The sequence below is a fragment of the Sitophilus oryzae genome, unplaced genomic scaffold, assembly GCF_002938485.1.
Source record: "Sitophilus oryzae breed Bouriz unplaced genomic scaffold, Soryzae_2.0 scaffold_1307_pilon_pilon, whole genome shotgun sequence".
NCBI classification, from domain to species: Eukaryota; Metazoa; Arthropoda; class Insecta; order Coleoptera; family Curculionidae; genus Sitophilus; species Sitophilus oryzae.
Window position 1 is genome coordinate 3,760,764 of NW_022145957.1, and position 144,179 is coordinate 3,904,942.

Below are 144,179 nucleotides of genomic sequence, written 5' to 3' on the forward strand. Positions count from 1 at the left end.
TGGAAAGTAATAACTTTTCGTTCGTACCTGTATAAAACTACTGAGTAAAAAAATATACATTTCTGTTATTTTTTACGAAAAAAATTTATCTTGGTAAAAGTCGCTACGAACAACCGTTCTCAAGATATTTAGAATGGAATTAGTCAATACATGTCATTGTTAACAAAAAATAGGCATGTTGAGTAGACAGATATTTGACTGAAATGATAAATTTGGGAACTTTTTATTTTTCTTTAATTAATCTTATTTTTTTCAGAGAAAAAATGATGATAAAGAACTTTTAGCACAAAAATATTTCAAATTTATGATTTCAGCCTAATAACTATTTAGTCAACATGCTTAATTAATTATGACAAAGATGACAGGTTTTGATAATTTCGTTTCCAAATATCTCGAGAACCATTACTCGTAGCGATGTTTACTAAGGGACATTTTTTACGTAAAAAAAGTTGTAAATGCATATTTTTTTACTCAGTTGTTTTATACAGGTACGGACGAAAAGTTATTACTCTTCAAAACAGTTAAAAATATGTAGATGGCGCCCTGTACAAATAGGAGTCATATTGACATCAAAATCAAAATTCTCATGTCAAAAAAATCCCAGACACCAATTTTCATCCAAATGTTGACGTTACTTCAGAAATTATTTGGAAAAATTCGAAATAAAAATTAAACTTCTACACCCTGTATCTCCAAAACTAAGCATTTTAGGACATACATTTATACGAATTTTTTTAATTATTTTTATCTGCAAAATATGCTGCCGAAGTTTCCGGAATACAGTTCGGACCACCCTGTATATTTATAGGTCATAAAATCAAGCTGGGCAAAGAGAACCAAAATACGGAGATCAAACGCAGGATCCATTTGGCATGGGTAGCATTTGGAAATATGAGTTATATTTTGAAGGATCAAACCTATGAGCCCATCAACCTAAAGAAAAAGGCTTACACAGCTGCGTCCTACCTGTGCTTACGTACGGCTCAGAGACTATGGCAATTACCCGAAAAACAGCAGAACAACTGCGAGTTGCACAAAGAGCCATGGAAAGAATCATGTTAGGAGTCACCATGAGGGAAAAAATGCGGAACACCCACATACGTCAAAAAACAAAACTAATAGATGTAGTAAAAAGAGTGGCAATGGATCGGACATGTGGCAAGGCAGGATCCAGACCGATGGCCTCAAAAAGTCATTCTATGGACACCTAGGGGAACAACAAGAAGAGGGCCGGCCAAAAAAGAGATGGGTCGATGACATCAGAACAGTGGCAGGAAGAGAATGGATAAGATTGGCTAGAGATCGCGAAGCATGGAAAAACCTAGAAGAGGCCTATATCCAACACTGGATGGAACCAGGCTGAGAAAGAAGAAGAAGAAGTATGGTATATATTTTAAGTATAAGGCAATTCAAGGTCGATGAGAACTTAGATGTCTGTAGAATACATAATATCATAAACGCAACTGCTCCATATATCTAAGTTGTTTTCCGCATAACAGTTTTTCGGCTTCAATTGAAGAGTAGTAGAATCTCTTTTCATTGTTTTCCTATACTTTCCCATATCTATCACTCCACCCGAGATAAAAATATAAAATTTGCAATATTGGTCGAAACAATTTTTTGTTTGTTTCGTGGTGGAAAAATCTGCAAACCAGAGACCGTAAGTGGTACTGTCGGGGTGGTTGAGGTACCTTACCAAGGAACTACCTTTTATCATTACTTTTGGGGGAGGCAGTTTTAGTGTGATGTTGTAGGTAATTGAGCACTTCAGTGAAAGTTCGACACTAGCGAGTGCGGTAAGTACAGAGCAGTACTAGAGCAGTATGGTAAGTACATTCAAATTATTCTTCTTTTTTTTACTTTCCAAACCTTTTGGCTTCGTTTCCCTTTGCAGATATCAGCGCTTCCATATATTCCCGGACTGCTTTCCAGTTCTCATTTGACTTAAGCATCGTTGAAACCAAGTTAGTGTAAGTTAGTTCCTCTGTATTCATTAATTTATTTCTTTCATAGGTCCACCTTTTGCACTCCAGGATGTGCTCTGCTGTGTCGTTATCGTGGTCAAAGTAGATGCATTTTGGACTATCGTTAAGTTTCATTTTATATAAATAATTCTTGAAGCATCCGTGTCCTGATAAATATTGTGTCATCTCGTAGGTAACTTCTCCATGGCTCCGATCTATCCAGTTTATTATATGTGCTGCCTTATCGTTTGTTAGTATGCTATACATATATTTTAAGTACAAGGCGATTCAAGGTCGATGAGAAATTAGATGTTTGTACGGATAATATATTTTTTATAAAATCATAAACGCAACTGCTCCATCTATCTAAGTTGTTTTCCGTATTACAGTTTTTCGGCTTCAGTTGAAGAGTAATAGAATCTCTTTATTATTTTTCTATACTTTCCCGTATCTATCACTAAGAGTTTACGAGATATAAAATTTGCAAATTTGGTCAAAACACATTACATTAAATTAACTATATATTAGTAAATTATTTATCACGACTTGAATTTTGGGTTATGCATTTATAAATTCGAACTCTCTCAAGTAACCGATTGGATATCATCTATGTTCGCATCCTACAAGCTATAAAAGATATAAATAATAACGCAAAAATGTGGATAGGATGGAAGACCAAAACATAGATCTATAAGAATCCGTCTTAGCTTTATGATAAATTGCTGTTCAAGGTGTGCACGAAATTGCAATATTTTCAAAATAAATCTAAGGAGACCATGAAAATTTTGTTTGCGTTTTGTTAGTTTCAGAAAAAAGTTCACCCGATGATTCTGCGACTACGCTAATAAATGCAGTGCAGATATTACCACTTTAAAAATGCATGGACGCTGGAAGTATTACAAATAAAAGTAGTAAGTAGAAATGCAGTATGATTAAAGAAAAAGTCTTCAAAGTTGCCTTTGAAATATCAATACCGGATAATTTCCATCCTACCTCTATACAGGGTTGTTCACCACATACGACACGGAGTATTGTAGCTAAGCGATTAGATTTTTACAAATTGTAAGTTTTGGGTTCGTTGAAGGACTATTAGAGCTACAATTTAAAAATATTTTTACAAGATACAGAGTGTCCCAAATAAGTAAAAAATATTATAGTTGTATTTTTTTAAATGGAACACCCTGTATATTATTCTATTTTTGGATTCTACGATTGAAATATAGGTAAACTTGATTAAGGTTTATCACACTTAAATCTTCCCGTTTTTGAAATATTTTCAATTTTATGAAATTGCTTTAAAAAATTTAAGGCTTCATTTCTCCAAGGGTATCAAAGTTTTTAATACTAAATATTTACTGAAGATTATTTATTGATCAGATATTGTGTTGCAATAATAAAAATTTTACTACCTTATACAGAGTGTCCAAAAATTTATATTAAATAATTGCTAGCTTTAAACGGCAGTAACGTGTTTAATTTAAATGGAACACCCTGCATATTTTACGTGAATCATATGCACAATTTAATTGTCTATCAAATTTTATTATACCATTTTTTACCTATCTCTTCAACTTTTCGTAGAAAATGCATTTTCTTATAATTTAGACCTCATTTAACACTATACCCATGGAATATTGACATTTCAGATTTTTTTAAGCAACATATATGCACCAAATGTACAGGTGGTAAATATTGCAAGCCCATTGGTATACCAAAAAAACTATTTAAATCTTTATAAAAGAGTATACGAATTAAATATACCACCATTATTTCCGACCAAAAATTAGTTAATTACATACTTTTAAATTGTTTTAATTAATAAAGTATTCTAAATAAATGTGGATTTGGCTCAGAAATCAATATAATAATAAATTATGAAAATAAACGTCTCTGTTTTTATAAATAAGCATTCTTCAAAAAATGAAATAACATTTATAAGGCGTTACTTTTTACCACACTGTCTAATACACACACAAAATTCAGTTTTTTAGTATTTGGAGCAATTATTATTAATCAACGTAAACAGTAAATTAATGTAGTTTGAATACTAGGATCATATTAATTGGTCCTCTTTAACAAAAAATATTTAAACAGTTTTTTTAATTTTTATAAGAAGTAAGCGAACTATATCGACAATATTAGTATCTGTACTCTTTGAAAATTTGTTACATCTTTAAAAATAATCTAAAATGTCAATATTCCATGGGTATGCAATTCCATGGAAAATGCAATTTCTACGAAAACCTGAAGAGATGGGTAAAAAATGGTATAATACGATTTGATAGACAATTACATTGTGCATCTGATTCACGTAAAATATATAGGGTGTTCCATTTAAATTAAACAAGTTATTGCCGTTTAAAACTAGTAATTATTTAATATAAATTTTTGGACACTCTGTATAAGGTAGTAAAATTTTTATTATTGCAACACAATATCTGATCAATAAATAATCTTCAGTAAATATTTAGTATTAAAAACTTTGACACCCTTGGAGAAATGAAGTCTTAAGATGTTTATTTTAAGGTTTTAAATGTTAATTTCAAGAACGGTAAGGTTTAAGTATGATGAACCTTAATCAAATTTACCTTTATTTTAATCGTAGAATCTAAAAATAGAATAATATACAGGGAGTTCCATTTAAAAAATACAACTATAATATTTTTTACTTATTTGGGACACTCTGTATCTTGTAAAAATATTTTTAAATTGTAGCTCTAATAATCCTTGAATGAACCCAAAACTTACAATTTGTAAAAATCTAATCGTTTGGCTACAATACTCCGTGTCGTATGTGGTGAACAACCCTGTATAATTTATTATAATTTGACATAAACAATTATCTAGCATTAATATTTTATTTAGAAAAAAGTAAACAGTTACTAGACAAAAATCTACTTTCACAAAAAATGATGATTATTGAATAAATGTTTCTTTAAGTAAGAGAGCTGTATGGAGAATTTTTATTTTCTGTCATTTAATTATAAATTTTTGACAAGATTTTATGTTAATTTTTAATAATGGATATATAGTTATAACGGTACTGTTACACCATTTTTTAACACGTCTGATAACTGTGTCAATGTCTATAATATTATAAGATCATGTTTTGAAAAATATTAAATATTTTCTTTATCTCCAAAACTGTTAGAGTAGAGAATATAAAAAGAATAGGAAAGAAGCGTCAATTTTATTTGTAAGGGGGGCACTTTAAATGAATATTTTTAGCCTTTTTCTTTCAACCCCCTAGGAGGGGTAGATATCGCCTTTACAATCTTAAATGGGAATGGGGATCAAGTGGCAAATCATTTTAAAGGGCGTTTAATTCTCTTTTCAGTGGCATCCTACTTTGTTGCTTTTTCTCCAGAGGTTTCCGAATAATCGCGTTGCAAAGTTGCAGAAACAATTAAACATGCCTGAGATTTTGATTATCAGGCTAGTGTTTACACAAAAATTATTGCAATGGGTCTGCTTGTAGTACAAATCATTAGAAGATTAGGTGGCAACATGGACGTAGCCATTACTTTTTTCTAGAGGGGTCAAAATATTAATAAACAGAATACATCATAAACATTAACGTTTCTTTTCTCAAATTCGAATGAGTGGCAACTTCCAGGGGGTACATGGCCCTCTCCTGCCTCCCCTTCGGTACGCCCATGGATGGCACCGTTTGAAATTTTGTTTCGGGATTGGCAAAGTAACCTCAAAAAATTTACACGAAATAGTAATCTAAAAAAATTACGAGTACCTACCTAGTCAATATGCGTTTGTTCGATGTCTTATCGCTGAAATTCCACAAAAATCCTTGCTATTCTATCAACAAATTCTAAAAATACGTTGTTGTCTTAGGACAGGACATACACAATATGCCCAAAAAGTTAATGTTTGGACTGGTATTCTTGGAAGTGTCATTATTGGTCCTTTATTTATCGAAGGAAACTTGACAGGTGATCTGTATCTTAATATGCTTCGAAAGGCTATTGATCCTCTCGATCACCCGAGAGCTAAAAACTCAAATTGATGCAGAGGGTAATCCAGTTTTACAGGAGGATTTGTTAACATTCTAGCAGGACGGTGCTCCACCTCATTATTTTCTTCCGATCCGACACTGGTTAAACGAGAGATTTCCGGGTACATGAAGTAGCAGAAGGGAGCCAATTGAATGGCCTCCAAGGTCACCGGATTTAACATCCTTAGACTTCTTTCTTTGTGGACATCTTAAATCCATTTTTATAAAATACAACCTACTGATATTCGGTCAATTCCCGAAACTTTAGGGAGGAATTGGTATAGAGTGGGAAAAAAACCGAGAACAACCACGACCAGTAATCATAAAGTTTGTCGATTACACCCAAAAACTAATATGTTAAGAAATGAGTGTAACCTCAAAAGTACTAAAACTGGAATAATAGAAGTATTAAGAAAATCAAGATTCTTTTTATACAAAACATGAAAAGGTTGACTGAAACGGGTTTACACAAGAGATGGGGATATATTTATTAAAAAGGAAGATGAAGGAAACCATAAAACAGGGGACCTGAGAGATATAAAAGTCTATTAAAATAAAAATGTAAAAGAAATTAAAAAAAAATCCTAAAAGTGCTATGAGTATCGTTTTGTTATTATTAAAAATACTTCAAAATGTGCCAATATACCGCGCAAATAATCTCTAATTTATTTCCATCTAGAAACTCAATGAGACGTTTTTTGCATTCTAATCCAGTAACATTTCACGAAAAATAACTTTATTTTTTTCAGTGAATGCAAATTCAGTGTTTTTGAAGCATACCGTATTTTCCATTTAAAATAAAATATCTGCAGTCATTTTTTGTATAAAAAGACAACAGTTCATTGTTAGAAATAATTTAGATCGATGTAGCAGGTACATTTATGTAATGTTCCAAATGATCACAAAAATTCTATTGCCTGTGTATCGATAACTGTCTAACCGTTGTCTATTCACCCTGTATATATTCTTCTTCTTCTTCCTGTGCCTTGTGCTTAGCCGCACGTTTACGAGTCTGTACTCTTCATATAATGTGTAGAGTGCCGTTTTCAGCTCTTCGAAATATGGTGGCTGCGTCGCTTATGTTAACCAATCCCGTATGTTTCTGAGCCAGGAATGTTCCGCGCCGTCCCTCTATTTTTCCTTGTAGAATTAGTTTAGGAATGTAACATTTGTCTCCTCTACGGATATGGTCGAGGTAGGAAACTTTCCTTTCTTTAACCATGTTAAGTATTTCTCGTTGATAGCCTGCAGTTCTTAAAACTTCTTCGTTGGTGGCATGTGCGGTCCATAGCACACGTAAGAATCTCCGGAGAGTCCACATTTCGAAAGCCGCGATGCGGTTCAGGGTTCTAGCCTTGAGAGACCACGTTTCTGCGCCTTATGTAGCATTTTACTACCGGTAGTCTAAGTGCTAGTGGGGGTGCTAGCTATATATATTATTATAATTTATTTTGCTATTTTCAATATTATTAGATCTATCTCTTAGAATGGCAATATAGTTGACCTAACCATTGTAAAAAGAATTGGTAATTCCATGAAAATAGTAAAAATCATAAGAAATAGACAGTTAAAAAATTAAATTGCATATTCTGTAACACTTTTACACTTTCACACAAGGCAATTAAAATCAGGAAAGAATTTCATTGCGCGAATCAATAAAAACAATCTACTATTTCAACTACATATCAAAGTTGTATACAAAATCGATATAGACAATTATTTTTGACCCTGCTATGTAAGAATTGACACAGTTAAAACGAATTTTATTAGAATTTTTACGAAAATTCATTATTTGACGTAAAAGTTATTGTTGGCGCAGAACGTGGATTATCTTGTAGCACGTTGTGTATAGAAGGCCGTAGTCTTCTTTGACTGACTGCAGATCCATACCTTCTGCAACCATGTTGTATTGTTTTCTAAAATAAAAAAAAAACAATGCAGTTATCGACATTTTAAGTGTATGTTAATTAAGCATTTACAGTATCTACCATAACAGTTATTAAAAACTAGTGTGAAGGACAAGATTTTATGTAAAATTAAGTTAATAAATAGTTATTAAGTTAATGTTTAAATAAAATCAATGAATGTAAAACAAAAAAGGAAACCAAAATGTTCTCGTAGGAGAAGCAGCAGGGAACGACGGAATAACAGCTGAAATACTTAAGAGCGCAGGTAGGAGAATATGGAAAATCATAACAAATATATACACGAGCTGTCTAAGGAGAAAACATATACTACAAGACTGGAATAGCGCCAACATAATTCTAATTCATAAGAAAGACATCAAAGAAGACATCAGAAACTATAGACCAATAAGCCTACTACCAGTGTTGAAACCCACAAAATATTACCTAAGTTTTATTTTTTCTGTTTCGATACGTTGCTGCGGAAACTTCCATTTGTTTATAAAGGTATACGTTTTAGTTTATCGCGAAAAAAGTTTGATTAATGTAATGACAAGTTTTTGTATTAGAAATAAAAGTTTTCTCTCGTCTTCGTTAATTTTGGTGGCGTTTTACTTTTGAAAGGGTAGTTCTTAGTGGAACCCACATTTTATGGCGACCGTGACAGGACAGAGAGAAAATACGGGTTTGTGAACGGCCGTAAAATCTTGAGTTGTCTTTCGTCGCTCTGTTTCGAATTCGTATGATAAAAGCGAAAAGACAATATCTGGACTTGAAACTAAAAAAAAAGTGCGTGCTGTAGTCCGTGGCTCGTTTACAAAATATGCCAATGAACTTTTGGCACAACCCGGAGCCGACGTGCAAGCAATAGAGGTATGTCGCGATATTTTCAACGACAAATTTAGTGAATTAAAGACTGTTAGCTTGGAGTGCTTTAATTTGCTTCTGGAAGAAGATGCAAGTGAAGCCGACTTGACCACAGATAGGGACAATTGCGATGCATATGAAAGGAGATTTAAGGAGTTCAGCATAAAAAATGTCAAAAGGGTGTCTGCAGTTACAGTTGTAGAGGAGGTTCAAGAACATAGAAGCGAGCATGATTCCGACTTCAGATACAAGGGTAAGCGAAAATTTAGACTACCTACCATACAATTTAAGCAATTTAGTGGTAATATTAGGGATTGACTTTCTTTTTGGTCCCAGTTCAAAACGATGGACGAGGATTCAGATATAGATGCGGCAGACAAGGTCGAATATTTAATTCGAGCTACCGTACCTGGTAGTCGAACCAGAAATCTGGTCAACAGCTTTCCTGCCACTGATTTGGTAAGGAGGATATACAGGTCGAAGTTTATGTTAGAGAGCTTTTGAAGGTTGTTTTGAACAATGCTGTCTCCAAAGCCAAGCCTGATGTATCGACCCTTATCGAGACTCAGTTACGTGCCCTGGAAACGCTTGGCATAACATCAGACAAATATTCATCCATACTTTTCCCGTTGATTGAGTCATGTTTGCCCGAGGAATTGTTAAGAGTGTGGCAAAGAACTTCAAGAATTCTCTGTGCTGAAATATCCAATAGAGAAGAGTCGGATGAGAATGAGTCTTCGTCTGGGGCATCCCATGTAAATTCTCTGAAAAATAGACTGAAAGCTTTACTTAAATTTCTAAGGAATGAGGTGGAAAACGAACAGAGGATTTCAATGGCATCAGAGGGATTCGGATTACAAAAGTCGGGGGATGTTACATCAGGAGAAGGAGGGAGAAAGTCAGGGAGTTCTGATTTGCGAAATGTGGTGCCTACTGCTGCTAATCTTGTAAATCAGGAGGAAAGTTTGGAGTTTCGTCACGACAATCGTGCTGCTAAATGTGTATTTTGTGAGAAAAGTCAGTTACCAGTGGCTCCGAAAAGCATGTTGTTAATGTGTTTTACAGACCTTAAGGGTTAAAATCAAGGGTAAAAATGGCATTAAGGAAGTGAGAGCTTTGATCGATACCGAATCCCAACGTTCGTACATTTTGAAATCCACAGTACAGACATTGCAAGTTGTGGCCAAATTAAAGGAAAATATTATGCATTGTCTATTCGGAGGAGTTTTGTCAAAACATAGTGTCTATGAGATTCATTTGTCGCAGGATAATGGTTTTGCATGTAGGTTTGATGTGTTAGATCAGCCTAAAATTTGCGGCGGGGTTCCTAGTGTTTTCCCCGGAGTATGGATGGATGAGCTGCAAAACTTAAATATTGAAATTAGTGATGTGGGAATTTCGACGACTGTTCAGTTATTAATTGGGTCAGATATAGCCGGGAAGTTATATACAGGTCGCACACAAAGGCTCAGCTTTGGAATAATAGCCATGGAAACTTTGCTAGGCTGGACGCTTATGGGCAAAGTCCCTATGGAGCCTAGTGAAGAAAATGTATCCAACAGCATTTTAGGTTGTTTTGTGATAGATTCCAACATAAGTAATCTATGGGAATTGGATGTACTAGGCCTTACAGACCCTGTGGCCAATAAAAGTAAACTTGATTTGGAAAAGGCAGCTTTAGAATTTTTTAAAGAGACTGTTCAAGTAAATGAAGACGGAGGTATGAAGTAAGACTTCCGTGATTGGACGGACACCCCCCGCTCCCCACCAATCATTCCGTTGTTAAGAAAAGACTTGAAACAACCTTGAAGAAGATAGAGTCAGAATTTTTTTATGAATCATATGATGCTGCTTTCCAGAAATGACTTCAAGAAGGTGTCGAACTCGTACCAGACAGCGATAACAACATGGGTCATTATCTACCACACAGACCTGTGATAAAAACAGCTTCCAGCTGCACAACTAAAATCAGACTAGTTTTTGACGCTAGTGCCAAAATGAAATGGAAAATTTCACTGAACCAGTGCCTGGAGAAAGGTCCTAACCTCATCGAGCGGATCCCGGAGATTTTAATAAGATTAAGGCAAAATAAGATTGGAGTGACCTCAGACATCAGAAAAGCCTTTCTGCAGATAAGTGATTATCTTACAGATTGAGATTTTTAAAAATTTATTTGGGTTGATTCTCAAGGAAATGAACAGGTGTACCGGCACAGGCGTGTTGTTTTTGGTGTGACAAGCAGCCCCTTTTTACTCGCAGCCACTATCAACCATCACCTTTTGGAAATATAAAAGTATAATAAAGGTACTTCTGTTTTTGATTATTCTATACTCACGACTTTAGCTGTCTTTAAATGTTTCTATGTGGACAACTGTGTGACCAGCGTACCGGATCTTGAAATTTTACAGAATTTTATACGTCAGTCCAGCATGATTTTGGTATAGGCAAAATTCGAATTAAGAGGGTGGGAGTTTTCTAATCCTACACAAGTTATTTCTGGTGGAACCAATGAACCCACGCCTCTCCTAAGACTTATCTGGAATACCCGGACTGACACTTTTGGGTATCAACAAGGAATATATTAGAGATTTGGAATCTCTTGTGGATAAACCAGTTACAAAGAGGATCATGCTGTCACTAACTCAGAAAGTCTTTGATCCTGTGGGATTTACGTCTCCAACTACCTTGATTCCAAAGTTGTGACTCCAGAAAACGTGGAAAGAAAAACTGACCTGGGATACTGAAGTTAGTCCCGATATGGAGAAATCGTTTCGAGATTGGACAAAAGAGTTACCTATTCTGATCGATATAGAGGTTCCTCGTTGGATAAATGGGCTTGATAATGAAAACGTAACGAGCTTACGCGTGTTCTGCGACGCAAGTAAAAATGCCCATGCGACGGCAGTATTTTTCAGGTGTATCTATCAAGATAAAGTTTATGTTACTCTTTTGGCTGCTAAAAGTCGAGTTGAGCCATTGAAAATTGGGTTCACTTCGACACCTATATGAATCGAGATGGTGGGAGGGTCCCAATTGGCTTCGTGAAAATCCTGCTTTGTGGTCCCAAGAAACTATTACCTTCAATGAGATAATTTCTGAAAAGAAGAAATGTATTGTAGCTAGTTTCGTCAATTCCGAGGCAGCTAAGAGTATGGTGGAATGGCATTTGACGTATTTCTCAAGCTACATCAAAACTGTTCGAATGACAGCTTGGATGTTGAGGTTCACACATAATGTTAGACATTCAGAAGATAAACGTGTTGGTGAACTGTCAGCCAAGGAAATTGACCAGGCAGAAATACTCGTTTTAAAATTTTTTTACAAATGATGATCAGCGGCTGAAGACATTGGCATTTTACGTTTGAAGTCTCGTATTGGCAATCGTAAAGACACTATTTCTTCGCATGCCGATAGTGCTACCATCTCGCCATGTCGTGACGGAGAGACTCGTTTTTGATTCCCACAGAAGGTCTTGTCATGTAGGAGTCCAAGGTTTATTGAGCTTGTTAAGAGAAAAGTATTGGATATTGGGCGGAAGGAAAAAAAAGTATCTTGGTAAAAATCTCTACGAGTAATGATTCTCGAAATATTTCGAATCCAAATTATCACTACCTGTCATCATTGACATAAATTAAACATGTTGTTGATAAAATTCGGCAGATTGTTGGCGGCATGGGGATTGCGAGGTTCAAGCATTCTGTTCCAGAGTCCAATTGACGAAAATGAGTGCACTACTAAGTACAGCTATCATGAGTGTCTAAAGGGGCGTTTCCAGTTTTTTTTTTCAGGCTTTTGCCGATCGGTACAGGCCAAAATGCAAAGCCGAGTAATGCAGACGCTTCAATCGGTACAGGCAGATCGGCTTTAAGTGCCGATCGGCAAAGTCCAACAGGATTCACCGAAAGTAGGTACATCAGAGAAGTCGAATAGAACGGCGTAGTCGAAACGTAAATACGATAAGCTTTGGTTCTTCCCGAACTAGCTTACTTCTTTGTTTTGAAGCGGCAAGTCCATATTTTTTTTCGATGGTAGAATAGTCATATATTATATCACGAGACCTATAAATTTAATCGATTAAACTATTCAAATATATTTTGCGCGTGATTTTGCTTGGAAAATAGTTGAATGCACAATAATTTAATAAAAACCGAGACCGCGAAGCAGTCGGAGGTTTTTATTTTAAAATTATTGTGCATGAAACTATTTTCTAAAAAGCAAAATCAAGCAAAAAATTATTTGGGTAGTTTAATCAATTAAATTTATAGGTTGAGTGATATACGGCTAGATTATTTTCTGAATGACTTAGAATGAAGCGAATGACTTAGGATGAAGCAAATAACTATAAGGATTTTATTAAGTATAAAATTTAACATTTTACTAAACCGTGAATTCATTTTCACTACAGCGGTAAATAAAATTTAAAGACGTTTCAAAATGACGTCTCGTAAGTAATGTTTGTGCTTCTGCTACCTTGGTTACGCATCCCAACAATGCATCGAGGACCGTTTCGCATGTCAACACATCAAATTCTAATGTATTTTCCTCCACTTATTTGTTCAAAATAATATCGAATAAGGGGTTTTCACCGATTAAAATCGTTATTAAGTCAAACATATGAGTTGTAAATCAATGTTTTTAAATGAACTGTTGCCAAAATCTGTCAGAATTAGTGATAAACGACAAAAAAAACCCAAAAGGAAGCCGAAAAAATAATCGCCGTTAAACTGGTCTTGGGATTTAATCACTTATCTAAACAAAATTTATTCCAAAAATTAGATTAGCTGATTGGTCCATTTTACGATGAGTGAAATAATCACAAAAAATGTGATTGCTCTGACTGAACTATACAGAGCCCGAAGTACAAAAGCGGCGGCAGCAATAATCTTACCCCCTTCTTCTTGAAACATGCCACTGAATAAACTGAAGAAAATTAATAGATGATTTCTATCAAAGGATTATTATATAATTTCTATTGAAACTGGAAACTTTCAGCTTTTCGGCATCACGAAGAACGCCCCAAAGACGACCGGCATTTACAAATCGCTCATTAGCAAAAGCCGACAAATGGGAACGCGCCTTAATGGAGCCGTGCTTTTGCCTCTTGTAGAACATATAATATAATTCAATTAATTTCTTTTCAAATTTGAAGTTATATAAATTTTTACTTATTTATGAACTTAAGTTGGTTTAGAACCTTAAAAAGACGGAATATATGTGTATCGGCGGCGAACAACAGAACATAATCCTAGAACAGCAACAGCAAGAGATAAGACACTGCCAAAAATATAAATATCTTGGCATGCACATTACCAACGATGGTAGCCTTGATGAAGAAATTAAGTACAGAAACAACCAGGGAAGACAAGCAATTAGACAACTCAACAGTATTTTATGGGATAAGGCCGTATCAAAAGAAAACAAACACAAAATTTATAACAGCATAGTTAAAAGTATCATTAGTTATGGTAGTGAAGTATGGCCTTTGAACGAAAGAAACCTTAAGTTACTCGAAGCTTTACAGTTAAGTTACAGAAATGGACTTTTGGAAGCGCGTGGCCGAAAAATTGAAACTGGATAGAGTTAGAAATGAAAGAATTCAGAACATCATGGGCGTTAAACACAGCATATCAGAAGACATCAAAATTAACCAACTCACGTGGTACGGGCACGTACAAAGAATGGAAGAAAGCAGAATCCCGAAAAAAATACTCAATTGGACACCACAAGGCAAACGAAAGAGAGAGAGAGACCTAGGCGGAGTTGGAGAGAAGGAATAGAGGAGGACATCAGAACAAGAAGAATAAACGAAAACCTCTGGACAGACAAGAGACCAATGGAGACTGGAAATCAGAAGACGGCGAAGAACGTTTAAACTAATTTGTATATAAAGTTGGTTTAGATTTTAGTTGGTTCCAATAAAATACACAATGTTTCTGTTTAATATTCCAAACATATTTCTGCTCTGATGTCACATAAATCTAAAACACTGAAACTGAGTATTCTTGGCCATATGTGTTATAAAAATTAAATGAAAATAGGTATTTTCAAAATCCGTATGTCAGAAAATAATAATAAAATAGAGATTATTTCAAGCTGCGTCACTGTCTTGGTAATTTGGCTCTTCAACAATAATATACTAATAGATACTTTCTTTTTTCCGATACTCTAAATTTAACGAAATATTGTTGAATAATTCGAACAACTTATTACTTGAAGGAAAAAACATTGTGTGTGCATTTAGTGCGCATATTTGAACTGAAACTTCTTCTTACTCACGTGTGTGTCTGTCCGTCTAACGACTCATTTCGAGTATCTCTATCCACGGCCGAGTTTGGTTCCAATCGACCCATAACTAAGAAAATTTCAGATGATTTCGTCCATTTTTGGGCATCGGTTCGAAACGTCCAGATTGTCATCCTGTAGCTCGTCAAACCGCCAAACCAAACCAAATCTACCCACATTATTCTTCAATATCAAATCCTTAGTCCCATCCTGATGAAGATGTAAACGAAACGTCGTATCCACCTTTGCAGGGTGGGACCATGTGCACCGTCGTTTACATAGCCTACCCAACAAATTTGGTCGCGATTGGACGACATTAATTTTTGATGTTTCTTACGTCAAAACTAACTGTCACAGTAACACGTCTCGTATACGGTCAAGTTGGCCTTGGTCCAGTCTATCGACATACGAAATTTCATTTAAATCGGACGATTTTTTGATTTGATCTATTGATGATGGGGTTTCGTAGTGCAAGAAGCGTCGTCAAAATATCACCAAAAGATGGGGCTTTTCGAGCCCCATCTACATTCCCATTCAGCCCCCCAGCTCACATAGGGTCCGAGTTAAGACGCTCCAAAGACCCATTACTGCAACTTCCTCTTTGACTTACCACTTTTTTTCTGGCTAGCTCGATTGTCAAGGCCGTGTCAAGGCCATGTCGTGACACGGCCTTGAATTTTTACTCCCATCACGCGTAAAGAAGTTTCACTTCAACAATATTTCGTTTTTTGGTGTCTAAAATTCGTAATTTAATTATTTTATACGTTTGTTTAAATTACAACTAACGAATTTGTATAAGAAAATAATAAGACGGTAAATATAATTTATTACTTACTTCACTACAATAGGCTTGTTTGGCTCGTTGATGCAATTTCGATATTGACGCGGGTGAATATCTATTACTTCCATTAAAAATTAAGTTCTCTCTGTTGTAAACATATTCACTTGGCGGATATAGTAAATCTGATTGAGATATTCCTAAAAGTTTACATTATAAGTAAATCAAATTAGTACTAGACGGTATATTATTAATGAACTTTAACTTTTTGTATATATAATACAATAGTGTAAAAGGTATCTGCTTAAAGGAAAACTTACTTTCAGAACTAATACTGTTAAATAGTTTGGAACCAGCCAATTCTTCTTTTAATCTGCTAAGTCTCTTTCCAGGATCTTCGCCTAATAACCAATAAGTATACATTTCACCCTTACCCTAAAAATTAATTTCGTTTGTTTTTTAATAATACTGATTAATTTTATTATCGAAATAAGTAAGATTTGGAGTTCCGAAAGAATTCGCTGTTTGAGATTTACATTTCAAAACTTTCTAAACAGCACAAGCAATTGTTAAAGACAATTGACAATTTTATTGTTAAGTTAAGATACAAAACGTTATCTTTAGACATAAAAATAACCTGTGAAACTATACAAGTATTTATCAGCGATTCTAAAATAATAAAAAATAAATTGAAAATTAATTTCAAAAGAAAAAAGACCAAATATTTAATTTCATCTATAATAAAGTAAAACAAAATAACATAAATAAATTTAGTAATGTACATTTGTGGCCAATAATGTGTTCTATGGAGATAATTCGAAGTGGTTTAAAAATAATTCAATTGTAGATATTCCCAAAGAAATATCTGATTTTTTATCTCTAGGTCGTAAAGTCGCAGTCCCGACAACATGGTTGCATACTTTTTCCCAGTTCATGATAAGGTGTGCCTTGACATTGTTGATAAGAGAAAAAACTCACCCGAAGATCCCTCCTCTTACCGACCTGTATGCCTTTTGGATGTGGAATTGTGGAAGGTAAGTTCTACGAGCACTTGTTATTAGCAAGATTAAAAAAAGATATTGAATACTCAGATGGCCTAGCTAAAAACCAATATGGGTTCAGGGAAGGAAGACACAGGGTGTGCAGTCCTTGAAGTAATCGAAATTTGCAAAGTGAGCATGGGACTACTCATCCCAAAATGGAAAAATATGTGCGATCATAATACTGGACGCGAAGAACTTATTTAACAGTGCTTTATGGCAGTTAATTCTGGAGAAGTTGAGGAGGAGAGGAGTAGATTAGAGCCTTTTGACATTGGTAAAATTATATCTGAGTGAGCGTAAGTTGATAGTGAAGTACGAACACGTAACCATGAATTTGGAACTGAGTATTGTCCTCCCTCAAGGCTCAGTTCTTGGGCTATTTCTCTGGAATGTCTTATATGACGATCTCTTGAGAACGGGAATGCCAAAAGACATAACGCTAATTGGATTTGCAGACGAAGGTAGCAGTTGATGAGGAGTGAGGACTGACTCATGGAAAAAAACTAAATTTTCGCCCCTGAAGTAATCGGAGTAATAGATGCATAGACCTTAGCAATGATAGAACCAACGTACACAACAGACAGGACAGAGCCACGGCGCGAAATTCCCTAAGGGCTAATTGGCAAGAGCGCTTGAAAACTAGTACAAAAGGCCGATGGACACAAAGGATAATCACAAATATTAGCAACTGACAGGATAGGCGCTACGGGAAGGTCGACTACTACCTCACCCAGGCCCTCTCAGGAGACGACTGTTTCAACGCATACACGTATAAAAGAAAAAGATCAAATACCGAGATTTGTACTTTATTTGTACTGTGAGGCAATAGATGATGTGGAACACACGCTCTTTGTCTGTCTTAAATGACACGAAGCGGACGCAAGAGAAATCTATCAGAAAGAATTAGGGAGGCGGTTTACTCTGGGGAACTTTGCCTTGGGCACTATGAGAGAAGAAAATGAATGGAAAATAGCCTATAATGTTATACGGTCGATCATTGGGACCAAAGAACAGGAAATGAGAATATCGGGACAAGTAGAATAGTAAGTCAGCTACCACGTTGAAGGAATGCGAGAGCGGTTCTAGCATGGAGCATGGATTGGCAAAGGGGTGTTTTTAGTCGGTAAAAACCCGAAACGGCCCACGACCATCCTAGATTGGGTGTCTTTTGGAGATTTTCCCTTCCATAAAAAATATATACAGGGTGCTACAAATTCGAAGTACGAGCATTGGTATCTCGGAAACCGTAATAGATACGAAGATGGTTAAATTGGGGCAAAATTGCTCCTTGGCATGTTCACCAAGATACCATCATAAAAGTTTTAAAAATTTCAAGGATTGCTGAGTTTTTTGGAAAAAACGGACTTTTTTGAAAATAAATTTTACTTTCCCCTGTCGTTACTTTTTAGAAAATCAAAAAACTAATTGCACATTCTCATAGCCACTTTATTAGGGCTATCTGATAGTATTTTTAGATTTTCAAATTAGCTGAGAATTTGTGAGATACAGAGGTCAACTTAATTTTTTTAAATACGGACCTGCATTTTTTATTTTAGGTTTTGAAAGACCTCGGTCTCCTGAGTACAATGATATGCCACACTTGATACTTTTTTTGTGGTAAAACAAAAAAAACTATTTAATTGTTATTTAAAATAATTTCAAATCCGACTCTGGTTTTTTAATTTATATAATCTGAATATATTCAGCACAACAATATTGATCAGCGGATCAGCAATTAACATTGAATAAAGAAAATTAATAAAACTTGTTTTGGACATTTGAAATGAATACATTTCAACATTATGAGTACAAAAACAATTAACAAGTAATAAAAAACAATTAAAGAGTACAAAATGCATTCGGAAGTATAAGAAGATCTGTTCAAAGAGCTATAAATAAGATGGAACGAAAAACAAATTTGTGCATTATGGAGGGTGGTAACCCTGTCGAACATGCAGAACATTAGAAACTAGTTTGTAGAAGTTGATTTACACTCACCGGCAAAAGTCTTGCACCCCCCAGACAAATTTATTTCTTTGCATAGCATATTGTTGTGGTTGTGTGTACAAATACCTTAATATGTGTCTACAAAAAATAGGTCATAAAAGCAATGAAAGAAAACCTTATCGATGGAATATGTATGGTTTTGCTATTTACGGTCAAATTTTGTTTCTCAGTTCGAGTTCAATCTTGTAGTAAGTGTTGTGAAAGGCAACAAAAATGCCAGGGCACGAAATTTCTGCCTTCGATAGGGCCCGAATTATCGCTTTACATGAAGAAGGTCTCAGCAGGCATCAAATTGCTGATCGTTTAAATTTAGTGCGAAGTACTGTCAGCCGAATTATACAACGGTATATGGACACCGGAAATGTAAGATCTCGGCCTAGGTTGGGCCGTCCAAGGATAACGACTGAACGACAGAATCGCTACTTGGCTCAATTTGCCAGAAGAAATCGGTCAGTTCCAATTCTAGAGCTACGATCTCAGTTTCAACGAACTTATCACCGAGTGATATCAAGCCGAACCATTTCCAGGCGACTTTCTAATGCTGGATTGTGGCGTAGACGTCCACTGCGAGTCCCTCTATTAACTTTACATCATAGACAAAGGAGGCTACAGTGGGCTAGAGAACACCAGAACTGGTTATTACCTCAGTGGAGAAACGTAATTTTCACTGACGAAACCAGGATAGGTTTGATCAGTGATGACTATCGTCAGCGAGTGTGGAGGGAGGCAGCATCGCTTGAATACAGCCTTTGCTGTTGCTCCTTATCAAGGAGGAACTGAGAGGTTCTAGTGTGGCATCATGTACAATAGGCGAACAGAGCTCATTCATATTCCTGAGGTGATGAACGCCCATTTGTATGTGGAAACTGTAATCAGACCAATAATTTATCCACTGCGAGAAGAAATCGGCAATAATTTTCTTCTCATGGATGATAACGCTCGTCCTCACAGAGCTAGGATAGTCCAGGAAGCATTAAATGAAGGGGAAATAACTCGTCTGGACTGGCCTCCACTCTCCCCCCGACATGAATCCTATTGAACATGTCTGGGACTACATCGCCAGAGCTGTATTTCGCAGAAATAACCCACCAACAAATCGCCAGGAGTTGATCATTGCCGCTCAAGAGGAATGGCAGAACTTACCTCAAGAAACCATAAATAACCTTATAGTGGGGATGCCCCGACGACTTGATGCACTCATAACAAATCGAGGAGGCAATACTTTATATTAGTAACCTTAACTTTGTCAGAATTTATTATTTATTTTCTCTTTTTTGTCAAATATTTTTTTCATGGAATTTGCATTTTTTATATTTTGGCAAAATATATTATTAAACTTGGTGAAAGTTTTCCCTTTTTTGTGTTATTTTTTAACATAACTTTAGCATCTATTGATTTGCACGAAAAATTAGTTTGGAATGTAATTTTTTATTAAAATAGTAAGGGGGTGCAAGACTTTTGCCGATGAGTTTATTTATAATAACTACGATTAATATTATGCATATTACTCGTATATTACTCGATCGTACACTGGGATTTCAAAATCAGAAAAAAATAATACAAAAAGTTAAAAATAATAATCTTTAAATTGCCGACCTGGATATTAATTATTTGAATCTTTCAATTGACGTGATTTTCCTTATTCAATGTTAATTAGCACTGATCAATATTGTTGTGCTGAATATAATCAGATTAAATAAATTAAAAAACCAGAGTCGGTAATTATTTTAAATAACAACTAAATAGTTTTTTATTGTTAAGGTATCCAAAACAAAAAAAAAGTATCAAGTGTGGCATATCATTGTACTCAGGAGACCGAAGTCTTTCAAAACTTCAAATAAAAAATGCAAGTCCGTATTTAAAAAAATTAAGTTGGCCTCTGTATCTCACAAATTATCAGCTAATTTGAAAATCTAAAAATACCATCAGATAGCCCTAATAATGTGGTTATAAGAATGTGCAATTAGTTTTTCATTTTCTAAAACGCAACGACAGGAAAAAATAAAATTGATTTTTAAAAAAATCCGTTTTTTTCAAAAAACTCAGCAATCCTTGAAATTTTTAAACCTTTTTTGATGGCATCTTGGTGAACATGCCAAGGAGCAACTTTGCTCCGATTTAACCATCTTCGTATCTATTACGGTTTCCGAGATACCAATGCTCGTACCTCGAATTTGTAGCACCCTGTATAATAGTTTTTAGGTAGAATACTGCATAATATAACTTTTTGCTGTGTATATTTGTCATAAAATTCCCATTCTAAAAATAGCGTATTGTTATAATCTAATTGAATTGTTTTTGAAATATAGTCATTATAAACTGAATTTTCTTCATATTCAAAATTCTCTCAGATAATAAATCGGTAAATTTTCTATGGGGTTTAATACCTTGATATTTACCACACCTCTGTCTTCACAAATATATCCTCCCAATTGCTGCAGTAGTTTATAGGTAGCATAAGATATATGTACTTTGGAAGGTTCTCCCGAACTCTCCATTCGCGAAGCCGTATTTACTGTATCACCAAATAAACAGTACCTTGGCATTTTGAGACCGACAACACCAGCAACAACATGACCTGTAAACAGAGTAAATAAATATACTTAGCAATATTTTAATTTTGGCATCGATCGATAAGTAGTTTCTTTCAACCTAAATAAACGCAAATCCAAGACACATGAAAAAGTTATTGTTACACTGTGTATCAATAGCACAGAGTGCGCGGATAGTTGTTACCGGTACCTGTTTTGTTTTGAATTTAAAAGCCTTAGTACTAGATCAATAATAGCATGATCAGCAGGTGATTAAAACTCAATATATTGGTCATTCGAAGTCTGTTGGAAACATTCTTTGAGGCCACCAATTTTTTGAAATTTTAAATCCAACAATAAATTGCTTGCACTATAACATTTCTACAGGGATACAAATGTGTCATCGGTGGCCTTTTCCGATCTTTTTTATTTGAAATAAAATAAAAAAATATGCCTGAAAATAATACAGAGGCTGCTGCAACAACCCCCAAATTATTAATTGATTATGAACTCATGAATTGCGCCGTATCTTCACGACAAACAAGGAGATACGCAGTGGAGCCGGTACGGTGTAACGATACGAACTTTATTGTAGATATATCTGTACGTGGCCTTTATAAACACTTTTATTTGTACTTTTACTTTCTTAAACTCTGATGCTTTTTATATATTTGATATCAATTAAACTTTTAGTTACGTAATCGAAAGCGCGATTTTTAAATTCATTCTTGCCTACCATGGATATATTCGGCGCCGGGCTGACTAACTGGAATTTAAATTTCGCGCTGGGGATTCAGGTGGTAGTTCTGCTGTAAAAAATGTCAAGTTGCCGCATTTATTTCTTTATATCCTGACATTGTCATTCGTTTTCACACGTTAGTTTTGTATTACAAGTTTTTGGTATAACCTTTTACCCTTAGAAATAAAAAATATTAATAAGATCCAAGTATTTAAGAAAAAATGTAGAACTTATATTGTTGAAAATAATAATGTATTTAAGATCTTGTTCTAGTTGTTATCAATTTTGTACTTTTTAGGTTATAGTTTTTGTAATTATTTAGGAATATATTTACAGGGAATAATTGTTTAGGGATATACTATACTTAGTTTATTTGAAATATTTAAATTGTAACTATTGCACATACAGGTGTTTGGTCATCTGGGTGTTTCTTGGTTACAATTTGAACGAAAATTATCTTAGTTTATTACTTGTATATTGTCCTTGTAATAATATTAAATCTTTGTGATTTTTTTTACATAATCTGTATCAATGTATTATGAAGTTAACCTTGTGGGTACATTCTAAGATAATACACGTAGTATGGATACAGGGGTACTGTTCCCGCCTAAAATAATAATAATAATAATAATTTATAATTAAGCTTAATCACGTGACTAAAAGTTTATTTCGTCTATGAATTTTCTGAGAATAACAATGAATAAATAATATTTACCTGAATGAATACCAATCCTTAATTTAAATACATCTCCTGGTTTATGTTTTATTTCAAATTTTTGTATTTTTTTAAGAAGGTGTAATGCCATTGAAGCTATTTCCCCAGCATGTCTATTACCATTGCGAATTGGTAAACCACTTACGACCATATAAGCATCTCCTATAGTTTCAACCTAAAAATTACATTACTCAGTCATATTACCATATACATATATCGGATGTCTCATTTAAAGGAACAAAGATGTTACTAATTTTCGTATAAAGTGGCAACATCAGAATGTGGAATCTATTATCGCCGTGATTAAATAATATGTCAATATAGCAAAAGCTTATACAATTAGAGATGAGCGAGACTGGTCTTTTGATCTGCGGCGTTTAATCTGGCTAGTGTTTGATCTGCGAGACCAGTCCAAGACTTCTACGAGACCGAGACCAAGATTAACTATGCGAGACTCTTGCGGTTTTGTGGTCTTGTATGTTCTGTGGAGAAAGTAGCTTTAGTAAACATATATTAAAAAGCGCAAGAACAAAAATCAAAAAAATAATTAATGTCATATTTTCTTTGTCCATATTCATATTATTTTAAGCTCAAATTGTAAATTTATTTTTTAAAAATGACATATACACAAAAGAAAGACAGACGATGGATGAAGCCAGTGTCAAAGACAGAGACAGTCAGAATTTTTCTAGTAATCCAATATGTTATAAGTTTTAATATACTGTGACAGAATTTGCAGCACAGTGTATGCTTATCTATACCATGTTTCGTCAGTTGCTGAAGTAAACGATGACATTTTTATCCTAGTCTGTTTACAAGTAACCAGACTCGATTTAGGTACAAAAAAAAAGATTTTATTTGAGAATTTGTTTGGAGATATTCAGTTTTATTTCCTATGAGGTATTGAGAACATTGTTGTAAAACATCCTGTAAGAAGAAGTGAATTTGAACGAGATAGGCCTATGAGAAACAGAGATGTCCTTTTGGGAAATTGAAAACAGCATGGGCCGGAATGCTAAAATAGTGATGCTAATGTTAAACAGAGTAATCTGCATATCGTCGCCATGCACGTCGTAGTGGCACTGCAGCTTTAAGAAGAACCAATGATCGCGAAGAAAGGCTCCTAAATTGCAGCATTTCAGCTCAAGCGCACAATCGGACATGAGCGAAGAGGTATCAATGGATCAGCAGATATCCATGAGATCAATTTATCAAAGAATTAGAGCTTATGGTCTACAGTGCCATTAACCAATAGACATAGATAGCTACGTCTGGCATGATGTCAAGAACGGGGTTCAGAACGACTAACTACGACTCACGTTTTGTTTGTGGGCTCACGATGGTTGCAGAAGAGTCCGCCGTAGATATGGAGAATGGCGCCAACTTCAATTTTGCATATCGCGCGAGACTGCGCTATCTAGGAGATTCTGATTTAGTGTACCATAACAGTTGGAAGCAGGTCACCTTCAGATTTTTCTAGACAGAACCATGAATTCTTCCGTGGCCCATAAGTTCACCAGGCTTATCGTCTATTAAATATGTCTGGGACGTCCCAGATATGTTTAATAGACGATAGGTACAGTCTAGTAAACATGTCTGGGACGTCCCAGACATGTTTGATAAGTACAAGGCTGAGTCGGTTGCCGCATCTTATACTGAATGTATAATGCCTACGTCACGAGTAACATTAGCCTTTGAGAACGTACCACAGGAAGATATGGATCATCTGATTCGCAGCATGCCACGAAGAGTTATAGAATGTCAAAACTTACACGGAGAACTACAACTCACTATTAAATTGTTAAGAATTCCTTTCAATACATTCATTTGAAAATGTGATTAATAATTATCTGCCAAGTCGCCAAGTCGACCACAGCCGGAACATCCTTTTTTCGAAGGTATATTAGCGGTACTTTTCATCACCCTGTAACTTCGTTGTGGATAAAGCAAGAATATTAATTTTCATTACACATGAGGACATATTATAGCTGGCTAGATTACCAAAATATCTAGTAATTACCTCATAGTTTATGAATTATCGTTTGTCAAATTTCTTTAATTTCGACATTGACTCACTGACACATCATCAAAATTCTAAGGTACTTCTAGAAGAGTTACAAACTTCAAATTTTAAATTTTAGGTAATTTTAAGATTAGAACCAAAGGAAAAAATGACAAATCTCGAACTAGCCGTTACCGGTAATTGACTTTCCAGTCGAGAAAAATGAAAACCGGAATTAATCGAAGCGGTCTCTTCTGATTTTATTTGTATACCAATGATTACGAATTTTTTCTAGTCAAACTTCCTTAATTTCGCCAGCGACTCACTCACCGTCATCAAAATTCTAAGATGCTTCTAGAAATTTTACAAACTTCAAATTTTGAGTTTTAGGTAGCATTAAGCACATAATAAAAGGAAAAAATGAAAAATCCCGAAATATACTTATGGATCAAAAGTTAGCCGTCTAGCCGTTTCGGGTAACTGACTTTCCGGCGATGGTAATAGGGAGCACCGGTGATAGGATTTTTATATAAAGGTACCTGCTCCATCTATCTAAAATATTACCAGCGTTACAGTCTTGCCGGATCATTTGAAAAGTGGTAGCATCTTTGTTATTTTAAATGGAATACCCAGTATATTATTACATTTTTGGAAACTACTCTCATATCATAATTTTCCTATTATACCTAACCTACATCTGTCTCTCATACTTTTCGAGATAAAAAATAAAATATGTGTAACTGACAAAAATATAATTTTGAATAAGCATTGGTAAAATCATGAATTTAACATTCTTAAAGTTGAAATTTGGGTTATAACGAAAGTCGGAAACACAAGTCGTTAGAAAACCAGAATTAATCCATTTGATATTATCTGACTTAATACAATAATTCAGTGTTGATGAATTATTGCTAGTCAAATTTCTTAAATATTATTTTGAATAATATAAGATGACTAATATAGATACTAACAATTTGTAACAAAATGGTTGAATAGGTGCTTAAAGAGAAACAAAAAAAAACTGTCTTGGTTTTACATGAGATCTCACAAGATCTGTGCACACCGTGTATTTTATGCGAATTTCCATAGGGGTCATTTGTAAAAGATATCTTTCTTATTTAAAATTATTAGAGACATACCTTGTAAACATCATAATGTGATATTATTGAATCAAACAGAGTGTACAAATCATTGAGCAAATCAATCACTTGTAATGGTGTACTAACGGCAGATAACTCCGTAAACCCTACTATATCACTAAAATAAATGGTCACACATTCAAAAGACTCAGCTTCTACCTTCTCGCCTTTTTTCAAAGCGTCTGCCACTGACCTTGAATACAAAAAAATATTATTTGCGAAAATTTAGTACAGTTGTACAAATATAGGAAGAGACTTGGGGATAGCACCGGTCGCGTGTTATTTTATATTTCTCACGTCTCTAGCTATACTTGTTAAGGCTCTCCTTCCCACTGGCGCCAGCCTAGCATTTGTAAGGGTTTGGCTGTCACAAAATTCTGCAAAAACCATGTGAGCTTTCTTCACGAATCTTTTTTTATTTGTTTGTATACATCTTAAGACGTGCTTATAATTATATTTCCTTCCCCAAACTCAACTCAAACTGTTTCAAATTTACCCCTAAAACGCCCTAAAAAAAGATGATTTTATAAGTAATTTTTTTAGCATTAAATGTATTCAAATCGATTTTAAAACTAATTACGAGCATGTCCGGAAGCTTCCTTAATAAAGTGAAACAAAAATTATTTCAAAATATTAAAAAACATGGTCGGAATTTGGTGACGCCCGACCCTCTGCAAACCCAATTTTGATCATTTTTGTTGCTCGTAATCTGGCGCCCTCACGTGAATTTTGTTGCTGACGCTTTTGAAGGCGAGCAAAGGAAACCAGGTACGTATTCGAATTATTTGGATTATTTGGATAAATTATTTTATAACTCTTGTCTCTTACGCAATAATTTGAAATTTTTATTTTGTAATCAAATCACACGGCAAAGAAAATTTGCGTTGCATCTATTGTATGTGTATGGTCATTGATCATGATGCAATGTAACAAAACATAAAACAATAAATAATTAATAAGATGGTTTGACCACTGTGAAGTAATGGAAGTCCACAGTAACTTGGACATAAGCGAAAATTAGAATAAAATCGTTATATCGCATTAAATAAAGAGATAGTACATGATACATGATACAGAGATTACATGATATAATAATTGTTACTACCTATTCTTACTTTGCTCTATTATGTTTAAATTGTTTAAAAAATCAATATTGTTAAAAGTGATAAAAATTATACTACTATGTATTATACTGGTGATAGTTAAAGTGCCATAATAGTAGTACTCTACAAACAAAAAATAATTCGTTGAAGAAAAAACACACCAAAATAAAATAAAAAACACTGAGATATACTAAGATGATATCTTTACTAAAAAAGTATGTACTACATACCGATCGGGACAGGCCAACTCTGTGTATAGGATTTTAACGTGTAAGACAGACATCCAATTGAGTCATAAAGTTTAGAACTGTTCCGCGCCATATGGAGGCACGAGGCTATCGCGCACAGCTCCTTTCAGAACCATTCTCGAGTCGCCCAGAGCGTAAACCTCTGGAACTTGAAATTCGCGAATGGAGGACAGCAAATCGGCACCCAAAGCCGTGTGTACATATAATTAAATAAACTAACCGTAAAACAAGCTATTACTTAATCACGTACATCCGGAGTTACTTAATAAGACAAATAATCAATTAATTACATAATGTAGTAAATAGCGCAAATTCTATTGTCGACCGATCCGACTTAATAGGTAATAAACTTCGCATTCTTCTCTCGTATGATATAGTCTTTTCTCTCTCAGAATATCGTATTATACTGAACATGTTGACTAAACTCTTCATATACACGACAACTGGCACCCAAAGCCACGTATTATTAAATATAAACTAACCTTTTGGTTAGTTTATTTATTGGTTATTTTTTGTTTCTTTATTACGTTAGTAACGTACGCAGTTATCTAAGATAGATATAGTCTTAGATAATATATGGATATAGATCCAAGTTTTGAATTTCTTCATGGCCGTAAATTTTAGATTTTATGTAACCCCATAAAAAGAAATCATTCACCGAGAAGTCAGGTGAAATTAAACGTCAGTCTAAACAAAACTGTCATTTTTGAAAACTTGTCAAAATTTGGACACACGCTAAATGGACTTGATTTTCCTATGTCTCGAAGTCTGTGGACTTTTCTGTATAATCTCACAGTAATTTAATAGATTGCTCGTCATATTATATCAGCTCGTAGGAGATTAGGAAAAAAAAAGATATTTATAGTATAAAAAATTAATTTATTTAACAAAATTTAAAATATTTTCAATCTAATAAATAATTTAATGATGTAAATAAGAGGAAATTTCTCACATGGGTGGTCAAATTCTATAGTTTTCATTATATCAAACAGCCTCTGAATGTTTTCTTCAGTGCAAAACTCATCAAAATTTAATATAAATAATTTTTCCAGCCTGTAAATAAAATGAACAAATTTTTCCACTTTCATGATCAAAGGCTTTTAAATGGGTAAATAATTTCGAGTTATCCAGAGATTCGGATTCTTTTGCAAATTTTAGACAAATATCACATTGATGTATTTGAAGACCCTTTTTAATGATGTAGTCAAACATAATTAAAGGCATTTTGAGTTGAAAACATTTCTCAGAGGCTGTTTGATATAATGAAAACTATAAAATTTGACCACCCATGTGAGAAATTTCCTCTTATTTACATCATTAAATGATTTATTAGATTGAAAATATTTGATGTATTAAAGTTTACAAATAAAGATTTATATAGTCGAAAAAAGTCCGATAGAACCAATAGAAAGGTAACTATTTTGTCACATTTTTAATTAAATTTTGTTAAATAAATTAATTTTTTATACTATAAATATCTTTTTTTCCTTATAAATAAACACATTTGCATTCCATTTTAAATAAGATATACAAATTACCAAAACTTAGAAATAACAGTTCAAAAGTTCAACAAAAATCCTACACGCGTTTTTAAAAAGAAACATATAACCACGCATTACGTCATTCCAGCAAGCGAATACGACACAGCATAGGTTTCCGGACTAAACCACTGGTGTATTTGCACCACTCAATAGGCGTGTCGGGTTTGCCGAGCGGTTTCCGATGCAGTCGCTTTCTTTCGCATCTGTTATAGGTAATTTGTGGTATTGTTTTTACTTTTGCAACTAAATAGTCGGCCGACTAAAAATTACAGGTCTGCACGTAGGCTTGTTTTATCGAATTTCCCTCCACAGTATCCGTACTATTTAAAATCGTAAGTCAGGGAATTGAAAATGTCTTGTTTTTCAAATTAATATATTTTTTAGAAAATATGCGATAATTGTTTTGAGTAGTTTATTTTTTTAAATATGTAATTTTTCTTTATTGAGATTTAAAACAAAAATTCGAACCAGAAAACGAAAACTATTCTAACTAATGATATTATTTGACAATATGCTATTAGCTATGCAGAGGTTGTTAGAGGAAGTTTATCTAACACTGAGAGCTCGAATTGTCATCGGCATCGGAGTCGATTTGTGCTCCCATCATGCTCATTCTTAATCCTGCCTACACGTTTACGAACCGGCAACACTGTATCCCCCCTTTTATTTTGCGTCTCTCTCTGTCAACCGTCCAATTGTATTATTCTCTGTCGTATCCATTAAAATCCTATACACAGTAATTGAATGACCAGGACGGTATACTACATATAAACATTTATTATATTAGATAATAATATTGTTTAAAAAATGGACGATTACGATGGACTACTTAACTTTTAACAGAGATATTTCTAATAGGCATATTTCTAGATTTTCTAGGATCCACCAATTCGGTCAAAAGACATTTTATGTAGAATTCCGTAAGCTGTTTTTTAGTTTTTTTCCAAAAAACTTCATCTTTGAAAATAATTTCGTGTTTAATCCCCAAGAGTGTCCACACAGGAAACAACAGAGGGCCAGGGTCACTAAAAACATTGATTATCTCCAAAAAAAAAGATATTAATATTTCATAAATCTTGTTATCAATTTACAACAAGTAGGCTTTGGAGCATCACAAAACAAAAGCAAATGAATAATGGAATTGTCTTAACTAATAAAATGCTATTATATCGCAGCAGAAGTGTCTCAATTTTGTAATTTTTTTAAAACGTATATTTTAAAGGTAAAGGGTAAGTTTTTACTGTTTTTCTGCTCTTTCACATTTTAATAATATTTTCCCATATTTGTATTAGGGTCATTTTTGTTAAAATATATTTTTCAAAAAAAGCCTTTAAAATTTATGAACGATTTAAAAAAAAATGTAGAAATATCATATTTTTTATACATGTCATTCGCTTAGGTAGTCCTTACTCTTTTATGTCGAGCAAAATAAATCTGCCCCAAACTGCCACCCTGTGTGGTAGAGCATATTGTTTTGTTGGATGCACAGTCCGGCAACAGTGCGTCAGGCATCTGTAGCTTCTAGAATAAAAAACTTTTCTAAGTTTGCAAGTATGTACGAGGATGTATTTCAGGAAAATTTAACTTCTCTAGGGTGGCTCATAAAAGTGTGAGTGGACCGGGATGATTTTTTTAAATGGGACACTCCGTATATTGTTGCATTTTTGGCTTCCTTTCTGATCACTTTACATAATCCTAAGATAAGATGTAAATATATTTGGATAGTTTCAGAAATATTAATAAATAAATAAAAAATATATATTTTTCAATAAGTTACAAAGTAAGTTGATAAAATATTGCATTTTCAAAATAATTACAAATAAAATGAAGGTACAGCTCTTATCATATTTTTATGCAATTGTCTCAAAAGTCTTAAAAATCGATTTTTAAGAAAAAACTAGTTTTATAAAAAGTTCATTACTTTTGACTTTTGAGACACCCTGTATAACAATTTTTTTTACATATTATGATGCTTCTAGGCTCATACATTTTTTGGAAAATAGTTAAGGTGTGACTTTGACCTGAATCTGCGAAAATATGATTTTTTATGTGGGTTAATATTGTAACACCCTGTATAAACCATTTCCTATGCACTAATAATTGTTAATTTTTTCATATTTTGTATTGACTTTGTAATTTTAACACATATTGAATAATATCTACGAGCAAAATAATTTTTCCATAAAATATGGTCCACCGTTGGGATTTTGGGCGCCGTTGACCCTGGATTTATCGAGAGATTCGTAAGTGCAAGTAGTCGATGCAGCGTCTTCTGTTAGTTCAAAAGCTACCTCGTCTCTTCGGATTCCCCGTAGGTGTTTTAGTTTGTCTAGGGAAGGGCAGCCTTAAGTTGTACAGAGATTCCCTGTTTCATATGATTTATCGAGTTTCTCGCTTGTATAGGTGCAAATAAAAAATACGGTTTATATTTTAGTCGGGTACTATTTCATAAAACAAAAAATGGTAAAATTAAATATCATATTAACAGTCATACAGGATATTTTCTTAAGTTGCCTAGTTGCCAAGATATAAGGTATGCTTAAAAAAGCATACCTTATATCTTGGATTTTTATAGTAAACGAAAAAATGATTTTTTTCAAGTTTGTATCCCAATCTGTTATCCTTTTTTTAATTGAACCCTATTTGTATATATAGTTGCAGTATAAAAATATTCTACTATTCTGAAAATTCAAAACTCTTAAAAAACCTTTTTAAATTCATGATGCTTGATGAAAACAACAATTTATTAAAATCGCTCTGTAGCTTAGAAGCGAAGAGGCTATGACAAATGTAGTTATAGCGTTAATGTAGTTATAGCTCATCAATGAGAATCCCTTAAAACACATTAAAACAGGATAGACTTAAACATCGTATCTCATGATTATCACGTCATCTTGATTATCATCATTATCATATATACATCATCACATCATAGGTTCTGTAAGATGTGTTGAATTAATTAGAAAATTGATAAAAATCTTAGGAATATAATTACAAAATGAATTTATGCTCAGATAAGCCCTATAACCTCTTGCCCGGTGGCGTAGAGGTACAGGCTCTCGTCTACCAATCTCAAGATATGGGTTCGATTCCCACACCCGGCATTTCATCAGCCGACTATTTTTATTAAAATAAAAATAGTTTGGGTACCTAGGTCGACTCAGCCTTAAATGAGTACTTGGGATTCACAATCCTGAGGTAATAATAGGCGGTTGAAGCGTAGTGCTAGCCACATTACCTTCCTTGTATACCGAATGGCTCTAGTATAGCAAGCTGTACCTTGCTACTCCCAAGGCGTTAAACGCTATATACGGGAGCTATTATTATCATATTAAGCCATATAATTTTTATAAAACAATAGGGAAATATTTATTCAACAACCTTGGTAGGGGTAACAAACTTACCTTGGTAGCATACGGTAAAGTAGAGCATCTGTTTTCTTCTTCTCTTCGGTTAGCTGATTTGTACGTTCTTGCACTAAACCTTCTAAATTATATGCATATTTTTCCATTATTGATAACATATTGTCAAAAATGTTTGGCTTTAATCCAGCCTAAAAAATTTTCTTAATATAAAATAACGAAGAATATCTAATTACCATCAATCTTTTTTTTTCATATCTTAATAAAAAAAGTAAATATGTCTTACTAAATGTTTTAGCTTTAGATACTTGCATTTCATAATTAAATAATTTTAGAACTTTCGAATCATCTAAAATATTTTTTCTTCTAATTAATAAGTCTTTCTTCATATAAAATGATTAAAGGATACTATTTGTTGTAAATTGCGCGAAGAAAGTTTTGAATCGGATTCTTTTAGAAAGTATACAATTATACTGACCTGCATTTCTTTTAATCTCACTCTGACATATCGTATATCTGGCCGTTGTTCGGGATATTCATTCCAACAAGCTTTTAAGCAATTTATAATGTATTTTGGAACTCGCAAGCCTTCTAAAGAAGGCCTAAATGGTACATCTGGATTTTCTTTTACTACTTCCTTTATAATAGCTAAGACAAATAAATTAATACACATTAAATTTAGTAACGAGGTAATTCGTTAATTTATCTATAAGTACTATTATTAGAAAATATTTTCGTTAAGGATGGTCATTCCCCTCAAGTCCTCTCCTTCGCTTCGGCCATGGGTGGCACCGTTTGAAACTTTATTTCTGGATTGGCAAAGTAATCTCAAAATGATTAACATCAGTGGTGAATGAAGGAGCTCAAATTGAGGTTTTGGGATTATTTGCTGGAGAGCCCACCAGCTCCTTGCGAACATTAACACAATAGACACAGTAATATCACACGAGACTGTAAGAAAAACGCTGAAAATGCATACATTCCATCCAAATAAAATGCAGATACTTCAAGAACTCTATGAAAATGATTTTGATAGAAGAATAGAATTTTGTGAAATCATGAGTCGTCGAGTCAACGCCAAATCTAACATTCTGCCAAAATCTGTTTTTCCGATGAATGTTCATTATTTCTAAATGGAAATGTTAATAAACAAAATTGGCTATATTGGAGTGACGAAAACCCGGCCTCCAAGATCACCGGATTGAACACCCTAGACATCTTTCTTTGGGGACATCTTAAATCCATTGTTTATAAAACACAACCTACTGATATTGATGATCTTAAAAGGTGAATTACAGCAGAATGCCGGTCAATTCCCGGTGAAGTTTTCCGAAATGTTAGGTACGAGTTTGAAAACAGACTTTATTATTGTTTACAGGAAAATCGACAACATTTTGAACAACTTATAAGATAGAGCGTAAGTGGTGTAACCTAATCTTCTAATCATTTGCACTACAAGAAGATCCACTGCAATAATTTTTGTGTGAACACACACTAGCCTGAAAACCAAAATCTCAATGCAGGCATATTTAATTATCTCTGCAACTTTGAAACGCGATTATTCGGAAAACTCTGGGTCAAAAAGTAACAAAGTAGATACCACTGAAAAGAGAATTAAACGCCCTTTAAAACGATGTACCACTTGACCCCCATTCCTATTTAAGATTGTAAGGGTGGCTTCTACCCCTCCTAGGGGGTTGAAAGAAAAATGCTAAAAATATTAATTTAAAGTGTTCCCTTTACAAATAAAATTGACGTGTCTTTCCGATTTTTCATATTTTTAACTGCAAGAAAGATATGGGTGGGAAGTTTTAAAATTGATACAGTGTATATAAAATAAATTGCAGAAGTTTTTACCATATGCCACCATTTTGTTAAAATGAGCAAACTCTATAACTTTTTCCAGCTACAACTTATAAACATTTCTGCGTTCTAAATAAGTCATGTTCTTAAGGACAAAAATAGATGGCGACACATAATAGAATGGCAAAAAATGTCTATACCTATGTGGCGGATTCATCTCTCCAAAAAAATCCTTCGCCACTATTATCGCCGACGGAAAGAGTAACTTTCCGAAATGTTAAGCATTTTTTCTTTGTTAGGCAAATTTATATAACTGTAAACATAACTTCTGACAAGCAGTGTCCGTTTAGGTTTAACGCAGAAGTGTTTACAAAAAATAACTATTTTATTTTGTAGATATTCTTGCAGTGCAGTAGCGAAATACTCATAAAGGATTTTTTTGGAGGAATAGAATGGTAGAAGACGCAATCAGTAAACAAAATCTCTTAGAGTAACTCACTTCAAATGGATTTGAAAATTACATTAACCTAGTAAAAATTTATTTAAATAACAGACTCACAGGAGTCACAGAAAGCAATAGTAGCATAGATTCATATGGCCTACCACCCGGTGGTAACTTACCACCACTGCTATACATTCTTTATACCAACGATTTATGCGAACAAGTTTTAGATAATTTTTGTTACTTTCAAAAACGTCTGCCATGACCTTGGAAGCCCGTTAGTCGTCTGCTATTGATATTTTTTAAAAATAATGGTTGTATATTGTAAAATTTATAAACGGCTCTGTTATAAAATACTTTTAAAGTTGGTGAAATTTTGACACCTGGCGCACCTAAGAAACTCAAGGGTTCACCTGGCTGGGCGTCGCGAAACTCCATCTCATAGTTGGCAAGTATGAGACACTCATTGAACAAAATTTCAGGTTTTATAAATTACATATAGGTTTCCTGTCACTGGCTCTTAGACCAGTATGGAAATTTTTTTGAAAAAATATAAACGGGATTGGCCATTTTAGAACAAGCAAAAATTTTTATGAAGAGAGAATTTTTCTCAAAATGTCAATAATAAAAAACTTTTTTCTCTTCTAAAGACAATCCGGGGACATACTGTATAAGTTATCAGGGTCGTACTACGGTACAGTTTATTTTTATGTTAACTTCCCCTGTACACATAAAATTTATATAAATTAGTTTAATATTTAGAGATTTAGTTATTATTATTTTTTTATTAAAGTAAAATATAACCAACTACCTGTAGCTTCCATAGCAACATCTCCCCAGGGTCCAGATCGTCCAATAATTTCGTATAGAACTATTCCAAAGGAGTATACGTCTCCTTTTTGTGTTCCACGCTCTGGTGGAGATTGCATTCTTAGGAGTTCGGGTGCTCGCCACAGCATTCTTCTCATTTCTTTCAAAGCAAAATTAGGATCCTCTTGGCCACCTATATGTATAGAAATACAAATGTGTCAAAAATATTTCAAAAAGTTTAGCCGAATAATTTATCCTACTTTTAAACTCGTGTAAACCAAAGTCTGAGATTTCCAACACCCAACGGCTATCAATTAAACAGTTGCTTGATCTCAAATTTCCGTGGGATATAATTTCACTGTCGTGCAAATAAATCATTCCCTATAAGTATAAAAATAATAATGTAATATACGATTTTATATTTGAAGAATATTGAACACGAAAATAATATCTTGTTTACTTTTTAAAAACTTTTTCAGTTCGACTTAGTCGATAGTTGCTTGTGTTGTTGTGTGTGTGTTGCTGTGTTGTTGTTGCTGTATTGTGTTGTTGTGTGTAACTTTGTGCGACAGGTGCTTAGTGGTGTTATCAAGATGAACGGCGATTCGACTAGCTACGACTACATGGATTTCGATTGTAATATCAGCTGGGTTGAAGATCAAACTAAGAACGAGGAACCTGGACCGTCCGGATTGCAAAAGAAAATAATTAATAGATATTAAGTCCACGGATATGCGCTTCCGTGGACTTCCAACAAATATTCATAGAACAGGAAGTTCACTTGGCTTTTGTAGATCTTAAAAAGGCCTAAGATATAATACCCCGCCAAAAATTGTGGAAGGCTCTCGAACGGCTAGATGTCGATCTAGTAAAAATAATTAAAGAACTGTATAATAACAATATCTCACTCATAAAAGTAGGATATCGACTGTCTGAACCTATAATAACCAAAAAGGGTGTTAGACAGGGTTGCAGCCTCTCCCTTTTACTGTTCAATACCTATGTAGAAGTTGCACTGTAGTAATGGAAAAGACAATGTGAACCTATGGGCATTCCTATAGGCGCACAAAAATTATTTATATTAAATTTCGCTGACGACCAGGTGGTGCTTGCGCAGGATGCTTTTCACCTTGAATATATGATGAGAAGACTCTAAATACAATATGAGAAGTGGGTTCTACAAGTAGTCTTAAAAACAGAATATCTAGTAGCCAATAGTGAAGCGGCCTTTGAAGTTCTGATTACGGATGAAACTCAGGTCACACAGGTCGACAACTTTAAATATTTGGGTCAATCGTAACTAAACAGGACACTGGAGAGAACGAGATTAAACTCCACATTCAAACTGACAAAAGAATGGGGGGATGTTTGAATTCATTATGGTGCGATTAGTATCTCTTTCTTAGAACCAAAAAAAACGGCTGGGACAAATATTGGTTGAATCTGTGGTGTGCTATGGTTGTAAAGTATGGGCTCAAACAGCTGAAATGAAACGGAGACTTGCAGCAGTCGAAATGGACTATCTCAGAAGGATCTCAGAGATCAGACATCGAATTAATGCTCCAGAGGCAATTATAGATAGAGTAAAATCAGAGGTCTGAAGTGGTTTGGCCATCTATTAAGAATGCCGGAAGATCGATGACCAAAACGCCTCTTTCATTGGAGACCCCCACAAAGAAGAAGGGCGAGATAGACAAAGAAGGTCGTGGAATAACAAAATCAGACAAGCAATGGCATCCAGAGAGCTGGATGCATTTGATAGAGAGGTCTGACGAAGGCGAACGGGAAAGCAGCAGTAGCTGTATAGTTGATTAATAGACAACCACATCGACTGTCTGAACCTATAATAACCAAAAAAGGTCTTAGAAAGGGTTGCAGCCTCTCCCTTTTACTGTTCAATACCTATGTAGAAGTCGCGCTGGAAGAATGGAAAAGACAATGTGAGCCTATGGGCATTCCTATAGGCGCACAAAAATTATTTACATTAAATTTTGCTGACGACCAGGTGGTGCTTGCGCAGGATGCTTTTCACATTGAATATATGATGAGAAGACTCTAAATACAATATGAGAAGTGGGTTCTACAAGTAGTCTTAAAAAACAGAATATCTAGTAGCCAATAGTGAAGCGGCCTTTGAAGTTCTGATTACGGATGAAACTCAGGTCACACAGGTCGACAACTTTAAATATTTAGGGTCAATCGTAACTAAACAGCACACTGGAGAGAACGAGATTAAACTCCACATTCAAACTGGCAAAAGAATGGGGGGATGTTTGAATTCATTATGGTGGGATTAGTATCTCTTTCTTAGAACCAAAAAAAAAAGGCTGGGACAAATATTGGTTCAATATGTAGGGTGCTATGGTTGTCAAGTATGGGCTCTAACAGCTGAAATGAAACGGAGACTTGCAGCAGTCGAAATGGACTATCTCAGAAGGAACTCAGAGATCAGACATCGAATGAATGCTCCAGAGGCAATTATAGATAGAGTAAAATCAGAGGTCTGAAGTGGTTTGGCCATCTATTAAGAATGCCGGAAGATCGATGGCCAAAACGCCTCTTTCAAAAATACTTCAAAAAGTTTAGCCGAATAATTTTTCCTACTTTTAAACTCGTGTAAACCAAAGTCTAATATTTCCAACACCCAACGGCTATCAATTAAACATTTGCTTGATCTCAAATTTCCGTGGGATATAATTTAACTGTCGTGCAAATAAATCATTCCCTATAAGTATAAAAATAATAATGTAATATACGATTTTATATTTGAAGAATATTGAACATGGAAAAAATTTTTTGTTTACTTTTTAAAGACTTTTTCAGTTCGAGTTAGTCGATAGTTGCTTGTGTTGTTGTGTTGTTGTTGCTGTATTGTGTTGTTGTGTGTAACTTTATGCGACAGTCCTTAGTGGTGTTATCAAGATGAACGGCGATTCGACTAGCTACGACTACATGGATTTCGATTGTAATATCAGCTGGGTTGAAGATCAAACCAACAATGAAGAACCTGGACCGTCCGGATTGCAAAATAAAATAATTAATAGATTTAAGTCCACGGATATTTGTTTCCGTGGAGTTCCAACAAATATTCATAGAACAGAAAGTTCCCTTGGCTTTTGTAGATCTTAAAAAGGCCTAAGATACAATACCCCGTCAAAAATTGTGGAAGGCTCTCGAACGGCTATATGTCGATCTAGTAAAAATAATTAAAGAACTGTATAATAACAATATCTCACTCATAAAAGTAGGATATCGACTCTCTGAACCTATAATAACCAAAAAGGGTGTTAGACAGGGTTGCAGCCTCTCCCTTTTACTGTTCAATACCTATGTAGAAGTCGCGCTGGAAGAATGGAAAAGACAATGTGAGCCTATGTGCATTCCTATAGGCGCACAAAAATTATTTACATTAAATTTTGCTGGCGACCAGGTGGTGCTTGCGCAGTATGCTTTTCACCTTGAATATATGATGAGAAGACTCTAAATACAATATGAGAAGTGGGTTCTACAAGTAGTCTTAAAAAACAGAATATCTAGTAGCCAATAGTGAAGCGGCCTTTGAAGTTCTGATTACGGATGAAACTCAGGTCACACAGGTCGACAACTTTAAATATTTAGGGTCAATCGTAACTAAACAGCACACTGGAGAGAACGAGATTAAACTCCACATTCAAACTGGCAAAAGAATGGGGGGATGTTTGAATTCATTATGGTGGGATTAGTATCTCTTTCTTAGAACAAAAAAAAAAGGCTGGGACAAATATTGGTTAAATAAGTAGTGTGCTATGGTTGTCAAGTATGGGCTCTAACAGCTCAAATGAAACGGAGGCTTGCAGCAGACGAAATGGACTATTTCAGAAGGAACTCAGAGATCAGACATCGAATGAATGCTCCAGAGGCAATTATAGATAGAGTAAAATCAGAGGTCTGAAGTGGTTTGGCCATCTATTAAGAATGCCGGAAGATCGATGGCCAAAACGCCTCTTTCAAAAATACTTCAAAAAGTTTAGCCGAATAATTTTTCCTAATTTTAAACTCGTGTAAACCAAAGTCTGATATTTCCAACACCCAACGGCTATCAATTAAACATTTGCTTGATCTCAGATTTCCGTGGGATATAATTTCACTGTCGTGCAAATAAATCATTCCCTATAAGTATAAAAATAATAATCTAATATACGATTTTATATTTGAAGAATATTGAACATGAAAAAATTATCTTCTTTACTTTTTAAAAACTTTTTCAGTTCGAGTTAGTCGATAGTTGCTTGTGTTGTTGTGTGTGTGTTGTTGTTGCTGTATTGTGTTGTTGTGTGTAACTTTATGCGACAGTCTTTAGTGATGTTATCAAGATGAACGGCGATTCGACTAGCTACGACTACATGAATTTCGATTGTAATATCAGCTGGGTTGAAGATCAAACCAACAATGAAGAACCTGGACCGTCCGGATTGCAAAATAAAATAATCAATAGATATTAAGTCCACGGATATTTGTTTCCGTGGACTTCCAACAAATATTCATAGAACAGAAAGTTCACTTGGCTTTTGTAGATCTTAAAATGGCCTAAGATACATTACCCCGTCAAAAATTGTGGAAGGCTCTCGAACGGCTATATGTCGATCTAGTAAAAATAATTAAAGAACTGTATAATAACAATATCTCACTCATAAAAGTAGGATATCGACTCTCTGAATCTATAATAACCAAAAAGGGTGTTAGACAGGGTTGCAGCCTCTCCCTTTTACTGTTCAATACCTATGTAGAAATCGCGCTGGAAGAATGGAAGCAATGCGGTATTATAAAATATTAAAAAAAAAAAATTTAAAAATTATTTACATTAAATTTTAATTTAAAAAAAATCCAAAGTTTCATGCGCTTGGGAAAACACTTGCTTGAATATATACAATCCTAGCAACAGCTTACGTTGGTCAGTTTGGTATTCATAGAGAAAGCCTAATATTTCCCTTATAAAATAATCTCTAATTCTCGCAAATCTTGAAGTATAATTAGTGGACAAGTTAAAAGTTTGATAACTTTTTCTACTGATTGAAAATTTCAACCACTAATTTTGATGTTCTGATTTCTAACCACAAATTCTCTTGACGGAAGGTAATCAAAGGCCAAAATGACATTTCCCGCAAATTTTGAAGTATAATTAGTGGAAAAGTCAAAAGTTTATTAACTTTTTCTACTAATTGAAAATGACTACCACTAATTTAGACGTTCTGAATACTTACATTGAAATTAAAGGAACAAACTTCTATGCGAGTTGAAACGTTGAAACCACTAATTTATTCCACTAAATGCGAGGTTCTTGAATGAAGCTTTATCGTGAATAATTCTATAGGTACAGAGGCCGTGTTTTGAGCTAAATCTATTTGAAATACTTGTAATACTGTTTATAAAATATTTGTTTGACACTTTGGCAATTACTATGGCCATAATACAAAATGCAAAGCATGATCGCCTAAATAAATTCTGATGATGCCTAACATGCAATAAGTGTCTATAGTATATACAGTGTGTCAATTTTAAAACTTCCCACCCTTAATATCTTTTTTGCAGTTAAAAATATAAAAGATCGGAAAGACACGTCAATTTTATTTGTAAGGGGGACACTTTAAATAATAAATAATATTTTTAGCCTTTTTCTTTTAACACCCCTAGGAAGGGGAGATGTCACCCTGACAATCTTAAATGGGAACGGGGGTCATCGTTTTAAAAGGCGTTTAATTATCTTTTCAGTGGTATCCTACTTTGTTGCTTTTTGTCTAGTGGTTTCGGAATAATCAGGTTTCAAAATTGCAGAAAAAATTAAACATGCCTGCATTGAGATTTTGGTTTTCAGTCTAGTGTTTACACAAACATTATTGCAATGGATCTCCTTATAGTACAAATGATTAGAAGATCACATTACACCACTTACGCCCCATCTTATATTTTTCAGAATGTTGTCCATTTTCCTGTTAACAATAATAAAGTGTGTTTTCAAACTCCTCCCTAACATTTCGGAAAACTTCACCGGGAATTGACCGGCATTCTGCTTCAATTCGCCTTTTAAGATCATCAATATCAGTAGGTTGTGTTCTATAAACATTGGATTTAAGATGTCCCCAAAGAAAGAAATCTAAGGGTGATAAATCCGGTGATCTTGGAAGCCATTCAATTGGCCCCCCTCTGCCAATCCATGTACCCGGAAGTCTCTCGTTTAACCACTGTCGGATCGGAAGAAAATAATGAGGTGGAGCCACCGTTCTGCTGGAATGTTAACAAATCCTCCTGTATAACTGATTAGAGGTTGCCACTCTTTCGAATTTAAGAAAAGAAACGTTAATGTTTATGATGTTTTCTGTTTATTAGTATTTCGACCCCCCTAGAAAAATATAATCGCTACGTCCATGTTTTGTACTACAAGGAGATCCATTGCAATATTTTTTATAAACACTAGCGTGAAAACCATAATCTCAATGCAGGCATGTTTAATTGTTTCTGCAACTTTGAAACGCATGTTTGAAATTCGGAAACCTCTGGACAAAAAGCAACAAAGTAGGATACCACTGAAAAGAGAATTAAACGTCCTTTAAAACGATGTGCCACTTGACCCCCATTCCCATTTAAAATTGTAAGGGTGACATCTACCCCTCCTAGGAGGTTAACAGAAAAGGGCTAAAAATATTAATTTAAAGTGCCCCCCTTACAAATAAAATTGACGTGTCTTTCCGATTTTTCATATTTTTAACTGCAAGAAAGATACTAAGGGTGGGAAGTTTTTAAATTGACACACTGTATTTTTAGGTACTGTCGTACAAAAAAAAAAGTTTCGTGATTGTATGTATGATTTTTTCTCAACGTTTAAGTACATGTAATATTCGGAACTGCAAACGTTATTTTGGTTTTATTTGAAGTCCTTAAGATCAACCATCTGTCTTATTCCGACTTTAAGTTTTAAACAAACATCCGCAACAAAACCACCTTTTTTGTTCTCTCTTCAGCAAGGATTAAAAACGATGCAATAGAAAAGCTTCTCTCTGCAACTAGCAATTTCTTTACAAAAACGTAATTACCATCGGGCAAAGACGAGCTAGAGAGTACCTAAAAGGCCGTAGGGCCGGTTTCGCGGCACCTCGCCGATTTTCGCCGTAGATATCTTTCATAATTTTCGGGTACCTGCGAAAAAAAGGGTCTCCAACGAGAGGACTAGACCTTTCTGGGAACCAAGCGGTGCGAAAAGATGCCGCTGCCTAGATTAGAATTGGACCGACTCGGCGAGGCTGTGTACGACTTAAAGAAGAACTATCGCGTATTGTGTTTGGGCTCGTAGATTTTAGACAAGCTCAGGCTTGCGGAAAATGTCTTTAAAGATGTGCAAACTGATTGCAAAAACAAGCTTTCATATAAAAAGTCCAATACTATTTTTATATTGATGCCTTATAGAGACGGATGGCATTACACGCCATTTTTTGTTAAAAATAAACATTTTGCAAACTTATGTATTCCCTCCTAACACTCCTAAAACAACCAGTTGCTTAACAGTATATTACACACCGAGGAGGGAAGTGTTTCATTACTGTCGAGAGTAGTGACGCTCGTAGCGAATATTTCCATTCGAATTTTGCAGGAAATTTCAGAAATTTCCGAAATATTCGGTCCTAAAATCGCGAATATTCGCAAAAATCAGAATTTTGCAAGAAATTTGGTTTAGTAAAAATTTAACGAAAGTATGCCTATTCTAAAAGCAGAAGAAAAAGAATGCTTCTCCGCCGTACAAAATAGAAAAGGTATGGCTCTTAAACCAATGCATTTTGCCGCGAATTTCTTGGACCCCTGTTTCCTGGAAGAGCATCTTAACAATGAAAAACACATGGCTTATGGAATTTATCAACATATCAACAATATCACCAACAAACATCCTCAGTTTGTCAATAATAAAGAAGCCATTTTTACATATGTAACAAATTATAGCCGAGAAATAAGAAAAACCGAGTGAGGGAAATGGAAGAAATGTAGATAATTTGACACTTTCAAATTTTTTAAAAGTCAGTAATGTCAGTATTACATATATGTGGTTGTATATAAAATAAATAAATAATCCCCTTTGCTGCATTTATTTGTTACAAAAAGTAATATGGTTGTTTCCTGCTTGTCCAAAATTAGACGTCGAAAATCTAGTCTGCCAAAATGTTAATGAACGACTTCCAGAGAATCAGGAATAGGAGAATAGTGACGGAACGCTAATTAGTATTTTTGTGCCGCCAAAGACGCTTTATTTTTGAGTCGGGTTGACTTAACGACGCTGACAACAGACGCAGACGGAAAAAAGTGGACCCATTATGACGACCGCTTTTCTTAAATAAATAGTTTTAAGCGCATATATAAATAGGAGAACGTTACACATTTTTCTGGTATTTCACATTTATGTCGGGGTATCACAAATCTATATCAGGCGCGTCTCAAAAGTGGCTCACCCCTATAACTTTTTTTATTTCTTCAGATAAAAAAAACGAGATTTGGTATGTTACTATATGACATAAATTAGGATTGATTGACGTTTTCAATTGTTTTCAGTCACTTCATTTTTCACCGGAAATGACTACAATTTTTTATTTTTAAATAGCGTTCTTGGTATTTTTTTTAATTTATTCGATAGAAAATGACACTCTGAATAGAATGACATATCATATGTCAACTTTTGACATTCTCACTTAAAAAATTGTATTTTAAACTTCAATCTGAAGTGTCATGGCTGTGTTAAACACTAATTTTTAATGAAGGAGCCATGGAAAAATAGATTTAAAAAACTTGATGTTTAAATCAAAACAAAGTCCAAACCACTGTTAAAAGAATTCCAGCCATCATCAGCACCTTAAAAATAGACAAATAATAAAACTTTTGATCATCTAATGTTTTTCGTGTCTTGTCCTGACCAGTTAAAAAATGCCTAAATCGTATTTTTAATGATATCTCAATTTTTTCAAATGGAACGAGAGTGGATCGTTAGCATATTTGGAAAAAGTATTTTTTTACGAATAATTTGATACCACACACTTGGTATTTCGAGTCAAAATGTCGTTATGAACCGCATGTTACAATTTTAAATAAACCATAGCAAAAATGTCAAAACATCATTCAGTCATTCTATTCAGAATGTCATTTTCTATCGAATGGAGTAAACAAATACCGAAGGTGCCATTTAAAAATCAAAAGTCGTAGTCATTTCCGGTGAAACAGAAAGTGACCGAAAACAATTGAATACGTGAATCAATCCTAATTTATGTTATATAGTAACATATTAAATCTCGTTTTTTTATCTGCAAAAATAAGAGTTATAGATAAGCCACTTTTGAAACGCACCCGGTATAAATAGTAAAAAGAGTCTTTTATTTAAAATCAAAGTATGAAGTATGGAGCAACCAACAATATTGATTAGTTATTGAAATAGTTAGCATTCCTGTGTTAGAGAATTTTAGGATTAGTGATTGGCACTGATGCTGAAACAAATTATTCTTGTAATATACACTTACCCAATAATTAAATTAGGTTCAAAATGCTAGAATAAAATTTCCCAAACGAACTGTTTACCACAAGGATCAGATAAATCGATACACAAATAGCGGAACAAAATTTAAATCTGTAACTATTCTTTGGATACAAACGATTTTCGGATTAAAGGTTAACAAACAATAAGACTATATAAACATCTTCAGTGTTACATTTGGAGCGTGGGAACGTATATTAAAATTCCATTTAAATCCTCAAGAGACCGAATTTCATGTTGATTTTAAGGACATATTCTGAATAAAAGTAATCTTGTTTGTATTTTAATTATATGCACATAACTTCGCGTTCCCCATCAAAGAAAACGGATTTTAATGTTTTGTAGTGATTTTTGATGTATTATTTTGTACTTATTTCAATACATAATTGTTGGAGAAAAATATACGAGTTAAAGCAGTGGCTTTGATGATTGTGCACTCATGATTGAATCGTATAGTGTTGTATGTATTTACTTTATTAATTATAAAGACTTGTTGCATATTAGATTAACCTTCAATAAAGTGAATACCTACATTACTTATGCAAACGAAAAATTACCGTGTCTTTATTGAATATTACTATCGAGTGTTTACTGTAGTTATTTACTTATAAGTGGAATAACGCAAAATAGTGTTAGAAGCTCAGCTATTGAATTTTTGTGGTGGTATTAATAAGTAATATTGTCATGAAACAGTCACATTGAAATTGTCAATTGTTTTACTGTATGACTTTAAATTTAAAGTGTTCCATTTTGGATTTATTTAGATTATGTTCTTTGTTTACATTTTGATATTTTTGCAATTTTAGTATATTCTCAACGATATTTTCTGTGTTTTCTTGACTATTTCTTAATTATAGTTCGTGTTTTTCTAATTCATTAAAGTTTGAAGGTTGTCTTTTTATAAACGATCATTCTTTTTTGGAATTATTAAGGTTCGTTTTATAATATAGCACATTTCTTTAAACCAAATTTCCTTTCACGAACCCGTTTTTAACTGATGACACAAACTTAACAAAATGAACCATTTGGTACAGATTTTCATTGTACCATAGCCCGACCAGGTGAAAGAAAAAGAGACGCCACGACCAGGTGTTCGGAGAAATTGAGCCTTTTTGAAAGAAATTCAGCTGAAATAGTACAAGACACTCTCTCTGCTTTCGTTATTGTTGTACCTAGTTGCGAGTACCTGCCCCGCGATACGCCTTCCAGAGCAAGCGGGTGAAAGTAGGGATGAAACGGTGTTTACTTCGATATCAAGTACTTATGGTATCGATACTTTTAGACCAGGTAATTTATAAAGTCTCTTGATAACCAAAGTTCGAGGTTAGTGGGCGTATGAATTGCTTGTGTTGTTGTGTGTGTGTTGCTGTGTTGTTGTTGCTGTATTGTGTTGTTGTGTGTAACTTTATGCGACAGTCCTTAGTGGTGTTATCAAGATGAACGGCGATTCGACTAGCTACGAATACATGGATTTCGATTGTAATATCAGCTGGGTTGAAGATCAAACCAACAATGAAGAACCTGGACCGTCTGATTGCAAATAAAATAATTAATAGATATTAAGTCCACGGATATTTGTTTCCGTGGACTTCCAACAAATATTCATAGAACAGAAAGTTCACTTGGCTTTTGTAGATCTTAATAAGGCCTAAGATACAATACCCCGTCAAAAATTGTGGAAGGCTCTCGAACGGCTATATGTCGATCTAGTAAAAATAATTAAAGAACTGTATAATAATATCTCACTCATAAAAGTAGGATATCGACTGACTGAACCTATAATAACCAAAAAGGGTCTTAGACAGGGTTGGAGCCTCTCCCTTTTACTGTTAGGATATCGACTGTCTGAACCTATAATAACCAAAAAGGGTCTTAGACAGGGTTGCAGCCTCTCCCTTTTACTGTTCAATACCTATGTAGAAGTCGCGCTGGAAGAATGGAAAAGACAATGTGAGCCTATGTGCATTCCTATAGGCACTAAAAATTATTTGTAAATTTTGCGGCAACCAGGTGGTGCTTGCGCAAGATGCTTTTCACCTTGAATATATGATGAGAAGACTCTAAATACAATATGAGAAGTGGGTTCTACAAGTAGTCTTAAAAAACAGAATATCTAGTAGCCAATAGTGAAGCGGCCTTTGAAGTTCTGATTACGGATGAAACTCGGGTCACACAGGTCGACAACTTTAAATATTTAGGGTCAATCGTAACTAAACAGCACACTGGAGAGAACGAGATTAAACTCCACATTCAAACTGGCAAAAGAATGGGGGGATATTTGAATTCATTATGGTGGGATTAGTATCTCTTTCTTGGAAAACAAAAAGAAAGGCTGGGACAAATATTGGTTGAATCTGTGGTGTGCTATGGTTGTGAAGTATGAGCTCTAACAGCTGAAATAAAACGGAGACTTGTAGCAGTCGAAATGGACTATCTCAGAAGGATCTCAGAGATCAGACATCGAATGAATGCTCCAGAGGCAATTAGAAATAGAGTAAAATCAGAGGTCTGAAGTGGTTTGGCCATCTATTAAGAATGCCGGAAGATCGATGGCCAAAACGCCTCTTTCAAAAATACTTCAAAAAGTTTAGCCGAATAATTTATCCTACTTTTAAACTCGTGTAAACCAAAGTCTGATATTTCCAACACCCAACGGCTATCAATTAAACAGTTGCTTGATCTCAAATTTTCGTGTGATATAATTTCACTATCGTGCAAATAAATCATTCCCTATAAGTATAAAAATAATAATGTAATATACGATTTTATATTTGAAGAATATTGAACATGAAAAAAATATCTTGTTTACTTTTTAAAAACTTTTTCAGTTTGACTTGGTCGATAGTTGCTTGTGCTGTTGTGTGTGTGTTGCTGTGTTGTTGTTGCTGTATTGTGTTGTTATGTGTAACTTTGTGCGACAGTGCTTAGTGGTGTTATCAAGATGAACGGCGATTCGACTAGCTACGACTACATGGATTTCGATTGTAATATCAGCTGGGTTAAAGATCAAACCAACAATGAAGAACCTGGACCGTCCGGATTGCAAAATAAAATAATTAATAGATATTAAGTCCACGGATATTTGTTTCCGTGGACTTCCAACAAATATTCATAGAACAGAAAGTTCACTTGGTTTTTGTAGATCTTAAAAAGGCCTAAGATACAATACCCCGTCAAAAATTGTGGAAGGCTCTCGAACGGCTATATGTCGATCTAGTAAAGAAAAGAACTGTATAATAACAATATCTCACTCATAAAAGTAGGATATCGACTCTCTGAACCTATAATAACAAAAAGGTCTTAGACAGGGTTGCAGCCTCTCCCTTTTACTGTTCAATACCTATGTAGAAGTCGCGCTAGAAGAATGGAAAAGACAATGTGAGTCTATGGGCATTCCTATAGGTGCACAAAAATTATTTACATTAAATTTTGCTGGCGACCAGGTGGTGCTTGCGCAGGATGCTTTTCACCTTGAATATATGATGAGAAGACTCTAAATACAATATGAGAAGTGGGTTCTACAATTAGTCTTAAAAAACAGAATATCGAGTAGCCAATAGTGAAGCGGCCTTTGAAGTTCTGATTACGGATGAAACTCAGGTCACACAGGTCAACAACTTTAAATATTTAGGGTCAATCGTAACTAAACAGCACACTGGAGAGAACGAGATTAAACTCCACATTCAAACTGGCAAAAGAATGGGGGGATGTTTGAATTCATTATGGTGGGATTAGTATCTCTTTCTTAGAACCAAAAAAAAAAGGCTGGGACAAATATTGGTTGAATCTGTAGTGTGCTATGTTTGTGAAGTATGGGCTCTAACAGCTGAAATGAAACGGAGACTTGCAGCAGTCGAAATGGACTATCTCAAAAGGAACTCAGAGATCAGACATCGAATGAATGCTCCAGAGGCAATTATAGATAGAGTAAAATCAGAGGTCTGAAGTGGTTTGGCCATCTATTAAGAATGCCAGAAGATCGATGGCCAAAACGCCTCTTTCAAAAATACTTCAAAAAGTTTAGCCGAATAATTTTTCCTACTTTTAAACTCGTGTAAACCAAAGTCTGATATTTCCAACACCCAACGGCTATCAATTAAACATCTGCTTGATCTCAAATTTCCGTGGGATATAATTTCACTGTCGTGCAAATAAATCATTCCCTATAAATATAAAAATAATAATGTAATATACGATTTTATATTTGAAGAATATTGAACATGAAAAAAATATTTTGTTTACTTTTTAAAAACTTTTTCAGTTCGAGTTAGTCGATATTTGCTTGTATTGTTGTGTGTGTGTTGCTGTGTTGTTGTTGCTGTATTGCGTTGTTGTGTGTAACTTTATGCGACAGTCCTTAGTGGTGTTATCAAGATGAACGGCGATTCGACTAGCTACGACTACATGGATTTCGATTGTAATATCAGCTGGGTTGAAGATCAAACCAACGATGAAGAACCTGGACCGTCCGGATTGCAAAATAAAATAATTAATAGATATTAAGTCCACGGATATATTTATTTCCGTGGAGTTCCAACAAATATTCATAGAACAGAAAGTTCACTTGGTTTTTGTAGTTCTTAAAAAGGCCTAAGATACAATACCCCGTCAAAAATTGTGGAAGGCTCTCGAACGGCTATATGTCGATCGAGTAAAAATAATTAAAGAACTGTATAATAACAATATCTCACTCATAAAAGTAGGATATCGACTCTCTGAACCTATAATAACAAAAAGGTCTTAGACAGGGTTGCAGCCTCTCCCTTTTACTGTTCAATACCTATGTAGAAGTCGCGCTGGAACAATGGAAAAGACAATGTGAGCCTGTGTGCATTCCTATAGGCGCACAAACATTATTTACATTAAATTTTGCTGACAACCAGGTGGTGCTTGCGCAAGATGCTTTTCACCTTGAATATATGATGAGAAGGCTCTAAATACAATATGAGAAGAGGGTTCTACAAGTAGTCTTAAAAAAACAGAATATCTAGTAGCCAATAGTGAAGCGGCCTTTGAAGTTCTGATTACGGATGAAACTCGGGTCACACAGGTCGACACCTTTAAATATTTAGGGTCAATCGTAACTAAATAGCACACTGGAGAAAACGAGATTAAACTCCACTTTCAAACTGGCAAAAGAATGGGGGGATGTTTGAATTCATTATGGTGGGATTAGTATCTCTTTCTTAAAACCAAAAAGAAAGGCTGGGACAAATATTGGTTGAATCTGTGGTGTGCTATGGTTGTGAAGTATGAGCTCTAACAGCTGAAATAAAACGGAGACTTGTAGCAGTCGAAATGGACTATCTCAGAAGGATCTCAGAGATCAGACATCGAATGAATGCTCCAGAGGCAATTAGAGATAGAGTAAAATCAGAGGTCTGAAGTGGTTTGGCCATCTATTAAGAATGCCGGAAGATCGATGGCCAAAACGCCTCTTTCAAAAATACTTCAAAAAGTTTAGCCGAATAATTTATCCTACTTTTAAACTCGTGTAAACCAAAGTCTGATATTTCCAACACCCAACGGCTATCAATTAAACAGTTGCTTGATCTCAAATTTCCGTGTGATATAATTTCACTATCGTGCAAATAAATCATTCCCTATAAGTATAAAAATAATAATGTAATATACGATTTTATATTTGAAGAATATTGAACATGAAAAAAATATCTTGTTTACTTTTTAAAAACTTTTTCAGTTTGACTTGGTCGATAGTTGCTTGTGTTGTGTGTGTGTTGCTGTGTTGTTGTTGCTGTATTGTGTTGTTGTGTGTAACTTTATGTGACAGTTTTTAGTGATGTTATCAAGATGAACGGCGATTCGACTAGCTACGACTACATGGATTTCGATTGTAATATCAGCTGGGTTGAAGATCAAACCAACGACGAAGAACCTGGACCGTCCGGATTGCAAAATAAAATAATTAATAGATATTAAGTCCACGGATATATTTATTTCCGTGGAGTTCCAACAAATATTCATAGAACAGAAAGTTCACTTGGTTTTTGTAGATCTTAAAAAGGCCTAAGATACAATACCACGTCAAAAATTGTGGAAGGCTTTCGAACGGCTATATGTGGATCTAGTAAAAATAATTAAAGAACTGTATAATAACAATATCTCACTCATAAAAGTAGGATATCGCCTCTCTGAACCTATAATAACCAAAAAGGGTCTTAGACAGGGTTGCAGCCTCTCCCTTTTACTGTTCAATACCTATGTAGAAGTCGCGCTAGAAGAATGGAAAAGACAATGTGAGTCTATGGGCATTCCTATAGGTGCACAAAAATTATTTACATTAAATTTTGCTGGCGACCAGGTGGTGCTTGCGCAGGATGCTTTTCACCTTGAATATATGATGAGAAGACTCTAAATATAATATGAGAAGTGGGTTCTACAAGTAGTCTTAAAAAACAGAATATCTAGTAGCCAATAGTGAAGCGGCCTTTGAAGTTCTGATTACGGATGAAACTCAGGTCACACAGGTCGACAACTTTAAATATTTAGGGTCAATCGTAACTAAACAGCACACTGGAGAGAACGAGATTAAACTCCACATTCAAACTGGCAAAAGAATGGGGGGATGTTTGAATTCATTATGGTGGGATTAGTATATCTTTCTTAAAACCAAAAAGAAAGGCTGGGACAAATATTGGTTGAATCTGTGGTGTGCTATGGTTGTCAAGTATGGGCTCTAACAGCTGAAATAAAACGGAGACTTGCAGCAGTCGAAATGGACTATCTCAGAAGGAACTCAGAGATCAGACATCGAATGAATGCTCCAGAGGCAATTATAGATAGAGTAAAATCAGAGGTCTGAAATGGTTTGGCCATCTATTAAGAATGCCGGAAGATCGATGGCCAAAACGCCTCTTTCAAAAATACTTCAAAAAGTTTAGCCGAATAATTTTTCCTACTATTAAACTCGTGTAAACCAAAGTCTGATATTTCCAACACCCAACGGCTATCAATTAAACATTTGCTTGATCTCAAATTTCCGTGGGATATAATTTCACTGTCGTGCAAATAAATCATTCCCTATAAGTATAAAAATAATAATGTAATATACGATTTTATATTTGAAGAATATTGAACATGAAAAAAATATTTTGTTTACTTTTTAAAAACTTTTTTCAGTTCGAGTTAGTCGATAGTTGCTTGTGTTGTTGTGTGTGTGTTGCTGTGTTGTTGTTGCTGTATTGTGTTGTTGTGTGTAACTTTATGCGACAGTCCTTAGTGGTGTTATCAAGATGAACAGCGATTCGACTAGCTACGACTACATGGATTTCGATTGTAATATCAGCTGGGTTGAAGATCAAACCAACAATGAAGAAGCTGGACCTTCCGGATTGCAAAATAAAATAATTAATATATATTAAGTCCACGGATATTTGTTTCCGTGGACTTCCAACAAATATTCATAGAACAGAAAGTTCACTTGGCTTTTGTAGATCTTAAAAAGGCCTAAGATACAATACCCCGTCAAAAATTGTGGAAGGCTCTCGAACGGCTATATGTCGATCTAGTAAAAATAATTAAAGAACTGTATAATAACAATATCTCACTCATAAAAGTAGGATATCGAATCTCTGAACCTATAATAACAAAAAGGTCTTAGACAGGGTTGCAGCCTCTCCCTTTTACTGTTCAATACCTATGTAGAAGTCGCGCTGGAAGAATGGAAAAGACAATGTGAGCCTATGTGCATTCCTATAGGCGCACAAAAATTATTTACATTAAATTTTGCTGACAACCAGGTGGTGCTTGCGCAAGATGCTTTTCACCTTGAATATATGATGAGAAGGCTCTAAATACAATATGAGAAGAGGGTTCTACAAGTAGTCTTAAAAAACAGAATATCTAGTAGCCAATAGTGAAGCGGCCTTTGAAGTTCTGATTACGGATGAAACTCGGGTCACACAGGTCGACACCTTTAAATATTTAGGGTCAATCGTAACTAAATAGCACACTGGAGAAAACGAGATTAAACTCCACTTTCAAACTGGCAAAAGAATGGGGGGATGTTTGAATTCATTATGGTGGGATTAGTAACTCTTTCTTAAAACCAAAAAGAAAGGCTGGGACAAATATTGGTTGAATCTGTGGTGTGCTATGGTTGTGAAGTATGAGCTCTAACAGCTGAAATAAAACGGAGACTTGTAGCAGTCGAAATGGACTATCTCAGAAGGATCTCAGAGATCAGACGTCGAATGAATGCTCCAGAGGCAATTAGAGATAGAGTAAAATCAGAGGTCTGAAGTGGTTTGGCCATCTATTAAGAATGCCGGAAAATCGATGGCCAAAACGCCTCTTTCAAAAATACTTCAAAAAGTTTAGCCGAATAATTTTTCCTACTTTTAATCTCGTGTAAACCAAAGTCTGATATTTCCAACACCCAACGGCTATCAATTAAACATTTGCTTGATCTCAAATTTCCGTGGGATATAATTTCACTGTCGTGCAAATAAATCATTCCCTATAAGTATAAAAATAATAATGTAATATACGATTTTATATTTGAAGAATATTGAACATGAAAAAAATATTTTGTTTACTTTTTAAAAACTTTTTCAGTTCGAGTTAGTCGATAGTTGCTTGTGTTGTTGTGTGTGTGTTGCTGTGTTGTTGTTGCTGTATTGTGTTGTTGTGTGTAACTTTATGCGACAGTCCTTAGTGGTGTTATCAAGATGAACGGCGATTCGACTAGCTACGACTACATGGATTTCGATTGTAATATCAGCTGGGTTGAAGATCAAACCAACAATGAAGAACCTGGACCGTCCGGATTGCAAAATAAAATAATTAATAGATATTAAGTCCACGGATATTTGTTTCCGTGGACTTCCAACAAATATTCATAGAACAGAAAGTTCACTTGGCTTTTGTAGATCTTAAAAAGGCCTAAGATACAATACCCCGTCAAAAATTGTGGAAGGCTCTCGAACGGCTATATCTCGATCTAGTAAAAATAATTAAAGAACTGTATAATAACAATATCCAACTCATAAAAGTAGGATATCGACTCTCTGAACCTATAATAACCAAACAGGTCTTAGACAGGATTGCAGCCTCTCCCTTTTACTGTTCAATACCTATGTAGAAGTCGCGCTGGAAGAATGGAAAAGACAATTTGAGCCTATGTGCATTTCTATAGGTGCACAAAAATTATTTACATTAAATTTTGCTGACAACCAGGTGGTGCTTGCGCCAGATGCTTTTCACCTTGAATATATGATGAGAAGACTCTAAATACAATATGAGAAGTGGGTTCTACAAGTAGTCTTAAAAAACAGAATATCTAGTAGCCAATAGTGAAGCGGCCTTTGAAGTTCTGATTACGGATGAAACTCGGGTCACACAGGTCGACAACTTTAAATATTTAGGGTCAATCGTAACTAAACAGCACACTGGAGAGAACGAGATTAAACTCCACATTCAAACTGGCAAAAGAATGGGGGGATGTTTGAATTCATTATGGTGGGATTAGTATCTCTTCCTTAAAACCAAAAAGAAAGGCTGGGACAAATATTGGTTGAATCTGTGGTGTGCTGTGGTTGTGAAGTATGAGCTCTAACAGCTGAAATAAAACGGAGACTTGTAGCAGTCGAAATGGACTATCTCAGAAGGATCTCAAAGATCAGACATCGAATGAATGCTCCAGAGGCAATTATAGATAGAGTAAAATCAGAGGTCTGAAGTGGTTTGGCCATCTATTAAGAATGCCGAAAGATCGATGGCCAAAACGTCTCTTTCATTGGAGACCTCCACAAAGAAGAAGGGCGAGATAGACAAAGAAGGTCGTGGAATAACAAAATCAGACAAGCGATGGCATCCAGAGAGCTGGAAGAACTGGATGCATTTGATAGAGAGGTCTGACGAAGGCGAACGGGAAAGCAGCAGTAGCTTGTATAGTTGATTAATAGACAACCAAAGTCTAATTAAATTTCGTATATATATACTCGTATGACTAATCTTACTGTAGGTTTGCCCAATAATTTCATTCTTCTTTTTTGTTATAGTCCCCACGATAACATCTTTTGTTTATACTCGTATATATAAGGAAGTCCATATCATCAAGTAATGGAATTATAAGAAGACAATAATCTTTACCTAACGGTACTTGGGGGTTCTGTCTATGCCTGTAACTCTGAATGTTATAAATTTACTGCACGTTTTTACGAAGGAACAGTCAAAGCAGTGGGTTTCTCAGGGCGAGTCAAAGCCAAAGAAAGCCAAGGTGGGTCTGTCTGCCAACAAGGTCATGGCCACAGTTTTTTGGGATGCGCACGGTATTATTCATATCGATTACCTTGAAAAGGGCAAAACGATCACCGGCGAATATTACTCAAAGCTGTTGGACCGATTCGACGCCGATTTGAATCAAAAACGACCGCATTTAGCGAAGAAGAGTTCTTCCACCAGGACAACGCACCGGCGCGGCGCATAAATCTGCAGTCGCAATGGCAAAACTGTATGAATTGCGTTACGAATTGGTTCCTCACCCGCCATATTCCCCAGATTTGGTGCCCAGCGACTATTATCTGTTTCCAGACTTAAAAATATGGTTCGGTGGTAAGAGATTTGAGTCGAATGGGGAGGTCATCGCTGCGACAGAGGCCTATTTTAAGGACTTCGAAAAATCCTTTCCTGGTTCCTCATCCGCCATATTGCCCAGATTTGGCGCCCAACGACTATTATCTGTTTCTAGACTTGAAAAAATGGTTCGGTGGTAAGAGATGTGAGTCGAATGGGGAGGTCATGGCTGCGACAGAGGTCTATTTTAAGGACTTCGAAAAATCGTATTATTGGAAGGGCATCGAAAAATTGGAGAATCGTTGGACAAAGTGTATAGAGCTTAACGGGGACTACGTTGAGAAATAAATTTTGAGTTTTGCCGAAAAAAGTTGTGTTTTCTTTCCTAGGCCGATTATTTTTCAGCCCAGCCTCGTAAAATGTCAAGTAAAAATCTTGAAACGCGATTAGTGGAAACTCAGAATGACAACGAGACTCTTAAAAGACGCATAGATGATCTCGAAAAGCAGAATAAATTAAAATCTGTGAGGTTATACGGAAACCCAGAAAATACTGAAACTGGATCTGAAATTTTAAATAGGGGTATCTCCGGGCTAATGGAAAACCAACCGAATTTAACAAATATAGACGTCACGAATTGCTACAGAGTAGGACCAAGAAATGCTAAAAGGCCCAGACCAGTAATAATTACTTTTTAATACAAAATTGATACCAAAAATACGTAGTAGTTCTAAGTCCACGGAATATTGGGGCACCCTGTAATAAATATGTAGTACAATAAAGCCGAATGTAAATATATTTAGTTAGTAGTTAGATGTTACAAAAGGAATATCTAAAACAAACTTTGACATGTCGACCTCATAACCTAAAAAATCTACAGAGTTTTTTAAATGATGCCCATACCCATATATTATTAATTTTTTATAATAGATTTTACATAAAAAAATAGAGACAATTAAGTGTCGTAACTGACAAAAATTCAAAAAAATTGGTTACGTTGCGCCGCCTATAAGTTTGTTTCGACTTCCCGCATGTCTCCACAAAGTATCATAACAACAAAGACTCTTGTGTTACAGGTTACAGCAGACGAAATAAATGGCGTATCTAACAAAAATAAATTTTTAGATCACACAAAAATGCGTAACTTATTTACTATATTTTGTTAGAAATGCTCAGTAGTCCAGTGTCAAATCACATGAGTCGTATGTGCTTGAGTCACAAGAGTCGTATGTGCAGTTTATGTGGAAGATTTTTGTAGAGGCTTTCGAAAACCTCGACGCAAGCCAAGCGTTAGCGTAGTTTTATGTTTGTGAATATAACCCAAAAAGCCCTAAAGGTTTTTAGTATAAGTAGTAGTTTTAGTATTGAAAATACTTCTGGCCGCGTTTATATGGGACCCATCTTTGAAAAAACGACATGCTAGAGGCGACATGAGTTCAATAACCTGCCTAATCAACTTGTCAACACGTAAGTCGATACCTGAATAGAGCAAGGACGTCCGAGGGCCGAAATCAGGTCTTATTAGTGTGTGTGTGGGCCAACTATTTTATGGATATGAAGGTTTAGTCTGGGAAAGCCGATATTATAAAAAAGAATATGCGTCAAGGCACGGGTTGTTAGGTACAGTTGGGCTATTTTACTCTAACTCTTTCCGTATGAGAAGCAGGGGGCAAATTATACGTGAAAGAGCGGAATAACATAAATAATAAATTTAGACTAATGCAATATTTTTTCTTGGCGCGTAGGATAATGCGCACAATCCAACATGCATGAAATAATGCATTAAAGGGAATAATTAATTAAATCATTAAGTTCCAAAACATATAATAACTCGGGTCTCATCGGATCTGCTGATACATTTTGATAAAATCCTTGTATATATTATAAATAAGGATAAAATTTAGGCTATTAGGACCTATATTTTTTTTATATGATTATTATTTTTTTAATTAACAACTTAGGATAAAGAAAAAGCTTGCATGGTTTCCACCGCCAACAGGCGTAAAAACAAATGAATCCAAGGCGTTGTCAAATATTTATTGGGATAAGTTTTTATCCTTTGAATATTGTTGTAAATAATAATTATCATTTAATTAGTGCTAACTTATCAAAGTTTACAACATGGCGAAATTTCAACAAAATCGGCCAACGGATCTTTGAGATATTAATAAAAAAGGTCTATTAGGAAACCCTGTATTAGACACCCTGTATCTTTAAAATTATACATTTCCGGACACATGTCTATATGAACTTTTTACCTTATAACACTCAAAGAATCACCTCCTGAAGTTTGGCCAGATACTTAATTAACACCCTGTATTTAACAATGGCTAGCTAGTGATCTAGTAAGCTATGTTTATTTTAATGGGAAAAAATTCATTTCATAAAAAATAAACATACTCATAATACAAATACTATACACTAATTAATTCACTTTAAATGTATCTAAATAAGCACTTTAATATTTGAAAAATGGTCAGGAGCACTTAAAATCCACAAATGGCACATTAAAATCTGCATTATCTGAAATCAAACTATACCTAAACGGCTAATAAAATAATAGTGACAAGACTAAATAAAAGTGACAAGACGCCGACATCGATAACGCCGATGAGCAGTTTTAAATAATTATATTATTCCGAGTTATTATTACCAGGGTCGGCGGAAGGGAAATATTGAGACCGGGCGAATACCCTACCTGGCGCCCCCCCCCCCAATAGTTAACATGTTACCATAACAACTAAGCATATTTATGCTACTTTAACAATAAAATTTCACTTAAAGGTACTTTTTGTTTTTTCTATATCGGGTGCATCTTGGAAGTTTTATTTTTTTAGATAAAAAACGCAATTTGGTATGTTAGTATATGACATAAATTACGATTGATTGACGTATTCAATTGTTTTTGGTCACTTCCTGTTTCAACGAAAAACTATTGATTTTTGAATGGCACCGTCGGTATATTTCTGGTTTATTCGATAGAAAATGACACTTTGAGTAGAAAGACATATCATATGTCAACTTTTTCGTATTTTATATTTCAATTTAGAGTGCCATGGCTGTGTTAAAACACTAATTTTTAAACAAGGAGCCTTGGAAAAATAGATTTGATCGTCTAATATTTTTCGTATCTTGTCCTGGTCGGTTAAAAAATGTCCAAATCGTATTTTTAATCATATGCCAATTTTTTTAAATGGAGCAAGTGGCTCATTTGCATATGTGGAAAATGAATTTTTTACGAATAATTGACACACACTTGATATTTCGAGTCAAATTGTCGTTATAAACCGTATGTTACAATTTAAAATAATCCATATATGCGAAAATGTCAAAAGTTGACACATTATGATATGTCATTCTATTCAGATTGTCATTTTCTATCGCATAAAGTAGAAATATACCGAGGTTGACATTTAAAAATCAAAAGTTTTATTAATTTCCGGTGAAAGAGGAAGTGACGAAAAACAAAATTGAATACGTCAATTAATCCTAATTTATGTCGTATACTAACATACCAAATCTCGTTTTTTCATCTGAAAAAATAGGAGTGAGCCAGTTTTGAGACGCACCCGGTATATAAATGATAAGTATAAGTGATCTTTGAAAACATTACTATTTAGTTGCAAGCAATTGCATTATTTTTCTATAAGAATTTAAGAAAAATTTCTTTTCTTTTTCACAATCAATTATTTCGTGCAGAATCAGTACAGGTATGATCAGATACAGTTTTGTCGGCTTCAAAATGAGGATCAGCCAGTGTTTGAGATTTGAGATGCATTCATTTGTCTTGCTTTAATGAAAAATTTCTACGATTCTGCTACCATTTATCAAGTATTACTACATATTCAATACAGAACAATCAACATCACCAAAAGATTGATATTTTTCCCACTTTTATTAATGAGGCAAACTTATTACAAGCTTTTTTTATAATAAAGATATCGGGAACCTATTTATATTGTCTCATATAATTTTAGGGCAGATCAGCCATTAACAAATAAAGGGTGTCGGTAGTAGACAAAGTGCAATTTTGAGCAACAAGCAGTCTAAAACTGTCAATTTTGCTGGCTCTTGACCCAAAACAGTTTGTTTAGAGAAAATTTATAAAAACAAGAATTATAGAAAGAAGTTGATATATATAATTTATAAAAAGTTGATAGCTTTTCAGTTATAAGTAAAATACCACGAACAATTTTTTTTTAAATATTTTAGTTGCTGGCGTGGCGCCCCTCACATTCGGCGCCCCGGGCGGTCGCCCGGGTGGCCCGGCCCTGATTATTACATACGTGTTTTACAATTATTGTAATACAGTAGCATTCCTTCAAATAAATTTTAATTTAAGTATTGTTAATATAGTCATATTAATGATTATAGCCCGTATGATTTCTAAAATAAAAAAATCAGGCGTGTTTTTATCAGAATTATTAAATGATTAAAAATAAGTAGAAATAGTTAATATTTATTAACTTCGTAAGTGGTTATATTTTAATATAATTAGGGACTATCTTAAGTTTAAATTATGGTAAACTTGTATGAGTTTCAATCATTTATATTTAAAATGTTAGGAAAGACGATGTAGATTTTAGGCAAGAGAATTCAAGGGAAGAACTGTGTAACTAGTAATTAAAACTTAACAATTTTGTTTACTTGGTATTTTTCTGGTCGTTCACGTTGCATTTTGACTCTTCGTTGTGTCACACACAATCTTAATTTCGGGTATGATGCAGAACTGCTAAATTGGATCAAATATATTAATTGCAAGGTATGCAAAGAAATATTTTTGTTAACTTTGCAAATACTTCAGGCATGCAATAATTTTAAAAAGATTTGACGTGAGATTACTTCATAATTCTTGGAAGTCTTGAATGATAAAGATTTGAATTATTATGGGTCTGTTTTGTTTAAGAAGCTAACAAATAATTTCAAAAACTCAACTATCAAAATATATTGGTAGCAATTTTTTAAAAGTATGCATAGGTATAATGTTCTATATTAATTGGACATACTTGTGCAGAATGTAAACTAGGTATAGTTGCTGCAATCGATAATATATTTTGCTGCTTATTTTCAGCACAACAAAATCCGTTATGATGGAACGAAAAAAAATACCGCTACTCTTATTGTGGGCACCTATGTATTTTTAATTTCATAATGATTTTTTTTCTGGTTTAAAAATACATAGGTACGTACTATGAGTAGTGGTTGTGACGGTTTTTTATTAGGTATGATGAAAAGAAGCTGCAAACTAAATTATCGTTGGAACCAACTATATTTTAATTTATTTTTATCTACAGTAAATATGCACGGTAGGGGTTCAAAATATGCCTATACTGTGAGGCAACTCCATTCGAGTATAAATTAACATTTACATTCCAAGTATCTTCTTGGTCTACCGGCACCCCGTTCAACCTTATTCCCTCATTTCTATAAAAAAAATATTATGATTTATAACTTTTAATTTTTATTGTGAAAATTGGTGAAAAGTAATTTTTTGTACGGCGAATTTAAATTTATGGGCCATCGATAAAGTTAAATTTACACCTACGTTCGAATATTGGTTAAACCTAGGAATACCCAGGTAATAGCCCGAAATACGCAAATGAAAAAGTGAGTTTAGGTTAGATTAGAATTAGATTTTAGTTGGTTTTACATTAATAAAAATATAGACCTAATCTAAACTTAAGCTAAACTGACCCCCTTTTTGCATATTTTGGGCTCCTACGTGGGTAGGAGCCCGTCATAGTATCGTGACCGTGATCGTGACCATTCAAAAATCCGCACACGTTCATCTCCATCATTAATATTTTCCTCACTAAATTCTTCACTTTTACAAAAAGCCATCCCGATAAAAATCAAATATCAAAATTATTTAACGTTGCGAACGTTAAACTTGTTCACTATACGTATCTGGAATATATTTGTGAATAGCGATGAATGATACGTTTACGTTAGACTGCCGGAGTGCTGACAATTTGTCAAATTGCTTTCCAACAAACAAGGTTTAGTTCTTTTATATTTCTATTGAACTCTTCCAAATGACGCCACAAGTTAATATAAAATGTAAAAAAAATAAGTGATTGTCAACAACCGCCGACTTGTGTCTGGTATTTTCAATACGCCTGTGATGGTTGCGCATGTTGCAAAATCTGTGAATTTTTTGTGGGGGTTTTGTATTTGGTGTTATTTATGTACGATCCGCACTTTTTTCGTTAGAAGATATCATTATAAGTGCCCCCTTCTCAATTCTGTATAGAAAATTTTAAAAATTCGACAATTTAAATGTACCAGACCCTGTATCTCTATTACGCCATTAAAAGTGCGCTATGTATTTTTATCCTTAAAATAAATTAGTCTCTGAGCAAGAGGGAAACATACTCACTCCGAACTGACTATACTAATCCAAAAAACAAAATTACATTATTTGATATTTGACGTTTGACATTTTTTATGAAATCCTGAAATCGTTGTTTGTCAATGTAATAATTTTAAATTTATTTTTACTTTATTTTGTTTTATGTCTTTGTGTGTAAAAATGTCATAAAAAATAGAAATATATACTTTTAATTTTATTGCGAAAACTGAAAATCAGAGTCAAAAATTGAATTAAAAAAAAGATCGATTCAACTAAAATCGATTTTTTTGCTTGCGATTTTTCTTGTATCGATTCGCGATCATTCGATCTAGATCGATCTAAAAAATCGATTATTTTTACAGAATCGCACATCGCACATCCCTATTACAATCACACTAATCACAGTCTGCTGTCTGCTCAGAGTTGTGAAGGTGTAGCTTCGCAGAAATGAGAAACTATATCGAACGATTTTAACGAACGATCTTAAAGATTATTTTATTGTTATTCGAAAGTAACGACTATGGAGAGTAGCTTAGATTTTTAGAAGTACTGTGAAAATGTAAAAAGTGATTTTCTCTGAGTCTGGGCCTAAACTATCTAAACATAATTCATTTTCGTTGTTTTCGTACGTGTTGAGAAGCGACTTATGGAATTTCTTTGAGCCAGTGGACGATAAATCAATGTTTGCAAGCTGTAATATATGCAAAGCAAAATTATCGTTTAAAACAAGTACCAGCAATCTAAAAAAACATATGAACAATAAGCATCCAATAATAGTTCTTGAAAATCATGAACGCGATAAGGTAAGTTAAAGAAATATAAAAAATACTGATTAACCTGTAGATGTAGATTATGTGTGGATGGGCCTGTTTTTTATTTTCTTATTTTCATTTCTTTACGTTACAGGAAAAGCGACAAAAAAAACAATGCTAATCAAATTGCATATTCAGTTCCGGGACCTTCCTCAATATCACGACTATCTTTAGCCACTGGACCTGGAACTGAGGGCGAGGGCCATGGTAAACGGATACAAGTACAGACGTGTCAGAAGAAAGTATCAAGCTATTTGCCAAAAAAGGTACGTTTCAAACAAGAAAACAGATCGATGATGCACTGCTAGGTTTATTTACAGAAAGATACTAACCTTTTCGGATTGTGGAGGAACCAGCTTTTAAAAAATTTGTATCCATATTAAATCCAACATACGAATTACCGAGCAGGTTTACAATTTCAAAAACACTAATTCCGGCTCTCTATGAAAAATGTAAAATAAAAGTAAATAACAAAATATTAAATGACGTACAAACATTTTGCTTAACGACTGATTGCTGGTCTTCTGTTAATAATGAAAGTTACATTGACGTCACAATACATTTTATAAATACTAGTTTTCAGTTAGAATCTGCTTTACTAACATTGTTCAATTATAGAACTTAAAAACTTCACAAATAAGTTTAGCTGTATCTGATAATGCTTACAATATTGTCAATGCGATTAAAGATGTATTGGGTTGGAAGCATTTCGGATGTCTGGCACACACAATTAATTTAGTGGTTACCGATGGTTTAAAAAACGATGAAATCGCAGAAATTATTAGTAAAATAAAAACAATTGTAAGTAATTTTAAACAACATTCCTTCAGGATGGACTAACCTGGTATACAGACGGGTCAAAGACCGCTGAAGGAACAGGAGCTGGAGTATTTGGGGAAAGACCAAGAGTAAGTTTATCCTTTTCCTTGGGTAAACACTCAACCGTATTCCAGACAGAAATCTTCGCCATTCTACAATGTGCGAGAGAAAACAATAGAAGAGCTTATTCAGATAAGCTCATCAATATATGCTCAGACGGTCAGGCGGCACTTGGAGCGCTTATGAGCCCAAAGGTATCGTCGAGACTCGTCTGGGAATGCCTAGGTGAACTGGAAGCTCTGGCTCGAAGGAACAGAATTAAAATATTCTGTGTGCCGGGCCACAGCGGCATCCAAGGCAACGAAAAAGCAGATGAGCTAGCTAGGCAAGGATCATCGGCACCTTATCTTGGTCCAGAGCCAGTACTGGGAATACCCAAATGCATGGTCCGTAGTGCACTAAAACTCTGGATCAGGGAAAAGCAGAATGTCCACTGGAGAAACAGACAGGGGCACAGGCACAGCAAGGCTTTTATCCAAGGACCTAGCTCTAAAACCGCAAGAACTGCTAATGCTTAGCAGGAATAAGTTGCGGATTACAACAGGCCTCTTGACAGGACATATGGCTGTCAAGTGTTACCTGAACAAACTCAACCTGTATCAAGGAAGTCTTTGCTGCAGACTCTGCGATAAAGATCCTGAAACAGCGGAGCACATAATATGTCACTGCGAGGCTCTAAATCGCAAGCGACACTTTTTATTTGGGAAAGCTAGGCTAGAACCGGAGGAACTATGCTCCCATCCTATCAAGGACCTGCATAAGTTAGTGCAGGGCACAGGGATAGGAGAATGGGTGCAGATATAGAAAGGGGAAAAACACAATAGGCCTCACAGGTCGCAGTGTTTCCGGCAGAGGACGGCCCCTTATTGTGAAAAAAAAGTCATTTTAAAAAAAGCAACAATTCAACTGCAAAACTGCTGTCTGTTCAAAAGCAAGCTGGAAATACAGAGGGGTTGAAACTACTCCAAGACTGTCCTACCAGGTGGAATTCCACCTTTTATATGATTAAAAGATTTTTAGAGTTAGAGGAGGCAATAAAAACTACTATTGCAATTTTAAATATAGATTTACCATTATTAACAATTAACGAAATTTTCAAACACGCAATCTCATGCAATATATCGGAAAATATTGAATCAAGCTACCCGACGACTCCAACGTGCTCGCCGCCAGAGGTTGTCATAAGAAAAAAAAAATAAAAGAAAAGAAAATAGAAAATAAAAATAATAAGAAAGGTAAAAGAGAAAGGTAAATTAAAAATATATAAAAGTATTTACGAATACAAAAAGCTATGAAAGGGGGTGTCAAAATATCAAAACCTTTTTCTCTTATGACAACAGGAAAACTATAATTTATATTATAGCTGTGTTAAATTAAATAAAACTATGTTACGGTGAGATAATATGAATCAAAAGATAAAGGAAAAGAGACATCAACAAACTAATAGTTATTATTTAAGTATTTAACTCTTACTCCTCAAACAGGTCAATGCCCAAATCGGTAGCTTCTACGGAGAGTAGGGGGGGGGGTTATAACTAAATGTGTTTAAATTAAATATAAATAAGCGCCACCCACTTTCTGGACCCTAAGAGTAAAAGTGATACAAAACACTAAATAAAACAATAGGAAAGTCACTTAACTCATTTAATTCAGAAGAATCAGCAGCAATCACGATAAAAAGGTAAAACTCTAAATATTGTATGTATAGCTTAAGACGAGAAAATCAGTTGTCAATATATCAATTTAAATTATAGAAATATACCAATATATCAGCTAAAAGTATTGAAATCTTACACTCAAATTACATTCGTACTAATAAAAGTAATTAAAATTAATGAAAATTAATTTACTACAAAAATGATACAGCTCAAAAGGTATCAGCAGTACACAAGTGGTAACTTGAACGATAGTGTCTAAACTCAAAATAATTAAATCGATATCATAAATCTCAAAATAGTTATAAAACAAACGCTCTGAATTTCGGAAACTAAAATACGTACTCGCGACACTTACTAGTAAGTTCACAGAACGAGCCGCAAGTAAAATTTAAAGAAATTAATCCATAACTAATTTAAATACGCAAATTAAATAATTAAACTCAATGAACGACTAATAACACTGTTCGGCGGAAATAACTCAAAACAGCAAAATGAAATGAAATGGGTACTTATCAGGACATTCCAGAATCTCGGTGGTCGGTGACTCAGATGGTTGCTGACTTTTGACTGCTTATGGAGACGGCGGACGGCGGACGGTGAGCTGGCTTCAATATCCCATAGTGGTCGGTCTCTGAAGGTCTTCTGGATCAAATGAGCTAGGTGATGAGGTGATGGTTAGCTCAGAACCACATGGTGAACACGGACGGGTGACGTCTTATTCAAAGGGTGACGTAGGGACCTCATGGCAAGAAGAAACGGCAGCAATGGCAGCGAATAATAGATCCAGCAGTACAAAAAGGTAAAATGGAGATCAAATCCAAAATTAAATGGAGATAAAAACGAAGTTAAACTAAATTAAATGGCCTGAAAAAAAAGTTCAAAATTACCTTCAAGAAAAACTACAAAATGGCGTAAAACATACCTGAGATGTCATGTGACCATTCATTAACTCTTTTCTTCAAATTCTTACTGTTAAGATAATTGAAAAGATCGGAAAACTCCACTTGAATAGTGCAACGGCAAAACTATTCACTCTAAATAATTATTTAACAGAATTTGCTATAGAACATGTATCAGCACAAGTCTTGATCCCAAAACGTGTCTACACACCAATACGGATCGTTATAGAAGAAGGAAATCATAGATGAACACCGGACAAAAAGGCAGTAAAAAAAACACACCAAATCATTGTTGCCAATAAACCAAATAACATACTCCCTAAGAGCAAAACTGAAATACGTCAAATATAAAAACCCAATAAATCGAAAGTATTGAAAGTAAACGGAAATCGAAGAATGAAATCGAAAGTACTACAGAAAATAACATTACGCAACCAATATACAATGTAAACAATCAAAAAGTCACCATCATATATAAATGTCACATATAACTGTCAATCAAACCCTATAATTCGGTAACTAATGCTAATATGCTCGATATTTACGTTGCCGCAGAATAAGAAATTACAAAATAACCTCAAATATTGTTCCGTTGTAAACACATCGCTGTCAAAACACTACTCAAGCTAATTATAATAAAATTACGATTTTGCTGCCTTTAAGAGACTAAATATCAGCCACACATCGTAGGTAATCTATTTAAAAGTATCTATTAATAATTACTAAACGTTTTATTTACTTTTAGTTTATGATGTTCAACAATTGAATGTGCTACACTGATATCAACACTTGTTCGATTCAAAATCCATATATAATCATGGGAAAAGCTATAGCAAATTTATATTAATGGTACATTCCAAGGGATCAGTGTGAAATATGAGAATATAAACGAAATTGAACTTGTTGAAATAGAAGGCATCGTATTTAGCTTCGAAGAACTATAAAGCAGTACGAGACAGAGAAATTTACAGTGAAATTAGATTTTTTTTATGTTGTTAAAAGAAAAAGTGTAATGCAACAGTAAATAAACATATTTTAGCCTAGAAATTATATTATTTACCAAATTGATTTTAGATTTTAAAGAAATGGCGAATGTTCCGGGTTTGATAAAACAATAAACTAAATTCAAGAAATGTCCTAAAATTACAATATTAAGCCCAAAATAAATAAAATTAGAAAAGAAATCTATGAGAATATAAATCCCGTAACAAGGTTAGTCCATTCGCACTACAAATTCTTCCTTTGATGATAACAGTGATGTTGCACTATATAATGATCCCGACGAAAACACAGAAGACATCATCACAATTGCTTTTAGCAATGCTTAATTTACGTTAGTTTCAATAAATACTTTACCTACCTTAAAATATTGTTTTAATGCTGCATAAATTGCCCGACATACTTCTAGTATAAACAGCGAAATTGATGGTTTAGAAACACGGTACAAGTGATATTCCAGTGGCTAAATATGTTAATGTCACCTCCAACTTTATTTTTGCCGTTATGGAACTCACTTTTGATTTTTTTTTGCCTTCCATGCTGCAACCTTATGCAAAGCAAATACGTTTATGCATTCCGACATCTATCAAGACATGCTAGTCTGTCGGTGGTACCACAGGTTGAAAACTTAATAATTACATAAATTTTTGTTATTTCACCGTTGTTATTTTAGGTTGCATTATATCTATCAGTGTTATTATGGGAATTTGTCTACTAGTCAAAAGATCGAGGGTTTACTTTATTACAGCATCATCAACTAATGTTCTTAGTTCTTAATTTGGGACTCATGAAAAATTTATGGAGTTGTTTCTTCAACTAAAACTAGTAACTATTAGAATTATTTATAATGATGCAGTAAGCAAACCGGTGGGAGAGACTAGGGCCCGTATTTATAGTTGCATCTCGAGACGCCAAGACGGTCTTGGGCTCTTGAGAGCGGAATCCACAGAATACACGAGCAAACGTCATTTTGGAGATTACGATTTTCATTTTGGATAGTTTATGTGATCTGTGGATAGTTTCTTAACCTAACTTTTTTAGTAAACAAAATAAACCCCTTGTAAATCCGTTTTGTCTGATTAAACAGTTTTGAATATGTTAGATGAGTTTGAGGATATTTTGGACCATGTGGAAGAAGAAAATCGTCTTCGAGTTCCAAAACGATATATAAGGGATGCAGGAAATCCAATAGAAATGTTTAGCGAGGGGGAATTTAAATACCGATATAGGTTTAGCAAGGCTACAATTACAGAAACTATTTTACCTCTTGTAATTGAAGACTTGCAAAAACCTTCCAATCGTGGTTTACCTATTCCCCCGTTATTCAATTATTAATTTGTTTACAGTTTTATGCGACTTCTAATTTTCAGATAGTTAGTGGAGACTTGCATGGTGTTAGCCAACCTACAATAAGCCAGATTATCAAGAGGGTGTCCATTTTAATAGCAGAACATTTGAGTGAATTTGTGTGATACAACCATAAATGGTTGAACAGCATTATTATTCCAATGATACTGACTTCGGCTTGTGCAGATGATGACAACAAATGGGATACATATATTAAGAATATAGAAAGAGCTATAAATACATCTGTGAATAAATTCACTGGCGAAAAAAATACCTGAATTATTATATGGATATATTCCGAGGATTGAAGATTTATTTGAAGATGGACAAGTGAGGTTATTGACAGTAGAGAATGAAAAGTACTCGATTACCTGAAAAATTGAGAGAAGAGGTCAAAGAACATATAGAAATGGAACAAAGGAAGTATAAAAAAACTTATAGGCTAGCAGACTAGCAAAAAAAGAAAAGAGAAGAATGTCATCTAGACGACAAGAAATAAGGAAGCAGTAAAAACGCAATAATCATAGAATGTGTATTGTGAAATATTATTTGAAATAAAACTATAAAACCTGGAATATCGACTTATATAGAATGGTCAACTCAATAAGAATACAGAATTTACACCAAGCAATAAAATCTTGAAAATTATAGGTATACGGTGTATACATCCAATATTGTATCTTATGTGATATGACATGTAAATATTCATGATGAAAATAAAGACAATTTTTTTAGTTTTAATGTATTAGTGGGAAAATTCTGTGTGACCAGTTAAAACAAGCACTTAGCTGTCTGGTCATAGTGAGCGTAAAACTACTAAGAAATCATATATTATTTAAGTATAGAAAAACAGTATTTTTAAGATAACTAATAAAAGACTATAAGGAATTACTTACAATTATGTTACATGTAAATATATAAATACTATACCACTAATAGAAAAGTAAATAAAATTATTATATACTAGTTACCTTGGAACATTACTTAACATATTACATAATTACTAGATATACATATATTAATACAATAAATACATTAATTTGCAAAATGTTGAATAAGATTTCTTCAAAAATCTAGCCCTCTTCCTTTTTATTTATAATTGGAATGTGTAAATTAGCATCTTCAAAATTATCTAAATTTTCCCTTAAATCAATATTATGAAGAATAGCTGTTGCACAAATAGCAACAGTTGTTTTGTAAACCTCGGAGACATGGAAGACGTTTTTTCCAAGTCACAAATAGCCTTTCAACTTTATTGTAAGTCTATGCTTTCAACATTTCGCGTTCTTCTATGGGCAAAGTTATACCTGGTTTCTTGTTGATTACCTAGCTGTAGAACAGGAGTCAATAGAAATGGCCTACATCTATATGCATTGTCTCCAAGAAGTAAATCAGGAATATCACTCCTTTCCATTAGCATTCTTAAATTACTTGGATCGAATATAACACTATCATGACTTGACCCTGGATATCCAACTATAATATCCATAATTTCCCTTTTGGGACCTGGGACAATATTTAGACTAAAAAAACTTTTGCAATTTTGAAATACTTCCACATTATTGCATTATTCTTGATTATCTGGCTTATTGTAGGTTGGCTAACACCACGCAAGTCTCCATTTACCATCTGAAAATTACAAGTCGCATAAAACTGTAAACAAATTAGTAATTGAATAACGGAGAGAATGGGTAAACCACGATTGGTAGATTTTTGCAAGTCTTCAATTTATAAGAGGTAAAATAGTTTCTGTAATTGTAGCCTTGTTAAACCTATATCGGCATAAATCCCCCCTCGCTAAACATTTCTATTGGATTTCCTGCATTCCGTATATATCTTTTTGGAACTCGAAGATTTTCTTCTTCCACATGGTCCAAAATATCCTCAAACTCTTCTAACATATTCAAAACTGTTTAATCAGACAAAACGGATTTACAAGGCATTTACAAGGGATTTACTTTGTTTACAAAAAAAGTTCGGTTAAGAAACTATCCACAGATCACATAAACTATCCAAAATGACAATCTCCAAAATGAAAATCGCAATCTCCAAAATGACGTTTGCTCGTGTATTCTGTGGATTCCGCTCTCAAGAGCCCAAGACCGTCTTGGCGTCTCGAGATGCAACTATAAATACGGGCCTAGAGCACGTAAATCGCAGCAGTTACAACAATATGATTCTACCCGGCTGCTCTGTTTTATTTTTACCTTAATTTATTTAATATGCACCTACGATACGTAGAGATTTTAGATAAATTCCTAAAAAAATCATTCATATAAATTCCACGAAAGATTCTAAATCTTATTGAGGTGAATATTGTAAATGTTGCGTATTATACAAAGATTATTATTGTTGGATTTAAATTTGGTAAACTTTTTTGTTTAAATCTCAATTTCTCCTGAGTCGCTTCATGATTAATTTTTACGCTTACTCATTTTTTACGCTTTTCTTGCATTATGAATACTCTAGTTGTGTGACAAAAGAGTACTCTAGTTGGATGGAACAAAATCTTTATCTCAAAAATGAACAGGCAGATGGTAAGAAAGAACATTTTGAAGCAAAAAAGCAAAAACGCCTTAATGTAAGTCATAAAGCGAAATACCTGGGACAAAACGAAGGAGATTCGGCGCAAAAACGTATGCCCTTTCACAAGTTTGTGACATTACCTATTTTTACCAGCCAACTTTGCCCTATTTTGAACTACCCAGGCGAAAAAATCCTTACAAAGTCATCAAAACATGATTTTAAAAGTATCTTATACCCTGTAATAAAGGTAGCTAACATTTGTTAAAGTTGGCAATTTAAACACTGGTCCACTGAAATTACCAAAGAAAAAGTTTGATGATGTTAATTCACTGTGCTAAAGAGACTTATAGGCTTTCTTAATTTAAAACTTTTGTTATAATTTGCCTTGCGAAAATTAGTTTGTATTTGTAAAATTAATTTTTTGTAGTATGTATTATAATTTTCCTAGTTCATAATCATGCTGTTTAGTTAAAATACATTATTATCTCTAATGCGTATATCGCCAACTGTCCTATATGCAGGAAGTCGACAGAAAAAAAATCACACAAACTGACAAGTCAAATGTTTTCCAAAAATCTGGAAAACGAAAAATTGTTTCAACAACTTACACATAAAATTAGTCTACGTGAACAACGTACTTATCTGTCTATTCACATTAATCAGTTTTTCGGTAATATCGGAAAACATTACAGTCATTTTAGTTTTTTTCGCTCTACTGTAAAATTTGCAAATTATTAGTTACGATACTTTGTGTGGAAGGCGGCGGTTTATTGGAAAATATGAGTTTAAACGAACTATAGTTTGAACCAACATTCACATTTATTACATAACAATTGCGTTATCAAAATGTGGTATGTACAACGACCACCCCACCACGTGGCGGTTGGTGGATTGAATCGCCATTGTATACGCTCGACGACACTATATTCTGCGATTTTGTCAAAGTCTACACGAGGGAAATCATTGTCAATACCGACAAAGTTTATACCATTGTCACTATATATAGTTTTCGGACGACCTCGTCGATTATATTATCACATTGTATATGGTTATTATAAGAATTTATATATTTAGTATTATTTTTACTGAAGACACACACAAGGGGTATTTCCTAGATTTAGATTGATATTTTCTATCAAGAACCTCTAAACAAACTAACAGGTAAGCATACCTATCCATTCCTTTTTATGTTATAATAATATAATAATGGCATATAACAATAGAGTAAAAACTAACGAAGCTAGAATATAAATTGTAGTGTTAAACCTTCCTTTACTGAATTATAAGTAATTACAAAAAAATATATGCATGAATATGCAACTTACTTTAAGTAAATCACTAACCAGTGAAGAGACAAACATGGTATCTAAATGAAGATCTTCATTTGCCAAAACATCTTCTAAACTTCCTCTTGCAGCATAAGCAGTTAATATTGCTACCTGACCATGATCTACACTTGCACCAACAAACGGTATTAAATTTTCATGCCTAATTTCTCTTATCTAAAAAAAATACACTGGGAATTGAGCACTTCTGCTATTTAAGTTAGAATAACATTTAATATGTAATAAGACCACTATTTAGTTCTCTTAATATCTAAGCACGAAAACTCAACTTACAGGGGTAATTAAACTAACTAATTAAACAACAGATATAATTTAAAGATATACTTTGGGATATAACCTGTTTTAGTTCCTTCCTTATAGACCTAGTTAAGTCTACTGTTCTTTTATGAATGTACTTAATAGCAACGATATTGCCTCTGTAAATACCAATGCTCGTATAAGCTCGCTTTGGCGATATTTCAGACTCGTCCTGAATACTTTGTTGTAGACTAGATTGAAAAACGTTGTGGCGGCATACTGGTATCTAAATCACAATTAAAATTAATTAATAGAAATATACGAGGGTTGTCTTTTATATTTTGCATATAGAAACGTAATAGGCGTCTGTCAACATATATATCAAATGTCAAAATTAACTGACATCGAAGTTTTAGACCGCTTCTTTTAAACCTGTACCTAAACCGAATATTTTAAAATTTAAATAAGGCGTCCATTCTTCTCAAAGATACCTGGTTCAAATTAAAAAATAGAAAAAAGACTTCATCGATGTTGTTTTAATATGTAAAATGTGAACGTGTATTTGGATTAATTTTAATTGTATTTGTCTGATGATGCTCGTATATGAGCGAAACACGTGTAACAGTTTAACATTATATAAACGTTGAGACCGAGGCTTTGAGTTTTTTTTTTTCTACTTTTCGAATATTTTAAGTTGATGACACAGAAAAATGGAATTAAGCCGAGAATATGTCCGCGCAATATTTTTTTTACAATTTTCTAAGAAAGTGGTCTCAACAAAAATGCCTTGCTGAGTTGGTTTCTCTTTTCTGCAATGAAGTACCAGATCAGTCGACACTTTCACATTGGCATGGAGAATTTATCTTTATTATTTATTTTTTTTATCCACGTGATAATAATATCCTTAGCGACGATCCAAGAACAGGCTCACCAGTCTTACCACAACGGCAGTCACCCAGAAAAAAAATCGATAGTGTACGTAAACTGATCCACCAAGATCAACATGTCATATATCTTGACATTGAAGCATCATAGGCATTCCAAAAACCTTAATTAAAAAATGTACTTGCAGAATTATCTGTAAAAATTAGTTTCTCGTTGGATACCGCATGTGTAGACAGAAGAAAAGAAAGTAATTGGAGTAAATTGATGTCAAAAACTCTACACCGGTTTAACGCAGGAAACCCAAAAATATAAACAGTATTATCAGTGGTGATGAATCTTGAATTTATTCTTTATGAACCCCATAATAAACGTCAATCGGCTGTCTGGGTGTTCCGAGATGAACCAAAATCCGTTATTATTATTATCCGTTCGCGAAGTGTTTCCAAAAAGATGGTAGCGATATTTGTCTGAAAAGCGGATCAGGTAGCAACAATTCCTCTGCAAGATTAAAGACCTGTTCCTACTGATTGGTACATATATATTTATTTGCCAAAAATAATTGCTGAGTTTCCAAAAACTCACCCGAAAAACAATTGAGTTTTTAAAGCAAGAAAATATCTAATTATTGGACCATCCTCCATACAGTCCCGACCTAAGCCGTAACGACGTTTTTGCTTTTCTAAAAATTAAGAAAGAACTGCATGGTCAAAAGTTCCAGTCCCTAGAAGATGCAGCCAGCGCCTTCAACAAAGCAAATTTAAAGGTACAACTACAATGGAATAACTGCTTCCAGAATTGGTTTTAACGGATGCAAAAATGTATCTCTTCGCGGAGAATAGTGATGTAAAAATGCTAAGTGATCGTTACAAAGTAACAGTTACTTTACGAGGACTCGAAGTAATGCTTACCATTTGAATTTAGGACTCGTTACTAAGCTAATTCGTTACTTTTGCGCTGGCACTAATCATAATCCCTGGAAATGCACGAACCGAGGACTCGAAACTCGTTACTGAACTATTCGTTGCTTCGACAAAAGTTTACAGAATATTCGATGTAGGTCTAGGTGTTATCAATATGTTTATGTTTAAAGTGTTAACTTGACGCCGGCCAGTGTTTTAGATGGCAAATGTGTGTGAAATTTTTATTACAATTAATTATTATGATTGACTTATGCGGTCTGTCCCTTTACCGTTTTTTATATAGGCGATTTAGCACGTTATAGCGTTTTTTTTAAACATTACGACTGCGAACGGTAGCTTTTCGTTGGTAGAGCAGTCGTGGATAAGGTATTTCACTGGACAGAAACTAACTAACCATAATAAATCAAAAATACAAATATTGGGCGCCAGGCATGAACAGAGAAAGAAAACACAGTTGTTTATTACTTAAAACTAGTGACTATATTCATTCATGATGTATTCTGATGGTAAATAGCATTGTACAATTTTAATAATTATTATAGTGGTTATATGTCGAGTAAAAGCTATGTTAGAAATAATATTAAATATATTCAATGAAATCTGAGAATGTTAAATCTGAGATGTTGAAACCCGTAGATTCTAGAATCTATGTTTGGTTATTCATCTGTTAAAATAGCGCAATAATAATATCTATAGAAAGTAATACTATTACAAGACGTAATGTAATGAAACCTAAGATCTAAATCATATAATGCGGGGCACTTAGAAGTTTCTTATAGGGCGAATTGGGAACAAAATAACATAAAGCTGCGATTAGTCTTAATTGATAGTTTTAGGGTCTTGTTGAACATACTAAAAGTCCCCATGCCCGCCATAAGGGGAACATTGTCAAAATGGCGCCGCCATCTTGGATTTTTGGCATTTTTTTCTAAATTTGCCATTTATTCATAAACTTTTAATTTTTAAAGAAAATATGTTAGAAGATAAATGAAAGACCGATAAAATTTCTATAATAAGAGGTACCTTCGAGGTTCCTAGGTCGCACCGTTACCAAGATAGGTACGTAGAAGGAGCACCAACATAACAATTTTTGGCGAATTTTCGTTTTTAACCAGAATATATAATTTGAAATAAGTAAATATTTTGCTGTTTATAACAGGGCTAGGTGACAATATCGATGGATGAAAAATTTTGGACAGTAGCTGTAAAAATTTTTGGTCAGTACATTGGGCAGTATTGCAAGTATACTGTCGGGTGGCTTACATATTATTTCTGAGCAGTCGATTAGACAGTGGATAGCTGGGAAGTTTCTACTTAGGCAATACTTGTACAGGAATAGTACTTAGGCAGATTAGGGCCGGAATTTGTGTACTAGGTAGTACTTGGGTAGTACAAGGCAGTACTGCAAGTAGTGTCATCGAGCGGTGTATTTTTGACTAGTTATATTGTCTCGTGCAAATTTTTATTTATTAGCACGCCGTGTTTCTAATGAAGCATGCAAAATATTCAATTTTCGGAAAATCTTCCTGAAATGTACTACACATATGTAGGTACCATCAAAAAGACACCGGCAACGCATATCTCGGCCATCCCTAAAATCGCTTTCCTATTTTCGGTCATTGCATAACATAGTAGGCGCCCCCCACGCAGAATCAAGACAAGTCGATTCAGGATTTAAACAGCTGATCAGTCTGTAAATCTTATGAAAGTGTGCGGGTTAAGCTCTGTAAGATACGAGAATATTGTGATATTGATGATGCCTTGAAAGCCGGCGAGCGCTTTTTAGTATCTCTTTACGGAGAAACTTCAATAATTTCACTAGATGAATTAAAATTTAAAAAATACAATGATATAACTGCTAGACAAAATCTTAGCACAAACTTCAATTTGGCTGCTCTTCCTCCCACCACAGATGCCGCAAAATTCCACATCTTTAGAATTTATAACCAAATACAAGAATGGTTAGGCTACTCTCCTAATCCATTGGTGTGGGGATGGAAGGATGCAAATAATGAGCTATATCTCATTTTAATGGAGCAAGAAGTAGTATCTCCAGAATTTATTTTAAAGATGATTTTTTGTAACTGCAAAACCTCATGCGCAAAGCAATTTGCACCTGTAAAAAATCTAGCATTTTTTGGTCAAATTTATGCGGATTTTGCCAAGGAAACTCTTGCGATAATATCCCCGAATTAAATCCGATGAAAGATATCGAGCCTGAGGAAGAAATGTAGATACCTTATTTTTTTTAGTTATATTTTTTGTATGTATAGCGACAAAATAAACGTGTTAACTGGTGTTCTTCAGAAGTACCCAGTCTTTTGACGTTTTCTTTCCTCGACTATGTCAAAATCGAGATAGATTCGCTGCTTCTATATACGATTGTATGATCAAAAATTAATATGATCAAAAACTAATTAGCTTCGAATTTTTTATTAGTTTTCATGCAAAATCGAGAGATCAACAACTGTAGGCAGTAGTTATACACCACATTTTGGGCAGTACTAGGCAGCACTGCAAATATTGTTAGGCGGTTTAGATATTTTTGACCAATTATAATTGGTGAATAACTACTTACTCTTCGGAGTAATAATATACATTAGATTATAAGAACTCGCCAGTTGTTGGGTAGTACTTGGTCAGTGCTAGATAGTACTGCAAGTACTATCGGACGGTGCATAGATTTTTGACTAAATGTTTAACCTCTCGAGCAAAACGGAAAATTATTCAAGTTATTTTAGTTTAAATTTTTTAAAATTTCTAGTAAATCGATATGTCAGTGGTACTTCAAGACATATATCTTGATAAGGGTAGTATTTAGGAAGGTCAGAGGTATCTCAGAGGTAACATATTCATGGAAGCGCTCTCTGTTATAGTGGACAGCAAACTACAGGAGAGAGGAATGGGTGTTAGATACAGGTATGACGGCGGTGTGTTCAACATAAAAAGACTCAGGGCAAAAATACGTATAAAATTCATCACAGAACTCCAATACGCTGATGACTGTGCTCTAGCTGCAAATACGTTACAGCAATTACAGGAAATGCTGAACACATATACCTGGGCATACGAGACTTTGGGCCTTAAACTGAACATCGATAAAACAAAAATCATGTGCACTCCGGCGGAAAATCATAACAGCGCTATAAAAATCGGAGAAGAACTATTGGAATATGTATCGCAATTTAATTACCTCGGCAGTTTGATTTCGGAAAAGGCAAATATCGACTCTGAAATTCAGCACAGAATCAGCAGCGCTTCAAGAGCATTCTGGAAATTAAAAGACAGGGTTTTCTACAATCATGACTTGAGCACAAAAACGAAACTTGCAGTGTATCGAGCAGTAATAATCCCCACCGTGTTATATGGAAGCGAAACCTGGGTGCCGTACCGCCGGCACACGAGCGCATTAAACAAGTTGCAACAGAGACACCAAATGGTACCACCATGTCTCAAACGTATCAGTCCTTAAAAAAGCAAGCTGCGAGAGCGCTGAAGTCATGATTACTAAATCTCGCTTAAGATGGGCTGACCACGTATGCAGGATGCAAGAAAACCGCCTACCGAAATCTCTTCTTTACGGTGAACTTGTAGAGGGTAAGAGGAAACCGGGTGGACAACTCAAAAGATACAAGGATGTTGTTCATGAAAAAAAAGGGGATAAGTATGCAGCATCAGTGGAAGGAAGCAGCGTACAATAGAACGCAATGGAGAAGAATTGTAAATTCAGTTAACATAACGACAACCAAAATGTAAAGAGGCAACAAAGTAATGATATTTTTCAATGTCCGGAGTGCGGAAGAGAGATAACATCACGTATCGGGCTTTTCAGTCACAGAAAAAAACACCTTGCGTAACCATCTTTTGATGCATGTCAAATACTCGTCAGCGAGTAATGGCAGTAGTAGTAGTAGTAGTAGAGGTATCTCTATTTATAGTATTTTTAACGGTATTAAAATTTTCCCTCTTCATAATTTTTCCAAAAATAAGTAGTTTTTGAGTAAAGACCAGATTAAGAAAAAAATGTCAAAAATCCAAGATGGTGACGTCATTTTGACAGTGTTCCCCTAGTGAGAGATATGGGGACTTTTAGTATGTTCAATCGGACTAGAAAAGCTATCGATTAAGACTAGTCCCAGCTTTATGTTATTTTGTTCCCAATAAAATCATAAGTGCCCCGGACTAATATTGTAACTACTAAATCGACATGAATGTTCTTAACGATCTAACCACTAAACATAATCTGTACGATATTATTTAAAATGTACGTTATTATGTTTAGACTGAAAATCGACTGAAAACTAGAACTTAAATCTACACTTCGCTGTTCTTTATGTAATCATGCTTCAAACAGTAATAGCGTGAAGTGGTGTAATATACACAATAAGTGGTCTATATATATATATATATATATATATATATATACCATATATATATATATATATATATATATATATATATATATATATATACATATATATATATATATATATATATATATATATATATATATATATATATATATATATATATATATATATATATATATATATATATATATATATATATATATATATATATATATATATATATATATATATATATATATATATATAATATATATGTATGTATATATATAATAATATATATATACATTAATAATATATAATATGTATATATATATATATATATATTTATATATATATATGTATATATATTTATATATATATATATATGTAATATATACCCTGAACAACATCCACAACAGCAATTCCTCACTTCTTCTATATCTACAGACGCTGAGAACCAGCCCCTGGACAGCCCAATCTTGATGAAGGGTAGGCCCAGAAACCGGTTGTGGAGTGTGAGCTTGGTCCCCCTTTACGACAAGCAAAACAATTTTTCTTTTTACTTTTTATTTTTATTTTTTTTTTTAATTTTTTCTCTACTTTCGATTTTTCGAAATTAGAAAAAATACACAGCTAAAGGCAAGAAAATATTATTTATTAATATACACTAAAGCTGTAAGAATTTTGTTCATTTCATATATTTGAGCGGGCCGAAAAACGCTCTTTACCATCTTTTGACGGGAGATGCACTAATATCTCACCGACACTCTACGACATCGTCTGTGGATATAGAAGAAGTTTTGCTTGCCGTATCGGTGAGAACCAGCCCCTGGACAGCCCACCTGATGAAGGGTAGGCCCAGAAACCGGTTGTGGGAGTGGAGCTTGGTTCCCCTCTTTACGACAAGCAAAACAATTTTCTTTTTACTTTTTATTTTTTTTTTTAATTTTTTCTCTACTTTCGATTTTTCGAAATTAGAAAAAATACACAGCTAAAGGCAAGAAATATTATTTATTAATATACACTAAGCTGTAAGAATTTTGTTCATTTTCATATATATATATATATATATATATATATATATATATATATATATATATATATATATATATATATATATATATATATATATATATATATATATATATATATATATATATATATATATATATATATATATATATATATATATATATATATATATATATATATATATATATATATATATATATGAATTTCGTTTTGTTCCTCAGAATGTTACATGGAAGAAAGGACAGTTTCTTTGTTTATATATATATATATATATATATATATATATATATATATATATATATATATATATATATATATATATATATATATATATATATATATATATATATATATATATATATATAAACAAAGAAACTGTCCTTTCTTCCATGTAACATTCTGGAGGACAAAACGAAAGAAAACCAATGTGCCAGCAAAATACAAATACGAGTTAAGGTGGGCCAATCCAAAACTCTACCCTAAAAATATTCAATAATAATAACGAATCTAATAAGATAATATCTTATCTTTACCTGTAGCTTCGAAATAGCAGCTGATTCAGATTATGCAGCAAGATTTAAATAATTACCGTTTCTAAAAGCCGGGTGACCAAAAGTGAGGTTAAAGCGCAGAGAGGCGTCTTGAAACGATCTTGACAGCCCTCCACAGAAGCAGTGAAACGATAACAGGGTTGTTGACTGGCGAACGTAAAAATTACGCCAAACGTTTCAAATAAAATATCAGGCCAGATCGATACGGAATCCAGTGACGATACGACAGACATCATATATGTTATATCCATATTTAACCTTCAAATGACCTTATTTACTCTTTATACTTATTTATTGTTATTCATTGTTTATTCCAAAGTTAAACGTATAAGTTCGTTCTAATATAACTCATTATTAACTTAACAATTATATTATGTTTCCTGAGAATCTTTCCAACTACGATGTTCCCATGGTCTCTTCAGTAAACAAGTCGCAGTTCCATGATGGGAAGCGAAGACTCAGCAACTTTAAGAATATTTAAGCCGATCTCTTTTCCAAGAGGAACAACTCGATCCGTGTCGTATCCAAGTTCATATAATTCATTCATATTACTTTGTTAAATTTTAAAACTTAAGAAAGTGTTTTTTTTAAGTATTTTAATGTTTTTTTAAAACAGTAAAAGTGAAAGATAAAATCTAACAATTGGCGCAGTCGGTAGGATACACAAAACGTCGGTAGAACACGAGTATTCTAACTACCAACGGTGAATTCCAATCCTTCAAGCGAAAGAATCTAAGAAAAATCAAGAATGAAAAATCAAGAAAGAAAACAAAAACACATCTGGCGTCCTCACTAATAGGCAGATCTACGGATTAGGAACACCTAGTGAAACCCCTGGTAGAAAACTCCTTTGAGAACAAGACAAAAGTATGGTTTTTGGAAAATTAATGTAAGTACACAACGAATCATTACGTTCTATTTTAGTGTTATTTTTTTTGAAAAAAAAAATTAATTTGAAAAAGAATATTGTTTAAACGTTTTCTCTCTCTTCAGTCCTGACCCCCATTAGGGAGTGTAGTGGTCAGCGTAACATCATGGATGATTTTTCTCCATGCGCCTCTGTCTTTTGTCATCTCGATGACATCGTGCATTGGCTTGCTACAGCTAGTCGTGATCTGGTCTATCTATCGAGTTGGAGAGCGGCCACGTGGTCTACGTCCCTCCATCTTGCCTTGAATTATGAGTCTTTCCATATTGTCCGGACTTTTCCTCATTATATGTCCAAAATATTTTAGTTGTTTTAGTCGGATTTTACAGGAAAGCCTGTTAGTAATGTTAAGTTCATTTATAATGGAAACGTTTGTACGGCGTTCAGTCCATGGGATACGGAGCATACGTCTATAACAATACATCTCGGTAGCATCGATCTTCTTACGTTCCGCCTGCCTGAGAGTCCACGATTCGCAGCTATACGTCAATATTGGGAGTACCAAACAGTTGACTAGCCGGTTTTTGGTGGCTCTTGAAATCTGGCGGTCTTTCCAGATCTTGGTCAGTCTCTCAACAGCTACCTTTGCCATGTTGCACCTACGCTTCACCTCTTCCGATGTGCCTGTATTTGTCAGTAGTGATCCCAGGTATCATCATCATCATCATCATTTAGCTTATACCGTCCACTGCTGAACAAAAGCCTCCCTTAACTCTAGCAATTTCCTTCTATTTTGTGCCACTTGAATCCAGTTTCCAGCCACCCTCTTAATGTCATCTGTCCATCGACTAGGAGGTCGTCCTCTGCTTCTATAGGCCTCGTGTCTCGGTCTCCATTCCACAAGTCTCTTTGTCCACCGTCCATCTGTCATCCTAGTCACATGTCCTACCCAATTCCATTTAAGATGTAAGACAGATATCACCGCATCTCTTACTCCTGTTCGATTTCGTATTGTATGATTGGGTATTTTATCTCTGAGTGTAACTCCCAACATAGACCTTTCCATTTTCCGTTGCATGACCTGTATTCTATGTATGTTCTTTTTTGTCAAAGTAAGCGTTTCAGCTCCATACGTGAGGACAGGCAAGACACACTGGTTAAAGATCTTTCTTCTTAAACATATGGGAATATCAGATCTCAGTATATGCCTTAGTTTGCCAAATGCCGCCCACGACAAACCCTATTCTTCGTAGAATTTCGTGGGTCTGATTATCCCTTCTAATACCGATCTCATGCCCTAAGTATTTATATATATGCACTTGTTCCAAAGGTATGTTATTAATGTTTAAATTTCCACTTAGTACTAGGTTTGTCATGTATTGTGTCTTTGACAAGTTAATTTTCAAACCGACTTTTTCCGAAGCATCATTCAGCATATCCAGCATATTCTGTGCCTCCTGTATGTTGTCTGTTATTAAAATAATGTCATCTGCAAAACAGAGATGATTTATCAATTTGCCATCGATGTTAATTTTAGTTTATCATTTTAAGTTTATCAGTATCCCAGTTTATCATTTTTAACAAGTATGTTGGAAGTATTCAAGTAGTATTCTAGTACTAGAAAGTATTCTAGCACAGCAACGAATAGTTTAGGGGACAGTGTGTCGCCTTGTCTTACCCCTCGATCGATATTGAATTTATCTGTGCATTGATTTGTCGATATTCTGACGTTTGCCGTGGCATTATCATATATATGTCTTATGATTGAGGAGTATCGATGATCGATGCGACTCTCACTTAGTGTCTCTAGAAGCTTCCACTGGTCTACCGAATCGAAGGCCTTCTCGAAATCCACGAAGACAAGCATTAGTGGTCTATTATACTCAATGCATTTCTCGATAAGTACCTTGACTGTTAGAAGATGATCATTTGTTCCGTAACCTGATCGGAAACCTGCTTGTTCGCTCGAAAGAAAAAAGTCTATTTTATTTGTCAAGCGCTTGGTGAGTATTTTAGTAAATAATTTGTATACGTGGCTAAGAAGGCTGATGGGCCTATAGTTTTTAAGGTCTGTAACGTCACCTTTCTTGTGTACAATAATGATGGTTGCGTTGTTCCACTGTGATGGGGTTATTTCTTCTTCAATGCATTTATTAAATAGGACATTTAAAGCTTTGATGATTTCTGGTCCTCCTTCTTGGATTGACTCTATTACCAGTCCATCGTCGCCGGCAGCTCTATTGTTTTTCATATCTCTAAGGGCACTGATAATTTCTTCCTCGGTTATTTCTGGAATTTCTTCCGACCCCTGATTTATTACCTTTCGGATGTCGGTTTTGATCCCCTGCTGTTTTGATGTGTAAAGTTCTTGATAGAAAAGTTTAATAGAGTGTAGGATTTCCTGTTTGTGTGTTACTATGTTGCCGTGCAGATCCTTGATCTTTTGTATTTCTTTTCTTCCCATTGTACTATTTCTCAATACCTTCAAACTTTGATTCTTCTCTATGACGTTCCTAATTTTTTCCGTATTCTGTTGCCTCCTATGCTTTCTGATTTCTTTGGATATCTCTCTGTTTAAAGTTCTATATTCTTGTGTACTCTTGTCCTCCATATCTCTTCTCTGTTTCATTAAAAGTTCTGTTCTTTGATTCAGTTTTTGTTCTTTTACTTTTTTGGGACAAAATTTTTCGATAGCTGTTTGAGTGGCCCCTTTGATGTTTTCGTATATTTCGTCTATCGTATTAGTATTTTCATAATTTAGATTTGAGGCTATACATTCCTTATAAGAATCTTTATTTTCAGGGGCTACCCATTTCTTGTGGTTTTTCTTGAGTATCATGTTAGTTCTTTCCTTCTTTATATTTATTTTTATCTCGGCTCTTACAATGCGGTGATCGCTTCCTATCGAAAATCTGTTTAATACACTTTTTTAGATCCCAGGTATACGTATGACTTAACGACTTCAAAGCGGTCGATATGACTTATATTTGGATGGTTGTTATGTTGCCTATCAACTATCATAATTTTGTTTTTTTGCGTATTTAGTTCCAGACCGAGCCGATTGCTTTCGTTTTCTACCCTATTTACTAAATTGATTAAATTTTCTTGACTGTTAGCGAGTAGTGCTGTATCATCTGCAAAGCGTAGATTATTTATTTTTTGGCCATTTATTGAAATGCCTCCTTCCCATCTTTCTAGCGACCTTTTCATTATGTATTCTCCGTATATGTTAAATAGTTGAGGAGACAATATACACCCCTGTCTGGCTCCTTGTTCGAGGGAAAATTCCTTTGAAGCTGAATCCAGTATTCTAACTGATCCTGTAGTGTGCTGATACAACTGAATGATAAGCGAAATAAGGTGTTGCGGTACCCCCACTTCCTTTAAGATTTTCCACAGGTGATGCCATCTGACTTTATCGAAAGCTTTTTTATAGTCTACGAAACAAATATAAAGAGGGATATTGAATTCCCTTGCTTTCTTTATGATTTGGCGCATATTCAGAAGATGTTCCCGAGTGACTCTGCCCTTGGTGAAACCTGCTTGTTCTGCTGGAATTTCTCTTTCTAGAAAAGCTTTCAGTCTTTCATTTATAATTTGCAACATTACTTTACTGGCATGTGAGATGAGGGAAATTGTACGATAGTTGCTGCACTTATGTATGCTCCCTTTCTTGTGGAGAGTGACAATGGTGAGTGTGTCCAGTCGTCGGGCCATTCTCCTGTGTGCCATATTTTATTACAGATCAGATGAAGCATTTCTAATCCAGGTTCTTTAACGGCTTTTATTATTTCTGCTGTCTTATGTCTGAACCTGGTGATTTATGGTATTTTAATTTGTTTATGGCCAATTCAACTTCACTTTTAAGGATGTCCGGTTTTTTCTCTGAATTTTCGTGGTGGTCGACATAGTTATATTCTTCACTGTCTTTGTATAAACCTTCGCAATATGATCTCCACACCTCAATAATGTCTTCTTTTTTGGTTCTTAAAGTTCCATTTTGATCTTCGATTGCCCAATTTCTGGCTTTAAAGTCCCTGGTAATATATTTTATTTTTTTTGAAGAGGTCTCTTGGTTGGTTATTTAGACTGTGTCCCTCGATTTCTTTGCATATATCAGAGTAAAATTGTTGTTTGTCTCTTCTTGCTCCTTGCTTTATTGCCTTATTCAGGTATTTTAGTTCTTCTTTCTCTTCTTCTGTATGTATGCCTTTCCGGTGGAGAAGTCTTCTGTCTTCGGTGATCTGGAATGTCTCGTTCGATAACCAGTGTTTTCGTTTTATCGATTGATCTTCTTTTTCTGACCCTGTTGCAGTTGTTTGAATGCTTCCCATATTTCTTGGGCTGTTGTATTTTCTGTTGAGGTAGTCAGGAAAGCCTGGGTTCCTTGGAGAATTTCTTCGCTGTTTCTTTTTATTAATCTTGTTGGTGTTATTTGGTTGAAGGGTGTTTTAAGTTTCAGTTTTATTTTGGCAAATAGGAGCTGATGGTCTGATCCACATATTGCCCCTGGTAATGTACGTGCTGTTTGAATGGAGGATTTCCAGCGGGTGTTGGTCAATATGTAGTCTATTTCATTCCGTGTTCTGTCTCCAATGCTTCTCCAAGTATAGAGTCTGCGAATGTGGTGCTTAAATCTAGTGTTCATTATAGAATAGCTGTTATTGATGGCAAATTCGATTAAACGGTCTCCTCTTTCATTCCTCTCTCTCAAGCTGTATTTTCCAAGGATATTTTTTAGATCATCATTCATTTTGTTGTTCCCAACTTTTGCGTTAAAGTCGCCGCAAATTAATGTCAGTTCTTTGTTTGGTATATTCCTGATGGTAAGTTCTAATTTATTGTAGAATTCTTCGATTTCATTGTCCTCTGCCGTTGCTGTCGGTGCATATATTTGAATGATGTTGAATTTATGAGGTTTACCGTCTAGTCTAAGAAGAACTATTCTGTCGTTTACAGCTCTAAATTCTATGACGGATTTATGGATTCTGGCTGATATCAAAATGGCTACGCCTGTGAATGTTTGTTTGTCATTGCCAGAGAAATAGACATAATTTCCATTAGAGGTTTTGAAGTAGCCCTCCCCTAGCCAGTGTGTTTCCGCCAGTCCCGCAATTTCGAATCTGTACCTTGACAACTCGCTTTCGATGATTGCTAGTTTACCCGTTATTGTCTTCAAGCCCCGCACATTCCACGTACCAATGTTTACGGTGTTTCTCATCTGGAGTTTCTGATGACCAGTAGCTAATTCTCCACACCATGCCTGATCATTCACAATCGTGTGGCCGGTAGCTGACTTTTCACTTTGCGACCCGGAATCGCAGAAGCTAAGCCGCCGGTCGTCACCCGGACTGCGTGACAGCATCCGAGGCTCTATGTTAAATGACATCACGCATGACTTTCTTGGGATATTAATGCAGTGGATTCCTCTGCCCTTCTGCATCGCAGTGTCGTAACCATTCTGCTGCTACAGCTCCGCTTACGATTTTCTGGCATCGAACCTTGATTGAAGTTTCTTCGATAGCTTCGACCCAGTAATGACACAGCTGCTTCTCTGTGGCATGCTATTTAAACGTTTATAAACGATAAATAAAAAAAATAAGATATTTTCTTATACGATTATTTAACAAGGGTTATTTTAATTTAATTTTAATTTAACCTACTTATTCTGTTAACTAAGTTAAGTAACTCGATAAAAAATAATAATTAAGTTTTAATAAATCGATTATTCTGCTAATCGATTACCTAATTTAAATTAAAATAAAATAAAATATTATTTTTAGTTATTATTATTTACTAAAAATAAAAAATAAAAATGTCTGAATCAGAAATGAATAATGAACCAGAGATAGAACCATACAAACTATCTGAAATATTTTCGATAATACCAGAGTTTGACGGAAATCAAATATTTTTACAAACATTTTTAAATGCATGTGATTGTGCTTTTGGCATGCCAACCGGTAACCAAAAACTTTTATTAGTTATTCATATTAAAAATAAACTAAGAGGTAGAGCAGCCCAACTAATAAATTCAAGAAACCCATCTTCGCATTTTGAAATTAAACAACTTTTAAATTCTCATTTTGGTGATACTAGAGATTTATCTTCATTAATTCAAAACCTCCAAAGAATTAAACAACTACCAAATGAATCGCCTTTAACATTTTTAAACAGAGTGCAAGTTCTTAATGCAAAAATGCATGCAAATATTCAAAAATCCAATTTAACAAATAATGAAAAACAAGCTCAAATTTGTCTAATTGAATCTATGGCATTAAATACATTATTAACAGGATTAGACTCACGTATAGGACATATTATTCGTGCAAGTAATCCAAAAGACATTATTGAAGCTCAAATTCGTATTCGAAGAGAGTTACAACTTTCTTATTTTGAAAATCAGAGAATCAATAAATTAAATACAGTTAAATTTCCACAAAATTAATCTATTAAAAGACCAAATTTGCCACCACCAAAGTGTACATCTTGCGGATGTTTAGGACATTTATCTAGAGATGATTTATGTCGTGCAAGACAAATGAATAATAATTATACTCATTTTAATCCACAAAATTCCAACAATTTTCAAAGACAACCTCAACATTTTACACAAAGTCAAAATGTTAATCAAAGACCATATTTTCAACAAAATAATTCAAACAATCAACAACGCCCTTCAGTAATTCAAAGAAATCCTAATTTTAATGTTAATAATAATCACAGAGCACATTTTGTAAATCAAGATTATTCTACTTATGATTATTCAAATGAATATTCAAACAATTATTCTGATAATTACTGAAATAATTATTCTGATAATTTTTCAAACGATTACTCTTATGATAATTCTAAATTTTCAAATTCTCAAGATTATTCAAATTACTACTCCGAGTAAGAGTATGATGACTATCAAAACTACGATAATGCTCAACAGCAAAATTTTCATTTGCGTTCCGACCAAAACCATCCTCCGGATACACAGAATACGGACACAAACGAAATTCAAACAAAAATTCAAACTTTGAATTTAAACGATACGAATCAATCCCAAGAACAGAAATTTACTTATAACCTTTTTTCACTGTAGACATTAAAAGCTTATACTACATAAACGACATAACAAACACATACAAAATATTAATTGATACAGGTGCAGGAATTTCTATTTTTAAAGAAAACACAGTTAAAAAATATCCACAAAGAATACCAGAAAATACTTCAATTCAAGGAATTACTAACGAGAAATTATTAATAACTCAGTCTACTCTAATTCTTTTTAAAACAAATGATCCTCACAAAGTTTTTATTTACAACTTAGATATAGACTTTGACGGAATCTTAGGATCAGATTTCCTTAAACATTATCAATGCACAGTTGACTTAAAAAATAGAAAATTGATAACAAATTTTAAAACGGTGCCTTTATTTAAAATTGAAGATACACTGAGAGAGCAAAATTTAAATTCTGAACAAATTAAAAATCAAATAAATAAATATTAATGGTAGAACAGAACAAATTTTTAAATTAAAATGTAATTTACAAAATACTGATGCAATTTTATCTAAACAAGACAAAGAAAAAGTTTATATTCCAAATGCATTAGTTCATGTCAATGAACATGGATAATTTTTGACATCAATAATTAATTGTAATGCTATTCCAAAATCAATTAATTTTTCTGATATTCAAATTGAACCTTACATTTCACAAACAATTTTAAATTATCAAACAAATAATTATTTTCCAAATTCAAATCAAATTGATAGAATTCAAACAATAAAATCACAACTTAGGACTGATCATTTAAATGATGAAGAAAAAGAACTTATAACTAATTTATGTCTCGAATTTCAAGATATTTTCTATTTAGAAAATGATGTCTTAACTTTTACAAATGAAATTAAACACTCAATTGATACAAAGAATGCTAAACCAATATACACTAAATCTTACAGATACCCACAAATACACAAAGAAGAAGTTAGAACACAAATCAGTAACATGTTAAAGCAACGTATTATTCGTCCTTTAATTTCTCCTTGGTCCTCTCCAGTTTGGATTGTTCCAAAAAGTTAGACGCTTCTAAAAAACAGAAATGACGTATTGTTATTGATTATAGGAAGTTAAATGAACTTACAATCGATGATAAGTACCCCTTACCTAATATTTCCGATATTTTAGATCACTTAGGTAAATGTGAATATTTCTCAACACTTGACCTTGCTTCAGGATTTCATCAAATTGAAATCAATCCTTCAGATATTTCCAAAACGGCTTTTTCTGTAGAAAATGGTCATTACGAATTTGTCAGAATGCTATTCGGACTTAAAAATGCCCCTTCGACTTTTCAACGAGTCATGGACAATATTTTATTAGGAATTCAAAATGAAAGATGTTTAGTATACATGGATGATATAACTATTCATGAACACATTTCCAGACTTAAAGAAGTTTTTCAAAGATTACAAAAGGCAAATCTTAAAATACAACCAGATAAATGTGAATTTCTTAAAAAGAAGTTGCATACTTAGGACATTTAATAACTCCAGAAGGTGTTAAACCCATCCAGAAAAAGTTTCATGTATTCAAAACTTTCCACAACCCAAAAATCCGAAAGAAATAAAATCTTTCTTAGGCTTAGCTGGATATTACCGTCGATTTATCTCAAACTTTGCAAAATTATCAAAGCCTTTAACAAGACTTTTGCAAAAAAAGATGTTCCATTTATTTTTAATCAGGATTGTCTAGATTCTTTTGAAGAACTAAAGAATTCTTTGACTTCAAACCCTATTCTGATATATCCAAATTTTGAAGAACCTTTCTTATTAACAACAGATGCTAGTGCTTTTGCTATAGGAGCCGTTCTTTCACAAGGACACATAGGAAAATATTTACCTATTGCTTTTGCTTCTAGAACCCTTTGCAGCGCTGAAACAAAATATTCCACTATAGAGCGTGAACTTTTGGCAATCGTATGGGCAGTTAAACATTTTCGTCCATATCTTCTCGGTCGTAAATTTACTTTAATAACAGATCATCGCCCTTTAACATGGTTATTTTCTATTAAGACCCTGGCAGCAGATTAGCTCGTTGGCGTTTAAAACTTGAAGAATATGATTACAAAATTATTCATAAATCTGGAAAAGCAAATAAAAATGCTGATGCTTTATCTAGAATAAAAATAAATAATTTCAAAAAATGCGCACAATTTATTTCAAAAACTAATTTTCCTATTTTTGCCTCTCAAAATTATATGACTCTCAATCATTAATTGATTATTCAAAAATAAATATTATCAATAATCAATTATTAGATAAACAACATAAAAATATAATTACATTCTTTTGGCAAAACAAAATACAAGAATTTCATCACAAAATAATTGACGACATATTAGAAGAAAATCCAGACTTTCATTTAAAAAGAATAAATATTTTTAATAGTAAAACTGTTAAAAACAGGAAATACTATATAATCCCTCTCGATTTTAATCCAACTACAGTAATTTCTCTTTTATTTTATAGTTCATATAAAGAACAAAATGAATTTAACTTAGCAGAAACCTACTACGTTGAAAATCAAACAGAACTTCCAATATTAGAAATATTTTCTTATATTTTCGCAGATAAAGAAATTAAATTAACAATTTGTCAAAATATTGTTAGGACTTCAGTAGACGATGAAAAACCTCAAATACTAGATCATTATCATAATCGCAAGAGAATTTTTCACCGAGTAAGAATCAAAACATATTTAACGAACATTTTGAAAAGAAATTTTTCAAAATTCTGCGGGTTTAATAGAATTACCCTGAAACTCAAACATCTAATTAATTTTGTTTTGAAAAAAAAAAATGTTTAAATTAAATTGGTTTTAATCTATAACCATATCACGAATAATTTCTTTTCAGATTTATTGGATTACTACTATCCATAGTATACTCCCAGTATGTTATTACACCAATCAACAATACAGTCGGAGTGTACCTACATGAAGACGCACAAATAAAAGTATCCAATGATAAATGGACACTATTAGTTTATAAAGATTTAGAATTAATCAAAAATACTATTTTAAATAATGATAAAATATTAGATAATATTTTAAACACTTTAGAAGAAGATGCACCACGAATGATAGCTTTTAAATCAGAAGTTAAAACGCATATAAGTCTTTTATTACAAATATCAAGATCAATTAATACAAAATATAATGAAATAATACGCGATACGAATCAGTACATTTATAGAGAAAAGCGTGGTATATTTAATGGCATTGGGACATAGGCTTTGGAAAAAAGTTGCTTTTGACGTAATAGTATAATCGTCAAAGTGTTATTAAATCAACTTTTTGATAGTCTTATCAGCGATTTTTATCTTTTAATTGCTTTTTCAAAATGCCAACAACTTCAACTATTTCAAATAATAAAGGCATTTTGAAAAATCAATTAAAAGATAAAAAACGCTGATAAGACTATCAAAATGTTGATCTAATAACAATTTGACGTTTATGCTATTACGTCAAATGCAACTTTTTTCCAAAGCCTACCATGACTTCCCCGAACCATCGTTTCTTGATCACTATTATTAATATCTTAATTATTAGATATTAATACATCTGGTATTATGGTATTCTGGTATTTCGTCGATTTTAAAATAAACTAACTGTTTCTATCTTATTTTTTTGTTAGAATGGGCATAATTAAGAGAGCTACTGATACCGTGTTGTAAAAATAAAGTAATTAAGGGTTTATTTTTTGGTATTTATTATAATTTTGCTAATATCTTCGGTTTGAAAGAAGATATCAAGATGCGGTTTTCGCTGACTTTTTAAGCTTTCACTATTCTTTACTATCAGCTAAAATTGCATATACTATTGCATTTAATTTTTTTTGAAAAAACGCGCAATGCTTGTTAAATTGTAAGACAACGCCCCCTAGCGACTACGTTCAAAAGCTTATTATTATTGTTTATATGGTACAATATAGAGTAAGAAACGCTCTTTTAAACGAGCCCTCGCTTATTAGATTCCGATCATCCAGTCCAGAGGTATTAATATTTAAATAAAAACAGATCTAACCTTCCCCCACCATTTTATTTTGGCAGATAGGGGAAAATGGCTCTAACAAAAAATATTCAAAATTTACTGAAGATTATGAAGCTATTACTTATGGTACACCTTATCTAGGCAAAATTGTGTAAAAACTCCATTTTCATATTTTTTGTTGCAGTTGCGCCCCCTAGCGGCCGTTCTACAAACTTGAAAATAATTTCCAGCAATTTCTCATAGCCTCTTTAGTTATAAATATTTTTTCCGTAAACCCTACAGCTAATACTTTTCGAGATACAGCCGAGAGCTATTCTTAGTGGAACACCCGGTACACAAAACAACGATTATAAAGTAACGATAAGTAACTAAAGTAACGAGTCCAAAGTAAAGAGTCCTATTACCAAAATAAAACTAAGTAACTAAAAGAACTTACGAGTCCATATAAGTAACTAAAGTTTACATCACTAGTGGAGAATACTTCTAAAGTCGTTAGTGTTTAAAAGTTATATACTGTTTTTTTTTCTACCTCTATATGGCAAAATAAAAGACAGCCCTCGTACTTAAATGAAACACAAAGTATAACAAGTAAGAATTCATTCTATTATCTTTTAGCCAAATAAAAAATACACACTTGTAAATAAACGGTTTTGGTGATGAAATTTATAAAATAAATAGTTATACAATTAGTTATATAAAATATTACCATGCTTTTATTTGGTGAAACAGTAACATCTATGGGTATAATAGTAACATCCCTCATATCAATTTTCCATAGTAAACAAGCTAGTTTCTGCTCGTATCGATAATGCCTAGAATATAATTCTATTTAGTAATCAATAATTATTTCAATTAAAAGTTGGTTCAATTCTGCCTAGCTGAGTTTGAAATAAAAGTTTCTAGAGAACCAACTATATTGGGCATGCATTTTTACACATCAATGTTTCGCAAAGAGACCTGACGGTTAAACGTATTTTTAATATGGCGGCACATCTAAAAATGATATAGACTAAGTTTCAAAGTTAGAGATCAGTACACACATTGAATCTTAAAGAGAAAACATGCTGGTCAGGAAATTAAATATTGAAAAGTTTATCACAATATCACAAGTAATTCAATTCAGCTTAGCTCATTTTTTTTCAAATCGATTCAATTAACTGGACTCCTCCCCAGACCATAACTGTTCCACCTTGATAAGGGTGCACTTCCTGAACATGATCCAACCGAATAAAATTTCCAGGTTCTCTCCATACCCTAAGCCTTCTCGAACCCGAATGAATTCCAAAGCGTGACTCATCCGTGAAGAGAACATTGGCCCATTGTTCATGCGACCACTGAACATGATCTTGAGCCCACAAATATCGTACCTCTCGATTTCCTCTCGTTAAGGGTTGAGCTCTCCAGGGGCGTCTGCTTCTTAAGTTGACCTCTCTTAATCTATTGCGAACAGTTTCAGGACTAACGGTTACATTATGTGTTTCCTGGAGAATTAAACTAAGCTCTGGTGCTGTACGAGTCGGTCGGCGTTGAGCATTTAAATGTAAAAAATGATCTTGCTGAGGGGTAGTAATGCGTTGTTGCCCTGTGTGCCTTTCAGCAATATCACCACTTTCACGGTAGCGTGCACTTAATCGCGATATTACACTTTGCGTTGTATTTAATGCTCTAACTACCTCGATTAGCATTTCGTCTCTGTTAAGATGTCTACGCTCCATAATGTCGTTTAATACTAAACAGAGTTTTTATTTGAATGAATTCTGGCCAGTTATCATAAAAACATAGCCAGTACAGGTTAAATTCGAACAATTCCTGACCTAACTATTATGTAGAGGAATCAAATGAAACCTGTTCAGGATGAATTGAAGGAGAGAGGAAATAATGATGAGACCAATTTGATTATGAGATATGTTGAGGTACTTCCCAAAATAATTACTAAAAATGATTCTGATTCAAAAAACTGAGTTGCTTAAATTGTTACTATCGGAATGTTTCGGGAATTCGAACTAAATTAAATGACATTTTGATACAAAAAAGTGATAAGTCCCGAGGTGGAGGAGTTTTGTTGGCAGCTAAGTGGGGATTACCTATAACTGAGGTTAGTTGTGACAGTGAAGTGTTAGAATGTCTGTTTGTGATTATAGGAAAAGGTTTGGATAGGGTACTCCTTAGTATGGTATATTTGCCCCCGAAATCTGGCGTAGAAGATTAAGAATTATACTGCAGCACTGTTGAACATGTCATGGACAAAAGTAAATGTAATAAACTGTAATATATTGTGCGAAAATTTTAAGCTTCCAGGGGTGCATTGGGAAAATGATGCGTATGGATCTGGAGCGGTTGGTAGTTTCTCGCCTCACTGTACAATTGTTTCAGATTTTTTTGCATACTTGAATCTAAGCCACAAGAATAATATTTCAAATGCAGTTGGGGGTACCTGGATTTGATAGCAACAGATATTGACTCTTTAAATGTTTCATCAGTTTCTGAACCTCTGATATCTATTGACAGCTACCATCCAGCTCTGTCTTTCGGAGGGTGTATAAGTAGTCAGTCATCTGACACTTTAAATTCTTTCCAGGAGTTTTATGATTTTAGAAACTGTAATTTTCGATCGATAATAAACTTTCTTGGATCCTTTGATTGGCGTCAGGTTTTAAATTATGATAATATTAATATAGATATAAAAGCGTTTTATGACACTGTTTATAAAAGCTTTGAGTTGTATGTTCCAAGAAGGTTATCAAAAAGCCAGTTTTTCCATCATGGTAGTCAGTGATGCTTTATAAGAGTGCATTCTAAAGAAAAAAAATGCACATAAGAGGTTTAGAGAGACTAATAATGTAAATGACTACGAAGATTTCTCCGACTTACTTCGTGAATGTCAGCGTCTTTCTGAAGCTTCTTACCGTGATCATATAATGCAAGTCGAAAGCTCTATTAATTAGAATAGCAGAGACTTTTGGAAATATGTCAGGAAAAAGAATAACTCATATAATATTCCTAAGACTATGTCTTACAAAAATGAAATTTCTGACGATGGAAATGTAACTTTTTTTGTACTTTATTTTTTGTAGTTATGTATAATTAATTGTTTTGTAATCGTTGTACGTAAAAAGTGGTGTGCGGTATTTTCCATATGGAAGAAATTTTCTGTGAAAAATTAAGATAAATTAGGCACTCGCAAGAATGTATAGTGCAATAGTGTTTGTTTCTGATTTTTGTAATATAATGGAGTCATAGCAAAAGATAGTGGGTTTGAAAAAACGAATAACTCCCGTTGAAGAAAATTTGACATACTTTATTTTGTCAACGATGAAGAACTTTACTAAAAAAAACTTGTACCAATAAGTAATCTTAGGTTAATGGATGTTTTTATTAATTGTTTTGTACTCTATGTTTACTGTTTTCCCTTTTAATGCGGCGGAACCTTGGCGGAAGGCAGCAGAACAAAGATAATGGCCTTTGCGGACGATCTTATCTTGATGGAGGACGACATCAGGGTCATACCCCTCTTACTGGACGAAACAGCTAATTTCCTAAAGAGTCGCGGCATGGCCATAAACCCTAAGAAGTGTACTTCAATAACAGCCACAACACACCACGGCAATAAAAAGTCCTCCACGAAAGTCCTCGAAGATCCCCACAAACAGCGGCCTGTCGGCGTTTCTGTACCTGGGCCATATGTACGGCACCTCAGGAATTAGAAAACCATCATTATGTAACCTGCAGGCCTGGATAGCGAGACTGCACCGGGCCCCCCTCAAACCAGACCAAAAACTGGCTATCCTGAAGGATCACCTAATTCCCAAGGTCTTGTACGGTCTCCAGTCAACACAGATGACCGGGGAGATCCTTAAGGAAGCGGACAGGATGATTAAAAGCGCCACGAAGAGGATCCTGCACCTCTGACACAATCACGTACCGGACGCTATCCTGTTCGCTAGAGTCAGAGACGGGGGCCTGGGCATAACGGAGCTGCGTTCCGCTATTCCCAACCAGCTACTGGGACGAATGCAGCGCCTGCTGTCTAGGACCGACGATGAGGTTGTCAGCAGGATGTTGCAGGCCGAAAGGCTGGGCAGTATATTCGCCAAATTACAGGCCCTGTCAGGGAACATTCCCCCTGAACAAAAATGGCGACAAGCGGCGAACAACGGCCCCCTAACATCGGGAATCACAAATGCAAGTGGCGATCAGGCCAGTTGAGGCTGGCTCAACAGAAAGCCGAGAGGTTGGACAGGCCGTGATTTCGTCCGTGCGGTTCACCTCAGGGCGAACGCCCTTCCTACTAGGGGCATCCCCTCGAACCCCCCCGAACAGCAGAAATGCCGCGGAGGATGCAATCGCGTGGAATCCTTATCCCACGTATTGCAAGGCTGCCCGTTAATACACTACGAACGAATCGGGCGCAACAACGATATCAGCAAAAAGATCGCTGATTCCTGCCGGCAAAGAGAGTTCGAGGTAGAAGAGGAGCCGCACGTGCGTCATAAGGACGGCACACTATTCAAGCCCGATATTGCTATCCACACCCAACAACCACCGTCATTACCGATATCCACCGTCCCTTTCATTTTGGCCTTTATTTTAAGTGTTATTTTTAATAAGTCAGTTGTAGCTGGTTCCTATCCAGGGAGAAATCGTTTGTAACACCTATCTATAAGAGCGGATATAGGGTTGAGGTTACTAACTATAGAGCAATAAGCAAGACATCTTTAATAGCAAATGTGTTTAAAATGATAGTAGAGTCAAAACACGTACAAAATTCATCACAGAACTTCAATACGCTGATGACTGCGCTCTAGTTGCAAACACGTTACAATTACAAGAAATGTTGAACACATATACCTGGGCATACGAGGCTTAATTACGAGGACCTTAAGCTAAACATCGACAAAACCAAAATCATGTGCACTCCCCCAGAAGATCATAACAATGCTATAAAAATCGGAGAAGAACTATTGGAATATGTAGCAGAATTTAATTACCTCGGCAGTCTGATTTCGGAAAAGGCCAATATCGACTCTGAAATTCAGCACAGGATTAGCAGCACCTCAAGAGTATTCTGGAAATTAAAAGACAGGGTTTTCTACAATCATGACTTGAGTACAAAAACAAAACTTGCAGCGTACCGAGCAATTATAATCCCCACCATGTTATATGGGAGCGAAACCTGGGTGCCGTACCGCCGACACATGAACGCATTAAACAAGTTGCAACAGAGACACCTTAGACAACTCTTAAGAATCCGGCGGTTCCATCATGTCTCAAACGTATCGGTCCTTGGAAAAGCTAACTGCGAGAGTATTGAAGTCATGGTTACCAAAATCCCGCTTAAGATGGGCTGGTCACGTATGCAGAATGCAAGAAAACCGCATACCAAAATCTCTGCTTTACGGTGAGCTTGTAGGCGGTAAGAGGAGGCCGGGTGGACAACTCAAAAGGTACAAGGACATTTTCCACGAAAACTTAAAGGGGATTAACATGCAGAATCATTGGGAACAAGCAATTCACAATAAAACTCAATGGAGAAGAATTGTAAACTCAGTTAACAGCGACAACCAAAAAATAAAGAGGCATCAGAGCAATGAGATTTTTGAATGTCCGGAGTGCGATAGGCAAATAATATCACGTATCGGGTTTTTCAGTCACAGAAAAGCTCATGAAAGAAAACGGCCTTGTGTGACCATCTTTTGATGCGTATCGAATACTCGTCTGCGAGTAATGGCAGTATGTATGTATGTATGTAGAGTCAAAACTAAAGTCCAAACTTCAGTCTATTTTAAATGTAAACCAACATAGCTTTGTCAGTGGTCGATCTATTGTGAGTAATTTGCTTGTTTATGAGCAGCTTTTGAGGAGGACCATCGAGGATGGTAATTACACAGATTTCTGTAAGGCTTTTGACCAGGTAAATCATATTTTAATTGTGAAAAAGTTAGAAAGGTATGGTATTTTCGGAAATCTTTTAGAATGGTTTAATAGTTATTTAACTAACAGAAGTCAGCAAGTTAAAATTGATAATTTTGTTTCTCGTGAGTTCTTGGTCTCATCTGGCGTACCACAAAGTTCACATCTTGAAAGAAAACGGCCTTGTGTGACCATCTTTTGATGCGTGTCGAATACTCGTCTGCGAGTAATGGCAGTATGTATGTATGTATGTAGAGTCAAAACTAAAGTCCAAACTTCAGTCTATTTTAAATGTAAACCAACATAGCTTTGTCAGTGGTCGATCTATTGTGAGTAATTTGCTTGTTTATGAGCAGCTTTTGAGGAGGACCATCGAGGATGGTAATTACACAGATTTCTGTAAGGCTTTTGACCAGGTAAATCATATTTTAATTGTGAAAAAGTTAGAAAGGTATGGTATTTTCGGAAATCTTTTAGAATGGTTTAATAGTTATTTAACTAACAGAAGTCAGCAAGTTAAAATTGATAATTTTGTTTCTCGTGAGTTCTTGGTCTCATCTGGCGTACCACAAAGTTCACATCTTGCTCCAATATTGTTTATCATTTTTATCAATGATTTAACTCAGTGTCTGAAATATTCTAAGTGCCTTTTTATTTGCGGATGATTTAAAGATTTATCGAGTAATTGAGAATTTGGATGACTGTCTGAGACTTCAAGAAGATATAGGTGATAGAGATAGATATGCGGTGGGCAGATGGTGCGACTTAAATTGAATGCCATTGAGTATAAACAAATGTTTTGTCTTAAAATTCTATCGTATTAAATATTTCATACAATATCAGTATACTATTAACATACCTTTGGAGAATAAAGAAGTTGTAAAGAACCTTGGAGTAAATTTTGATAGCAATTTAAATCTTAACTTTCATGTGAACTATGTAACTAATAAGGCATTAAAGCTACTGGGATTTATTAAGAGATCTTTGAATAATTTCAGTGTCATTGACTGTTTCAGAACTCTGTACTGCACGTATGTTAGATCGGTCCTGGGATATGCCTACCAGGTATGGTCTCAACTCCGCCCTCATGGTTGCTGGATGGATTGAGGAGTTCAGCAGCCGTGTTGTCGGTCCCAATCCCGGATAAAGGAGGAGGGTTCAAAGATTAGGTCAGCACCCTGCCTGAGGTAAAAAAGGTTACATGCTCACAGAACCCACATCTTGCCTCAGAATCGGATGGAACCTATTAAAAAGGAAGAATTTACTACGATTTGCAGCATGGAACATTAAGTCACTCAACACTAGAGAACAAGAAGTAATAGAAGAACTACTTGAGATCTGCGCCGTACAGGAAACTAAAAAGAAAGGAAAAGGTCAAAAACAATGCCAATAATACCTAATGACCTACAGTGGAGTCGAAAGGCAGGAACGAGCTAAACAAGGAGCAGCCTTACTGATACACCATGAATATAAGTCAAATATAAACGAATGCCGTTATATATTATCACGCATACTTGTCGCTAAAATTCGCGCAGAAGATCAAGAAATAAATGTAATATCAGTACATGCACCGGAAGATAGTAAACCCAGTCACGAGTGTGAGGCATTCTATAACCAACTTCAAGACACGATCGATTCTTTACCAGCAAATGAAATGATGATTATTCTAGGAGACTTCAATGGACGAATTATCAGCGAAATAATACTAGGAGTGAAACAACGATTTAACGAAGATGTACTAAATAGCAACGGAGAGATTATGATTAACCTTTACCCGCTAAACGAACTAAGAATAAATAATACATTCTTCATTCAATTGTTTTCTTTGTACCATGGGCCCCCCCATGGTCTCAAACCCAGGCTCCAGATTGCAAAATGTTCTGTAAAGAAAGCTGATGCTTTGTGTCCTAAAGTCCATTGAAAAGCTGACCCGTTGATAATTATTGCACATCCAGCACCAGTTTGTGTTTTGGAGCCATCAGCATAAATGACAATTTTTTCTTTGTACTGATCTAGCATTTTCTGGAACTGTCGTTGGTATATTTCAGGTGACGTGTCTTGACGTTTGAGGTTATTTAGGTCTAATGTTACTTCATTTTCATGTATTAGCCATGGAGGATTTTCATATGGAATTTCATTGATTATCATAGTCAGATGTTCTTTCATATGACGGGATAGCATTGTTTTTCTCACTATATGGCTAGGATTTGCCAAAGCCGAAGTGAGGTAGGATTGTGCTAATTTCATGGGGCCTTGTGTTAAAAGCTCCAAGCGCTTGCCTCAAACATGCATTTTGTACGCGGTCCAGAAGCTGTAGGGATGATTTGAAAGCAGCAGAGTATATCACCGACCCATAATCGATCTTCGAACGTACCAAGGTTTCATAGAGCTGGGTAAGTTTACTTGCTACTTATGTGGTATGCGAGAAACATTTAATAAAATTTAGAATCTTCTTGCACCCTAACACTAATCCATTTATATGTGGTTTTCACATCAGTTTTACATCAAATATTAAGCCCAGAAATTTGGTTTCAGTTTTAAGCTCAAGAGGGCAATTGACCATGAAAAGGAGTGGACGATAATGTGGCCGATGCAATTTGCAGAAATGCAGCAGAAACGTTTTTTTGTTTAGATAGTTTAAAGCCATTAACACTAGCATTTTTTACAACTTGGTTTATGACATTTTGTAGATATCTTGAGAATTCTTGGTCCCACCTTTAGTGAATACACGCCCTCAGCAATCCCACATTATTTCATAGGAAAAGTTGAATAAAGCTGAGAATAAAATTTTGTTATTATCATATAAATTAACAGACATTGACATATGATGTTGTTCTGTATGGGAACCAAATCGGACAAGGAGATGCAGTTAGATGCCCCTTCAGAATAAAAAATACCCGAAAATCCAAGAACTATTTTATTTTATTAAGTTACTATTTTTCTATCAACACTGACAATGCAAGAATCGCTGATCCACCTCCCTGAAAATAATCCTGGCGGTCATGGTCTAATGTGAGATGTGCATTCAGTATTAATAATATTTAATATGTATATGACACGTGACAAAAATAAACACCATTAACATACAGTCACAATACAACCAGTTTACTTACTTAAAAGCAAATAAACCTCCCACAAACAATATCGATGAGAGCATTATAATGCCCGCCACCATTCTCCAATCTACCTTATAAACACATTTTTCACCATTGAATCCACATTTAGGTTCAACTTTAGGTATATTGCCACCTATCCATTGAATTGGACGACTGGTATTGAAATAGCGGAACTCCTGCGAGATACAGAAATATAATTTTATATCATTAATTTTTAAAGTAAAATATCTCGATTCTTTTGCACTTATTGAAGAATCAATCTGTACATTAATAAATGTAAAGATATCGTTTATGTAAAAGATAATGTTGGGTTGTTTTGTACTACAAATTGTACTTGGTTATTTAGCCCATGTAATTAGGTTTTCATCATTCAATCTGTACATTAATAAATGTAAAGATATCGTTTATGTAAAAGATAATGTTGGGTTGTTTTGTACTACAAATTGTACTTGGTTATTTAGCCCATGTAATTAGGTTTCATCATTCAGTTATTATCAATTTTAAAACTTTAAACACTTTTTAAAAACGTTTTAAACTGTATAAAAAATTACTACTTTATAAGAAGTAATTAGTAGTTTACCACAGAGAACGATATCAAAAATATTTTAATATTCAAAGTAGCCTACATTTACTGTAAACTTAATTTCAAAAACCTAAAAACATTCCCCTTCACAACACTCAATTGCTAATATTGTATATTAAATCAGTTACAAATTGACAGAAAAATTACTTACCGGTAATGCTGACATAATGCTCCCATTTAAAATATACTGGAAGTAGCCAACTGGTTGCATACTCATTCTCAAATTACTATCAACCTCCTTATCATCTAGTAATGAAACAACGGTAAAATTGCCCTCGGCATCTCCATTTTGATCCATGAATACCTGAGATAACATATTTCAAAATTTGTTGTAGCCGAATTCAAAAATTAATATAAAAATGTCTATCTTCTGCCGATTTGAAATCTAGAGTACCTGTATTAAAACACTAATTTTTAATCAGTAGGTATTACAATCAGTAAGGATTATATGGGATTCAAATGAAAAAGCCCATAAAGATAAAAGAGGAGTTAATGATCCTTGGGTGCGAAACCAAGAAGTAATTCATTTTCAGATAGAAGTTTAAAAAAACAAGGATTCTCTCATTGCAATTTAGAACCTGTCCTAAAAAAGAAGCATCAATTAAATCTGATGCGGCTGTCGACGATATGTACAATCCACAGTGGTTGGCTTTTGAATATATAGACAATTTTTTGAGATCAATGTTTAAATGTAAAAGTTTATTGATTAATAAGTAGAGAGGTACTCCTTAAATAAGTTTAAATATTCAGAAAAATGGTCTCTTATTTGACAAGCATAGTGCGGTGACCTGCGTTCGTTTTATATAGCACCAGTTCCAGGTTAAAATATCGCTCCGTCTTCATCAATACCGGAAGGCGTATAAATATGTGATGATTGTTTACGTTTCCTGAGATATTTAAGGTCATGGTAACAACAGGAATATTATCTGTTTTCATATTGATTGGTCTTTCAATTGTTCTCAATCTCGCGGCTAAAACACCAAAAAAAATCTCTACTGTCATTCGAAATCTTGACAGTCGAGTATTTAAAATTCAGCCAAGTCAGCCAAAAACACATAAGGAATATCAGCATTATTTGAATTAGATATTGAGCATGGCCTTGTTGAATTAGATGTGTTGGAAGAATTTTTTTTGCCACCAACCAGGAATTTTGAAAATACCTCCTCCCTGGAGTATCAATATCGGCATACAAAAAATTATATTTACTATCGACAAAAGCAAATGGTAGGATACTATATGTCTTTTTACAGATGAAATAATCAGAGCCCGATTTATCTGAACATTGAATTACAATGTGTTAACACATTGCACCGATGGTATGTCGGAAATTATTTTTGAACCCTTTTTCGACTTCTAAACCCCGTAATTCTTCTACTGGCATCCGAAAATAATAAATAATAATTTGTATTTTCTGTTTTGAGGGTCCGAAATACTGTAACTAATGCAAATAAAGATGATGAGATTTCTGAAAATGAAACTTCAGAAACAATGGTTTCTCCGATTCCAGAGATATTGAATTTGTCAGATAGAAGAAGAAAGGATGATGAATATGTATGTAATGTATGCGGAAAACTCAATGATAACAAATTAAAGAAAATGCCGGGATGCATTTTCCTGATACACGGAGCGCTAATCGTCTAGGACTTGTTAAATTATAACTAACGTCACGTTTCCTATTAGACCAGCGCACAATAATTAAATAACTGTGTTCATTATTTCTACTTTTCTACACCAGGGGGGATAAGTTACAGTTCATACACTTTAGATATAATAAAAACTGCATAACTTTTTACATTGGGTTGGTTTGTAGTAATTAGTAAAACGCCTTACATAGTTAGTACATTTTTCAACACTCAACTCGTTCTATGGAATTCGATTTACTGAATTATTTGCTTCATAAACGATTGCTAATAATATAATATTGTTTTATATACATAATAAAAATTAAAGCATTCGAAATAAAGTAAATACTATTTTATCGGATAACTAATATTTAGTCCTTTTAAAGTAATTATTACCTTATATTATGTTTTAAAAGAACCACGTTCAAAATAAACTAAGATTTCCTTATTTTTTTATATGTACAATGTTTTATATGTACGAGTATATGCATTAAATCAATAGATGTCTTATTAATTCAATTATGACTATTAATGAGGCCAAAATATGTTTGATTTGATTCATTAGCATTTTTTTGATTTTACAATGTTTTTTCTCTCAGTGAATGACTTTTGGCACTCGGTGGATTTGACAAAACGTTATAAATGATACACCTTGTAGCAGCCTAAAATAATTTCTTATTTTTGCGCTACATCTCTAGCAGAATTTAAGCAAATAATGCCCATCCCTAGTCGGTACCGCTGCAATTTTGGTAGTACCGTGAATGCCGTTCGATGTGGTGGCGCAGGGTTGCCATTTATATTATTATTTAAATTTTTCTTTAAATGTTATTAATAACTTTCCTGAAGTTTCCTTATTTCGAGCACAGTTTGATGTGTATTTACCTTTTGTCGTCAGAAGATAATCTCTGGCAGAATTTTAACATTTTATTCGGATTTTTCGACACTTCCATTTCAACCACTGGTGAAGTCCCAGGGTGGTTCTCGTCTTCTTTGAAAAGTTTTTTGGTACATCGTATGTGGCGGAGAATAGCCCTGCGAGTATGTCCCTTACCAACTTAAGGGGAAGATTTGACATTTTGGGAGTTTTTTGGAGTAATTTTTTGGAGTACATTTTGGGAGCAACTTTCGTTTTGGAAACGAGAAGTTTTTTTGAGAACATTTTGGACGAGTTTTTTAAGAAGATTTAGCAGTAGTTTTTTTTGAGCCGAAGTTTTGATCAGTTTTTGGTTTTTATGAATGGTTCCGTGAAGCTCCCTGTTGGAGGCTGGTGTGAAATTGACGAGTTTTCCCTTTTTCCGCAAATTTACAAGTTTTCTGATGGTTTGAAGCAGTTACGTAATGGATATGGGCCCCAGTACGACACCAAATTAACACTGATTGACTACAGCTTCAGAGCAAAAGCTAAGTACTCATTTACGTTTTGCTTTAGAATCTTTTTGCCTTTTTCTTAACTTTCTACAGAAACTTACCTTATATTGAAACCTCATTTTTGATGAAACTTAAACAAACGATTACGTTTGATGATTTATATTTAGTAATATTTAATTTAAGTTTCGCTATATCAATATAATATTAATTTATTGTTTTTTAAATGACTTTTTAATTCACTTTCAAACTGGAGTTATTTAATTATTAATAAATGTACATAGTTTTTTTATTAAATTTTGTTGTTTTAATTTGAGATATATCATTACTGAACATCTTTAGCCTGTGGTAATTTTCTTATTTTTTTAAATATCACCTTAACTTGGCTTAAATTAAGTGGTGCCCAACAATATGCAAAAATAATTAAATGAACCTACACCTATTGTTCACCAGACGAAGAGCATATATATATTATATTATATTAGATATTATTAATTAAAAAGTTCTTTTGTTTTTATGCATATGTTTAGATAGGTGGGCTTTTTGTTGTGCATTTTTTTGAAGGTTCCTTCCAATATTTTTGGTTCTTTACTATATTCTGATATAGTAAAGATGGTGATATTATAATTTGTTTGATATTATATTTTACCCCAAATACTTCTGAATGCTCCTGAGACGACTGAACACTGGAGCTAGAAGGCTCGCAAATGATTGTGTTAGGTATAGACTGCATAGGCTTATTAAAATCCTTCTGATCTTCTGCCAAAGAATCGGAATTCAAATCCAAATTCGTACAAAAATAACTGTTAACATTATTCATCATTGCTAAAGTAGCAAATTCGATGCGGCCTTGAAACAACAAATGAGGTGTTGAGACCAAACTAACACATGATTTATAAACTTCACAAAAGTGCTTGCAAAATTGACCTCCTGTTCCTGCAGGAGAATCACACTGCTCTAGTTTAATGTCGGTCGTGTACAAGAACTTATTGTTTTGTGAAGATGAGACCATAAACAGTGTATCAGTCTATTACTACTAATAGATCAGATTTATACAAAACTTTTTAAAATAGTGCTGAAGCTTCATATATCTCTACCATTTGGTGGTATAGAGGAGGTCCTTGCCACGTCCGGAGGTAAAATACCCCCTCGATCAGAACTCGGAGAGGAGGTGCCTACTTGAGCGTATCATCGGAGAACTAAGCATCGTCAATGTTTCACGTTTGCAGCGTGGAACGTCCGCACTCTACTGGACAGGACAAACACCAATCGACCAGAGAGAAGAACAGCACTTTTCACAGGAATTCCACTGCCGAAATACAGATGTTGCCGCTCTCGGATATTTTCCACGAAAACTTAAAGGGGATTAACATGCAGAATGAGTGGGAAGAAGCAGCTCACAATAGAAGGGAATGGAGAAGAATTGTAAACTCAGTTAACAGCAACAACAAAAAGGTAAAGAGGCTACAAAGCAATGAGATTTTTGAATGTCCGGAGTGTGGTAGACAGATAAATTCGCGTATCGGGCTTTTCAGTCATAGAAAAGCTCATGAAACAAGACGCCTTGCGTGACCATCTTCTGATGCGTGTCAAATACTCGTCAGCGAGTAATGGCAGTATGTATGTATTAAATGCTTTGCATCTCTATAACACCATATCTTTAAGAGATCTTAGTGTATCAGTTTATTACTACTAATAGATCAGATTCAAAACAGTTATACAAAACCTTTTAAAATAGTGCTGAAGCTTCGTATCTCTACCATTTGCAAAAAAAATGAAATTATTCTTTCCTCCTAAAACATTTCTAAAAAAAGAGGTACAAAATCTACCAATGAGGTTGTATTAAATGCTTTGCATCAGAATGAAACACCAGATCTTATATCCGTATATAGATAGATTGTGAGCGCCGAGACATCGGCATGAGGTGTGCGCGGGCCTAATAGGAAATGCGAAATCATTTATAATTTAACAAGTCCTATACGATTATATAGCGTTCCGTGTAGCGTTAACCACATAGGAATAGGAAAATGCTGCCGGGATATCTAAGATATCTAACGAGAAGGTATTGTCAAGACTTAAATAAATGTCAACTTGGGTTTATATCAAATTGGGAAAAATCATGTAAAATATAATTTTAGTAAACCAATTTGATGTAGGCCCAGGAGATCGGTTACCTGCATGACATCGACCCAGATATGTTTTTAAATAATATTAAGAATTAAAATACAACAATCTCGGGTCGATAATCAAACGCAGGTTACCGAAGTTCGATTTTCTAATATATAATAAATTGCCAGGTGAATGTAATTAGAGGGAAAACTATTGAACGACGTAACCAGCGACGACCACGAGGGATAGGAAATATAAAAAGAATATGCTGAAGAGAGCGGAGTTCAGTTAATGACAGTCAGTCAGTCCAATAGTCAGTTAGTCAGTCCAATATTCCGTTAGTCGCATAGTTAGTTGCAGAGTTAACAGCAGTTAGTCATCAGTAGTCGTAGTTAGTCAAGTTAATTGAGAAGACAGAAGTCAGCCCGTCAGCTAAGGAAGATGCTGTTGTTTGGGGTACTTTTCAGCATAAAGTACGTCTGCTGGATCTGTGTCTATGAAAGGAATGCGGACAAAAAATATTTAACTGATTTAAATAAACATCAATATATTTTATACGTTGACTTGACGAGTACGTCACCGCAAATCGCTCTTCCCACTCATTTTATTGGCTACTTGCAAATTTGTCGAATTTTTATTGACGGGACGCGTCATCTATTTTTTAGGAAAAAAATCGAGAGAAATATCGTTTCCCCTCTCACGGATACCCCGTAGCTACAGAACGGACAGACGTACTGTACTCTGTACTTTTTTTAGTTTTGGCATTTCCAAGAATTGTTTTTTCATTTCCTAAACCATTGAATATCTTATGCTAAATAAATGTATTTTTCCTAATGGTTGTTTTGATTAAAAGAGAGAACCTGGTATAAGCGATCCTAGCAAACAAGCTCCCCAAGCTAGGTCGCGACAATATGATGTTTATGATGGCCGTTAAATTTTTTTTTCCGGCGGCCCAAAAAACCTGCTTTTTGACGAAAAAATGCGGATAATTTTTTTTTTTTTGGTTTAATTTTTGTCAATGATTCGGGCCACCCTGTATATACCTGGCTGAATTTTAGCGTTAAATCTATTTTATTTCTTTCTATATGATCTAAAATAGGGAAGGCTTCGACAAACGATATGCAAAAAATGACAGAAACTACAAATTACCGCTATATTAAAATGACATACAAGTGTTACTATCATGGAACGTCTTGTTGGACAGAAAACCTAATATGGAACTTTTTCGCAAAAGATGATTTAGGGTCTTGCTGTTATAAATATTATACGGTTATAATAGAGATGCCAATTTTATCAGCTTACATCATATCCTTTTATCGAATGGTATGATCTATTCAAAATCTTATTTAATATTTTTGTGCCATTGGATGGATCTTCATTTTTTTCAAGTGCTTCAGTTAAAGCTCTCGCATATATCATAACGGCATCATAAAGATATGCTGCTTCAATAGGAACCTACAATGTAAAGTTATTATTAATATCAACAAGAATCGATCAAATGTTACTGTATTACATCTAAATAGAAATTTCCTTCATGCTTTGGTGAACTACGTGAACACTATTTTTTTTTAGAACATCTCACTTCATATCAATGTAATAAAAAGGATTAATTTTGTATATAGTGTGAGATATGTGTATATTGAGAAATATCGCATTCGTGACGCTGCAGGATGATTATGCATTTTGCTTTAATACAGATTTATTTGTTTTAAGTTTGTTTAGTGTTAGTGCGCTTCTCATACGAAATATATATGTATACCTGAAAACCATACCGTGACATGGAGATATGAAAAAATTAAATAACTAAAATTATATTTAAAAAGCATGTTTTATCCGTCAAGTCGATATTTCCATCACGAGATACGAATTAAGTATAATATACAAATTTGAATCTATACCGGGTGTTGCATCGTCGTTGGGAACATAGGAAATCCCATGCAAAATTCGAACTGTCCAGATATTGGCTCCCCTATGGATTTTATAGCGAAGTCGTAAATAGACTTTTTAAAGGTTTACATTTGGTAAACACACATGCCAAATTTGAACAATTTTGGACAAGCCGATTTTAGGTAATTTGAGAAAAACTTAATCGATTTTTATTTTAAAACCGAACAGGTAACAATCAAACACCAGTCAAAAACCGACATACCTTAGGTTTACAAACTATGATTTTGTCATTGTCAAAAGTAATTTTAATAAAATTTTAATATTTAGGGAAAATTAACCGAAACATGTCAGATACACTGTCTAATCTATTTCCCGCGTATTTTATCATGTTCGCTTTTTCTTTATGTGTATAACAATAAATTATTACTAGTACTGAATATTAAAATTGTATTAAAATTAAGTTACGTTTGAAAATGACGCTGACAACTTAAGGAATGTCGGTTGTTGACTGGTGTTTGATTGTTACCTATTCAGTTTTAATTTAAAAATCGATTAAGTTTTTCTCAAATTACCTAAAATCGGCTTGTCCAAAATTATTCAAATTTGGCATGTGTAATATATGTGGTAAACCCAAATGTAGGCCTTTAAAAAGTCTATTTACGACTTCGCTATAAAATCCATAGGGTAGCCAATATCTGGACAGTTCAAATTTTGCATGGGATTTCCTATGTTCCCAACGACGATGCAACACCCGGTATAATATGATGTATGGAATATGTTTGTATGAATATAAAATTAAATTGAATACTTACCGATATACTATCAAATATTTTATGATGATATGGAACACAAAATGGCGGTCTTGTTGAGAATGCTTTAATTTTCTCTCTAAACTCTCTAAAACAAATATCTATATTATTCTCGAAAAAAAATTACATGAATGTAGATATTGTTGGCCATATCGTTAAGCTATATAATATTGTTCTCAATCCAATTAGATTTAAAAATTCTTTATTTATACAGGGTGGTCCGAATTGTATTCCGGAAACTTCGGCAGCATATTCTGCAGATAAAAATAGGTAAAAAGGTTCTTATAAATATATGTCCAAAAATGCTTAGTTTCGGAGATACAGGGTGTAGAAGTTTCATTTTTATTTCGATTTTTCCAAATAATTTTTGAAGTAACGTAAATATTTGGATGAAAATTGGTGACTAGGAGTTTTTTAACATGAGAAATTTGATTTTGATATCAATATGACTCCTATTTGTAGGGGGCGCCACCTACATGTGTTCTAACTACATGTGTTCTAACTGAAGAGTAATAACTTTTCGTCCGTACCTGTATAAAACTACTGAGTGAAAAAATATACATACACGACGTTTTTTACGTAAAAAATGTCTCTTGGTAAAAATCGCTGCGAGCAACCGTTCGCAAGATATTTAGAATGCAAATAGTCAATACATGTCATTACTGACAAAAAATAAAAGTGTTGGGTAGATAAATTATTTGATTGAAATAATAAATTTTGGAACTTTTTGTTTTTTTTAATTAATCATAAATTTTTGTTCGAAAAAATGACGATAAAACAGTTGCTGTTGAACTTTTGGCACAAAAACATTTTAAATTTATTATTTCAGTCTAATAACTATTTAGTCAACATGTTTAATTTATGTCAATGATGACAGGTATTGATAACTTCGATTCAAAATATCTCGAGAACCATTACTCGTAGCGATTTTAACCAAGAGCCTTGTTTTACGTAAAAAAGGTCGTAAATGTATTTTTTTTACTCAGTACTTTTATACAGGTACGGACAAAAAGTTATTAGTGTTCAAACCAGTTAAAAAACATGTAGGTGGCGCCCTCTATAAATAGGAGTCATATTGACATCAAAATCAAATTTGTCATGTCAAAAAACTCCTAGACACGAATTTTGATCCAAATATTGACGTTACTTCAAAAAATATTTGAAAAAAATCGAAATAAAAATGAAACTTCTACACCCTGTATCTCCGAAACTAAGCATTTTCGAACAGACATTTATACGAACTTTTTTACTTATTTTTATGTGCAGAATATGCTGCTGAAGTTTCCGAAATACAGTTCGTACCACCCTGTATAATTTTTAAAGAGTTACATAGTGATAGTAAGTTTTTTATTTTACTAGTAAATTTTCCAGCTACTTAGATGGCTAAACACCCAATATCTAGTGTTCTAGTGTTAAACTCTGACATCTAATTAAAATATTTTCTGTTGATATTTCGGCATTATGATTGGAAATGATAATAAAATGGACATACCTAATCTTATATTTAACTATTTGTAATAATTGGCATTTTACGATAGCCTAGTGAGATGACCTGTCTATTTAAAAATAAATATATTTCTTTAAATCCGAGACATCTAAATGTTTCGGATCTCTTAGAGCACTCTGTATACATAAATTAAAATCTCTGGAATCTTAGTACTTGCGGGTGATAGCATGCTACTAATAAGAGACGCTTTTTAGAGAACTACTGTCAGAGCCATGTTAAAAACATTATTTAATTAATTTACAATGTATTTATTACCTTTAGTTACCTTTGTTTTTTTCTATACCTTATATACAACAATTAATTTTAGTGCCATAGTGTCATTGAGACAGTCGGTTTTTGAGAGCTGTAAGAAAACGATCGTTCCGTACACTTATTAGTTAATACTGTATCAAATTCGGCTCTTTATACTTAATTAGTTCTTTTTGATAAGTAAAAGTTAGTGTTTCATCAAATCGCGACTTTTATTTACTACGAACAGTGGATTCGGTATAAGACGGGTAGTTTTATATCGTTGCAGCTGTGTGCCTGTAATGAATAAATTAAATAGTGGTGTCGATCAATGTAGCAATAGTGTTGGGAAGACAAATTTTATTTACACTGGAAAAATACCCTCTTTATCCGACGATTCCATAGTGAACATTGATTATAACCTGAGATAAGGCGATTCATCTTTGAACAGTCATCCAAGTGGCTCAATTGGTGATTACGATTCTCAAAAAATAGAAATTGCTGAGACTATTGATGTTTCTAATAATTTTTTAGACAGAAGCACGACTCTGATTTCGTCTCAGTAATATTAATCTGAAGCAGATGACGCTGAGCCGCATGGGCCCAAAACAGCAGCCATTACGTTTAGACCTATAACCGCCAAGGAGGTCGAGGACGCAGCGGCGAACTGGCGCCCATCTGCTCCCGGCCCGGATGGCATGACGGTTCAGCGTGCTAAAAACATCAAACCGCTACACTGGGCGATAATCATGAGTGCGGTCTACTTTAGAAATGCTCACCCTACTTCATGGAAAAACCTAAGGACGGTCTTGGTACCTAAATGGCGACAGAACGGCCCCCGGCAATTGGCGTCCGATAACAATTGGATCAGCAGGCCAAAGACTATTCCATCGTGTGCTAAGCACAAGGATTAAGAAGAGCATCACACTGAACCCTGCACAACGCGGGTTCACTCAGATAGTCAACTAGATCACTCAGATAGTCAACTAGACTCACTAGCGAACGTCTTGCTTTTAGATCACTTTATAGCTTCCAGAACATCAGAAGGCAAGTCATACACTATGCTATCATTAGATATAAGTAAGGCGGTCGATACAGTCTCACATAGTAGCGTCGAGAGGGCTTTGAGACGTATGGGACTGGACGAGGGCACGAGAGAGTACCTAATGGGATCACTAGAGGGTAACTCTACTACAATCAAAATTGGAAAAGACGCAACACGCCCTATAAAGATCCAAAGAGGCGTAAAACAAGGCGATCCTCTCAGCCCATTACTCTTCAATATAGTGGTGGACGAGATTCTGGATATGATGACGGAGAGGTACCATGGAGGCACCATAATGGCTGAGGGCGGCCGTAGCTCTCCAATAATGGCTTTCGCCGATAATATTATTATAAAAAAATGCTGGCGATTTTGCCAAATGCAATATAATTATCGCGTTATAGTTTTTTTTAAAAAATACAGTGTAAGAACAGTCGGTTATTGTTTTGTATTATAAATATAGTAGATATTAAAAAAAATAAACTCTTCCAAGATTTTTCTTTTTAAGTATATTACAAAATTATAAATCTGTATTTATTCATTAGTGCTTATACAGGGTGGGTCTTAAATAGGTGCACATATTTTTAGGGGTTGTATATTTCGATTCTCATGAGTTTTTTTCGGGAAAAAATGTTTTTGAAAAGTTTATATTTTTCGAAAATTTGATAGTTTTTTTTTAATTTTTAGTTAAAAAACATTCTATCTTGGTAATATAGCAACATATATAGTAGATTAAATTTAGAGAAAACAGAAAAATCCCCAGTAGTTCTCATTATTTAAGCAAAAACTATTCTTTTATATAAATTTAAAAAGAAAAATAGCAATCGAATCAGAATGACGCAAGTACGGTATTAATTTTCGTTTTGGAACAGTTTGGAACTGGAACAGGCTTCTTGGAACAGGTATCTTTTGCAACTGGAACAGCTTGTACCTGTTATTAAAAAAATTGCTGTTCCGGCCATGACTACTCTAGGAGCGCGAAGGCTGGAGCGAAGTAGGTCGCTGCCGAGGCCGAGCGTCGATGCCCAGTTACAGCAGTTACTTCTGTTCGCGACAGGGAACTACAACTCTAGGAGCGGCACGGCTGGAGCGAACACGTCCCGATCGAGATCGCGCGGCGCTACGGACATACCAGTTCCTGATACTACTGTTGGCGACCGACGAAATCGCGACGGCTGGAGCTAAACACGTCCCTATGCGGTTACTACGGTTCGAGCTAACTTCAAGAGCGATTATAAATAATTTATTTGCAAATTATAATTAATTTATAATTTTGTCGTCATTATGATCGTCGTTCTTCAGTAACAGGTTCATGATTCGTTGTGGAGCGCGACACGACGTTACAAAAAAATACCGCTCCAAAATCGCCTTACTCATATACCGACACATCACTACATTACATTACATTACCTTGTAAACCAATGATTCCTAAAAAAATCGAAGTTTGTTTTTTACTTAACCAGTTATGGTTTAGCCAAAAGTGGTTGCAAATTTGTTAATTGTTAATCGTATTATACTTCTATTTATAATACATTTTTATTATTAGATACTATATAAAAATTTTAACAATAAGTTCTCTGTCTAGTTGAAAATATTTGGCGTCTGATGCCCATAATTTTTTAATATTCCTAAAATCCAAATATACTTACAAAAAGTTATTGTCTGTAGGAAAGGACTGAGTAAACTTTAGGACAGATCTAAAACTTTTAACATCACTTCCATCAATCCATGGATCCAGATATTCTGAAAAATATACGTAAATTAAAATAGTATGTAAATTATAAAATAATCTATGTACAGGGTGTCCCATTTTGGTTGAAATCATACGGTATCTCCGTTATTCGTGAAGATAGAAGGGTGCGGTTTGCATAAACCTGTTTGTAAAATTTTGCACAAACATGTTTTCTTAATTATATGATCTGGCTTGACATAAATTCTCAAAAATATATATCACTCTAAATTTATTTTCACAATTTACTGCAATATTTAAAAAATATATTATCAGATCGCATTTATTAGTAGGCTATGACTGATAATAATAGAAAATTGACAATAATATAAAATAGAAGAAACTAAAGAATTATTAAAAGTATATTGCTATTTGATTCTTGTTTTATTTTGTCAAACGGAAGATGCCGTAATCAATATTATCATAGCCCTCTTCGTTTCTCAGCTACAGGGTCTTTTTGAAAATTGTACAATTTGGGACACCCCCTGTATCTCTGTTATTGTTAAAGGTATCGAAAAGACGAAAACAGTTTATTGTAGAATTTTTTACGTAGAATTCAATGGCGTATTCTGTTATTCTACAAAAAGAATATTTTTAAAGATATGAACACTTAAAACACAATTTTTACTCACAAAAGGCAATAGTAGAGCAGCTTCAGCGTTCCTCAAAGAGAATGCACAGGGACTGAAAGACCCTAATACGCTCGATCTTCATTTTCTGTACGTTAAAGAGGCGCTAACTTCATTAGATAATTTCTTCCATGAAAATTAACATTCTAAGACGCAGTTCGTCAAACACAGAAGATGTACAACTAATCACCGGCAAAGGGAAGAACAGCGAGGGAAAACCCAAATTGAAACCTGCAGTTTAAGGCCTTGCCACAAATATATATCAAGGTAAGCATTTTATTACTCTTTTAAGTATTTCTTCTAGCGTTTTTATTTCACAAATTAATGTAAAAGGGTAAAATAGTTTAAGATATTGTCAATGAAGTTTTCTAGACGTTTATCCGTCAATCATACCGTCTAATGTGGCTTAACTACGGTAACTGAGCTCACCGTAGCAGAAGGTTATAATTTTGCCATCAGCAAAGTCTTGATTATTACAATGATATTATATATAAACTTGGAGAAAGGTTATGTTTTCTTAAATGGAACACCCAGTATATATATATATATATATATATATATATATATATATATATATATATATATATATATATATATATATATATATATATATATAAATTACATGTTCTGACTTGCCATAAGCTTCTCAAAAATATATATATATCTCTATATTTATTTTCACCATTTACTGCAATATTTAAAAATTATATTAACAGATCGCATTTATTAGTAGGCCTTGATTGATATAATAATAGAAACTAAGGAATTATTAAAAGTATATTGCTATCTGATTGTTCTGAGTTTATTGTAGATTTTTTTTACGTAGAATTCAATGGCGTAGTCTGTGTGTCCCATTTTGGTTGAAAACATCTGGTATCTCCGTTATTCGTGAAAATAGAAGGGTGCGGTTTGCACAAACCTGTCCCACTTTTTGTCAAACGGAAGATGCCGTAATCAATAATTTCATAGCCCTCTTCGTTTCTCAGCTACAGGGTCTTTTTGAAAATTGTACAATTTGGGACACCCCCTATATCTCTGTATTGTTAAAGGTATCGAGAAGGCGAAAACAGTTTATTGTAGAATTTTTTACGTAAAATTCAATGGCGTAATCTGTTTTTTTAGTAAGAATATTTTTAAAGATATGAACACATAAAACACACTTTTTACTCCGAAAAGGCAATAGTAGAGCAGCTGCAGCGTTCCTCAAAGAGAGGGACTGAAAGACCCTAATAAAGACCCTTCCTCATAGGGACTGAAAGACCCTAATACGCTCGATCTTCACTTTCTGTATGTTAAAGAGGCTCTAACTTCATTAGATAATTTCTCGCATGAAAATTAACATTCTAAGACGCAGTTCGTCAAACACATAAGAACCCAAATTGAAACCGGCAGTTCAAGGCCTTGCCAAAAATATATATCAAGGTAAGCATTTTATTACTCTTTTAAGCATTTCTTCTAGCGTTTTTATTTGACAAATTAATGTAAAAGGGTAAAATAGTTTAAGTTATTGTCAATGAAGTTTTCTAGACGTTTATCTGTCAATCATACCATCTAATGTAGCTTAACCGCGGTATTCGAACCGAGCTCACCGTAGCAGAAGGTGATAGTTTTGCCATTAGCAAAGTCTTGATTATTACAATGATATTATATATAAACTTGGTGAAACGTTATGTTTTCTTAAATGGAACACCCAGTATATTTATAAATTACATGTTCTGGCTTGCCATAAGCTTCCCAAAAATATATATCACTATATATTTATTTTCACCATTTACTGCAATATTTAAAAAATATATTAACAGATCGCATTTATTAGTAGGTCATGATTGATATAATAATAGAAACTAAAGAATTATTAAAAGTATACTGCTATCTGATTCTTGTTTTATTTTGGGAGCCACTAATGAATTCTTTATTATATCAGGGAAACTGAACTCTCTACCGCTATTTGTAAATCTTGGAAGCTATCGTACCGGAATTTTTAAATATTTCTTTAGCTAATTTACCTGAAATATACTTTTAGGTTTTTTTTTTATCTCCGTTATTGCTGGAGATTAAGGATGTATATATCATATATAGCAAATGTTGGCTACTTTTTTGTTTTGAACTTACTCTCACGTAATTAAAATGTTCATAGTTGGTTTTGCTTATGAAATGTAGGGCGATTATCATTATCCTTATGTTTTTTGTGTTCACTATGGGGCCATAGAGTGGATTCAAGAGTAACGCAGGTGTGAGACAGGGATGTAAACTCTCGCCAATCTTGTTCAATATCTACACTAAATATATCATGCGTCAAGTAATAGATGAATGGAACGGTGGGATATTCGTGAGGGGCAGGAGGATAAATAACCTGAGATACGCGGATGATACCGTTATTATAGCCGCCAGCAAAGAAGAGTTCCAGGAAGTCATGGCTGCACTGTGCTCTATTAGTAAAGAATATGGCTTGGAACTAAACAAACGTAAAACCAAGACGATGATTGCTGATTAGGGTGTGATATCCACATTATTCCTAACGGTTGTTGTTTCTTGCAGATGAAACAAGAAACCTGCAGAAGGATATTTTGTCAATCTTAGGAGAGGAAGGTGCTGTTAAAGATGCATTTGCTAAACCAATTCATGCAGATGTAGCATCTCGATGGGAAAATATTCTGACTAAGGGCCTTGACGAGGAATCTAAGAGTGCTCTTATAATTAAATATCTTCCCCCAGAAAATTGCCAGAGCATTAATCTGCCAGCAATTAACCCGGAGGTGAAATATGCGATTTCAGAAAGCATCATTCGGATAGATGAACGGTTAACCCACTCAACTCCAAATTCCATCGAGCCTATCGGCATTAGGGCTAGCACTTAAGATGATGCTTGAAAATCAGGAAGGGGAGATGCATAACAAGGAATAATTCCAATTATTAAGTGATGCTGGCAGATTGCTGTCAAATGTTCATTTTGCAGAATCCAAATCAAGAAGGGAGTTGATTACTTTAAATTTAAATAAGGAACTTAAAGACACCCTGGTCAATACACCAATTTCAGGGTTGCTCTTTGGTAAGGACCTCGATGAAAGGATTAAGACTACAAGAGAACTGGAAAAATCTGGACAACAACTAAAACAAAAAAGCGGTTTAATCAATCATCAACGGGTCAGTCAAATTCGCGAAACTTCAGGATTCCATTTCACCAGAGGTCAGTGGGAGTCAGGAGAAATGGAGCTTTCCTTTATCAGACTCCCATCAAGAAGTCATATCATTCAATCATCATCAAGCAGCCAGTACGATAAGAAGCGTCATCGTCGGACATGAATCAACAGGTTAGTAAACCTTGTGGACGTTTAAGAAATTTTGTCTCAGAGGTGGCGTGCTTTACCAATACACAGGACAATACTGTCCTATATAGGTCTTTCTATTCCGTTTATTGATAAATCACGACAAGAGATTATACCCAAGGAAAGTCAATGGTCTGAAAAAGAGTTTTTAGTAGTAAAAAATTTAGTAGGTGACCTATTAAAAAAGGTGCGATTTCACTTGATGATCGATATACCTGTGAAGATCAATTTATATCAAAGATTTTTTTGTTCTAAAGCCAGATGGATCTTACAGATTAATTTTAAACTTAAAAAGATTAAACACCTTTGTAGAAACTAAGCATTTTAAAATTGAGGATAATAAGATAGTGGCCCGACTCATCTCAAAAGATTTTTTTATGTGTCGCATAGATTTAAAAGATGCTTATCATTTAATCCCAGTAAAGAAAACACACCGTACATATTTAAGATTTCCCTTTAATGGGGTAATTTATGAGTACAACTGTTTACCATTTGGGTTAAGTTGTGCACCCCGAATCTTTACCAAAATTTTGAGGTCCGTAGTTAGTATTACAAGAAAAAAAGGAGTGAAACCACTAGAAGGGTTTATTTGGACGATTTTTTAATTTTGGGAAAATCATACAATGAGTGTAAAAGAAACACTGATATAGTATTAGATGTATTAAGCCATTTAGGTTTTTTAGTTAACTACTCAAAATATGATCTTATTCCGGAGTAATAAAGGCATGACTGTAAATTGCCACAGTCCGAAGCCCATCGAGAACGCTGTCTTCTCTCTGTCTTTCGGCGCCTTGTCGACTTGCCAATATCCACTCTTCAGATCTAACGTAGAGACATAGAGATATCGTTGACCCCGCCAGCGTGTCTAGAGTATCGTCTATACTCGGCAGGGGATAGCTATCCTTCTTGGTAACATTATTGAGCTGCCGATAATCAACACAGAACCTGATGGTACCGTCTTTCTTCTTTACTAGTACTACCGGCGATGTCCACGGGCTGTTAGATGGTTCGAAGACACCCTCTTCTTTCATTTCTCGAAGGATTTTGTCAGCTTCTTCACGTTTGGCGAGCGGAAGTCTTCTCGGATTTTGTTTGATTGGTCGTGCATCTCCGGTGTCAATTTTAGAAGACCTTGCACTAAGGACTGTAAGCATTGTTCCCGAGCAGACGAAAAAGAAGTGAAACTCCTAAGAACAACTGTGGTTAATGATAGTTGGCAACCCGAAGATCTTGCAAATGACCAAACCAGTGACCCAGAATTAGGTTTAGTAATTAACTGGAAAAACGCAGGCCAAAGATCAACGTGGGAAGAAGTTTGCAGATATTCGCCGAACGTAAAGTCGTACTGGGCCCAGTGGAATTCCTTGGTAATAGATAACGGACTACTTCGCGGTGTGATCGAGAGACCGGAGGGACAAGAAGAGAGAAGGCAGATAGTCATTCCAAAGAAGAGGGTCCCAGAAGTCTTGGAGGAAGTTCACAATGGAACCAGCGGTGGACATCTTGGTGTTACCAAGACACTTGGCAATCTGCGTGAACGGTTCTACTGGGTAAACTGCAAAGAAGATGTGAGGACCTGGTGTAAGAAATGTGACATTTGCGCAGCCATCAATGGGCCACAAAAACGTGGTAAAGCCCCTATGCGCCAGTACAATGTTGGCAGTCCCTTCGAACTAATAGCGATCGACGTGGCTGGTCCTTTCCCGGAGACGAACCATGGCAACAAATACATTGTGGTAGTAATGGATTACTTCAGCAAATGGGTCGAGGCCTACGCGTTGCGAAATCAAGAAGCGTCCACCGTTGCTGATGCCCTTGTTAAAGATTGGATCTCCAGGTTTGGTGTTCCCATGGAGCTTCATTCAGATCAGGGAAGAAACTTTGAGTCCAATCTGTTCCAAGGCGTCTGTGAAGTCCTGAACATCCGCAAGACCAGGACGACTCCTCTACATCCACAATCCGATGGGATGGTCGAACGCATGAACATAACTATCAACCGTTATCTGGCCAAAGTAGTCTCTGACCACCAAAGAGACTGGGACAAATTTCTTCACCTGTTCCTGTTGGCCTACCGTTCATCCGTCCAAGAATCTACAGGGCAAACTCCAGCCAGCATCGTTATGGGATGGGAAGTGCGCCTACCTTGTGATCTGAAATTTGGTTGCCGACCGGGAGAAGAAGTCGTCGGAGAAGATTATGTCCACACACTACGTCAAAGAATGGACGACATCCATCAGCGAGTCCGCCTAAATATTCAAAGTGCTAGTGACCGAATGAAGGAACACTACGACATTCAAGCTGAGCATGGAGGATATCAACCAGGGAAGTTGGTGTGGCTATACAACCCGCAAAGACGTCGTAGGTTATCTCCGAAGCTACAATCCTCATGGGAAGGGCCATACGAAGTCAGGGATAGGATTAATGACGTCGTATACCGTATCAGAAAATTGTCAAAAGGAAAACCGAAGGTAGTCCATTTAGTTAGGTGAGGTCGAGTCCACACCGACCGGTCCGCAACAGTATATATAATATATATTTCTTTTTTCATTGAACAGGTTAAGTAGAGTAGCTATAGCTGGACTTTGCCTAAAGAAGGAGCATTATGTATTTTTGTTATTTTTCCTTAAATAAAGCAATTTATTATTATTGATTATTATTATTATTACATTCCTTAAGGATATGTTTGACAGTTAAAGGATTACTACATTTATCACATAGAGGCTGTGGTTGGCCCTTAAACAAAAATTGATGAGAAAACCTACAATGTCTTAACATGAGTCTGTTAATTACTACAGCTTTTTTGCGACGATCATAACTCGATGTGGCTTCCACAGAAGAATGTCTTTTTGACATTCCAGAGTTTGTTAGGTTCCTCCAGAAGATCCCACTCCAGTTGAACCTTGAACCAGGGATTTGCTCAGTCGGGCGATTTTTGTGAGCAGACAACCCTAGGCATAAACTGATAACCTATTTGTACCGTTTAGAGGTGTATTTTTAGCGTAATGATCGGCGCTTTCATTACCGGTAATGCCCACATGGCTAGGGATCCACAATACAGATATATTGGAGCCTAGGCTAGTTGCCCCATGTCGCAAATCCATTATATGTGCTTCCAAAGGATGTTGGGGGTAAAGTTTTTCTATACATACTACGTAGAGTAGATAATGAATCATAGCATATCAGCCAAGAAGCCCGTGGACAAGAAACAATGTATATTAGAGCCTCCTTAATGGTTGGAAGTTCTCCATTCAATATATCATTGTAAGGATGTAATCGGAATTGACTATGTATTTCTCTGTGCACAAAAGCACAACCAGTGTGAACACTTGTTACTAAACCATCAGCATAAATTATGTTTTCAGGATTGTATTTGGATGATATTTCAGCAAATTTGATTCTCATAAGAGCGTTTGTCATGTATTAACAAAAATTTACAAACTACGGGAGGGGGAATAATCCAAGGCGGATTATTTGGAGGATTTCGAGACACACATAGCGGAAGAACAGATTTCGTAACTGTCAAGGTCCTATCGAATCTATTACCAGATCCCTTGTTCTTGTCATTGTTGACAATTACGTTGCCATTAGGGCGATAAAAATACTTATATACTGGAATGAAAGGACAAAATTTTAAGGTAGCAGCATATACCAATAAAGACTCAAGACGTCGGTATTTCAAGGAAGCAATCTCTCCCAAACAATATATGCTGTTGGTTGGACTAGTACGATAAGCGCCTAAGGCCAATCTAATTGCAGAGTTCTGGATGACATTCAGTTTGTTAAGATGTTATATGAAAGAAGACGAATAAGCAACACATCCATAACCTAGTTTGGGCTTGACAATAGATCTATAGAGATGAAGTAGTTTGGTAGAAGGAATGCCATGAGAGATGTGAGAGAACAATTTAATTATACCAAGCGGTTTTGCATATTAAGATTTTAAATAATTGATATGCGGCAACCAGGATAACCAATAGTCAAAATATATGCCCAGAAATTTCTTGTTAGGTTCATTTTGCAGTGGATACCCGCAAAGAGAAAGATTGTGTAAACGGGAACATTGTCTCTTTCTGCAAAAATGAACAATATTTGACTTTTGGGGAGAAAAGGAAAACCCCGATGTGGCAGACCATCTCATATATCCTCTTGTCCAGTGCACCTTGAATTATACTCTCACTCACATTGGGCAAATGTGAAGAGTGATAGAAAAGTACATCATCTGCATACATCCTAAATTTAATGGCACCAGTAAAACATAAGGATATATCATCGATAGCAATGTTGAACAAAATTGGGCTTAGTACTGATCCTTGAGGGAGGCCCTTTTCAAGGAAGTGGGAAGAGGAGGATATACCTTCAACCCTTACTCTAAAAGTACGACCTGATAGAAAGTTTTTTAAATAATTCATTATATTGCCATTTAGTCCAATATTAATCAATTTTTTTTTATAAGGGAAGGTCTTGAAACAGTGTCAAAGGCTGATATTATATCTAATGAAACTGATATAAGGTGTTTGTTAGGAGGACCATATATCGTTCTCAAATCCAACCAAATGGTCTGTAGTAGATCTTAAAGGTCTAAAACCAAATTGGTTATCGTTTCGCAGTGAGAAGTGCTCAATAAGCTACGATAAATGGGATTGTATCATGCGTTCTAGAATTTTACCAAGATGATTGGATAGAGAAATAGGACGATAGCTTGATGGAGAAGTAAGTACCTGATTTTCCTGGACAGCACCTTCTCTATTCTTTTTAATTATGTTAAAATGATTAACGTGTGGAACGTCTGAGTTGTTTAGATTTTTCTCTTGGAGAGCTACGATAGAAGGTTTATGCGTATTTAATAATAATTTAAGTTCATTCCTTCGATTTATTAATCCATTAATATTCCACTGTGTTATAGGTTTAAGAGGGATTGACATAAGGTAATGGAATCAAGGGATTTTTTTTTATTTTATTTTATTTTCTATTAGATTTATTTGGTTTAGTAGATGGAGGTAATTTGATATCCATACTCTCAGCTGATGAGGAATGATTAGAGAGACGTGAATTAGATCTACTTCGATTAGGTGAAGATGTTGATTTTTTTCTGTGTAGATGTAAGGAAGGAGGTGGAAGGGTAGCTGGGGGTAGCGATGCAAAAGAACTTGTTGGAGTTACAACTGAGGACTCTACTCTTTCTTTAGCTTGATGATACGTCAGCTTCTCTGTAATACGTATTTTTTGTATGTCATATTCCATTTTATATAGTGGACATCCTCTGTATATATAACTTGGAGAATGATCTCCTTCACAATTAGGACATACCGGAGGAGGCAAATAGATTGAATCCGCATGAGTCTTACCACAAGAATGACATAATTGAGGGGGATTACATACTGCAGACACATGTCCAAAACGCTGGCAATTGAAGCAGCGTAGAGGATTAGGCACATATGTGCGGACAGAGAGTTTTAGATAGCCAACATTTATTTTCTCTGGTAGACAGTGAGTTTTAAATGTTAATATAACCGTGTTTGTCTGTATAGTTCCACCATTTTTTTTTCGAAGAAATCTTTCTAACTTCTACAACCCTAGCTACCTTGAGACCCTCTAGTAATTCTTCATCAGTGCAGAATTGAAATTGACTTGATGATATAACACCTCTACAAAAAAATAAGAGTTTTATGCTGAGTAACTGTAAACGTTCAATAACTGTTCAATCCCTGAACCAAAAAGTTTCATGTCCATGCACTTCATAGATATTTTTTCATTAACAGATTCAAGTAATAAAGAACCAAAGAAGTAAAAATGGAGATACTGAAGCAAAAGTATCATTATCAGTACGAGAAACTATAAAAAATCTATAGAAATAACTTGGTATGGGCGGAGACGCGATCCTGGGTCTTTTGGACCCTAAAGGGGGAAATGTTAAATTGTGATTATCCATAGGAGTCCCACGAGTATGGATGAAATAACAGACCACTGAGGCAGTGCACCTTACCTCAGCTACCCTAATTACTATGGAGGGGACGGGAGATACTCCCTAGGCACCGTTCAAGACACCTGATATCCTCAGGTGCCATTCAGTCCTCATCACGGTAGCCAACAACTTGACTTAATGATATCAACGAATATGAAACTAAAAGGACAAAAACAGGACAGAACCAGGACAACACACAAACAGGACTGGGGAACCCCGGAGCACAGAAGTTAATCAAACTTCTTTGTCACCTGGGGGGTCGAACATCACTTGGTAAGTTCGTTTCATCTTATGATTAAGATTGATTGACGTATTAAATTGTTTTCTGTCACCTCTCTGTCAAATCGCACCCTTGGTATTTTATTATACTTTATTCGATAGAAAATAACACTCTAAATAGAATGACATATCTATCATAGAATGACATATATGTCAACTTTTGACATTTTCGAATATGGTTTATTTGAAATTATAACTTGCGGTTCGTAACGAAAATTTGATTCGAAGTGTGTGGTATCAAATTATTCGCAAAAAATGCTTTTTCCAAATATGCTAATGAGCTACCCTCATTCTATTTGAAAAAATTGAGATATGATTTAAAATACGATTTGGGCATTTTCTAACTGGCCAGGATAAGACACTAAATACATTATGATGATCAAATCTATTTTTCCAAGGCGCCGTGATTAAGAATTGGTGTTTTTAATATAGCCATGACACTCTAGATTGAATTTTAAAATACGATTTTTTATTACTTGCGAGAATGTCAAAAGTTGACATATGATATGTCACTATTCAGAATGTCATTTTCTATCGCATAAAGTAAAAAACTACCGATGTGCCATTTAAAAATCAAAAGTTGTAGTAATTTCCGGTGAAACAGGAAGTGACCAAAAACAATTGAATACGTCAATCAATCCTAATTTATGTCATCTACTAACATACCAAATCTCGTTTTTTTTTTATCTGAAAAAGAAAAAAAGTTATAGAGGTGAGTCACTTTTGAGACGCACCCGGTATATCGGTCATCAGACTGCACTAAAATATTATTATTTTTTGCCACTTGTTGCCGCTTTTCTGCCAATTAATAATTTTTCAGATGAAATCCCTCAAATTCAACGCATTTTTTTAGTGTAGTTTTGCACACACCCAAAGCAGAAAACCCAAAGAAATAGTATACAGATTGGATCATATGGACAACTTAAATCTAGCCCCTTTTTTATCAAGTGTCGATTCTAGTAAAATATCAAATTTGTATGTGACTATTTTATACTTTATTTATGATAGTTATTATACTTTATTTGTGATAGTTATGATAGTTATTTTATACTCTATTTATGGTAGATATGTTACCTGTTATTACCTTCGAGTTTCGACGGGAAAAATAAAAATAAACTTAATGAAAGTTACTTTTTCATTTACCCTGTATAATTTTTCTTTTTTTTCTATTAGAATGTGTGAAAACTATACTAATTACCTTACTAATAATATAACAATAAATCATACTTATAATTAAGTAGTTTTTTGAAGCTTAAAATTTATAGCAATGTCTAGCTAAGGCATTATTGCTAGATTGTAATATTAGTTTATAGTATAAAACTCTGCTCTGTTAATGAGTTTGAAGAAATTTCCCATAATAAATACCTTGTAAAGATATCTTACCTTTCAGATGATAAACGACCCTACATTATATAACTATTACCATTGGAAATTTTGATCATAAAACTATATAGCTGTCGCAGACGTCTGTCTATCTAAACAATGTAAGTTTGGGGCAGTGTCGTCCACTGTTGTGAATATTAGACTTAAGAATATAAGAATTCTATTGTACGCCTCTGACTATTGGGAAGTCAGACATATTATTTAAGAGACTGAAACGGTGGTTCTTAAGAGGGTACGCTTTTACGCGTCTGTAGTACGCACGACGCGTCGAAAGAAGTCATCCGCATATCGACAGTTACAGACTTTTTCTTTGGCTTTTATAATATTGTTACGAGAAAATTTAAACGTTCTTATTTTAAGTATTATTAATAAGTTTCACTTATGTTATATTTGTCTACAATATAAGTGTGCAAAAGTTATCGTTGTTGAATGTTATTTCAACTGGTCCTTCAAGAGTCATCCAGATTTTGGTTTTCCGAAAAGATACATTTTGGTCACTTCGCCTGGATCAATAAATCAGAAATACATATGGAAAATTGATGTTAGTGAAGATATCGAAGCAGTTTGAAGATTGAAGACGTTGATTTGGTGAGATCGTTTTTGATTAGCGCTATATCCTTATTTCTTTTTACCTACTCCTTTCTTATTTTTCATAATCTAGTAGTCGTTAGTTTAGCATAAAATTGTTATATGTATTGATATATATATATATATATATATATATATATATATATATATATATATATATATATATATATATATATATATATATATATATATATATATATATATATATATATATATATATATATATAGATTTATTAAACCGCTTATACGAGCCCAAAAACTACGTTGCTTCATTGGGCTCAGACCGATTTCGACATTACCGATTTCGACATTTCAGGCCCGGGGTCGGGTCTGAGTACGATTTCAGTGGTTATCGTCTAGAACGGTTTCCCCACTTCCCCTGACCAAATTTCAGCTGGGCCTGAAAAAATGGTTTTATGTTTTTTATATACGATTGGGGGTACACCGGTATTGTCACGGGCGGCGCCACCTTCGACATTAGTATAAGTGTATAAGCCGATTTACGTTGAATCGATGTATTCAGACCCAAGAACCGGCAACACGGTAAAGCAAACTATTAAAGGGAAACGAAGATATAGCCGTGTTATATTTGGTAGAAAACAAAATGCTCATACTCTAATTAGAATATTAAGAAATTCAGACGAAAAAAATGAAAATAAGTATTCTTTTAAAATTATTCCTACTAGTTTCATTTAAAAATATCAATAATTTACGGTCTAATCTTTTTTTTTTGAATTGCTGTCATCACCGGATTTGTAGAAGTAACTAAACTTTTATTGTCGAAACCGGTCGTTCGGCTAATAAATACTAGAAACAAAATTATTTCGATCGGCGCGGCGGGTCAAAAATTGTACGAGTACCTACAAATTTACTTCGATGCTATGATTTCGTTGTAGAAGTACCTAATTTTTTTTTCATCTAAATCGATCAGCGATCGTCGCGTCGTGTCAAAGGATTGTAGGAGTAATTACAAAATTATTTCGATGCTGTGATTTCGCTGTAGAAGTACCTAAAATTTTTTCGTCTAAATCGATCGTATTGTCAAAAAAATGTACGAGTACCTAGAAATTTATTTTGATACTATGACTTCGTTGTAGAAGTATTTAAAAATTATTTTCATTTAAATCGATCGTCGTATACCGGGTGCGTCTCAAAAGTAGCTCACCCCTACAACTTTTTTTATTTTGTCAGATAAAAAAGATTTTGGTATGTTAGTATATAACATAAATTAGGATTGATTGACGTATTCAATTGTTTTTGGTCACTTCCTGTTTCACCGGAAATGACTACAACTTTTGATTTATAAATGGCACCCCCGGTATATTTTTGCATTATTCGATAGAAAATCACACTGAATAGAATGGCATATCATAAATATGTTAATTTTTGACATTTTCACATATGATTTATTTGTAACATGCGGTTCATAATGACAATTTGACTCGAGTACCAAATTGTGGTACCAAATTATTCGTAGAAAAATGCTTTTTCCAAATATGCTAACGAGCCACCTTTGTTCCGTTTGAGATATGATTAAAAATTCGATTTTGATATCTTATAACGGGCCCGGACAAGACACGAAAATCATAGACTATCAAATCTATTTTTCCAAAGCTCCTTGATTAAAAATTAGTGTTTTTAACACATCCATGGCACTCTATAATAGATAGAAATTTAAAATACTATTAAGCGAAAATGTCAAAAGTTGACATATGATATATTATTCTATTCAGAGTGTCATTTTCTATCGAATAATGTAAAAACATACCGGGGGTGTCATTTAATAATCAAAAGTTGTAGTCATTTCCGGTGAAACTGGAAGTGACCAAAAACAATTGAATACGTCAATCAATTCCAATTTTTGTCATATACTAACATACCAAATCTCGTTTTTTTATCCAAAAAAAAAAATAAATAAAAAAGATATAGCGGTGGACCACTTTTGAGACGCATCCGCCAATAGAATTACTGCAAATCTATTCAAGGCCGTTACGCCGTTACGCCGATACGCCGTTTTTAGGATAGTGTGGATGCACCCTCAAGAGAATGACATATCATAATATGTCAATTTTTTTACATTTTCGCATATGATTTATTTGAAATTGTAACATGCGGTTCATAATGACAATTTGACTCGAAATACCATGTGTGTGGTACCAAATTATTCGTAAAAAATGCTTTTCCAAATATGCTAACGAGCCTCTCTTGTTCCGTTTGGAAAAATTGAGATATGATTAAAAAATACGATTTGGGCATCTTATAAGAACGGGCCCGGACAAGACACGAAAATCATTAGATTATCAAATCTATTTTTCCAAGGCTCCTTAATTAAAAATTAGTGTTTTTAACACAGCCATGGCACTCTAGATTGAAATTTAAAATACAATTTTTTTAAAGCGAGAATGTCAAAAGTTGACATATGATATGTCATTCGATTCAGAGTGTCATTTTCTATCAAATAATGCAAAAACATACCGGGGGTGTCATTTAAAAATCAAAAGTTGTAGTCATTTCCGGTGAAACAGGAAGTGACCAAAAACAATTGAATACGTCAATAATTCCTAATTTATGTCATATACTTACATACCAAATCTCGTTTTTTATCTAAAAAAAATTAAAAAGTTATAGCGGTGAGCCACTTTTGAGACGCACCCGGTATAAAATGACAGCAATCTTCATTTCATGCCACTGCTGACGCCGTTTTTTTTTCCGATTATATGCTAGTTAATCAGTACAATAATTGATTTTATTACATTACTACGTTCACTAAGATCTAAAATAGTAATTTTAGTGTAACAAAAATGTTGATTGCTACAGTAATACGTTGTATATTCAGTTTACGGTTGGATGCTATCTATACTCTGTTTTTTTTCTCAGGTAAGATTTCGACAGACGATGACAGAAGAAAAGCAGATGACGTCCCATACCAACCTATTTATTTTACTAAAAAAAGTTTCTAATAATTTTTAAGTTATCTATGGATGGGTTTAAATATAAATCCGTCATGCGTCGTGTCTTGTTGTTTTAACCAGTTTTATTGGTTTATTTAAAAAATGACAGATCGTATTTCAATTTTATTGGTTTGACGGAACGATGAACGACAAACGGACGCCGATGCGTATGAACTCGCCTTTAGATTTTTGTCATTTTTGACGCTTGTCAAAGTCTTACCAAATTATAGGTGATAATTTTGTGTCAACTTTTGTTAAATACCCTGCGTTTTGAAAGATGATGCATTTTGATTCGTATTATTACGTGTGTTTTGTGTCTTTTGAAGTCAAGTGGAGGAAAAATCGAGTGAAAATTAACTGTAGACCCAGAGCACAGTTTATGGTTAATACTCGCTGCCCAGGCCGAAAGTCTTATACACCAATGAAGTTGCCATCGATAAAGTTTGTATACCATTTCGTCGTAGATAAGTGCATCTCGTATATGGTAGAAGGATCAAACTAAACACATACTAAAAACTGGAGTAGCTGTAAAATATCGACATCACACGATAGGTAAATAATGGATTTTAGTACTGCAGAAAAATAATGTCAAAAGGTACTGGTTTAAAAAATTAAGATTAAAGTTAATTAATCAACCTTTAAGGTATAAAATTTGGTAGGTGTTATTATTAATAAAATAGTTTGTTTTATTTACCTATGTTGTTTTATTTATTCCTGTGGAATATTACAAATTTGTATTTGTACATAAGTTATATTGATAAATATAATCATAAATGCGGGTAGTTTCATAAAGCTTGAAAGTAAATAATAGTTCTTTTTATATTTTTTGGTATGTAGTGTCTTGTTCTTGTTTGTTTTGTATTAACACATACCGTTTTTATTAAATAAAATAACTCGATTACATTTTTTCAGTTTTATACAGTTTTTTTCACAATATTTTGAAGTAATCACTTGTTATCTTGTCAATCAAATTTTAAATATATCCTGCTATGCGTTCCAGTTGTACCAACTTATTTCTTTGTAAAATAAAATAAACTACTTTGAAATTAAAATGACAGACACATCTATCACTGTCAAGGATCTTCTCGTTGGACAGACTATACCAACACCATATAAATATAACAAATACGTTCTATGGTTGCATCTCTATAATATGTTCTATCTTCTATTTATGTTTACTTACTATGTATTCGAAAACTTAATTTGAGTAATATATGGTAGTATAATATTATTAATATTAATATTCATTAATCGCAATATGAATGAGAATAGTGCTTTCTTTTAATCACAATTCTAATAAATTGAACTTGAAAGTATGTTTCCCAGAAAAGTAGGTGGTTCCCAGACTATACAAATAGGGAATTCCCAAAAGTTCATGCTTTTAAACCTACACTTTTTTTTACTACTTTACTGCTATATGAATTTTATTTAAATTTAAATGATTACATTACACTTTTAAACATTTTGTTTACAATTTCATCCAAACTCAACTCGCCAGATTAGACTTTAAATTATTTATATTTTGTGACGGGGATTCGTTACAATTATTTTGTTGGGTGTCGAACCATAAACTTTATAATAAAACTCGAAGAATTTCAACAAAACACTTTTATTAAACTTTACGTTTCCGTGACAAATCAAATCATATGTTTTTTCTACCTACTGTCCCTCGATCTTTTTTATAATGGACTCGTCCAAGCGGTCCGAGAGGGGCACTATAAAAATAATAGTTCTCTGTTACAATTTTTAAATAAAACTTGTAGAAACAACCTTAAAGAATACTTACTACCTATTTTGATTTTTTTCGTCTGAATCTCTTAATATTCTAAATGAATACACTTTACTTATTAGATAAGTATACACATGGCATATATATGATTCCAAAAAACGGCGTCAAATTACCTATGAAATGACAATCGTCAGAATCGATCGTCGTGTCAAAAAATTGTACGACTATCTAAAGTTTTTTTCATCTAAATCGATCACCGTGTCAAGAAATTGTACGAGTACCTACCTAAAAATTTATTTCGTGCTATAATTTCGTTACAGAAGTACCTAAAATTTTTTTTCATCTAAATCGATCGATGGGTCAAAAATTGTACGAGTACCTAGAAATTTACGTAGAAGTACCTAAAAATGTTTTTCGCCTCAGAAAACAGATCGTCGTATCAAAGAATTGTACGAGTACCTAGAAATTTATTTCGGTACTATGATTTCGTTGTAGTAGTACCTAATTTTTTTTTCGTTTATATCGGTCGTCGTATTATTTGTGTTAGACATTATTCGATATAAAATTACACTCTAAGGGTGCATCCACACTATCTTAAAACGACGTAACGGCGTGACGACCTTTGAGGTGCAGCCACACTATCCTAAAAACGCGTATCGGCGTAACGGCGTAATGACCTTGAATGGATTTCCAATAATTCTATTGGCTGAAATATTTGACAGATGAATTTGACAGATAAAATTTCTGACAGATGAATTTTTCAGCCAATAGAATTACTGGAAATCCATTCAAGGTCATTACGCCGTTACGCCGATACGCCGTTTTTAGGATAGTGTGGCAGCACCCTGAATCGATTTCGAGTAATTCTATTCTGAAATTTTTGACAGATGAATTTGACAAATAAAATTTATGACAGATGAATTTTTCAGCCAATAGAATTACTGGAAATATATTCAAGGTCGTTACGCCGTTACGCCGATACGCCGTTTTTAGGATAGTGTGGATGCACCCTCAATAGAATGACATATCATAATATGTCAATTTTTTTACATTTTCGCATATGATTTATTTGAAATTGTAACATGCGGTTCATAATGACAATTTGACTCGAAATACCATGTGTGTGGTACCAAATTATTCGTAAAAAATGCTTTTCCAAATATGCTAACGAGCCTCTCTTGTTCCGTTTGGAAAAATTGAGATATGATTAAAAATACGATTTGGGCATCTTATAAGAACGGGCCCGGACAAGACACGAAAATCATTAGATTATCAAATCTATTTTTCCAAGGCTCAATTTCTGATATTTTCGCATATGGTTATACATATACAGAAGTACCTAAAGTTTTTTTTCATCTAAATAGATCATCGTGTCGAAAAATTGTACGAGTACCTAAAAATTTATTTCGGTACTATGATTTCGTTGTAGTAGTACCTAAAGTTTTTTTTCGTTTGGTTTGGTTTGGTTTGGATGGAAACAAAAATTTTGACGGCTACACGTATTCTTTAAACTGTGGCTACACACTACTGTAATAGGTACGTTGTATATTCAGTTTACGGCTGGATGCTATCTACCAACACCATGTAAATATGACAAACACGTTTTATGGTTGTATCTCTATAATATGTTCTATCTTCTATATTTACTTTGTATTCGAAAATTTAATTAGAGTAATATTTGATAATATAATATTCTTATTATTCATTGATTGCAATATGAATGAAAATAGTGAGTTCTGAAACCAACAGCTTATAAATTTCTAGCCTGTACCACCAGCAAGAGTCTCTAGCAAACAACTATTTAGAAAGAATATGATGAAACACTGCATAATTTGAAAGGATTCCATGCTGAAAAATTACTTTTTTAGTCCATAACATAGATTAAAAAAAAGTAATTTTATAGTATTAGATCCCAATAAAACAGTTTCTGCACGAAAAAAACGTTTTTATTACATTATTATCAGATGTTTTTTTCATATAATAAACTATTAAATAAATACTAGGTTTTTCCCGCGACTTCGTTCGCGTTACACCTCGAATCGTTCATTAAATTATTGTTTACCTTTTTATTGATAGAGCTAGTTAGCCTTACAAAAATTCAGTATTTAAACTATGATTTTAACAGTTTTAGAGCTACTCGTATGTCACATGAAAGTTTGCAATTGTCGATTTTCTGGATATTATACAGGGCGAGCCTTGAATAAGTGCAAATATTTTCAGCGCTGGTAGATCTCGATAAAAAAACATATTTTCTTTTTACCGTTTTTCAAATAACTCCAAAGTAACCAAGTTATTTTACTTTAAAAATTTCGAAAAAAATATTTTTTGCAAAATTTTGAAAACCACTGGATCTTTTTCTGTCTGATAAATTTTATCTACCGGTTTCTTTTATTGCCGTATTATCAAGAAATTATGGTTTTTAACGAAAAACTAAAAAAAAATCCATTTTTTTTAAATTTCACTTTTTCAAAAAAATTAGCGAAAAAAATTTTGTTTCTAGGGTCAAAATATACTACCCCTAAATATATTTGTACTTATTTAAGACTCGTCCTGTATATCCTTTTAAAAAATCGATTTTGTTATTTTTGACTTATTACACATTTTTTACCTAAATTTTATAAAGAGCCATCAATAGGCCAATTTCAAGAGCATTTGTAGTCCATTTAAAAAATATTATTATGTATTTAAAAAATCCCAAAATTAAAATCCGTTTTTTATTTTTTCCCACACTTTGTATACCAAAAATAAAACTTTTAATTAGATCCGTCTGAAATAAATAATATTAATAATTCTAGAAGTTATCGAAATCAAAGTATTTTAACGAAGTTTTGCCTCAAAATGATTTTAAAATCTTGCTTTTTAACACTTTTTTTCAAATTTACTACTTCCATTCTATTGGGGGACCTCTACTCCAAATGAGATCGGACCAAATGGCCCCTCTTTATCACTACCACAAACCATTCGAGGTGAACAAAATGGATCGAGGAATGTGGACAGATATAACATTCCTTCAGGATGGACTAACCTGGTATACAGACGGGTCAAAGACCGCTGAAGGAATAGGAGCTGGCGTATTTGGGGAAAGACCAAGGGTAAGTTTATCCTTTTCCTCGGGTAAACACTCAACCGTATTCCAGACAGAAATCTTCGCCATGATCTACAATGTACGAGAGAAAACAATAGAAGGGCTTCCCTGAATATGTCATCATGTTCTCAGACAGTCAGGCGGCACTTGGGGCGCTTATGAGCCGAAAGGTATCGTCGAGACTCGTCTGGGAATGCCTAGGTGAACTGGTAGCTCTGGTTCAAGGCTCAAAGGAACAGAATTAAATTATTCCGGGTGCCGGGCCACAGCGGCATCCAAGGCAACGAAAAAACCGATGAGCTAGCTAGGCAAGGATCATCGGCATCCTGTCTTGGTCCAGAGCCAGTACTGGGAATACCCAAATGTATGGGACGTAGTGCACTAAAACTCTGGATCAGGGAAAAGCAGAATGTCCACTGGAGAAACAGACAGGGGCACAGACACATCAAGGCTTTTATCCAAGGACCTAGCTCTAAAACCGCAAAAGAACTGCTAATGCTTAGCAGGAATAAAGTGCGGATTACAACAGGCCTCTTGGCAGGACACATGGCTGTCAAGTGTTACCTGAACAAGCTCAACCTGTATCAAGGAAGTCTTTGCTGCAGACTCTGCGATAAAGATCCTGAAACAGCGGAGCACATAATATGTCACTGCGAGACTCGCAAGCGACACTTTTTATTTGGGAAAGCTAGGCTAGAACCGGAGGAACTATGCTCCCATCCTATCAAGGACCTGCATAAGTTAGTGCAGGGCACAGGGATAGGAGAATGGGTGCAGATATAGAAAGGGGACAAACACAATAGGCCTTACAAGTCGCAGTGTTTCCGGCAGAGGACAGCCCCTTGTTGTGGAAAAAAAAACTACTTCCATTGACCGAAACTAATTATGTATGGATAGAAGGTGAATGGGGCTCTTCCGTGATGGTTTTTATTTATTAATTATGTATAGGTTGTTTTAAAACTCCAACCAATGTCGAAATTTTCCAAAATCTGAAAAAAGAAAATTTCTCAAAAATTGAATATTTGAGGTTTTCAATTGTCGCTTTTCTTGATATACTCCCCTGATTTATTTTTATTTTTCAAGAGCATTAATATACGTTATTTTTTATTCCTAGAAGGATGGTTTGAAAAAGAAATATTTCGTTCATATTATTGATGTCACTAAATAAACCCTTGTATAAAATTTTATACTTCTGTTTGTTATAGTAATGCATTAAATTCGCTATGTCCAAATAATTAACTCATGTCTTTTAAATGATCCTTTGTACAAATTTTGATGTGTATAATCCAGAGATCACGAAGGTTTATATAAATTTTTACTAACTTTACCCATTTGGTTGATGAATTTCAAAAATTTCTTCTAATTCTTTCTGTAGAATTTGATTCTTCTAGACCACAGCAGATAGTAAGGAATTTTCATACAACAAATTATTCGACATAATTTTACACTCTAAGAGGATGAATTTCCAAAAATCGCTTTGAGTGGTTAATTCAATAATCACTAATGTCATTTAAACGAACCTTTGTGCTAATATTTATGTATCTAAAGCTCACGGTATTAACTGACTCCTAAAATATCTAAAAACTTGATATATAATCTAACTGACACACCACTGACAATGACAAATAATTTATTTCTGGAGGTATTGTGTGTAGGTGTTTTTTAGGTCTGTTTTAGTACTTAGTCGTTTTACACAAAGAAATAGCCATTAAACAATATAAAAATACTTCATAACAAATCTAGACATATGTACCTTTCATTTAAAAAAAGAATCATCAAGATTGGTGAAGCGGTTTCGGCGGGATGGATGTAACTGTTGGCCCGACAGTTCAAGATGATTTATACAGCATTTTAATTCGGTTGCGTTTAAGACAAGTTTTCGATTTAAAAACCGTGACCTACGGTAGCGCTAGCGCTCTATATTAAGCCACACGCTGTTTAAAAGAGCTGTCAGAAATTAATAAATTTAATTTCCACGTACTGCCATCAATAATTAATAATTCCTTTTACATTGACGACTTATTGATTACTACAGATACAGAACAAGAAGCTATAGAAATTTATCACGAACTAGTAGAAATTTTAATGAGCGGGAAATTCGAATTAAGAAAATGGACGTCGAATAGCGAATGTGGTTTTTCGGATCAGAATTTTGGGTCCGAAAGGTTGAAAAATTTAAACAGTGACCTACAAAGTAATTTCGATTTAGAAATTTTACACGAATTAAAAAAGAATACATTAAGCTTAAATGTTACTGAGAAAACTAAATTTGACAACAATGATATAACGGTGTTCACAATTTTCGAAAAATATACGGAAATGTCCTTTTGGAAATTATTACGTGTTTTTGGATACGTGCGTAGTTAAAAAAATCGTTGTTTATTGAAAATCCCGATATCATCAGAAAATTTTAGCATACAGGAACTTAACGAAACTCAGGAAATGTTAATACGACTAGCATAGCGCGAATGTTTTACAAATGAAATAATAGTACTTGAATCGAAAAATAGTTAGAAACGTACATAAAAACAGTAAAATACTAAACTTACACCCGTTCTTGGATTGTAAAGGCATATTACAAGTCGGCGGTAGATTATCAAACGCAAATGTCAGTTACGATCAGCAACACCCGATAATATTACCCTACAAACAAAAGTTAACCGACTTAATAATTTTAGATTCACATATTAGAAACTTCCATGCTGGAATTCAGACTTTACTGTCAATTCTACGTTTAAAATACTGGCCTGTTAACGAAAAAAACGCGATAAAACGAATCATGAAATTTTGCCTTACCTGTTACAAAGTACAACCTAAACCTTGTGAATTTTTAATGGGGGAATTACCGAAAACACGTGTAAACCCCAGCAGAGTATTTTCAATTTGTCCTGTGGACTACGCAGGTCCGATTTATGGCAAAGAAGGCATCTTAAGAAAATCTAAGTTAATTAAAACATATACAAGGTGGTTCATCACATATATACGACACGGAGTATTGTAGCTAAACGATTAGATTAGAGCAAATTGTAAGTTTTGGGTTTGGTGAAGGACTATCAGAGCTACAACTTAAAAATATTTTTGCAAGATACAGAGTGTGCTAAATAAATAAAAAATATCAAAGTCCATTTTTTAAATGGAACACCCTGTATATTATTACATTTTTAGTTTCTATGATTAAAACAAAGGTAAATTTCATTAAGGTTTTTTGCATTTTAATCTAACCTTTTGTGAAACATTTACGTTTTTGTGAAAATACAGTAACAATTTTGATGCTTCATTTCTTTAGGCGCATTTAAGTTTTTAAAACTAAAATTGTACTGAAGTTTTCCTATTTACTAAATGTTGTATTGCAATAATAAAAATTATACTATCTTATACAGGGTGTCTAAAAATTTATTTTAAATAATTATTAGCTTTAAAAGGCAATAACTTCTTTAATTTAAATGGAACATCTTCTTTAATTTAAATATACACACTGTACAAGAACCAGATGCACAGTTTAATTGTCTATAAAACTGTATCATACCATTTTTTACCTATCTCTTCAAGTTTCTTGAAAATATTAGTTAATTACATACTTAATTGTTTTAATTAATAAATTATTCTAAAAATAAATGGTGGATTAGAACCAGAAATCAATACAATAATAAGGTTATGAAAATGAACGTCTCTGTTGTTATAAAGAAGCATGCGTCAAAAAATGAAATAAAATGTATAAGGTGTTACTTTTTTACCACACTGTCTAATACACATGCAAAATTCAGTTTTTTAGCATTTGAAGCAATTAGTTTTAATCAAAGCAAACAGTCAATTTTATTAATGTATTTTGAACACTGTGATCATATTAATTGGTCCTCTTTAACAAATATTTAAACAGTATTTTTTTATTTTTTAATGAAATTAGCGAATTATATATCGACAATATTAATATCTGTACTCTTTGAAAATTTGTTACATCTCTAAAAATAATTTAAAATGTAAATATTCCATGGGTATATTGATAAATGAGGTCTAAATTATAAGAAAATGCATTTTCTACGAAAACTTGAAGAGATAGTTAAAAAATGGTTACAATTTGATAGACAATTAAATTGTGCATCTGATTGTCGTAAAATATGCAGGGTGTTCCATTTGAATTAAAAAAGTTGTTGCCGTTTAAAGCTAGCAATTATTTAAAATAAATTTTTAGACACTCGGTATAAGGTAGTATAATTTGATTATTGCAACACAAAATTTAGCAAATAGAAAAACTTCAATACAATTTTGGTTTTAAAAACTTAAATGCGCCTAGAGAAACGAAACATAAAATTGTAAATTGTTACTGTATTTTCACAAAACCGTAAATATTTCAAAAACGGTAAGATTAAAATGCGATAAAGCTTAATCCAATTTATCCTTATTTTAAACATAGAAACTAAAAATGTAATAATATACAGTTTGTTCCATTTAAAAATATACAACTTTGATATTTTTTATTTATTTGGGACACTCTGTATCTTGTAAAAATATTTTTACATTGTACCTCTAATAATCCTTCAACTAACCCAAAACTTACAATTTGTAAAAATCTGATCGTTACTGCGTGTCGTATGTGGTGAACAACCCTGTATAGTTGTTTTTGTATGTCTTTCCACGCGCGCAATACATATCGAATTAGTTTTTGATTTAAGTACAAACAGTTTTATCAATGCTTTAAAGCGGTTCTTTTCACAACGAGGTAAATCAAGACAAATATTTAGCGATAACGGATCGAATTTCGTTGGTGCAAAAATAATCAATTTTTGGAACTTTATAAGTTGATTAACAACAAACAACATAATTTAGAAGTGGACAATTTTTTGGCTCGGGATTCTATAAAATGGAATTTCATTCCCGCGAAATCTCCACATATGGGTGGTTTATAGGAGAGCGCGGTTAAGTCGATAAAATTTCTATCGTTTTCAAGGAGGCCGGAATGTTCAGGCTAGCTAAGACATTTTTGTTAGATTGTAATATTAGCTTATAGTATAAAGTTTGGGGCTCTAATGGTTGGTTTAAGGGTCTCAGGGTCAACTTAGGGTGCCGATTCCTATGTTGTACTAAATCTCTGGGAAATGCCTACAGTCTAACCAAGACTTACCATCAAATCCTCCCTCCACGTCCACGTCGTGTGCCCTGGGCAATTCAGTGCTCACAATGAATGTGAGTAATGTAGCGAACGGAGGAGGGTGAAGGCGAATTTCCGGCGCCTAAAAACCGGAACAAATCGGCCAAGGTATGGTAACCCTTACAAGAGGCCCCCCAGGATAGGGTTTAAATCGTCGGGTGAGCAGCGTTTTTGTCATTCGGAAAAATATATTTTGCTAAAAGTTTCGATTGCTTGCCTCGGAAAACGGACGGATCAAATAAATTACGAAAACTGCTACGGAATAGAACAATGAGATTGGCTGGAATGTTCAAGGGTTGCAAACAAAACAGAAGGAAGTTTTTGATGAGGTATTGAGATTGAAAATAGATATATGCATGTTTACAGAAACTACGAAAAAAAAGATAGAGGAAATGAAAAAATAGGGGAATATATTCATTCCTACAGCGGAGTGTGCAAAAGCAAACGAGCAAAACGAGGGGTATCAATAGCAATACACAAAAAATACAAAAAAAAATCATAAGAATCTGGGAAGAAATGATAAACATAATGGCATTAGAAATTGAGAAAAACGGATACAACATAGTAATAATAGGAGCATATGCACCTAGCGAAGATGCTAATCATAATGTTAAAGACGAATTCTATTAGCTACTAAATACAATACTAAATATAAACGACAGGAAGGAAATTTGTATACTGGGTGACCTTAATGGCAGAGTTGGTCAAAAGCAAAATCATCTAGTCGTAAGACAACATGGAGAACAAACCAGTTAATGATAATGATCAGCAAATTCAGAATCTCGTTTTTTATCTGAAAAAATAGAAAAGTTATAGGGGCGAGCCACTTTTGAAATGCACCCGGTATAAGTGTGTAAAAGTTATCGTTGTTGAATGTTATTTCAACTGGTCCTTCGACAGTCCGACTCCGTGTCATCTACATTTTGATTCTCCGCCCGGATACAATAACATTTAGAACTCAAACCGCAATCAGCCGAAATCTATCGCCGCCGCCGGTAACGTAAAATTGTCATCAAGATTTTTGTGGAACATAGTCTCTGATCTCGATGACGTTTGGTTTGGTTTGATTTTTTCGTCTCCCTTTATTTAGATGTCTTTGAATGTATCAAAAGTTCTTAATATTTTCAAAAAGACAAGCAAGAAGAACTTGGTAATCAAAGAGGAAATTCCTGACATTTCAGAACACCTTAAAAGAAAAAGGGATAAACTAGTAAAAAGTGACTTTAATATTAGTAGAAATGGAGAGTCAGTTGATGGATATACAAGATGTAGGAATGGAGTCTCAATTTCCAAAAAAGACCAAAAAGAATGTTAGGATAGATGAGACGGAGAGCTTTAAAATCAAGAAAGAAATGGCCGATACTGAGCCTCACTTCAACAAAAGAACTACCAGCTAAAATTATAAAATCTAAAATGAACAAAGTATTAACAGAGGATGTTAAAGTTTCACCAGTTACTGTACAACAGCAAGTTCATATTGGCATAGCTTCAAAAGCTATTCATAACGGTAGTAATGAGGAAGAAGAATGATTCAATTAATTATTTAATTAACAGAATAGTATTTAAGTATATAATTTTAGATTCCATTTTTATGCCAAAAGAAGATTAAGGTCTTCTAGTTTAAAGAATTCAGGATTGCATACGTGACAATGATCCTAGAATGTAGAATGAGTAATCACTGCGACCTTAAAGATCTATTGTGCCCCCTTCCTTGAGTTATAACTCATCACAGAGTCTATAACACATGATACCTCTGTTGTAGAGGGGACAGGGTATTTCCCATCCTTTCCTGACAACAGATGTTCTTCCTCCGAGGGTACACACCCTTCCCCGGTTGGAGTTTGGCCCTCCGTGCCTTCGACAGTCGAGGACAGTCTCCGGTACTGAGGTACCCGTGAGGTTTAGGCTGGAGGATTTGTCTTCATTTTCTCCACCTCTTTAACTTGGTCTCTCCTTATACCTGACACAATCTATGAGGATCATGCCCACCTGAAAGTGTATCCCCGCACAACGCAGCTGGCCCAATTTTTGTAGTTCCGATCGCTACTACTTCGTCCAGTATAGCCTCTTCTAGAGACGTTTGCTGGTCAGTGGTCAGAGCAACCTCTGGGAAATCCTTTGGCAGCACCGCCATTTTCACTTGTCCAGTAATAGCGGTAAAGCTGGTGATACATCCATGGTTGCCTCTCGGTGTTGGACGGCTTTCCATCTTGGCTTTTTTCTCTCTCTGCCGGAGAAGAGGTGAGAGGTTCTCGCTCCCTCTCTTGCCCTTTGATGGAACGAGTCAGGCTGTTTCTTGGTTTTTTTACTCTCCCCTTTGCGGAGGAATGTTTTCGTTTTTGCTTCCTCTGGAGTAAGTCCTTTTTGGAGCAGTCGGAAGTATCTCCGTGCTTCTGCTCTGCTAAGACCTACTCTTAATTCTGTTTATTTCAACCAACCGTAAAGTTTTAGCGTTTTTATATTTATCAGCATCGGACACTGAAGGTGGCATTTTGAATTAAATAAACACTATAGAGTAGTAATATAATAATAAATGAAAACCAGAGACAACTATTCAGAGGCAAAAAAATAGTAAATATAAAAACAAGAATGCCTGAAGAAAAAAATACGGCTGTAGACGCTGAGGCGTCACCTGCCAAAAAACAAACCCACTCAAAGGATCTGAAGGGTGGCAAAAATGGACTGTTTGAATGGACTGAAGTGACCATATTGGATGGTTCAGTTCTAACTCTTAATGTCGATCGAAAATCAAAAGGCAGAGACCTGTTGGATAGAGTGTGTGAAGCCATCAACCTAATAGAAAAATACTATTTTGGCTTGGTGTATGCTGACAGACATGATCCCAGAAATTGGTTAGAATTAGATAAAAGGGTAGCAAAATTTCTGAAAAACGAGCCCTAGAAATTTACATTTGAGGTTAAGTCCTATCCTCCAGATCTAGCTCAATTACAAGAAGATATTACAAGGTAACAATTATGTCTACAAATCCGCAATGATATTCTTAGCGGACGCCTGCCTTGTTCATTTGTCACACATGCCCTCCTTGGATCGTATTTGGCCCAATCAGAGTTGGGCGATTACGATCCGGATAATATGAACAAGGATTACTTGAAAGAGTTGAAGTTGGCTCCCACCCAAAACGACCTAGAAGCTAAAGTGTGCGAACTCCACAAAACACACAAAGCTCAGACTCCAGCCGAAGCAGAACTGCATTACTTGGAAAATGCTAAGAAACTAGACATGTATGGGGTTGATCTACATCCTGCCAAGGATTCTGAAGGGGTAGATGTTATGCTTGGTGTTTGTGCCTCTGGATTATTAGTTTACCACGACCGCCTTAGAATAAACCTATTTTGCCTGGCCGAAAATTTTGAAAATAAGCTATAAGAGACACAATTTTTATATCAAAATATGTCCGGGTGAGTTCGAACAGTTTGAATCCACGATTGGCCTCAAATTGGCCAACCATCGCGCAGCTAAGAAACTGTGGAAAACCTGCGTGGAACACCATACTTTCTTCAGACTGATGTCGCCTGAAATTAGTCAGAAAATTTCGCTGTTTCCTAGGTTAGGATCGAAATTTAGATATTCAGGTAGGACTCACTATGAGACGAGAAAAACACCAATTGACAGGCCTGCTCCTCAATTTGAAAGGTCCTTGGAAGGCAAAAGATTGACATCTAGAAGTATGGACCCTCTGAGTGTAAGACCCGAAGATGAGTACAATGACACCAACAAGCGCCATACAATGTCTCATCCTCCCGAGCACATCATTGATGTCGATAACCAGACACCTGCCAAAATTAAATCACCCAAGGACAAAGAAAAGAAACCTGTAGGCGGCGTAGCAGTTTTGCCGGCTGGTGGATTATTTGGTAAAAAGGACAAGGAGAAGAACAAGGAAAATGAGAAGAATTTACAAAATGGTAGAGATACGGACCAGCATAATGAGGACGATAAAAAGAGGTCTAAGAGCCCCTCGTCCCTATTCGGCAAAAGAGATAAATCTCCCAAGGAGAAAAAGGAGAAAGAGAAGATAGCAGAGAAGTATTCATCTCCAGGATACACCAAGCAGTACGATTACGAAGCTCCAGAAGTGCAGGTCAGCCCGAGGAAGCCTTACACCCAAGGTTTTAGCTACGAGAATCAATGATCGCCTTCAAGTCTAAAAAGTGACCCGGAAAATCAACAATCGCCATCTACAAAACGGGCTACAGCTACGGCATTCAACTATGCTCCTGGTGATATAGATAAATTGAAGAAAAGTGATGTTAAAGCTGATACAGCTGCCTTTTTGGCTGGGGAAAAATGCGAAAAAGACCCCACTAAAGAAACCAAACAGGCTAGCGCAGCTCCTTATAGCTGTAATAAACGTAAAAAACGCCCTATTAAATTACTCGTCGTCACCGAACCTAGAGACTTAAAAACAGGAAGGATTGATCTTGACCAATCAACCGCTGATCCTTAAATTCGCTGTTGACCAGAGACGCTGCAGATTTCGCAACAAAACAAGGTAGGTGAACAATCGACCTTTTTTTCTCTTTTCTATTTATTTAATGTAATTTCTCATCGCAAAATATCATATCGCAAAACGCATTTTTTCACGAACCGCACATATGAAAATAATACCAGTCCACTTAATTTAATCGCAAAACAGAATAAGTACAATTCTGCTCGCTGCTGACTGTTCGGTTTTTATGATTCACAATAAAAAATATATAAATTGTAAAATTAGTAATTTTTTAATGGCCATAATGCCTTCTTTCAAAATCATCGAACAACTAAATCATTTCCATAGATCCAGTGACGTACCATGACTTTGAATTTTGAGACCAAAAACTGAAACAATAATTTGTCAAAAAAATCATATTACAGCTATATGTTTTATTTTGCATAAAAATGTTAACTAATAAGTTAGAATACTTATAATTCTTCCCTAACTAAGTGGTTTTATCGCTAAATTTAACTAAAGCTAAGCACTAATAACAACACAAATCTTAAATACGTGGACTATTATAACAACAAATACATCGTAAAAGACTATTTTGGTATCATTCTGAACTAGAATTAAAGTTAAAACATTTTAGAAAATAATTTAAAGGAAAAATGTTAATTCAGTTA

General features: G+C 34.3%; 1 protein-coding gene and 1 pseudogene across 1 annotated transcript; one reads left to right on the forward strand and one right to left on the reverse strand.

The window, feature by feature from the left end:
* Positions 1–7,748: 7,748 nt before the first annotated feature.
* On the reverse strand, positions 7,749–114,694 carry LOC115874898 (guanylate cyclase 32E). Its single transcript, XM_030890198.1, has 19 exons — positions 114,682–114,694; positions 113,901–113,994; positions 109,478–109,562; positions 108,081–108,233; positions 101,834–101,986; positions 101,097–101,275; positions 92,780–92,885; positions 72,519–72,704; positions 72,161–72,337; positions 50,310–50,430; positions 35,291–35,482; positions 32,713–32,882; positions 32,277–32,425; positions 25,981–26,173; positions 22,840–23,014; positions 21,242–21,432; positions 16,125–16,239; positions 15,862–16,004; positions 7,749–7,889 (listed from the first exon to the last, which is right to left on the reverse strand). The coding sequence occupies exons 1-19, from the start codon at positions 114,692–114,694 to the stop codon at positions 7,749–7,751; spliced, it is 2,736 nt and encodes a 911-aa protein (XP_030746058.1).
* Positions 114,695–141,608: 26,914 nt separating this feature from the next.
* Positions 141,609–143,526, forward strand: LOC115874899 (annotated as a pseudogene).
* Positions 143,527–144,179: the final 653 nt, after the last annotated feature.

Coding starts and splice junctions, on each gene's coding strand:
- LOC115874898 (XM_030890198.1), bottom strand. Junction 23,015..25,980: donor CACATTATGATGTTTACAAG/GTATGTCTCTAA, acceptor TGTAATTTTTAG/GTTGAAACTATAGGAGATGC. Junction 21,433..22,839: donor AAGGATTGGTATTCATTCAG/GTAAATATTATT, acceptor CTCTGTTTACAG/GTCATGTTGTTGCTGGTGTT.